Source organism: Engystomops pustulosus, chromosome 7, assembly GCF_040894005.1.
Source record: "Engystomops pustulosus chromosome 7, aEngPut4.maternal, whole genome shotgun sequence".
NCBI lineage: Eukaryota > Metazoa > Chordata > Amphibia > Anura > Leptodactylidae > Engystomops > Engystomops pustulosus.
Genome location: NC_092417.1, coordinates 97,074,725 through 97,182,678, shown reverse-complemented (window position 1 = coordinate 97,182,678; position 107,954 = coordinate 97,074,725). Strand labels below are relative to the sequence as shown.

Genomic DNA, 107,954 nt, shown 5'->3' with positions numbered 1-107,954 from the left:
CCACCACATCCCAAAGATGCTCTTTGGATTGAGATCTGGTGACTGTGGAGGCCATTTGAGTACAGTGAACTCATTGTCATGTTCAAGAAACCAGTCTGAGATGATTCCAGCTTTATGACATGGCGCATTATCCTGCTGAAAGTAGCCATCAGATGTTGGGTACATTGTGGTCATAAAGGGATGGACATGGTCAGCAACAATACTCAGGTAGGCTGTGGCATTGCAATGATGCTCAATTGGTACCAAGGGACCCAAAGAGTGCCAAGAAAATATTTCCCACACCATGACACCACCACCACCAGCCTGAACCATTGATACAAGGCAGGATGGATCCATGCATTCATGTTGTTGACGCCAAATTCTGACCCTACCATCCGAATGTCGCAGCAGAAATCGAGACTCATCAGACCAGGCAACGTTTTTCCAATATTCTATTGTCCAATTTTGATGAGCTTGTTCAAATTGTAGCCTCAGTTTCCTGTTCTTAGCTGAAAGGAGTGGCACCCGGTGTGGTCTTCTGCTGCTGTAGTCCATCTGTCTCAAAGTTCGACGTACTGTGCGTTCAGAGATGCTCTTCTGCCTACCTTGGTTGTAACGGGTGGTGATTTGAGTCACTGTTGCCTTTCTATCAGCTCGAACCAGTCTGCCCATTCTCCTCTGACCTCTGGCATCAACAAGGCATTTCCGCCCACAGAACTTCCGCTCACTGGATGTTTTTTCTTTTTCGGACCATTCTCTGTAAACCCTAGAGATGGTTGTGCGTGAAAATCCCAGTAGATCAGCAGTTTCTGAAATACTCAGACCAGCCCTTCTGGCACCAACAACCATGCCACGTTCAAAGGCACTCAAATCACCTTTCTGCAGGAGATTGTCTTGACCATGTCTACATGCCTAAATGCACTGAGCTGCCACCATGTGATTGGCTGATTAGAAATTAAGTGTTAACGAGCAGTTGGACAGGTGTACCTAATAAAGTGGCCGGTGAGTGTATACACATAGTTATAGATCAGCACTAAATTCCCTATATGCAATTCCAACAAATGGTTGGGGAGCCCATGGAGGTGACAGCCGTATCCAGGGATCAAACGGAGGCAACGTTGTGCAAAATAACTCACAGCTCTTTATTAGAACAACTGCAGGCAATGAGCCTATATGATCTCACAGCAGAACTGGTACTGGAGTGGTCATGGATGGTCCTCAGGAATGGTTCACCAGCCTGGTAGTAGATGCATGCTGGGATGGAGCTGTATCCAGTTGTGGAAGCTGCAGCTCTGAGTCATCAGCAGCTGACCGCCTGAGCAGCTCAGCGCTTCCATTTTTGGTCTGATGAAGGGGTTTCCCCGAAACACGTCACCATTGGATTTTAATTGTCACCAATAAATACTGTGAATTTCGCTACCTATGAGGATCTAATTTTGGTTACAAGCGCACCCATCTGGCTCTCTCCTTTTTCTCATTTCTGTATTATTTACTCCACGGTGCCTCTGGTTACCAGTATCTAGGAGTTGCTGCAGTAACCTACCTAAGATTGCACTTTTGTTTGAAAAAGGAACCTTCCCCCTATTGGATAATTAATACCACTTATCCACAAGTGGTTACCAGGTGAGCACCCCCTTTACTCACCACATTCGTTACCGACTTGTTCTCACGTTATCATGCGAGCCGCCGTCCTCTTCTGTTGTTGTTTTTCCTTTCTTCTCTTCAGACTCTGGTCATGGGATTAGCTAAGTGTCAACCCTGATGGTGGACTGACAGGTATCTCTCTTCACTCTGTGTGCTGGTATTCTAAGAACATGCACTCCCCTAGAGAGCTAGGACCTAAGAGCCCAGCCCCTCCCTGTCCAGGCTTTTTATTACCCTGGTCAGGTCGTGGCTAACTCTCCAATCACTCTCCAGTGTACATGGTGAAACACAATTGGCTGATAACTCTCATTTCACCTGCTGGGGAGAAACAGATAGAGGGCCCCATTCGCAACTACCCCCTTGCCTATACATTGGCAGGGGTGTTGCACAATGCTTGCCATTGTTATCTATCATGAACCAGTCTGAATATACATTTCTGCCTGATCATACACCATTGGTGTAGAATCTAAAGCTATAAGCCAGAAACACATTTTTCTGCTATATTTTATACATTTTCCATTTACACATAAAATATTTTGTTTGGACACCAGACTGTTTGATCCAGTGGATATACATATTTATAAAGACATAGGTGCAGTTTTGTAAGGGCCCTGTTTGTCTTTTGCTATGTTCATCTGGACTAGGATCTATTTAGAAACACATGGAGAACATACAAGCTCCATGTACACCTTGTCATTTAGGTGACCTCAGTAAACCACAGACAAGATGCTAAGCTCTAACCTACTATGCTTCTCAAAAACATTTTGCGATATTTTGACATGCTGGACTAGCAAGGGCATCTAGCACCTCATATTTAGGAAATCTGCTTACCTGTATGTTTTTAGATCTTGGGACAAAAGAGAGGAGAAGAAATGTGAGTGTGTTATTTCTCGCTCATTCTAATCTGATCTGAATCTTATCTTGGATGGAGAATTAATATATACAGTAGGAGATGCAAGTTCTACAATGTTCCTAGCCCGCAGGCTGCTTAAGCCTGGGGGCGGCAGGACTGGCAGTGTTCCGCCCCCTGGTTAGGGGGCCCGTCCCCTGCCCGGGGTTTTTTGCGCGGGGCAGCCAATCAGGTGGCCAGGAAGTGCTTCCTGGCCACTTGATGGCGCTAGCCCTGGGCTATTTAGCCCTGAGCACGGAGCTAGTCCTGCCTCTTTGGGACTTGCTCCGTGCTCAAGAGTTTCCCACCCGCCCGCCCTTTGGAATACTGTTTTCGGGTTTTGGTTAGGTATTGACTAGGGAATTTTTTGTTATATATATTTCTTTATCATTTGTTTGGAATTGTTTTTGTGTTTTAATGTTCTTAACAAAGTTTTTTGGTAGTCACAGCTTGGCCTGTGAGGAAACTGGACCCTCTCGGTTTACGTCGTAATAACCTGTCGGATCAACAAGGACATGCCCCCGCGTAGGCGGGGCCAGGCATGCGAGGTGAATAATTCCGGAAGGGTCTGGGTCTTCCCACAGGTCATTTATTTGTAAATATTTGTTAATTAATAAAGCTGTGGCCGACCTCCACTTTTACTCCCATCAGATCGGTTTCAATGTTTAGTTCTTGTGGCGTAGGGGACGGGTGGGTTTTACACCGGTGGGTTTGGTTATTGATACTGCCAGTCTGTGATGCAATGGGTTTCTCATATTTTCTACTGCCACCTAGTGGTCATGTTATAATAATAAACTAGCTAGTCTAGTGTTTCTCTGGAATCAAGAAATCAATGGAGAATACATTACAAGCATATGGTTTTTAGAAAAATGTACATGTGAGAAGACAATATTTAGTGCATCTCCACTTAACTAAGATCACAATTTTGCATACTTCTGCATTGCCATAGTGGGTTGCTTCCGCGATACCTGTCTTGGATCGCGGGTGCACCCATGTCCCGTGTGCGCGTGTGGCGACTGTAGTAAATTTAAAGGGCCAGCGCACCGCTGATTTGGACTTGACCATGCATCTCTGCCGCCTGCCCCTGCTAGAAAACTGGCCTAAAAGCCCTGAAATAGTCGCAGATGCTTGACAATCTGCTGGCACTTGCAATTATTTCCCCCTTTACACCATCTTCCCACCAAAGCGATGTGGGGGCATAAAGGGGGACAGGGCCGATGGTGGAGGGGGCAGGTGCGGGGTGTTTCTGCCACGCACCTGTGCATAAGCTGCAGCGTGCAAACTTTCAATTGTGAAAGGTTGAATGCTTCAGAATATGGCCGGCGGCACACATGGCATTTTGAACCTGTTTTTGGGCTGTTTTTAAGCAGTCCTTTAATAAAAACCCATACGTTTTTGACCGGTTTTACCAATTATCTTAATTAAAATGGGTCAAAAACGCATGCAATCTTTTTACAGGCTATTTCAAAACGGCCCAAAAACGGGTTCAAAACGCTATGTGTGCCGCCGGACTATTTCTATACTAGATCACCAGATAAAGAGGCTGGAGAGTCTTGATGTATCGGGCTGCAACATTATTAAACTCTGGCGCTCAAGCAATAACCCACTTAGAGTTGTGACACCTTTTATCTAAGTTTTTAGATCATTCAACCTTGCAAACGCATAATAGTGGGGATCTTCCAAGTGCTGGTGCATCCAGCATCAGTGCTTGACGTTCCCTCCACTCCTTTGGTCACAACGGATATACCAAGAAGCAAAGGCTTCATAGTGTATCTCGTGCCCCACCATGCAGCCAGAAAATTCTATGCCTGGCTCTACTAGTTACTAGTTTGGTTGTTGCCTTTACTTCACATCAAAAATTGCAATAGAATTTCTCATATCAAAACTATAAATAAACTATAACATAACAAATTCTTCTTCTAACACTTTCAATGTATTTAATATCAATCCCCAAACCCACCCCAACATGTGATATTTACATCATATATATAGAATTAACCGATCCTTCTGGCAAAAGGGTGAAATAATTTGTTAAAAATCTCTGAGCGACCAAATCCTCTTATTACTTCTGAGATTCTGACCCATTTATTACTGTTACCATGGTACTAACTTTAGCTAGCATCCACAAGTATAATATCAATGTATGAAAGACTTAGTTCACTTCTCGATGCTCTATCAGACCAAGGATTGTTATACGGATCGAGGGTCAACAATACTTTAAGGTGATTTCAAAATTTCCCCTTTGTAATGTTACCCATTGCAACATAACATTTGCCTCATTCTGACATCATAATCCCCCATTTTGGTATTACCCCATTTTATAAATGCATTGTCCCAATGTGTCAGTTATACATTCTGACATCACAATGCCCCACTTTGAGATATCGTAACATTGCTCTATTTTGGCAATGTCCTATTGTAACAATGCCCCAATGTGATAGCATAATGCCCTATTGTTACATTACCCAATTTTAAAATTACAAACTCCCAATATGGCAAATGCACATCTAGATCTTGAGATCACAATGCCCCATTGTCACATTATAGTGCCTCACTGTGAAAATTCCCCATTCTGACATCACTAAATCATCACTAAATCAGTTTAATATGAAAATTTTGCCCCTTTGTGACAAACATCCATTGTGACATCACAAAGGGAACAATGTGCAGTCACGATGCACTATTGTGGCAATTTTCTGTAAATTAGAATCATTAGAATATAGAATCACTAATGACAGCTATAAGAGCCTTTTATAGGCTCTCAGCTGTCACTGTGCTGATTGGTGCACAGCTGCAGGTATGTTGGGTCGAACCCAACAGCGGCAGTTCCTGGCAGGTGTCGACTGTTTAATACAACCACCACATATGGAGAGGGCTCTGTGAGGGGGTTAATAAAAAGTCTTTTGTTAAACATAAGCCTTCCCTTCTCACCACCAACTTCTCTCTAGGCTTTGGCAAGTCGGGTCGGTGAAGAGAAGGGGGTAGGATCAGCACAGCAGTATAATTCACAGGATGAAGACTATTGACTTCTGTGTGTGCTGTGTCTCTTCCGTTCTATGTACTCCCCCTCCCCTACACAATAATCTGTGTACTAGAACTTCTAGTACTATAAAGGCAAGTTCACCATTGCCTCCGTTCCTTTAGCTAGTGCCCCACCAAGAAAGTGACCGCCTACTTCAAGAGATGCTGAGGATGATTTTATAAGAAGGGCAGAGGCGTAACAACAGCTGTAGCGGTTGAAGCGGTTGCAGCGGGACCCACATTGCACATGGGCCTGTGATTGGCGGTGGAACCAAAATTTATAAATTTTGTTCTCCCGGGCCCATCCCTCTCTGCTGGCATGGGGATTTTGGGTGTAGCAGCAGAACAGCAGGTACAGGGGCCAGCTGCCCACAATGTAATGGGGCAACCGTGGTGTCCCTGCTGTGCTTCACAGCTGCCTTCACAGCAAATTGCACGATTGTCCGTCCGCAAGCCACCTGCCTGACTATATGCCCGCATAGCCAGCCAGCCACTCGCAAGAAAAACCAGCCAGTCGACCAACTGCCCACCCGCACAGCTATCCACCCGCTGCCTGCACAGCCAGCCTCTCTACCGCACACCAAAATTCATGTATGTATCCGTATGTATATGTATGAATATGCTTCATGTGTGTTCATGTATAAGTTGTGTATATGCTTTATGTACATGCGGTATGAGTTTATATACTGTGTATGTATTTGCTGTATGCGTGTATATATGTTGTATATGTTTGTATATGCTGTATATACTGTATGTATATGTGTATATATATGCTGTATGGGGGCAATTTATCTGTTTTGCAGTTTATTTTTGGCATAAAAAAGTCATATAGAGGTTTTTGCGACTTTTAATTGCTAAATGACTATTTTCGGCACTTCACTATACTGGCGTAAACATAAAATTACTGCTAGTGCAACAACGTTCACTAGCAGTTCACCAGATTCACTTGCAAAAAAGTTGCATAGATACTCCAGTCCACTGCTGGTGTATTTGCTGCGACTCTTTATGCATTTTGTGACTCTAATAAATGTTCTCATGCTCTAATTGTGTAATGGGCAAAAGCCACTTTAACCCCTTAAGGACGCAGCCATTTTGTAGCTTAAGGCTCAGCCCGATTTTTTGGATTCTGACCTGCGTCTCTTTATACGGTTATAACTTTTGAACACTGTTACTTATCAAAGCGATTCTGAGATTGTTTTTTCCCCACATGTTGTACTTCATTTTAGTGGTAAATTTTGGCTGATAAGTTTTGCGTTTATTTACAAAAAAAAGAAAATATGATAAATTTTTTGAAAAATTTGCCATTTTCAAAATTCTAAATCATTGCGTTTTCAGGCAGATAGATTTACCACCTAAATAAGTTGCTGAATAACATTTCCCATTTGTCTACTTTACATTTTCATAATTTTTGAAATGTTTGGATAATTTATTTTGATGTCACGTGGCTTACAAATAGAATAGCGATTTTCCGGATTTTCAGAATTGACTATTTTGGGGATAAATACAGTTTTGAATGAAATTTTACATATTTAGCATCAAAACCCCCTATATAATCTACCCATTTTCAAATCTGCACCCCTCAAACTATCAGAAACAGCTTTTACGAAGATTGTTAACCCCTTGAGATCTTCATAGTAATTGAATCAAAATGGAGGTGAAATTTAGAATGGTCATATTGTTCCCTTATACGTTCATTTAGCACTAAAATTTACACATTTCCAAAATATAAAAAGAGAAAACCCACCATACAATTTGTTCTGCAATTTCTCCTGAGTACAAAGACCCCCCACATGTGGCTGTGACTTGTGTTATGGGGGCACAGCGAGGTGCAGAAGGGAAGGAGGGCGCTGCAGCTGCCAGGATTTTAGTTTCCTCATTGGCCCCTTTTGAAGGCTATAAAATTTTCGCTTTTTCGTTATTGGGGCCATGTGATGCCATTTTTTTTGCGGGACGAGATGCTTTTTCCAATGTTACCATTTTGGGGTTGGTATCACCTATTGTTGAAAATTTAGGAACTTTTTTTGAGGGCAGGAGTAGAAAAGCATCAATTCTGTACTGGATTTTTTACTTTTTTTTTTTTGGTGTTCACCGTATAGACTAATAATCATGTTATCTTTATTCTATGGGTTGATACGATTACGGGGATACCAGACATGAATATATTTTCTTACGTTTTACTAAATTTGTCAAACAAAACCCTAATGTGGGGAAAAATCTATCATTTATGTATTGCCGTCTTCCAAGTGGCATAACATTGTTACTTTTTTGGCTACGGAGCTGGTTGATGGCTTGTTTTTTGCGGGACATGTTGTACTTTGCACCAGTATCATGTCTGAGTACATATGGTTTTTTGATCGCATTTTATAGCATTTTTTGTGGGATTGAAAAGGTAAAAATCATAATTTTTGGAAGGTTTATAGCAGTTTTTTTTTACGGCGTTTATCGTGGGGGTTCAATAATGATTTACTTTTATTCTACGGGTTGTTACGGACGCGGTGATACTATATATGTGGGGTTTGTGTTATGATTTAGACTTTTTTTTGAGTTATATGTCTCTTTATATGTTTTGGGGGTTTGGGGCATTTTTAGTGATTTATGACTTTATTTTTTTATTGAATAACTTTTTTTTTTTAACTTTTTCACTTTTATACCATGGGACATGAAGAAGCAATCATCTGATTGCTTCTTCATGATAATATTCTGCAATACTCATGTATTGCAGAGTATTATCAGTGTCAGCCTATACACTTGCATAGGCTGGCACTGTGCCAGTAAGATGACGTCACAGACGCCATCTTACTGGCAGTTCTTGCAGGTAACTCTGGGGTCCAGATCGGACCCCAGAGTTACTATAGCAACGATCGGCGCCCCCCGAAAACGGTTCGGGGGGGCCGATCGTGGGGGAAAGATCCCCCAGATGCCTGTTAGATGCCGCGGTCGCGCTGACCGCGGCATTTAACGGGTTAAGCACCCGCGATCGGAGACAACTCCGATCGCGGGTGTTACACTGGGGTGCCGGCTATTAGTTACAGCCGGCACCCCGTGTCTCCCGATGCCGGTTCGGCTCTGATCCAGAGCCGAGCCGGCATAAGCGCCGTGGCGGATATATCCGCCACTGAGCGCTAAGTCACTGCGCTCCGTGGCGGATATATCCGCCACGGAGCGTGAAGGGGTTAATGAATCTGAAGGGCAGCAGAGCTCCAAAAACAGACATAGGGGCTTGTTTACGAAGGGTCCTGCGGCCGCATTTCCGTTGTGTTTTCCAACGTTTTCGGGGATCGCGCCGCTGGGAAAGGGGTTTAGGAGGGGATTGTGTCTCACGTTATCGGATTTTGGCACATCGGCTTTCATGCGAAGGAAATTGGGGGGGGGGGGGCGCCATCAAACGATCCGACTGATTCGGACTGAGAGCGGGGTTTAACTTTAAAATTGTGTCGCAAGCCATGCACTTACATGCACTGGGAAGAAGAAGGTGAAGTCCGGCGGGCTGGAGTGGGGAAAGCGACACATGCAAGATATCGGGCACACAATGTAAGTGAATCGCGGCAGAGTGCAGGGTTGTTGGACGCTCCACATCGGGGAACGCACCGGACCGGGTAAGTAAATGTGCCCCATAGAACTGTCCCAAGGAGCCTGTCTAATGATAAATATCCCCCTATGAGTTAATATGGTGTGTAGGTTGCATGTTGGTGTGCATATATTCTTCATGTGTGTATATATGCAGTATATATTGTATGTATGTGTATATATATGCTGTTTGTGTTTGTATGTGTGGTATATATTCAGCGTCGGACTGGCCCACCGGAGTACCTGCTGTTCCTCGGCGCCCGATGCCTGACGCCGGATGGGCCTGACTGACACCGGCGCGGGCCAGGCCTGACTGACCGTATCTGCTGGTCTGGTGGGTCCTGACGTCCTGTGCTGCGGTGGAAAGAAATACCCCAATCGGTGATGTGTTGGTAAGTGTAAGACCCTGTGTGTGTCTGTTCATACTGGGGTGTGGGGGGCCCTGTCTCTATACTGGGGTGTGGGGGGGGGGGCTGTCTCTATACTGGGGTGTGTGGGGGCCCTGTGTCTATACTGGGGTGTGGGGGGCCCTGTCTCTATGCTGGGGTGTGGGGGTCCCTGTCTCTATACTGGGGTGTGGGAGGCCCTGTCTCTATACTGGGGTGTGGGAGGCCCTGTCTCTATACTGGGTGAGGGTGGGGGAAGGCCCTGTTCTCTATACTGGGGTGTAAGTGGGGCAAGGCCCTGTCTCTATACTGGGATGGGGGGGAGGCCCTGTCTCTATACTGGGGTGTGGGGGGCCCTGTCTCTATACTGGGGTTGGGGGGAGGCCCTGTCTCTATACATGGGTAAATGGGAGGCTCTTTGTCTATACTGGGGGATGAGGGGGAGGCTCTGTGTACAGCCACAGTACACAGTCATACATGGGGCTACAGCCACAGTACACAGTCATACATGGAGCTACAGCTGCAGTACACAGCCATACATGGGGGTACAGCCGCAGCACACAGCCATACATGGGGGTACAGCTGCAGTACATAGCCAAACATGGAAATACAGCCGCAATACACAGCCATACATGGAAATACAGCCGCAGTACACAGCCATACATGAAGCTACAGCCGCAGTACACAGCCATTCATGGAGCTACAGCCGCAGTACACAGCTATACATGGAGCTACAGCTGCAGTACACAGCCATACATAGTGCTACAGCCACACAGCCATACATGGAGCTACAGCCGCAGTACACAGTCATACATGGAGCTACAGCCGCAGTACACAGCCATACATAGAGCTACAGCTGCAGTACACAGCCATACATGGAGCTAGAGCCAAAGTACACAGCCATACATGGAGCAACAGGTGCAGTACTCACCCATACATGGAGCTACAGCTGCAGTACACAGGCATACATAGTGCTACAGCCACAGCACACAGCCATACATGGAGCTACATTCGCAGTACACAGCCATACATGGAGCTACAGCCGCAGTACATAGCCATACATGGAGCTATAGCGGCAGTACACAGCCATACATGGAGCTACAGCCGCAGTACACAGCCATACATAGAGCTACAGCCGCAGTACTCAGCCATACATGGAGCTACAGCCGTAGTACTCAGCCATACATGGAAATAAAGCCGCAGTACACAGCCATACATGGAGCTACAGCCGCAGTACACAGCCATACATGGAGCTACAGCCGCAGTACAAGCCATACATAGAGCTACAGCCACAGTACACAGCCATACATGGAGCTACAGCCAAAGTACACAGCCATACATGTAGCTACAGCCGCAGTACACAGCCGTACATGGAGCTACAGCCGCAGTACACAGCCATACATGGAGCTACAGCCGCAGTACACAGCCATACATGGAGTTACAGCCGCAGTACACAGCCATACATGGAGGTACAGGCACAGTACACAGCCATACATGAAGCTATAGCCACAATATACAGCCATACATGGAGGTACAGCCAAAGTACACAGCCATACATGGAGCTACAGCCACAGTAAAGCCTTACTTGGAGCTACCGCCGCAGTACACAGCCATACATGGAGCTACAGCCCCAGTAAAGCCATACATGGAGCTACCGCCGCAGTATGGGGCGCCGTTTGTTCACAATGTATTCTGTGCAACAAAATGTATTCAGTGACACAAAATTAATTTTGTGATCACAGAATTCATACTATGGACACAGAATTTAATGTTGTCATCACAAAATCTGTTTTGTGCTTACAAAAGTAATATTTATCGACCCAAATTGCCTTTTGTCATTACAAAAATCATTTTTGTGTACACAAAATCAATTAGACTTTCACAGAATGCACAAAAATAATTTTGTGATGCAATTTATTTTGTGTGAACAGAATGTATTTTGTGTCACAAAATATAATTGTTTGACTACAAAATGCCATTTTGTTGCACAAAATACGATTTTGTGTAACACAGAATTTATTCTGTCTCACAAAATGCATCTTGTCATACAAAATTCACAAAATGTATTCTGTCACAGGAATTTATTCTGTCTCACAAAATGCATCTTGTCATACAAAATTCACAAAATGTATTCTGTCACACAGAATTAATTTTGTCTCACAAAATGTATTTTGTAACACAGAATTAATGTTGTCTCACAAAATGCATTCTGTCATACAAAATGCATTTTGTCATACAATATTCACAAAATGTATTCTGTAACACAGAATTAATTTTGTCTCACAAAATGCATTCTGTCACACAGAATTAATTTTGTCAGACAAAATGCATTTTGTCATACAAAATTCACAAAATGTATTCTGTAACACAGAATTAATTTTGTCTTACAAAATGCATTTTGTCATACAAAATTCACAAAATTCATTCTGTCACACAGAATAAATTTTGTCAGACAAAATGCATTTTGTCATACAAAATTCACAAAATTTATTCTGTCACTGTGAAATTATTTGTTGCATCAAAAAGTTAGTAAATACAAAATTACTTAATAAATGAAGTAATTAACCCCTTGCTAATACGGCGCTGGCTCCCGGCGATTAGTGCTTAGCATTGTACTAGTACGGCGCAAGTGCACCAGGGCTATCCGGTGCCACCACGTCACGTGATGTGGTGACATCACAATGGGACACAGGTGACTGAGGCAGGAGAACCTCCCGCCAACGTTACCCAACCAATCGGATCAGTCCTGCCCTCTGATCGCTGCGATTGGCCAGTCAATCCTGACTGGCCAATTGCAGCGTTTTTGGGCTAGGAGTGAGAGGATCCACACTGACAACTAGGAGCAAGAGGATCCACGCTGACAACTAGGAGTGAGAGGATCCACGCTGACAACTAGGAGGGAGAGGATCCACACTGACAACTAGGAGTGAGGGGATCCACACTGACAACTAGGAGTGAGAGGATCCACACTGACAACTAGGAGTGAGAGTATCCACACTGACAACTAGGAGTGAGAGGATCCACACTGACAACTAGGAGTGAGAGGATCCACACTGACAACTAGGAGTGAGAGGATCCACACTGACAACTAGGACTGAGAGGATCCACACTGACAACTAGGACTGAGAGGATCCACACTGACAACTAGGACTGAGAGGATCCACACTCAGGGACAGCAATGATGGAGAGAGAGGGATAGGTCACCATGATGAGAGAGGCGCCACCTACAGTCGGGTGATGTGTGGGGTAACCTGTATATTATATCAGCATACTAGTGAATGTTCAGAAGGTAAATAAAAGTGTATATAAACCCTGTATCCTTATAATCTAAGCACATTGTGAGCTCCCAGGAACTCACATCACAGAGGGATCATGAAGTGTCTGCTCAGAGAGTCCCCCCTCACAACACAGAGGGATCATGAAGTGTCTGCTCAGAGAGTCCCCGCTCACAGCACAGAGGGATCATGAAGTGTCTGCTCAGAGAGTCCCCACTCACAGCATCTCACAGCACAGAGGAATCATGAAGTGTCTGCTCAGGGAGTCCCCACTCACAGCACTGAGGGATCATAAATTGTCTGCTCAGAGAGTCCCCACTCACAGCACCTCACAGCACAGAGGAATCATGAAGTGTCTGCTCAGAGAGTCCCCGCTCACAGCACAGAGGAATCATGAAGTGTCTGCTCAGAGAGTCCCCGCTCACAGCACAGAGGAATCATGAAGTGTCTGCTCAGAGAGTCCTCGCTCACAGCACAGAGGAATCATGAAGTGTCTGCTCAGAGAGTTCCCGCTCACAGCACAGAGGAATCATGAAGTGTCTGCTCAGAGAGTCCCCGCTCACAGCACAGAGGAATCATGAAGTGTCTGCTCAGAGAGTCCTCGCTCACAGCACAGAGGGATCATGAAGTGTCTGCTCAGAGAGTTCCCGCTCACAGCACAGAGGAATCATGAAGTGTCTGCTCAGAGAGTCCCCGCTCACAGCACAGAGGAATCATGGAGTGTCTGCTCAGAGAGTCCCCACTCACACTCTGGAATCTTACACCAACCATCACTGAGTGATAGGAGCTAAAACACCAATAACACTGAGTAACATTGTACAGTAAGGGGTTAAAACTGATCTTTATTGTGTAAACATTGAGATGTGAGAACTTTATTTCATGGGAAAACCCCTTTAAGGAGATCTCTTACTACCCAAAACCTTGTGGGCTCAGGGAACCAGTTTTGCCATCCAGCATTTAGTTTGCTTTATATAAAGGATGCTAAATCCTAATGGGCTAAAGGAGCTGGTCCCTCTATCCACCAGGACCTGCTATTCCTGATGGGGAAATCCTGATCCTCAATGTAGAGACTGATCTACACCCCCACATTACATCCATGTCACTCTGCACCCCACATTACATCCATGTCACCCTGCACCCCCACATTACATCCATGTCACCCTGCACCCCCATATTACATCCATGTCACCCTGCACCCCCATATCACATCCATGTCACCCTACACCCCCACATTACATCCATCTCACCCTGCACCCCCATATTACATCCATGTCACCCTGCACCCCCATTTTACATCCATGACATCCTGCACCCCCATATTACATCCATCTCACCCTGCACCCCCATATTACATCCATGTTACCCTGCACCCCCATATTACATCCATGTCACTCTGCACCCCCATATTACATCCATGTCACTCTGCACCCCACATTAGATCCATGTCACCCTGCACCCCACATTAGATCCATGTCACCCTGCACCCCACATGACATCCATGTCACCCTGCACCCCACATGACATCCATGTCACCTTGCACACCCACATCACATCCATGTCACCCTGCACCCCACATTACACCTAAGTCACCCTGCACCCCCACAATACATCCATGTCACCCTGCACCCCCACATAGCAGCCATGTCACCCTGCACCCCCACATCACATCCATGTCACCCTGCACCCCACATTACAGCCATGTCACTCTGCACCCCTCTCCCTGACTCCCCACCTCCTCCTCTCCCTGCTCCCCACCTCCTCCTCTCCCTGCTCCCCACCTCCTCCTCTCCCTGCACCCCACCTCCTCCTCTCCCTGCTCTCCACCTCCTCCTCTCCCATGCCTCCCACCTCCTCCTCTCCCTGCACCCCACCTTCTCCTCTCCATGCTCCCCACCTCCTCCTCTCCCTGCTCCCCACCTCCTCCTCTCCCTGCTCCCCACCTCCTCCTCCTCTCACTGCTCCCCACCTCCTCTCCCTGCTCCCCACCTCCTCCTCTCCCTGCTCCCCACCTCCTCCTCTCCCTGCTCCCCACCTCCTCCTCCTCTCCCTGCTCCCCACCTCCTCCTCCTCCTCTCCCTGCTCCCCACCTCCTCCTCCTCCTCTCCCTGCACCCCACCTTCTCCTCTCCATGCTCCCCACCACCTTGTCTCCCTGCACCCCACCTCCTCCTCTCCCTGCTCTCCACCTCCTCCTCCTCTCCCTGCTCCCCACCTCCTCCTCCTCCTCTCCCTGCTCCCCACCTCCTCCTCCTCCTCTCCCTGCTCCCCACCTCCTCCTCTCCCTGCTCCCCACCTCCTCCTCTCCCTGCTCCCCACCTCCTCCTCCTCTCCCTGCTCCCCACCTCCTCCTCCTCCTCTCCCTGCTCCCCACCTCCTCCCCCTGCTCCCCACCTCCTCCTCCTCTCCCTGCACCCCACCTTCTCCTCTCCATGCTCCCCACCACCTTCTCTCCCTGCAGCCCACCTCCTCCTCTCCCTGCTCTCCACCTCCTCCTCCTCTCCCTGCTCCCCACCTCCTCCTCCTCCTCTCCCTGCACCCCCACATAGCAGCCATGTCACCCTGCACCCCCACATCACATCCATGTCACCCTGCACCCCACATTACAGCCATGTCACTCTGCACCCCTCTCCCTGACTCCCCACCTCCTCCTCTCCCTGCTCCCCACCTCCTCCTCTCCCTGCTCCCCACCTCCTCCTCTCCCTGCACCCCATCTCCTCCTCTCCCTGCTCCCCACCTTCTCCTCTCCCATGCCTCCCACCTCCTCCTCTCCCTGCCCCCCACCTCCTCCTCTCCCTGCACCCCACCTTCTCCTCTCCATGCTCCCCACCTTCTCCTCTCCCTGCACCCCTTCTCCTCCTCTCCCTGCACCCCACCTTCTCCTCTCCATGCTCCCCACCTCCTCCTCTCCCTGCTCCCCATCTTCTCCTCTCCCTGCTCCCCACCTCCTCCTCTCCCTGCTCCCCACCTCCTCCTCCTCCTCTCCCTGCTCCCCACCTCCTCCTCTCCCTGCTCCCCACCTCCTCCTCCTCTCCCTGCTCCCCACCTCCTCCTCCTCTCCCTGCTCCCCACCTCCTCCTTCTCCTCTCCCTGCTCCCCACCTCCTCCTCCTCCTCTCCCTGCACCCCACCTTCTCCTCTCCATGCTCCCCACCACCTTCTCTCCCTGCAGCCCACCTCCTCCTCTCCCTGCTCTCCACCTCCTCCTCCTCTCCCTGCTCCCCACCTCCTCCTCCTCCTCTCCCTGCACCCCCACATAGCAGCCATGTCACCCTGCACCCCCACATCACATCCATGTCACCCTGCACCCCACATTACAGCCATGTCACTCTGCACCCCTCTCCCTGACTCCCCACCTCCTCCTCTCCCTGCCCCCCACCTCCTCCTCTCCCTGCATCCCACCTTCTCCTCTCCATGCTCCCCACCTTCTCCTCTCCCTGCACCCCTTCTCCTCCTCTCCCTGCACCCCACCTTCTCCTCTCCATGCTCCCCACCTCCTCCTCTCCCTGCTCCCCACCTCCTCCTCTCCCTGCTCCCCATCTTCTCCTCTCCCTGCTCCCCACCTCCTCCTCTCCCTGCTCCCCACCTCCTCCTCTCCCTGCTCCCCACCTCCTCCTCCTCCTCCTCTCCCTGCTCCCCACCTCCTCCTCTCCCTGCTCCCCACCTCCTCCTCCTCTCCCTGCACCCCACCTCCTCCTTTCCCTGCTCCCCACCTCCTCCTCTCCATGCTCTCCACCTCCTCCTCTCCCTGCTCCCCACCTCCTCCTCCTCTCCCTGCTCCCCACCTCCTCCTTCTCTCTCTGCTCCCCACCTCCTCCTCTCCCTCCATTACTCCTCTATCCCTGAGGGCTGCAGCTTCTACCAGGGATCTCCATGGTTCCTGTGTAACGCTAGAGTTGCTCCTCCCACACAAGTCACATGACGATGACATCATCAAAGGTCCTTTACACCATGAGGAAATATCATGTACTGTAACTTCTCAGAGCAGACACTTTCCTGTGTATATACAATGTGCAGGAGATCAGCACAATCCAGTCCCTGCCCTATCTATAGACCACAACCAGGGCAGACCAGGGAGACCTCACAACCTCCAGCCTGACAGCAGAGCTGGGGCTTCACTGCTGTCTGCAGGACCTGGGAATAAAGGAAGCATTTCATTGGTTGGTTGGTCTGTTTGACTGACAGATATTTCTCACAGAATAAGAATTCTGTCGCACAGAATGGTATTTTGTAGTACAGAAGTAGATTTCTGTCGCACATAATGCCATTTTGTAGTACAGAAGTAGAATTCTGTGGCAGAGAATGGCATTTTGTAGTACAGAAGTAGAATTCTGTGGCAGAGAATGGCATTTTGTAGTACAGAAGTAGAATTCTGTCGCACAGAATAGTGTTTTGTAGTACAGAAATAGAATTCTGTCACACATAATGACATTTTGTAGTACAGAGGTAGAATTCTGTGGCAGAGAATGGCATTTTGTAGTACAGAAGTAGAATTCTGTTGCACAGAATGGCATTTTGTTGTACAAAAGTAGAATTCTATCGCACAGAATAGTATATTGTAGTACAGAAGTAGAATTCTGTTGCACAGAATAGTATTTTGTAGTACAGAAGTGGAATTCTGTTGCACAGAATGGCATTTTGTAGTACAAAAGTAGAATTCTGTCGCACAGAATGGCATTCTGTAGTACAGAAGTAGAATTCTGTTGCACAGAATGGCATTTTGTAGTACAGAAGTAGAATTCTGTCGCACAGAATAGTATTTTATAGTACAGAAGTAGAATTCTCTTACACAAAATGGTACTTTGTATCACAGAAATAGTTTTTGTTGTACACAATAAGAGTTTTGTCTCACAGAATGGCATTTTGTAGTACAGAAATGTAATTTTGAAAAGACTCTTATACAAAAGTCATTTTGTTAAAAAAAATTATTCTGTGCCACAAAATAAAAAATCTGTGTCACAGGACAAGTTTTGTGTCTACAAAATTTAATTCTGTGTCACAAAAAATTATTCTGTAAACACAAAATCGTTTTTTTGTTCACATAATCTATTATGTAAGCACAAAATAAATTTGGTGTTCACTAAAAGTAGATGTGTAGTTTTGTGCAAGTGTAATGTATTTTGTCTTCAAGCTGAATATTTTGTGAATACAAAATTATTCTGTGCTTACAAAATGGATTCTGTGTCACAAAATGCACTGTGAACAAACGGCGCCCCATACCGCAGTACACGGCCATACATGGAGCTACAGCCACAGTACACAGACATACATGGAGCTACAGCCACAGTACACAGCTATACATGGAGCTACAGCCACAGTACACAGCCATACATGGAGCTACCGCCGCAGTACACAGCCATACATGGAGTTACAGCCGCAGTACACAGCCATACATGGAGCTACAGCCACAGTACACAGCCATACATGGAGCTACAGCCAAAGTACACAGCCATACATGGAGCTACAGCCACAGTAAAGCCATACATGGAACTACAGCCAAAGTACACAGCCATACATAGAGCTACAGCCAAAGTACACAGCCATACATGGAGCTACAGCCACAGTACACAGCCATACATGGAGCTACAACTACAGTACACAGCCATACATGGAGCTACAGCCACAGTACACAACCATACATTGGGCTACAGCCGCAGTACAGCCATACATGGCGGTACAGCCACATTACACAGCCATACATGGAGCTAAAGCCACATTACACAGCCATACATGGAGCTACAGCCGCAGTACACAGACATACAAAGAGCTACAGCCGCAGTACATAGCCATACATGGAGCTACAGCCAAAGTACACAGCCATACATGGAGCTACAGCCACAGTAAAGCAAAACATGGAGCTACAGCCGCAGTACACAGCAATACATGGAGCTATAGCCACAGTACACAGCCATACATGGAGCTACAGCCACAGTACACAGCCATACATGGAGCTACAGCCACAGTACACAGCCATAGATGGAGCTACAGCCGCAGTACACAACCATACATTGGGGTACAGCCGCAGTACAGCCATACATGGAGGTACAGCCACATTACACAGCCATACATGGAGCTAAAGCCACATTACACAGCCATACATGGAGCTACAGCCGCAGTACACAGCCATACATAGAGCTACAGCCACAGTACATAGCCATACATGGAGCTACAGCCAAAGTGCACAGCCATACATGGAGCTACAGCCGCAGTACAGCCATACATGGAGCTACAGCCACAGTACACAGCCATACATGGAGCTACAGCCACAGTACACAGCCATACATGGAGCTACAGCCGCAGTACACAACCATACATTGGGGTACAGCCGCAGTACAGCCATACATGGAGGTACAGCCACATTACACAGCCATACATGGAGCTAAAGCCACATTACACAGCCATACATGGAGCTACAGCCGCAGTACACAGCCATACATAGAGCTACAGCCACAGTACATAGCCATACATGGAGCTACAGCCAAAGTACATAGCCATACATGGAGCTACAGCCGCAGTACAGCCATACATGGAGCTACAGCCACAGTACACAGCCATACATGGAGCTACAGCCACAGCACACAGCTATACATGGGGCTACAGCCGCAGTACAGCCATACATGGAGGTACAGCCACATTACACAGCCATACATGGAGCTACAGCCGCAGTACAGCCATACATGGAGCCACAGTACACAGTAATATAATAAGATGTTTTCCCAGTGATGTTTGGACACAGTTAGGGTGCATTCACACTGCCATTGTGGGGACACGTGTATGGTTGCGAGCTTAGCCCTCGCATATTGCATGTATACTCAGAATAGGAAGTTAACATATTCAATTCAAGATACAGGATTACATTCCAAAGTCAATCCTCACAGCCATATTAGCCCAAACAATTTGTTTCTTTAGTCCTCCAATTCCAGAGGTCTTAACATACCAATTCAAGATACCTTACAATTTCCCTTATACGACAAACACGGGACTCCGGGGGCGTGCCTTCCTGGTGACGCGCGACTGACGCAAGCTGGAGGTGGAGGATTGTGTCAGTCGCGCGAGATCCGGGATCGCGCATGCGCAGAGTTACCGCGACATGGCCGCCCGCATACACACGCATGGCCAGTCTGACAGCGTCTCCCCACACAGGTGAGCCAACTCTCCAATCACCACTACAACATATATACATCACCCTAGGGCACTAAACTCTAGACCCCTGAGGAAGCCACAACGTAGGCGGAACGCGTGGGGCGCGTGATCTCCCCCATCATACAACTTGGTGATATCAACCTTTCTTTATTTATATTTAGACTTCATTGCATTGACTGGTTCTATTTATAGCGTCATTTTACATATTGATTGTGGGAAACTGTCTATATCCTGACCATATTGGCAACCAATGCATAGTCTATCATCGATTACATTATTTCTCACATCAACACCAAGCCTAGATACATTACAATCTCTAGAAGGGGGAGAACAGGACATGCTATTGTCATGCACTGTGGATAGCACTTTACTCTTGGAGTGCTCATTTTAAATGTTTTTAAATGTCAGTGTTTAGTGTTTTGTATAAATAAATTGATATTTCTTACCTCATACTGCTAAGTTGTCCTTTTACACATCCTACCTTTTTTTCTTTACTATATACTCGTTAGGGATGTGTGACATGTTGAGTCATCCATACTCTACATAATACATTTTTCTCAGGCACTCTGGAACTTTATTCCTATGTGAGCCTGTTTCCTACTCAACTTATTGAAAGAATTATAGTGTGAGGAGAGATTGGTCACTCAGTGAGACGCTGTCACAATGGCCATGGATATTAACGCAAGGGAAACTATTTGGAATAGTCAGGTGGCATCAGTGTTTTCCAGTGCCACAGATGACAATCCAGACCAGGATTTCAAACATATCACGGAGGAACTAATAGAACTACAAAAATCACACGTACGCATATGGTGGAACATAAAAAGTCTAGAAGAATACATAAAACAGGGAATTATGCCCAGAGGATTACGTGTACAAATTTTTCCCTCCTGGGAAGTTGAGGAGTCATTTAAATCCACATGGGAACAAGGACTGAAGCAATGCTCCACCATACTAATTCAAATGTTGCTTACACACGACAAAATGCTTCTAGAACAGGTAAAAAACAAAATTCTAGCATTGGAAGCTAAATTGATACAATTCAATGTACAAAATCAGGTCACGCCATTTCAAAACAAATTAAAAGAGATTCTAGAAAAATATGAAAGGGACATCAAAGAAGGAAAGAGAAGAAAGTTCAACAGAGACAGAGAGGACTACCAGGCTAAAAGGGAATACAAATGGGTCCACAAAGGCAATAGACGCAGGATCAGGCAATACTCTACATATAGACAGTCTCCTAAAATCAATAAACAAAATGATGCATCAATACCTATGGAATCAGCATCAAGCGATTTTTTATCTACGGATGCCAGCGATGTGGATACAGGCCCAGACAGAGTCAATACCCGCAAAAGAGGCCCAAAGCACAGAGAAACATCACCGGGCCACAAGCAAACAAAACGATACCATCGGCGGTAGAAACACAGGTATTGAATAAACAGACACAAGATACTTTACAGGTTATCAACCTTTCCTCACATCAACTTACGGAGACAGAAATTACGGTCCTGCAGAGGGGTTTGACCTTCTCCCCAATGCAAAAACTAGATAAATTTATCTTTGTAAAAGACCTATATATGTATTGCAGACAACTTACCAACAGCCAACCATGGCAGATAACTTCACCGAGATGGAGAGACAAGTATTCATTGATTTGCTGGACCTACTAAAAGAAAATGAAGAAACATCATCACAAAAAGAAGGTAATAACTTTCCCACCCATTTACCCTCCCAATCCACCCCCTCACTGGGATTATGCCCGGCTATAAACATATTTTTCCAAACAGTCTTACAAGACATCAAAGACCTACGAATTGATCAAAACAGGGGCAATAACATATCTAAACTGGAACAAGAAGCATTGAAAGGATTGAGCTGCAACAAGTCCTTTATAATACGAGAAGCGGACAAAGGAGGTAACGTTGTACTATGGGCAGTGGAGGATTATGTGACGGAAGCAAAAAACCAATTGAATAACAAAAATTTCTATTTCAGGCTCCCTTCAAACCCTACGGATATATTTAAGAACAAATTTGACCGTCTGATCACGGAGGCGTTGCACCAAAATATAATCGATCAAAAAGAAGTCAAATACCTCAGAGTGGAAGCACCAGTAACTCCCACCTTCTATGTGGTGCCAAAAATTCACAAATCTTTAACCAAACCGCCAGGTAGGCCAATAGTTGCAGGGATAGGAGGACTATGTGAACGAGCCTGTACCTATCTCGATTTCTTTCTGCAGCCACTTGTCTTACAACTAGATTCGTACATACGGGATTCAATGCATCTGATAGAACAACTACAACAAGTTGAAATACATTCAGAAATTCTACTAGTAACAATGGACGTGGAATCGCTGTATACGAATATTGCACATGATCTAGGAATTGCAGCAGTGGCCTACCATCTGGACAATAAAAGAGAGAACCCCGACCGTAAGCATGATTCATTCATTTTGGATTTACTGCATTTCATATTGAATCATAACTATTTTGTCTTTGACAAAACGTACTATAGACAGATATCTGGAACGGCAATGGGTGCACGTTGTGCCCCCTCCTACGCAAACCTCTTTTTGGGATGGTGGGAGGAGACACTCGTGCACCCATTGGCAAGTTATCAATCCAAGATACTCAAATGGTATCGCTTCATAGATGACATCATTTTTCTATGGCAGGGCTCCGAACAAGAATGTCTGGAATTCATAGATGAATTGAACACCAACACGATCAACGTGAAGCTAGTTCCATACATTTCCAGCACATCAGTGGAATTTCTGGATCTGAAAGTATCAAGGCAGCAGGAGAAAATAACCACCTCACTGTTCCGCAAAAAAACTGCGACCAACAATATACTGCATTTTGAAAGCTTCCACCCACAGCACCTTAAGAAGGGAATACCATATGGCCAGATGTTAAGATTAAAAAGAAACTGCAGTGACCCACAGGAATTCAAAATACATGCAAAAGAACTAACAGAGAGACTAAAAGCAAGAGGATATCCAAAGAAGATCATCTCTCAAGCATACATGCGAGTCAGTAAAATCAACAGAGAAACACTTCTAACACCAAAACCGAAAAAATCAAGAAATGACAAAGAAGTGAGACTAATTACAACATTTAACAACCAATGGCAAGATCTGTACCAGATTCTTGGCAAGAACTGGAATATACTAACAAGTGAACCCAGATTACGGGAGCACATCAGCATGAGACCAACTCTTACGGCCAGAAGAGCCAGAAATCTAAAGGATCACCTCACAAAAAGTCATTTCATACAACCTGTTTTCAGCACCACAGGAGGACATCAAATCAAAGGAACATATGCCTGTGGAGAATGTAACATCTGCCAATACATGGCAAACACAGACACATTCACGGAAGTACTACAGACTAAAAGACTACATCAATTGTAAGACAAGAAACGTTATTTACGCACTTGAATGCACGTGCCCTAGGATCTATGTTGGTCAAACAACACAACCATTAAAAAAGAGAATGCAACAACATTTTTCTTCCATCAATATGGCCAAAAAACACTTCAGGCAAGATAAAAATCTTACCTCAGTGGCAAGTCATTTCATGAACCATCACAACAGTCAATGCACAGGGGTGAAAATATATGGATTAGAGAAGATCATTACCAACATCAGAGGAGGTGATGTCACTCCAATGCTACTTCAAAAAGAATCCAGGTGGATATATAATTTAAATTCCATGACACCGAAAGGGATGAACGAAGAACTACAATTTACTGGATTCTACAAAAAGGTATAACCCTCTGACCGCTGAAAGCTATATTCTGTCATCTGACTTAATACAGGGGAGACAGGAGCATATATGCAAATTCATTGGGCTTTTACACCATCTTTTACAAAATAGTGCAGGCACATGGCCTTTGACGGATTAGGGGTCTATTCTAGAATGGGACCAGGATCATGGTTATTTATTGTTTGCTGAGGCTAAAAACACGTATGGAGTATAAGATATATGCACTCTAAAATAATTCTTCAAAAAAGTTCTCTTTCCTTTCACTGTTTTTTTCTTCTTTACACAGCACTGTCTGATGAAGATGTCATCACTACACAAGAAGTAGGAGGCACGGCTATATTCAGCCCAGAATAAAATCTTCTCACCAGAGATGTGATATCAACTCAAGGGGAGAAGTTCCGAAAGTCACTAGAAAAAGAAAAAAAGAAAAAAAGAATAATCACCTACCCACGCAATCTGGAGGAAATCATAGATGGACTCCTTCCTTGGAAAAGAAATAAGAAAAAGAAAAAGTAAAAATGCACATTATGGGGACACTTATAATAATTTTTGTCACAATATCACCACAGATTTTAGTTTTTTTTCACTTTAAAACGTCGCCACAGCCATAATATAACCATAGTGGTCTCTAACTAATATGTTTATTATTATATCCTAGATTAATATGTTCCATATATATACGTGGTCAATTTATAATCTCACAAACTGTTCCACAGATTATTTCTATCTATCACTAGCCCTCGCATATTGCATGTATACTCAGAATAGGAAGTTAACATATTCAATTCAAGATACAGGATTACATTCCAAAGTCAATCCTCACAGCCATATTAGCCCAAACAATTTGTTTCTTTAGTCCTCCAATTCCAGAGGTCTTAACATACCAATTCAAGATACCTTACAATTTCCCTTATACGACAAACACGGGACTCCGGGGGCGTGCCTTCCTGGTGACGCGCGACTGACGCAAGCTGGAGGTGGAGGATTGTGTCAGTCGCGCGAGATCCGGGATCGCGCATGCGCAGAGTTACCGCGACATGGCCGCCCGCATACACACGCATGGCCAGTCTGACAGCGTCTCCCCACACAGGTGAGCCAACTCTCCAATCACCACTACAACATATATACATCACCCTAGGGCACTAAACTCTAGACCCCTGAGGAGGCCACAACGTAGGCGGAACGCGTGGGGCGCGTGATCTCCCCCATCATACAACTTGGTGATATCAACCTTTCTTTATTTATATTTAGACTTCATTGCATTGACTGGTTCTATTTATAGCGTCATTTTACATATTGATTGTGGGAAACTGTCTATATCCTGACCATATTGGCAACCAATGCATAGTCTATCATCGATTACATTATTTCTCACATCAACACCAAGCCTAGATCTCTAGAAGGGGGAGAACAGGACATGCTATTGTCATGCACTGTGGATAGCACTTTACTCTTGGAGTGCTCATTTTAAATGTTTTTAAATGTCAGTGTTTAGTGTTTTGTATAAATAAATTGATATTTCTTACCTCATACTGCTAAGTTGTCCTTTTACACATCCTACCTTTTTTTCTTTACTATATACTCGTTAGGGATGTGTGACATGTTGAGTCATCCATACTCTACATAGAGCTTGGCTGAATGCTACAGTTATGTATTGACCTCGGTTCAATGTTTGATGCTTCTAATAAATCTGCCAGAATGTGTTTTCTTATTATGACAGGCCTTAATGCGGAGGTTTTTCTCAACTGCGTTTTTCTCAACTGCAACCCCTGAAATCCGGTAAGTACGGCTCGAACAAGCTATTTGTTGGAGCAGTTGTTTAACCCCTTAAGGATGTAGGTTTGTTTTTCGCTCATTTCTCGCTCTCCACCTTCAAAAATCCATACATTTTTCCTTTTTTTTGTGTTCAGATCTGTGTGAGGGCTTATTTTGTGGGTAACAAATTTTAATTTTCTGTGATGTTATTTATTATTCCATGCTGTGTACTGGGAAGCAGGAAAAAAAATCCAAATGTGGAAAAAATTTTTAAAAAACGCATGTGCGTCACGTTCTTGTGGTTTCAGTTTTTACGACTTTCACTCTGTGCTCCAAATAACACCCTACTTTATTCTTTGGTTTGGTAAGATCACGGTGATACCAAATTTATATAGGTTTTATTGTGTTTTAATACAAATGTGTACAAAAAAGAAAAAAAATATTTTGCCACCTTTGATGCTAATAACTTTTTCATACTTTGGTGTACAGAGCTGGGGGAGGTGTAATTTTTTTCTAAATGAGACTATGTTTTCATTGCTATCATTTTGAGGACTGTGCAAAATTGTGATTACTTTTTATTACATTTTCTATGTTATGTAAAATGGTGTAAAAGTCGTGTTTTGGACATTTGGGCGCCATTTCCCGTTATGGAGGTCACCGCTGGCAATAACTGTTTTTATATTTTGATACGCGTTGATACCTAAAGTGTTTGTGATATTTTCTGTTTATTATGTTTTATATCAGTTCTAGGGAAAGGGGAGTGATTTGAATTTTTAATATTTTATAATTTTTTTACATTTTTTAAACTTTTTTTAAATTTTTTTTCACAGTTTCTTAGACTCTCTAGGGTACTTTAACCCTAGATGGTCTGATCGTTCCTACCATATACTGCAATACTACTGTATTGCAGCATATGGCGTTTTTGCATAGGATTCATAACAATGAGCCACCTCACTTTCACACCTGGGACGGTTATATCCCAACAAAGTGACTACATGTGGTGAGTTAGGGGCACCCTTTGTATAGCTAGCACCTAGACGGGTAGTACTTTTGTTAGTGTCTAGTGCCAGAATGAGAAAGCCATTCTTTTGCACCTGCTGTTTGAATAAATGCAGACGAGACCTGTTTTGAACTGAACTTTGGTGTCACTGCGGGTCACTTACTAAGGGTCCGAATCGCGTTTTTCCGGTGGGTTACCCGGATTTTTTCCGTTTTGCACAGATTTTCCCTGAATTGCCCTAGGTTTTTGGTGCACGCGATCAGATTGTGGCGCATTGGCGCCAGCGTGCACGCAACGAAAATCGTGGGGCCTGGCCATACGAAAACCCGGCGGATTCGGAAAAACCGTCGCATTTTTAAAAAAAAAAAGGGTCGCTTGACACGCGCTTACCTGCACCCGGCCTGGCTTGGTGAAGTTCAGTGCACTCCGACGGAATTCAGCGCAGCAGCGACACCTAGTGGACATCGAGGGAACTACCTTAGTGAATCGCCGGAAGACCCGAATCTTCCACACAGAACGCACTGCTGGATCGCAAATGGACCAGGTAAGTAAATCTGCCCCACTGCCTTGAACTCTACCAAAAATCTCAGTCTCTACTGGGCTAATTCCCCACAATAGTTACATACTAGTTTATAGGGTTAAAAAAATACACATGTCCATAAAGTTCAACCAAGAAGGGAAGGAATTGGATGAGGAAGGGATTTAAGGGAAACGATTCTATATTGTAACGTAGCTGTCACTTTTATATGTATAAAGGCATCTAAATCTAAGCTCTCTACTGTCCCTACTGCGACCAGCGCTTGAGGCAGGCTATTCAACAGATTGAAAGTTCTCATAGTAAAAAAGCCCTTCTCTGGTGATTAAATCTTGTTTTTTTTCAGACGCAGACAGTGCCCCCTTGTCTTTTGATTTGATTTAACTTGGAACAACTTTCCACCATATTTTTTGTATGGACACACTTAGTCGTCTCTTTTCGAGACTAAATAAATTTAGTTGTTTTAATCCTGCCCAGAACTGAAACTGGTGCCCACAACTGGACAACATATTCCAGGTGAGGCTGAACCAATGCCTTGTACATAAGACTTTTGATATATAACAAGATCTTGCTGGCTTTAGAGGCAACTGATTGACATTTCATGCTGTTATTTAATCTATGATCTACTAGTACACCCAGGTCCTTCTCAACAGGGGGTACTCAAGATTTACTCCACCAAGGACAAATGTTGCATGTGGATTATTAGTCCCTAGATGCATAACCTTACTTTTATCCACATTAATTTATGTTTGAAATTAACAATCTTAAAATTATATTTTTACAGCTGGATCTGTAATGCAGTGAGGGAATGGCTTGATTAGACTGGAAGGACATACAAGGACAGTGCCCTGAGGCTAAATTCCTTTTTCAGTTGTCCCTACCTGTTTTCACAGCCTTCCCTAAGGCTGTTTTCACACAGTCATAGGCTTGCCCGGCTGTAGCATAAGCGAGTCTACAGCAGCCCGCTGGAGAGGAGGAAGGGTGAGCACTCACCCCTCCCCTTTCCATAGTGATGTACAGCCTATGGCTGTAAACATAGGAAAAGATAGAGCCTGCTATGTCATTTTCCCATGCAAGGTACAGTAAAGTGTCACATGTGTGTGGTCACCGTAATGCCACCAGGTGCCTTAGCCGTCTATGGGGACATATATTCGTCCCCATAATGGTTGGGTGACAGCAGCCCAAGTGGTAGTTGAACTGGTCAGCATTTCCTTCCTGCAAAGTGCAAAGACGGAGACACAGACTGGACAATATAAACATAGTACAGTAGTCTAGAGATACGGCTCAGAACCAAGAGAAAATGCAGTACAGAATCGATAGGCTAAATAGATGGTCAGGAAATAAAAATGGTCAAGTAATACAAAATACAGAAGTTAAAGGGGTTTTCCCACAAAAGAAAATTCTCAAATCTCAATCCCTTAGTGATGTTTACACAATAAAGATCATTTGAACCCCTTACTTTACAATCTTACTAAGTTTTATTGCTGTTTTAGCTCCTATCACTCCCTAGGCTGTTCAGTGTAAATTCCCAGGGTGTGGGGAGGGACTCTCTAAGCAGACACATTATGATTCTTCTAGTTCTGTGGGGTGACAGTGTGGTTAGATTATCAGGGTACAGGTGTATATACACTTTTATCTGGCTTCTGACATTGTACTAACACACTGACACAGAAAGAGAGATGAAACAGATCAGAGATGATGAAATGCCTAATACACAGAGGCATGACAGACAGAGGCTCACAGACTTTTACACTGTCAGCATTGCTACATATCTGTTCTCACAGATATGTGACTGCCTCCCCTTCCCTCATCTGCTTGTAGTTTGCAGCTCTTTCCTCAGGATGTGATTCTGGTAGGAAGTTAATCAGTGAGGGTCAGTGAGCTCTGTGCTGTACCGCAGGAGGGCTTGGCCACAGGCACAGAGCAGAAAGACAGAATCTCAGCAGCATTGAGTCACACAGGAATCCAAGATGGCGGCCATCCGACCCTAAGTGAGAAGTTACAGGGTCATGTCTAGGAGCAACTGAAATTGTGTACATCAGGACTGATAGAGACAGGTTGGACTTACATCTGTGAAATGCTATATTTTTGTTAATAATAGTGAGTTAGAGAATTTGTTATTTTGCTATCCTGAGTACATATAAGAAAATTGTCTTTGTGGGATACCCCTTTAAGTTAAACAAATAGCTAGCTCAAAATAAGACCTATAATAAGCACAGGTGAAATGGCAGGAAAACCTTTTATGAGCAGTTAGAGCCCTGGTCCACAAGTTGATTGAACCTGTTCCCTGACATCCAACAAAGCAGACCAGCAGGGGAGAACTGTGAGAGCAGGAAGATTCTGTGCATCTCAGCTAACTTAACTGTTAGCAACCCAGAACAAATTCAATGGGAGACAGATGACAGGAGACAGGGGAATTAGAATTCAATTAAGAGAGGTGTTCAGACTAGTAAGGACAGAATATAACCTAAGAAGAAAACAACATCCTTTATGGACAGATGGCACTGAAGCCCAAATAGGCACAGATGTTACAGAATCCTTCTCAATGACCCCCATAATGCTATCAAGCATAGATTTCCATTAACAGTTTCTTGAAATAGAGACACAAATGGAGTTTACAAAAACTTACTTTGTAGGTCAGTAAGAGATTTTAACCCCTTCCCGCCGCAGCCCTTTTTCGTTTTTGTGTTTTAATTTTTCACTCCCCACATTCAAAAATCTGTAACTTTTTTATTTTTCCATATACAGAGCTGTGTGACAGATTAATGTCTGCGTAACAAATTACACTTTAAAATGGTGGAATTTAAAGGAATTCCAGGGTGAGCTGGTGCCAGAGCATATTTTTGTTAGGGGAACAAAGCCCCTATCGCCGTTTTATAAGTTATATTAACTTATAACTCGGCGCACCGCACTTGGGCACGGCGCACCATGCGCGTGCCCGTGCGTGCGCCGGATTCTAAAGTGCTGGAGAGGCGGTGACGTCACCGAGCTCTCCGGCACACGCGCGCCTGCGCAACTTAGCACGGCCTGTTTCCCCGTGCTAAGTTGCGCAGGCGCGCATGTGCCGGGGAGATCGGTGACGTCACCGCCTCTCCAGCACGTTAGAATCCGGCGCACGCACGTGCACGCGCATGGTGCGCTGTGCCCAAGTGCGGTGCGCCGAGTTATAAGTTAATATAACTTATAAAACGGCGATAGGGGCTTTGTTCCCCTAACAAAAATATGATCTGGCACCAGCTCACCCTGAGCTGGTGCCATGTATATGTGTCTAAACCTACCACTTGTAAGTGGTAGGTTTCCTTTAATATTCCATGCCATGTACTGGGAAGCGGAGAAAAAAATTCCAAATTCAGTGAAATTGGTAAAAAAACGCATTTGTGCCGTATTCTTGTGGGCTTGGACTTTACGGATTTCACTGTACGCCACAAATGACATGTCTACTTTATTCTTTGGGTCAGTTACCCCGATTACGGGGATAACAAATTTATATAGGTTTTATAATGTTTTCATACATTTAAAAAAATTAAAACCTCCTGTACAAAATTTTTTTGGGGGACTTTGCCATCTTCTGGCGCTAATAACTTTTTTATACTTTGGTGTATGGAGCTGTGGGTGGAGCCGTTTTTTGTGGATCCTGATGATGTTTACAATGCTATCATTTTTAGGACTGTACGACCTTTTGATCACTTTTTATAGAATTTTAATTTTTTTTTTAAATGGCAAAAAAGTGACATTTTCGACTTTGGGCGCGATTTTACGTTACGAGGTTAAACGCAGTGAAAAAACGTTATCATATTTTGATAGATCGGGCATTTTTGGAATCGGCGATACCTAATGTGTTTATGATTTTTGCTGTTTATTTATATTTATGTCAGTTCTAGGGAAAAATTTTTCTTTTTACTATTTTTCAGACTCCCTAGGGTGTCTGTACGATCCTATCATATACTGCCATACTACAGTATGGCAGTATATGGGGATTTTACTCCTCATACATTACAATGTGCTGAAAGCACATTATACTGAATGGGTTAACCCGAAGTAGCTTCGGGTCTTCGTGAGACCCAACGCTACCATGGCGACGGATCGCCGCTCCCCGATGACGTCACTGGGACGCTCATGGGCCACCATCTTTTTGAAGCCTTGCTGGCGGCGATCAGTAAGCATTTGCTGCAATATGCAACAAAGACTTACTGGCTATGGAGAGGGCTCGGCCCGCAAGCCCTCTCCATGCACCGCATATGTCGGTAAGGGGTTAAGTACATATACAATAAAGATTTATAATTTTAAATTTGAATAAACATCTTTATGTTTCAGTTCTAGGGAAAGGGGGGGTTGGATTTTTAAACTTTTTATTACCTTTTTTCACTTCAAAATTTTTTCAGTTAAATTCAAATGTATTTTTGTTTGGTGTATATGTAATGCAGTATGTAATGCAGTAATGCAGTATATGGAACCAGTTGGAGACAGATAGGTGGTCTGTCCCAAGAGGACTGGAATCCAGTAAGGACATTGTTTGGTTAAGCTCACTGAGAACCAGAGCGCTAAGCAGGAACCCCAGCACTGTTCCTTGAACCTAGAAGGTAGCTAGGGTTCAAGAAGTGAGATGGTGCCCTATGTAGAGGCTGAGCTCCTTGTTATTTTTGTTCTTGTAATAGTTTTAAAGCTGAATAAAGCTGTTTCTTTTGGATTGCTACAAGCTCCTATATTATTGCTTTGGCACTCAGCACCACAAAAGTCGCCTGTAAGGTCCAGAAGCTTCTACCTTTGATGCTAAGTTACACCCAAACCCCACACTATATACTATGCGGCTGGCTATATACTTCAGGGGGCTGGCTGGCTATATACTACAGAGGGGGTAGACTGGCTATATACTACTGGGGGGCTGGCTATATACTGGGTGGGGCATTGGACTGGCTGGCTATATACTATGGGGCTGGCTGGATATATATTGGCTGGATATATAGTGAGGGCATGGGCTACCTTTATACTTGGGCTACCGGATTAATGAGGGGGAAATTATATGGTAGTTTACATTATAGTATATTGATGGGTAGTAGTGTATTATCTGTATATGCTGGGGGCACTTAGCTGTTATCCAGATGACATTATATTGACTGTAATTTTTTTTAGGGATGAAGTATAGAGATGTTCTCCAGAGGTCACAGTCACGCTGGTGGGAAGTTCTGCAGAGATAAGTCATGGCCTGGAGAAGTTTTCATCATGCTCTCTACCTGATGGAAAAGGATTGGGAAAAATGAGGGGACTACACACCAGGCCAACACACAGACATTAAAGCATTGGTTCTCAACCTGTGGGTCGTGACCCCAGCAGGGGTCGAACGACCAAAACACAGGGGTCGCCGAAAGCCTTTGGAGCTGCGATTTTATTGTGTTTTTACTTCAAATCGCATGGTTTGGGGTCACCGCAACATGAGTAACTGTATTGCGGGGTCACAGCATTACAAAGATTGAGAACTAGAGAGGAGCGAACACACTCGTCCGAGCTTGATGCTTGTTCGAGCATTAGCGTACTCAAAACTGCTCATTGTTCAGACGAGTATTTCACCAGCTCGAGAAAATGGCATCTCCCGCCGTTTTGATTTTTGGCGGCCAGAAACAAGGCCAATCACAAGCCAGGAGACTCTGCACTCCACCCAGCATGACGTGGTACACTTACACGTCGATAGCAGTGGTTGGCTGGCCTGATCAGGTGACCCTGGAATAGACTAGCCCCTGCCCGCGCTGCTCGCATTATTCTCTATCTGGATGCCGTAAGGGAGAGAGCTGCTGCTGGTCAGGGAAAGCGTTAGGGTGTTATATTAGCTTACTGTTAAGCAGGAGTGAGTCTACAAGAACCCAACAGCCCTTGTTAGGGCTACAATAGCGTTATATATATATATATTTTTGTTTGCTTGTGGCTGGGCTTGCTGGCACTAGTAGTGCAGCTAGTACCATATTGTAAAGAATTTGCAGGGAAACTTGGGAACGTTCTATTTAGCTCTTAGTGAGACACATATCCATCTCAAACACCTAAGTGGGACAATTTATTAGGGGTTTGATTGAATTAGGCAGAGTCTGACGATTTTTTATTTTTTTTTTAAAGTGACAGGCACACCACAAAATCCAGTTGTGTGCTGTCAGTATAGGTTAGAAACTAGCTATACAAGAATCCAACAGGCCTTCTTAGGGCTACAATAGCGTTATATATTGTATTTTTGGTTGATTTGCTTGTGGCTGGCCTTGCTGGCACTAGTAGTGCAGCTAGTACCATATTGTGAGGAATTTGCAGGGAGACTTGCGACCGTTGTGTTTAGCTCTTAGTGACACACATATCCACCTCAAACAACGAAGTGGGTCAATTTATTAGGGGTTTGATTTGAATTATGCACAGTCTGCTGATTTTTTTTTTTTTTACGTTTATTTACTTTTATAACTCAAAGTCATCTGGCATAGCAGTGTGCTTTCAGTGTAGGCTAGAAAATAGCCATAGGAGAACCCAAACGGCTTACTTTGGCCTACAATAGCATTATATATTTTATTTTTTGTTGATTTGCTTGTGGCTGGCCTTGCTGGCACTAGTAGTGCAGCTAGTACCATATTGTGAGGAATTTGCAGGGAGACTTGCGACCGTTGTGTTTAACTCTTAGTGACACACATATCCATCTCAAACACCGAAGTGGGACAATTTATTAGGGGTTTGATTTGAATTAGGCACAGTCTGCTCATTTATTTTTTTTACGTTTATTTTTTTTTATAACTCAAAGTCATCAGGCACAGCACAAAATCCAGTTGTGTGCTGTCAGTGTAGGTTAGAAACTAGCCATAGCAATAGGATAGCATCGTTTTGTTTTAAAAAAAAAAACACAAAAAAACAAAAAACAAAAAAAAATGTACAGTTTACACTTTAATTTTGAAAATGTTTAACCCGAGGGCTAGGGGTAGAGGACGAGGGCGTCCAACTACTGCGGGGGTCAGAGGCCGTGGTCCTGGGCGGGGTGAGACACCACCTGCTGATGAGGGAGCAGGGGAACGCCGCAGAGCTACACTCCCTAGGTTCGTGTCTCAAGTTACTGGGACTCGTGGTAGAGCACTGTTGAGGCCAGAACAGTGCGAACAGGTGATGTTGTGGATTGCGGACAATGCTTCTAGCCATTTGTCCACCAGTCAGTCTTCCACGCAGTCCACCCATGTGGCCGAAATCAGCACTCCTCCCGCTCCTCCACCTCAGCCTCCTTCCCCCCAGTCTGCCCCCTCCCAGGAAAATTTGGCATTTGAACCGGCATACGCTGAGGAACTGTTTTCTGGACCCTTCCCAGAGTCACAAACCACTTGTCCGGTTGCTGCTGAGCTCTTTTCCGATGCCCAGGTTTTCCACCGGTCGCAGTCTGTGGGTGATGATGACATCATTGACGTAGTGGAAGAAGTGTGTAAAGAGGTGTCGGACGATGAGGGGACACGGTTGTCAGACAGTGGTGAAGTTGTTTTCACGGCAGGAAGTCCAAGGGGGGAGCAGACTGAGGGATTGGAGGATGATGAGGTGACAGACCCAAGCTGGGTTGATAGGCCGGGTGAACACAGTGCTTCTGAGACGGAGGCGAGTCCTATACCAGAACAGGTTGGAAGAGGCAGTTTTGGGGCCAGACGGAGAGGCAGGGCCAGAGCTGGTGCATCAGCGCCAAATGTTTCACGTAGTCAAGCTCCCGTGGCGAGGGCTAGATTTTCAGAAGTCTGGAGGTTCTTTAAAGAAACACCGGATGACCGACGGACTGTGGTGTGCAACCTGTGCCAAACAAGGATCAGCAGGGGTTCCTCCACTACTAGCTTAACTGCCACCAGTATGCACAGGCATATGAATGCTAAACACCCCACTCAATGGCACCAAGCTGCCACACCACTGCTCCTTCCCCTGTGTCATCTGCTAGTCAGCCCCCTGCCCAGGACCCCGGCCCAAACACCTCCCGTGCGAAAACCCCATCTTCGCCTCCACGATCCTCCACAGCGTCCACCAGCGTTCAGCTCTCCATACCCCAGACGCTGGAGCGCAAAAGGAAGTATAGTGCAACCCACCCACACGCCCAAGCCCTCAACGTCCACATCTCCAGATTACTTAGCCTGGAGATGCTGCCCTATAGGCTGGTAGAGACCGAGGCCTTTTGCAACCTCATGGCGGCGGCCGCCCCTCGGTATTCGGTCCCCAGCCGCCACTACTTTTCCCGATGTGCCGTCCCATCCCTTCACCAGCACGTGTCAGACAACATCATCCGTGCCCTGACCAACGCCGTTTCTGACAAGGTCCACCTGACCACGGACACGCGGACGAGTGCTGCCGGGCAGGGCCACTATATATCGCTGACGGCACATTGGGTTAACTTGGTGGAGGCTGGGACCGAGTCTGACCCTGCGGCTGGTCATATACTGCCGACGGCGAGGATTGCGGGGCCTACCTCGGTCCTGGTCTCTCAGGCCTACTATGCCTCCTCCCACCCCTCCTCCACCTCCTCCTCGGAATTACCATCCGTGGGCATGGCGCCATCAGTCGGTAGCTCTAGGCACAGCAGCAGTGCCGTCACTAAGCGACAGCAGGCGGTGCTCAAACTGCTGAGCCTAGGTGATAAAAGGCACACCGCCCAAGATCTATTACAAGGTATCACGGCGCAGACTGATCTGTGGCAGGCACCGCTGAACCTGAAGCCAGGCATGGTTGTGTGTGACAACGGCCGTAACCTGGTGGCGGCTCTTCAACTCGGCAGACTGACACATGTGCCATGCCTGGCCCATGTGTTAAATCTCATAGTTCAGCGTTTCCTCAAGACATACCCCAATCTGTCTGATTTGCTCACGAAGGTGCGCCGCATCTGTGCGCATTTCAGGAAGTCCAGCACAGATGCTGCCACTCTCAGGGCAGTGCAGCGCCGCCTCCAACTGCCCGCTCACCGACTGTTGTGCGACGTGCCCACGAGGTGGAATTCAACATTAGCCATGTTATCCAGAGTTTACCAGCAGCGCAGAGCAATTGTAGACTGCCAGATGTCAACTTCCACCAGAACTGGTAGTCAGGTCAGTCAGCTTCCTCAAGTCTACAATGAGGAGTGGACGTGGATGTCTGATATCTGTCAGGTGCTGAGTAACTTTATGGAGTCAACACAGATGGTCAGTGGCGATGCCGCCATCATCAGCCTCACCATCCCGCTGCTTGGCCTGTTGAAAAACTCTCTGGTCAGCATGAAGTCGGAAGCTTTGCGCTCGTCACAAGAGACGGGGGAAGAAGATTCCCTTGTTGATAGCCAAAGCACCCTCAGGTCTGTTTCTCAGCGCATATCGGAGGAGGTGGAGGAGGATGAGAAGGAAGAGGAGGAGAATGTTGGCGAGACAGAAGAGGGAACCATTGTTCAGTCCTTCACTGTTCAGCGTGTATGGGCAGAAGAAGGGGAGTTGGAGGAGGAGGAAATGGAGAGTCAGGCCAGTGAGGGGAGTGAATTCTTGCACGTTGGTACTCTGGCGCATATGGCCGATATTATTTCAGAGCTTCCTGCGCATCTGTTTACATTCCCCTCACCCGCCATAACCCAAACTTATAAGAACACTACTACACTTGATCTTATACAAAAGGTTCTTAGAAGTGCTGTTTGGGGAGTAGCCGAGAGACAGGGGCTTGGATAGGCGAAAGCGCGCCTGGCAGCAGAGCGCCAGCTCCATCCCAAGATCCAACTAACATAGTTTTAACTGCAGCACCTTTAATCTACTACTAGTTCACTGCCTCCATACATCGTCCCCTTATCAAACGAGCTGTGTCAGGCAGAATTTTGGGTTGTTTTCATGGCTTCCACATCAAACTATTTAACTTTGTCGCCACCCTGCTGTGTTATCCACAAAATATACTGGCAAACTTTTATCATTTACCGATATTATTTCAGCGCTTCTTGCGCATCTGTTTACATTTCCCTCACCCGCCATAACCCAAACTTATAAGAACACTACTACACTTGATCTTATACAAAAGGTTCTTAGAAGTTCTGTTTGTGGAGTAGCTGAGAGACAGGGGCTTGGACAGGCGAAAGCTCGCCTGGCAGCGGACCGCCAGCTCCATCCCAAGATCCAACTAACATAGTTTTAACTGCAGCACCTTTAATCTACTACTACTTCACTGCCTCCATACATCGTCCCCTTATCAAACGAGCTGTGTCAGGCAGAATTTTCAGGCGTTTCACCAAATACATAGTGGAACTCGGCCCATCTGTCGCCGCCATGCTGGAGACCTGAAGTTGCAATCATAGCAGCGCAATATGGATGCCCCATACTGTCGCTCTTAATCATGGAACCATTTCCGAAAAAACAATTAAAAATAGAACCACTATGCTATTCCATTATTCCTAGGTGAAATATTCAAACGACCCCGCCTGCTTTGAAAATTATAATTTTTTCAAAGTAAACGCTTCTGGCCCCCAGGCCCATTTTGGGTGGGGAGGAGCCGAGAGACAGGGGCTTGGACAGGCGAAAGCTCCCTAGCAGCGGACTGCCAGCTCCATCCCAAGATTAGGCAGCCTCAGAGGCATCCATGCATGCTGCCCCTGCTGTTTCCTGTCCATTTTGCCTCCACGATCCTCCACAGCGTCCTCCAATGTCTCCATACGCAACTTTCAACTCTCTATACCCCAGACGCTGGAGCACGAGAGGATATGCAGCACATCATCCCCTTATCAAACGAGCTGTGTCAGGCAGAATTTTCAGGTGTTTCACCAGATACATAGTGGAACTCGGCCCATCTGTCGCCGCCATGCTGGAGACCTGAAGTTGCAATCATAGCAGCGCAATATGGATGCCCCATACTGTCGCTCTTAATCATGGAAGTCGTCTCCATGGCTGCCTCCACATGTTGTCCCCTTATCAAACGAGCTGTATCAGGCTCATTTTTCGGGTGTTTCACCAGATACGTTATGGAACTTGGTCACTATGTCGCCACCATGCTGTGTTACCGTCAACCTTTTGTTCACAGAGGAAATAATTTCAGCGCTTCTTGCTCACCTCCTTTGGTTCCTCTCCGCCGCCTTAACCAGGCAAAATACTGATACATACAGAGCTGCACGTTATACTCGCCAAAAGGAATTTTTTAAATTGGTTTGAAGCCTGAGTCCATTTGGGGTATGTCGCCATGCCACTCTCTAGCCTACAGCTGCTGCCGCTGCCTCTGCATGCCGTGCCCTATAGTGTCAGGGTCAATTATTGCATGTTTTAGATGCTATCTAGCCTCATTCGGTCACTCTGTCATGGCCATGCTGTTGCCCATCATTTTGGCATAAAGGTACGATTAAGCAGCCTCAGCTTGTTTCTTGTCCATTACCGTGGTGTTTCCATCCTTTTTTGAGGTTCCCAGGTGTTTGGCCAAGCTTCCCTGTGCAGAGCCTTGGTCCCCTTGAAAAATGCTCGAGTCTCCCATTGACTTCAATGGGGCTCGTTATTCGAGACGAGCACTCGAGCATCGGGAAAAGTTTGTCTCGAATAACGAGCACCCGAGCATTTTAGTGCTCACTCATCTCTATTGAGAACCACTGCATTAAAGGAAACAGCTGCAGCCTAACAGTAAGTGATGTCTGTGTCTGAGTGCAGCACAGATGTGCAGTATATTAAATGCTGGTATATATTGGTGTAGTAAATTAATTTTGGTCTAAGTGCAGGATATTATTATATGCTGTTTATTTATTGCTGGTAAATATTTATATGTGCAGCCCAGTCATTGTTATCTATGTGTTTGGTATATTCATTGTTGGAATATGGTATTGTCACTGGACAGACATATTTTTCAATATTTACAGTTGGGAGGCGTTATTGTAGATGTTTCCATTGCAGTTAGCCACATAGATTTATTTATTTATCTGCCCTAATTTGGCTACGTTTAGGGGGGCTACAATTTTGCTTATTTGCCGATGGCACCAGAATGCCCTGCTTATACTTGAGTATATACGGTAATGGTCATCTGTAATGGTCTGTCTCCAGCTACATCCATTATGCCACTTGGTTGAGTGATGAAACTTTCACATAAGTAACCCATAGGAAGATGCGATAGGAGAGAGTACACAGGTCATTACCAGTGGAAAGTATACAAAGTAAGGGCTATGCAAATAAGTTTATAATAATAAAAATCTTTATATAGCTCCATCAAATTCTGCAGCGCTTTTCAAATTTTATTGGACATTTACAAATATTGCATTGCAGAGTACAAACAGTCTTATGAAACATAGGAGTGTATTACTTTTATTTCATGAAAACAGGGTAGAATATTGAATTAGGTAATCTTTGTCCTCTGTTTATGGCACCTATTTACTTCTATAGCTACAGTTTCTAGGAGGTACAGACACTAAACATTTAAGGCATGCTATAAAAGATAAGAAATGTTATAATATCTTATTAGAGAAAAGGATATATTACTTATCACAAACCATCCTCCCCACCACCAAGTGTTCCATATACACTACTACAGCGGGTTATAAATCTTTATCTGATGCAGTATATTCTGGATGATTTTAAGTGAAAAAAAAACAAAAAAATTCCAATCAGTGACTGATGCAAGGGCCCTGCATTCTATTATCACAGTGGCGCTTATTTACTAAGGGTCGCTGATCGCACTTTTGTCGGACTATTCGTCGTTTTCGTGATTTAACAGGTATTTAACAGGGGTTTGCACTGGGATTGTGTCGATTGACATTTTTGGTTTCTGTGGCAGTGTGACCAATAAGATGACAAGGGCAATCCACAACTAACAATTTCCTAGAACACATTCTAAAATGATGATCAAGCAATTGTAAAACATTATATAAACTTCATACACAATGGGGCACATTTTCTTACCCGTCCCATTGACGCTACCGATCTGGAATGTCCGACGAGGATTCGGGTCTGCCGTGATTCACTAAGATCATGCGTCCAATTTCCTGCATGTGTCGCTTCCCCCACTGAGGTCCACCGGAGTTCACCTTCTTCTTCCCAGTGCATGCTGATCTTGCGACACAGTTTGGTTTTTAAATTTCATGGTTTGTCCGAATCAGTCGGGATGTCCGACGTCCATGTGTCATATGTAAGCCGGCGCCGATGCGCCACAATCCGATCGGGGGAATTCAGGGCAAAACGGGAAAAAGTCGGGAAAACCGACGAAAATGCGGTGTTTGGACCCTTAGTAAATGTGCCCCAATATATTAAAAATTGTGCAGAAATCCACAAACAGAGGTGGTCCAATCCAGGGTCGACTCTAGGTTTCAGTAGGCCCCTGGGCGACAGAGCTTCAGTAGGCCCCTTTGTAGTGAACTCACATGTTAATATTAAAAATTCAGAGACAGCCCCTTCATGGTTATTTTTAAAAAGACCCACTCACACCCCATGGATTTCTTATGTGAAGCCTTATGTGGTCCCCCCCACCAACTCTGGGCCCCGGCACTTTCCCAGGTATGCCCAGTGCTGGCGCCGGCCCTGGTCCTATCCGTTATTGAATTCTATATGAATAGTCATAGAGAGGAATGTGTCATTAATACAACTTTCTCCTTTTCTTATCAACAGAGAAAGAGCTAAATTATAAATTGATAAATCACAAATTTTTCATTTTTTACAAAGATTTGCACCTATTTTGAATGTTCAACCAAATAAGGTTTTGTCTCATAATAATTAATAAAAGTAATCAATGAAAAGTATGAATAAGGTCTCAAATGGCTTCAAACTACTCCACTCTATTATTTAAAATTCTTCTCTTGTAGGCTTCTCTTAATTTATAACTATGGAGGAAGAGGATTGCTTTCATCTAGTTAGTATCAGACACTGGTGTCCAAGCCCTGAAATAATAACAATTTCTTGTGAACCACCATGAATTGTGATAATTTCCCCTTTACGCCACCTCTACTCCAAGTAGGTGTGGAAGGGGCTGTGTCCGGTGATCACGTGGACTGGCATAGGGCGTTCCTGTCTTGCACCTGTGCTCCCACTATAGCCTGGGACAGTTCAGGCCTGAAGGTAACAGTGCAATTTTACGCCACCCCCCAGATAAATCAGAAGGCTGGAGAAGCAGGGTTTGCTTTACAATGAACCGGTGTATGATATGTTCATTGACAGGGCATTGTTCTTTCAGAAATGGAAAAATTCTATAGCTGTGGTCCAAGGGTGTACAAGACAGAATAGTTAAGCTATAAGGTATGTCCAGAAAATCCAAGTACCTCCTCTGACTCCAAGATTCAAATACAAATCGGGTGTGTTTGGGTAAATCCTTTGCAAGATAGAGCTTGTACACATAGGGTTCCCAGAGAATTTGAAGCCTAAGGAGGCCTTTTAGCACATTTTTGTGGCGGCAGTCTACTCACAGGCCTGATCCCTGGCCTAGATTTGAAATCTAGTGGCCGGACCAGATCCCGGACAAGCCCTGGAATATAAGGCCTTGCTTCAACTCACAACATCCCTTTAGCCCTGAGGACTGCACCTAAGTGCCTCTTTGGTGGTGCTCTTTGGTGGAGCCTGCCTGGTCCTGGATTTTAGGAGGCTGGTTATCTGAGTCCTCCCTGGGGCTGATGCTGGACTCTGAGACCTGGCCCTCACTGAAGAAACCCCTTTTGTGTGCTTCTGTCACCCCTGCTACCTACAGCCATATCTCAGAAGCTTTCCATCACCTGTGACAGATTGCCAAGTGGCTCCGGTGAGTGCCAACGGCACCCCTTTCTGCTGCACTCTCTCCAAGGACTATACTATAATACGTAAACGCTGCTACCCCCTAATACCGGTTGTGGAACTGCTGCTAGACCTGCAGCTCTCGGTACCCCCAGGTAATCTAGGCCCGGCCCTACTACCCTCCCTGCTCTGAAACATTTTTTTCTATAACTTTGATGCTGTGTTGCTAATTTGTGCAGACTGCTCCAGAGGGGACCCCCACACGTGTTGATACCTTGTTGGACTGCCATTCCACTCCCTGGTTCTTAACCATTACTCATGGTGCCCGACCGTAAAACTTCCGAGATCCAGTCACATGCCTGTTAAATCTGTTGAATCTACCTACAGGCATGATAGCTTCTCCTCCTTCTTTGTGGTAGAATGGGCACACCGCATTCTTCCTAAACCTCCTTCACCTGGCGCTCTGCCGCTCACGTTCTTTGCAAAACTTAATTTTGATATCATGTGCCTACAGGACACGCACCTGCAGGGGGACTGGATATACAGCCTCAAGAAAGCTTAATGGGTAAAAAGCCCTCGGTGGCTGGCCCTGGCCGGTTAGAGAGACCCTCCAGAGCTGCCCTCCATTCCCTTTCTGTATGCTGTCGCTGTAGAACCGTTGGCTGTGAAACTTCGGGGCTCGCATGGTGTTAGAGGGTTGACAATGGGTGGAGATGATTAGCCTATACACTAATGATACCTTTCTTTATTTGGAGGTAATTACTTTACTTGGCATAGTCCTGGAGGTAATTACGGAGTTTGGCACCCACTCAGGCCTTAGGATTAATTGGACTAAGTCTCATATACTCCCAATTGACCAATTAGTTCCCATGGTGAAGCTGTTGCTCAACCTCTTTTTGTGACATCGGAGATTACATACCTAGGAGTGTGGGTTACACGCTCTATTGTGGACTACTTGCAGAATGTATTCCCCCGACTGGCCTTGGTGCGTCAGCGCCATCCCTATCTCCTATCCCTTCCTGCCCGTGTTAATTTAGTCAAAATAGTTCTACCTAAAATCCTGTACGTCCGGTTTCAGTCCCCAGTGTACATACAGTGCCAATTCTTTCAGACGCGTCATTGTTGCAAAGCCCTATTTGTTTTGGGAGGGAAAAGGTCAAGGATAGACACCAGCTTGCTGTTTTGCTCCTGGGAGTAGGGCCGGGGTCTTCCTAATTTAAATTTTTAAACTATAAATGAAGAAAAACTTGGGGGTCAAGGTGGAGGGAGATGAGGAAAGGGCCAATCTGTTGAATGTTGCCTTCTCAACTGTCTTTACCCAGGAAAATCCCCTGGTGGTAGACATGATGAGGAATAATGTAAATTCTCTTTGGAACGTCAGCCATCTAACTCAGGAAGAGGTACAGCGCCACCTCACAACCACTAAAATAGACAAATCACCAGGCCCAGATACACCCCCAGGTACTGCATGAACTATGTACTGTGAAAGACAGGCCATAAGCATGGGTTTATGAGGGATCAGTCCTGTCTGACTAATCTGATTGCCTTCTATAATGAGGTAAGTTGATGTTGTCTATTTGGAATTTTTCAAAGGCATTTGATACAGTGCCACATAAAAGATTGGTACATAAAATGAGACTGCTGGTAATTTGTATATTTGGGTAAGCAATTGACTCTGTGATAGAAAACAGAGGGTCGTCATTAATGGCACATTCTCAGGTTGGGTTGATTTTACCAGTGGGGTGCCCCAGGAGTCAGTATTGGGGCCACTTCTTTTTAATATTTTTATTAATAACCTAGTTTCCATATTTGCAAATGATACTAAGCCAAGTAATGAGTGTAAAGTAATAAATAGTGAAACCGATAAAAAACATTTGTTTAATTCTTAAAGGTTGGACTTGATGGATTGGCGTCTTTTTCTGACCTCATATACTTTGATACTATGAAAAACCGTGCACCATGGCACTTCTTGTATCCCTCTTGCTTCGCCAACTTCTTTTGTTTAGGGGCGAGAGTTTGTTCCCACTACTATGCTACTCGGTTTGACAAGTACACTCCCCTGTGGAATAACCCAGCTCTTTCTGAACTTTCCCTACTGCCTAATGGGGATAGATGGGGGGGGGGGGGGGCAAGGGGGATGTTCTATATGGGGCATGTCAGTATTGCCAAATTCTTAAGCACACAGTTTCTGGGTGATCAGTTGGTAGAAAACTCCTTTCCTATTCCCCTCATCTTCCTGTAGACCCGGGAAGGGCCCTCATATCCCGGTTGTACAGAGAGTTACTATCCACTCAAACGAATACCCAAACTGACGAGGGTTCGGTGGGAAATGCACCTTGGTCCCTTGATGGACGAGGAGTGAGATCTTGCCCTCTCTTCACCTAACCTGGGGGACAAAATGTCCCAGGTATATATACTCAATCAAGCATACCGAACTACTAGTAGAGTTAGTAAGTTTCGCCCTAGGTTCCCGAACCTCTGTCATAAATGCTCTGGGACCTCAAGAACCTTCTTCCATCTATTATGGTCCTGCCCTGTGGTTAGAATGTTCTGGGAGCAGGTTCATAAATTTCTGTTTGATTAAAAGGAAGTGGCTGTCCCTGATGACCCTAAGCTCTGTCTCCTTCTGGTAGACCCTGAATTGTTTCAATCCACTGCAGAATGTCAGACAAATGGCTTGGCTCTCCATTTACTGCGGTTCCCTAATTTCCATTCTAGGCACATTCTCTATGATGTATATGGGTGTCTCTCCCTCTATCTGGGCACATCATTAAAGGCGGCCCTGAGGTGGGAATATGGTGCAGGTGCGTGGTTGGGTGCTTTGTTCTATTTGTGTTTCAAATTTGTCTATTGTTACAAGGGCATGTGCTACACTTTCATTGAACCCATTGTTGTATGACGCACTTTGCACATGTATGACTAGAAACATTCTGGATGTTTCTACATGTTATTTTGCTGTTTTACTGTGAAGACAATTCGTCTATGGCAGCAGACCAAGTATGCATATTGTAGAATTCTATGCTGTTTCTTGTTTTTTTTCTTTAATTAACAAAAAATTTGAACTTTGAACATAATATGTAAATATTAAACCAACATTTCCATTGGATTTATTTCTTTATTAGTTTTATCAGATAAGCTTGAACTTTAAACATAAAATGCAATTGGTGAATCTTGAGATCTACAAAAGCTTCCTTATTGCCTTTATTCCTTATCATTCTTATCTCATGAGTTATGTGTTCACATTAGTTGTGTAAAATACTGCAAGTATACTAGTACATTCTGTAATTTGCCACCAGTTGGAGATCATCTGGAAACGCAATCCTATGGTGGTACCTCTGGTAAGGCTTTACACTATTTCAAGTGTCTTTATCTTTTTTAATTAAGGGTTTAAATTCTACTTTTAACTGCTACAAATATATTATACTAATCTAATTGTGAGGGGTATAGGCCTTGGAAGCTATAAAATACAGATGTGTTGTACAAAAAGGCAAAGAAAAAAATCAAAATAATACAAATGCACTAACTAGCAAAAGGGTTGCAATATATTGAATTTGTTTTTCTTTTAGTCTCTATATCTTACCATCAACTATAATTTTAAATATAAGACTACCATCATTTTATAGACAATCATCTTGACTACCTTATACATAAATTTGTCCTGAAATGATTAAAAAGCATTGTTACTTTTTTGTCACTGGTGGTAGAACTTTTTCTTAATTTTTTTCTTCACTTATTGCACAGTGGGGCACATTTACTTACCCGGTCCAGTCGCGATCCAGCGGCGGGTTCTCCGATGCTGATTCGGGTTCTGCCGGGATACACTAAGGTCCGTGCGCCGATATTCACCAGGTGTCGCTGCTGCGCCGAGGTCCGCTGGAGTTCACCTGCTTTTTTCTGGTGTATGTGAGTGCTTGATCTTGCGACACAAATGGCTTTTTAAATTCTGCGGTTTTTCCGAATCCTTCGGGTTGTCCGGTGGCCACGCCCCCCGATTTCTGTCGCGCGAGAGTCGGCGCGATTGCGGCAAAAATCGATCGCGTGCGCCACAATCCCGTGAAATACAGCGCAAAGAGGAAATATTCGGGAAAAACCCGACCGATTCGCGGCTGAGGACCCTTAGTAAATGTGCCCCAGTGTGTCAGGTTGAATTAGGGTGAATCTCAGGTCTCTGATTTAAATCAAGGAGCACCCATAAATCATTCTAAATAAAAGTTATCAGCAGTATCCAAATTATTGATAGTGATCTCTAATCAATTAACCCTTTAAGGACCTGGCCCTTTTTTGATTTTTCATTTCCATTTTTCACTCCCCACAATCAAAAATCTATAACTTTTTTTTTTTTACACGTAAAGAGCTCTGTGACGGCTTGTTTTCATGCGTAACATATTGCACTTCATAGTGATGGTATTTATTCTTCCATGTCGTGTACTGGGAAGTGGGGAAAAAAATACAAATGCAGTGAAATTGGTGAAAAAACGCACTTGCACCATTTCACTTGTGGGCTTGGATTTTACAGCTTTCACTGTGCACCCCAAATGACATGTCTACTTTATTCTTTGGGTTGGTGCAATCACAGGGATACCAAATTTTTGTAGGTTTTATAATGTTTTCATACATTTACAAAAATTAAAACCTCCTGTCCAAAATTTTTTTAGATTTGAAATGGTTGATATTATCTGCTGTAGGCAGGGCCATAACCTACAGGGACATTGCGGAGTTAGCTCGTCATCCCTTGTCCAGTCTGACAGCTTGTGCCAAGTCTAGCTGCACTGTTTGCTGGACAGGTTCAAGGACAAAGAAACAGAGTTAAAGATTTGGCCCCCACAGTCCCTAGACCTTAACCCCATCAAACACTAGTGCAGCTGAAGAAAAAATATATTCAATGTGCACCAACATGAGTAACATGTAGCAGAGACATGGGATAAAATTTTGGTTGAGACATCGAGCATGTCCAGATTGATACAGACCATGTTGAAAGTTGAGTACGGTTACAGAGATTATGGAAAGTATTAAGACCTCTTTTAAATTTTCAATCTTTGTTTCACTGCAGCCAATTGGTATAATCAAAAAAGTTCTTTTTTGCTCTTTAAATGGGTTGTCCGAGACTTATTAAAAATACAAAAGGTGGCTGGGAGGGGGTTGCTTAAAAAAAATAAAGATGTACCTACCTCACGGCGCCCTCCGGGTGCCCTGTGCTGCTGTTGCTCAGGTCCACGTGCCATGTAAACAAACATGGCCACGGAAGCAGTGCTGGAATCAGCTTCCGGCAGGCCGTTGCCAGCCACGCCCACCCGTCCCTATTCACAGCATTGTATATGCAGGACGGATGATTGTTGTGTTCGGCCGGAAGCTGAATCCAGCACTGCTCCCACGACCAGAGCGACAACAGCGCGGGACACCTGGAGGGCACCAGAAGGTAAGTACATCTTTATTTTTTCAAGCAGCCACCGGCCACCTTTTGTTTTTTTTAATAAGTCTCAGACAAACCCTTTAATGTACACTCTTAACAGAAAAAAACTGAAATGTGGATGTTTTTGTTAAAGGAAACCTACCACTTATTTCATTATATAACATATTTTCATATAAAATATGCCAGTATAAAAGATTTAAATGTTAATATAACATATCTCGGCGCACTAGGGAATGGCGGTGATGTCACCGAGCTCTCCGGCACACTCGCGCCTGCGCAATTTAGCACGGCCTGTTTCCCCGTGCGAAGTTGCGTAGGCGCGAGTGTGCCGGAGAGCTTGGTGAGATATAAGTTATATTAACATTTACATCTTTTATACTGGCTTTATTCTGCTAATGAAAATATGTTCCGGCACCATCTCACCCTGAGCTGGTGCCATGTATCTGTGTGAAAATCTACCACTTTTAAGTGGTAGGTTTCCTTTAATTTAATTAAAAAAGAAAACCTGAAATATAACATGCTTAATTGGGTTTAGGTCAAGGCTCTGGCCGTGCCAATACAGAATGGTCACAGGAACTTCATCCTAGATATCTTAGTAATTGGCCACATTCATCTTTCCTTCAATTGCAACCAGTCGTCCTGTCCCTAGAGCTGAAAAACACCCCCATAGCATAATGCTGCCACCACCATGTGTCACTGTTGGGATTGTATTTGGCAGGTGATGAGCAGTGCCTGGTTTTCTCCACACATATCACTTAGAATTAACACAAAATGTTCAATCTTTGTCTCATCAGACCAGAGAATCTTAGCTCTCATAGTCTGGGAGTCCTTCATGTGTTTTTTGCAAACTGTATGCTGCTTTCATTTGACTTACACTGAGAAGAGGCTGCTTTCAGCACATTCTGCCACAAAGCCTTGACTGGTGGAGGGCTGCAGTGATAGTTGACTTTGTGGAACTTTTTCCTATCTTCTTGCTGCATCTCTGGAGCTCAGCCACAGTGATCTTGGGGTTCTTCTTTACCTCTCTAAACCAAGGCTCTTCTCCCATTATTGCTTTGTTTGGCTGGATGACCAGGTCAAGGAAGAGTTGTAGCTATCAAAAACTTCCATTTAGGGATTATTATCTTACATAGATATTTCTGTGCCTTTCCTCATTAAGTCCAATCAATTTAAATAAGCACAGGTGGACTCTCAAGGAGGACACCATTTGGGCATCATATGAGTTAAGTATGAGTGTCACAGCAAAGGGTCTGAATACCTATGACCATGTGATAGTTTAGTTACCTATGTAAAAAAAGTAATATGATCTAAAAGTTGGTTTCTTAATGTAATTGATAAAACGTTGCTTAGTTCCAGGAACACAAAAGGAGTCACGATGATAAAGGTGGTACATGGATTTAAAACAGACAAAATACTGTCAAGCATTCAAGCCTCCAGGAAAGAACTCAATGAACAGATCAAATTAAAAGGTGAGTGCTGTATATTTTATTCAATTATTTCCTGTTACCTACTCATTTTTCTCAAGTGTACCTACTCATAGGTTCATGTTACCTACTCATTTTTCTCAACATTTTTTCTCAAGTTTAACCATCATTTGAGATAATTTGTGGGGGAGTTTCTAAATCTTTCTAATATAGTTAATTGAGAAATTCTGCTCAGTTTGTAAACTATCAGGCTCCAGAGCTTCCTCCTATAGAGATCCGTATTCCAGCATGAACAGTGTGTGTTTATGGAGCTGACTATGAGCGTAAATGTATTCTCACTGTGTATATTTAAACAACTCTAAGAAGGGAGGATTAACCTCTTTATTTCAGCTTTATCTGAATGTATTATAATGTTCATAGCATTCTACAGCCAGGGAGAGAGCAAGAATGGTTAACACTCACACACAGGATAGGCGATTGTAACCTGTCTTCAGTCTGGTGGACAGATTTACCATGGCAATTGACAAGTAACATTGTAACTAAGGGGCACTTTACTGCCTGTTTCTTTACAAACTAAGGAGAATTTCTTGATGAAGTATATTAGAAACATTATCACAACACTCTCCTTCCCACAGTATCAAAAATCATCTGAAATGACAGTCACTCTTTAACCAGTAGGCTAACGCAATAACAATAGGCAATGGATAAATCTCATGGCACATTGGGTATAAATTTGTTTCCAATATGTCCTCACAGCTGGGCTTTTACACAATGGAAGAATAGAGGTTGCACAACACATGGAGAAAAGGGAAATGCAACGAGCAAAAAACAAAGTCCTAAGGTTAATCCAAGAAACCCATCGAAGCGACATAATGGACCTTTTGGAATTTTACTGTTCTACACTCTTTCAGCAGATTGGACTAATTAAATCAGCTAAGTATGATTTCCACACACTATATCTTTGTAATAAGAAAATTATGTTGCAATGATTCCTTCAGCCTTATCTTCTTTGATATAAATATTTTATTTTCTGAACTCACAATTATCTAAAATATATGTAAAGGCATTGGTATTTGAAAAGTCTTACCAGTATGTAATAAGCTTTACAAAAACATGGCTAATACCAGCTCTAAACCACTGGCATATTTGCTTACTTTTTTGATACATACAACATGTATTGTCGTATTTTTCACTGAACAGATTCCCATCAGACTGACATGAAATCAGAATAAACCTTTTTCTTTTTAGGTCAATTGGGATAGCCAAAAGTATTTATATTTGCCAAATTCCTGAATAATAAGAGAGAGAATTTATTAACGCGTTTTCATTACTTTCTGGAAAGTGTAAAGTGTGGGAATTTTGGGTGGTCTAAAAGCCGTCCTTACCCACAGATCTGGGTGCGGCTCTTTGGTAGCCGGTAGACTTCTGTCTATGGCAGAGCATGGAACATTACTTTCCCTGCTCTGCCATAGCCCGCGGAGTGAACAGGATGTTGGAGTCCTAACGCAGGTGGTGCAGTGACATTATATACAGCGCCTGCTGTGCCAGTACGCTGACATCGCTAGAGAGGAGGAGGAGGCTGGTGCGCATCGGGGAACAGGGGAAGGTCAGTACAAATCAGCTATATATAGATGTTGTTCTGGGCAGTGGGTAGGTGTACTTGGCTTGGGGGTAGATGCACTGGGCTGGGGGTAGGTGTACTGGTCAGGGGGTTGATTTACAGGGCAGGGGGTGGGTGTACTGGGCTGGGAGTATGTGTACTGGGCTGGGGGTAGGTTTACTGGTCTGGGGGTGGGTTTATTGTGCTGTGGGTGTACTTGGCTGCGGGTGGGTGTAACTTGGCAGGGGTGGGTGTGTATATATCTATATCTATTACTGCCGGAGGCAGCTGTATGTAGATGTATTACTGGGGGGTTGGCGGCTGTATGTAGATGTATTGCTGGTGGCTTTTCGACTGTATATTTATGTATTACAGGGGGCTTGGCGACTGTATATAGATGTATCACTGGGGGCTTAGTGGCTGTATATAAATGTGAGGGTGATGCGGCTGTATGTATATTACGGGGGTGGTGGTGGCTGTATATAAATATATTAATGGGGGGTGGGGCTGTATGTATATATATTACTAGAGGGTAGGTAGCTGTACATAGATTAACAAATTTGTAATACTTCCAAAGAGAGGAAGGAAAATAATATCAGTATATATTTAGTATCTAAAAAATTCCTCCTTCATATATGAGCCAAATTAAATTGGAAATAAACATATTACTCCTAAAAAAATGTGCCAGGCTTCAAGCAATTTGTTACAATAATATGAAAAGACTTTTATTAATTCATATACAAATTTTAAATGAGTAGACAGACATTTAAAAACAAATACACCGTACTGGATGAAAACACCCAAACCATCTGACGGACACTGACACTATTATAGCAAAAATGCATATAATAATAATAATAATAATTCTTTATTTATATAGCGCACACAGATTACGCAGCGCTGCGCAAAGCATGTCAAATCGGTCCATATGTTATAAATACAACAATTTCATGCATGGACAAATACATAATTTCCTATTTCCCAACCTTCACAAGTTGTTAATTCTTATATTTGTAACTGTGTTGTACAGTACCATAAAGCCCAATGATTAAATGTATACGGGCACTCACAGTCTGCAATGATCAAGAGGTCAGACTGTAGTTACACTAAGGTTGAGAACAGTTCTTATCAATGAATGTACATGAATCTATCTGTAATGAATCATACCTGCGTCTAGAGCTGCCAGCGTCTGCCCGGATGACTGACACCCCGACGTGCATTTCCGCACGCTGCCTTCGTCTGGGGGTGGTTTTATCAAGGCATTAGGCGAAATAAAAAGGAGAAGCAACCAATGATTGCAGTGCAATAAGCAAAAAACCCAGCTCTAATTAGTTAATGTGATGACAACTTACTATCAGGCGCATGTGAACAGATTAGCAGATGCAGATGCCAGGCCCTGCCTGACATAGAAGTAAACGCAGCCGGTGAATTTTCATATGCCCTATTACCATATAGCATTAAAAATTTGTGTTGTGGAAGTATAATGCTTGGAAAACTGATTGCATTGAAAAACAATAAACGCTAAGCAGCCAGCTGCCCCAATACATCAAGAGGCGGAAGCCTCTTGATGTATGCTGCTGTGATTATACAGCGGCGGAGCTATCAAGAAAAATATGCCCCTAAGTCTATAAGCTAACTTTTGTTAGTATTATATCGACCAACCACAATTGAGTTCAATTTCCTATTATGATTATTAGATTGTCTAACCATCATGACTATGATTCCAATGTTAAAAGTGCCAAATATCTATTGGCATGTTGACCTAATCACAAATGTATGATTACACAGATACATGATTACATGATAAACTGTATATAGATGTATTACTGGGGGGTTGGTGGCTGCATATAGATGTATTACTGTGGGGGGGAAGGCGGCTGTATGTATATTATTAGTGAGGGTGAGTTGGAGGGTATATGTAGATTACTTGGGCTATAATAGATAGTGAGGAGGACATTTATGTGTGCTATATTTAGTGGGTGTCTCCACCAGATTTTGCACCCAGGCGCCCCCACCAACATTAATCAAGCCCTGCTTTAAAAACACTCCTTCTCTGTATAACATTAAGCAACACTCAGCTAATATATCTGGAAGACAATTGTGGACTTGTAGAAGTCTGGTTCATCTTTGGATACATTTTTCAGAAACATGAAAGTATCTCATTCAAACAATTATTTGCAAGTACAAACAAGATGGGAATGTCCAGCTATGATATTGCACAGGAAGGTAACAGGTTCTGTGTCCTAGAGATGAACATGTTTTGGTTTGAAATGTGCATAACAACCCTAGAACAAAATAAAAGACCTTGTAAAGATGCTAACTGAAGCTGGTAAGAGTGTGTCATCCACAGTGAAACAAGTACTGAATCCACATTGGCTGAAAGGCCAGGAAGAAGCCAAGTTAATGTTTACAACAGCACACAGGACCTTAAAGGAAACCTACCACTTTAAAATGACCCTTCTGACCCACAAATACCTTAAGCTAGCTCAGGATGAGCTGATGCCGGACCATATTTTCAATTAAACCAGAAACCGCTGTATTTGTAGAAAAATGATTTTCTTGTGGTAGTAAAATCTCTCTTCGGCGCTTCTATAAGCGTCATACAGCGCGCACCCCGGACCCTGCTCCGCGATCACGCTCTCGTCAGCGCCGCTCCCGTCACTAATTTTGCTGTGCCCGAGAGCTGGTGACGTCACCGAGCTCTCGGGCACACTAGCGCATGCGCACCACCTCCTCCCAGTGCGTCGCGGGCGGATCCCATTGCGCATGCGCGAAGTCCCGAAGCCTCGTAGTATCGCGAGGCTACGGAAAGAAGACCGTGGGGGTGAGAGAACATTAAAAAAACACTATGCTCGCCGCTCCCACCAACAAAAGGGGGGGCTCCCTCCACTGCCACTACGAGGCTTCGGGACTTCGCGCATGCGCAATGGGATCCGGCCGCGACGCGCCAGGAGGAGGTGGTGCGCATGCGCTAGTGTGCCCGAGAGCTCGGTGACGTCACCGGCTCTCGGGCACAGCAAAATTAGTGACGGGAGCGGCGCTGACGAGAGCGTGATCGCGGAGCAGGGTCCGGGGTGCGCGCTGTATGACCCTTATAGAAGCGCCGAAGAAAGATTTTACTACCACAAGAAAATCATTTTTCTACAAATACAGCGGTTTCTGGTTTAATTGAAAATATGGTCCGGCATCAGCTCATCCTGAGCTAGCTTAAGGTATTTGTGGGTCAGAAGGGTCATTTTAAAGTGGTAGGTTTCCTTTAATAGGGTATTCCCATGAAGACAAGTTTCTTATATGTACTCAGTATAACAAAGTAACACATTCTCTAATTCACTGTTATTAATAAAAATGCAGCATTTCACAGATCTAAGTCCAACCTGTCTCTATCAGTCGTGGTGTACACAATTTCAGTTGCCCCCAGACACGACTCTGTAACTTCTGACTTAAGGTCAGAAATCTTGGATTTCTGTGTGATATTGTGGAGATGAAATTTCTGTCTCTCTCTGCAATGAGCCTGTAGCTCCACCCCCTTCACGGAGCTCAGAGACACTCACTTCCTGCCAGGAGATCGTGAGCAGAGAGAGGCTGCAAACTACAAGTTACAAGGAGATAAGTAATCCAGGGGAAGGGGGAAGCAGACACCTGTCTGTGAGATGTAGCAGTGCTCACAGACAGTGTAAAAGTCTGTCAGCCTCTCTCTGTCAGCATATGTGTAATCTCATGCATCTCTGATCAGTCTCATCTTTTTTTATGTGTCAGTGTATTAGTACAATGTCAGAAGCCAGATGAAACTGTATATACACCTGTACCCTGATAATCTAACCACATTGTCACCCCACAGAACTAGATGGATAATGTGTCTGCTTAGAGAGTCCCTCCCCACACCCTGGGAATTTACACTGAGCAGCCTAAAGAGTGATATGAGCTAAAACAGCAATAAAACTGAGAACTAAGTAACATTGTAAAGTAAGGAGTTAAAATGATCATTATTGTGTTAACATCACTATGGGGTTGGAATGTGAGAATTGTCTTTTGTGAGAAAACCACTTTAATCTTTGGAGACATGTCCTGTGGTCTGATGAAACAAAAAAATAACTATTTGGCCATAATGACCATCTTCATTACTTCTGAAGGAAAACGGCGACGCTTACAATCCTGAGAACACCATCCCAACATTACAAAATAAATGGTATCATGAGGAAAGAATATGTAGTAATAATGAAGCAACATTTCAAGATATCAGCCAGGAAGCTTGGATGTAAATGAGTCTTCTAAATGGACACTGACCAGAAGCATACTGTCACACTAGTTACAAAGTGGCTTAAAGGGGTATTCCCACGAAGACAAGTTTCTTATATGTACTCAGGATAACAAAATAACACATTCTCTAATTCACTGTTATTAACAAAAATACAGCATTTCACAGATATAATTCCAACCTGTCTCTACCAGTCCTGGTGTACACAATTTCAGTTGCCCCTAGACACGACCCTGTAACGGTTGGCTGCCATCTTGCCTAAGGCTCCATGGAGCTTGTCTCTTTGTCTCTGCTCTAGGACAGAGCTCACACTGATGGACACTGATACAAAGAATCCGAGTTGATGAGGCAGCAGCAGTAGCATCGGGACAACTACAAGCTTCAGACAGATAATTTCTTTATCTTGGGAGGAACAGCAGGAAGGCACAACAGATCTAGAGTGTTGATGAATAGCAGACATGTAGGAGAGCTGACTGTGTCATTATGTGCAATAGGCATTGTCATGACTGGGAGTCTGTGGACCCTCTGGACCACCGCGGGAGGTGGTACTAGCCGAACTGGGACCGGAGTCTAAGTGGAATCCGGTGTTCACCAGAGCCCGCCGCAAAGTAGGATGGACTTGCTGCGGCGGGAAACCACCAGGTTGTTCCACAGGTGCGACTAGCCCGCTGTGGCTGCCAAGGTAGTTACACAGGTACTCGTACCCGGAGTGACGGCAGGAGAATAGCACAGGAAGGCACACCAGGACTCACGTCAGGAATCGCAGGAGCTGGCACAGAGGTATGGAGGACCACAGGAACGGACTGGCACACAGGAAGCAGGACCACAGGGACAGACTGGCACGCAGGACCACAGGAACAGACTGGCACACAGGAACGTAGGACCACAGGGACGGACTGGCACACAGGAATCACAGGACCACAGGGACGGACTGGCACACAGAAATCACAGGACCACAGGGACGGACTGGCACACAGGAATCACAGGAACGCAGGAATCACAGGAACGCAAGAATCACAGGAACGCAAGAATCACAGGAATGCAGGAATAACAGGAGCTTTCTCTTCAGGGGAGTTTGAAGATCCGGCAAGAGCAATAGGAAGGGGCTGGAATTTAAATCAGGCCAGTGCCACTTTTTGGCGCGCTGGCCCTTTAAATCTTAGCAAGCCAGCGTGTGCCCTAGGTGGCTGCCAAGGTAGTAACACAGGAGACAGACTGTACCCGGAGTGACGGCAGGAGAATAGCACAAGAAGGCACACCAGGAATCGCAGGACCACAGGGATGGATTGGCACACAGGAACGCAGGACCACAGGAACGGACTGACACACAGGAACGCAGGACCACAGGGACGGACTGGCACACAGGAAGGCAGGACCACAGGGACGGACTGGCACACAGGAATCACAGGACCATAGGGACGGACTGGCACACAGGAATCACAGGACCACAGGGACGGACTGGCACACAGGAATCACAGGAATGCAGGAATCACAGGAACACAGGAATCACAGGAAAGCAGGAATAATCTGTTTAAAAATTGGATTTTGGCTGCACACTTAATCAAGTATTCGATGCAGGTGCACTGGAGAGGGTCCCAATCCCATATAGTGTAAGAAAATCTTGGACTCCAGTCACACTGTATAGGTTGCAGGGAGTTTTTTATTGATACAAACTATTATACGTGACGTTTCGGTCAACAATAGACCTTTATCAAACTCTGTGGAATATAGTACAAAAAAGAAGTGCATGAGGAATGTTATATAAACACCAAAAAAGCTATTTACATATATACAAATGAGTCACAAATATATTGCGATATTGACATCAAGAGTGCATCAAAATAAAGAGGGAGCAAACTCCAAAATAGGCATTACAATACAGCAATAGCAGTTGTCATGGAGTCACAAACAATGTTAAAGACAAGTGGTGGTTACAGATACAATGGTCTTCATAGGTTCATGAAAGGCATATCTGGTCCAATCTCAGAGAAAATACCTGTGGGAAATACAATGAAAGGTCAGCTTACCAGTCTGTAAAGTGGAATCAGTAAAGGGAGGTATGCTTGTAGCAATGTAGCGCTGCCCAGAAGGAATAGCGGTCTGTGCCGCTTAGTGGAGTGTGGCGCTGGTCTCCTCCTGCTGGCGGCGGCTATTTAAAGCCCCAGGGGAGTGTACTTCCGGTATCGTGACAGCAACTTCCGGTATGGGACCGGAAGTTGTCACAAAAAAAAAAAAAAAATTTAAAAAATTGAAAAATGATGAATATTGGACATCGATGGGTATAGAATGGATTTTGAACATGGAGGGGAAAAAAGGATAATAAAAAAGAAAGAAAAATAGAAAATAAGGTAGATAAAATCCAGAAAAGATAAATAGGAAAAAATTGAGAGATTTAGGGTGGGGGACACTTGGAAAACAGTTGGAGAGCATACAGAGAACAGGCTTATTTTACCCATCCTTAGTAGTGGTGTCAACGAATCAGCATCAGGAGATTCTATCGTCTCTGTAAAAAACACATTAATTAGACACTGGGAATGTAATAGGCTTAGCAAAAGCTTTGTATATTATAGTCTCTATTGAGTCCATCTGGTTGTAATGTTTGTAATGTGTGTATCCAGTAGGATTCACGCTTCTTTAATAGTCCAACTCGATCCCCTCCTCTCCTTGGCATTTCAACATGTTCGATAATCTGGAATTTAAGTTGATTTATGGAATGCCTGGCTTCTAGGAAATGGGCAGGTATGGGGAGTAATGTGTTGTTGAGACGAATAGTGGACTTGTGCTTACATATCCGATCACGGATACGCTGGGTAGTTTCCCCTATGTACGCTAGGCCACATGGGCATTTAATGAGATAAACACAGTAATCAGTGTCACACGTGTAGTAGCCTCTGATGGAGTAACGTTTGCCTGACAGTGGATGTGTGAATGAGTCCCCTCTCTGAATGTTAGTGCATTGAGCACAGTGCAAGCACGGGAATGTACCCCTTTTGGGTGTCCGCAGAAATGATTGTCTGGAAATTTTGGAAGTAGTCCCTATGTCGGCTTTAACCAATTTGTCTTTCAAGTTGGGGGGCCTCTTAAAACAAGGAAGGAATGGTTGCTGGAATTCTGTAACAGATGGGTGACCTTTGTGTAGAATGGGCCAATGTTTCCTGATGGATTGATGGATTTTGTAGGCAAACGGATGATATGAGTGTACAAATGGAATGCGTGGTTGCTTGTGTCGTTGTTGTCGTGGCTGTCTCGATTTGTACTGGTCTAGAGTGTTATGCGGATAACCCCTATTCACAAATTTAGTCTTCATTTCTTCTAACCTAGTATCGACAAGTTCAGGTTTACTGACAATGCGTTCAACCCTGTTGTATTGGGAAAAAGGTAGGGAACGTTTGGTGGATTCAGGATGGTAGCTGGAAAAGTGAAGTAAGTTATTACGGTCTGTGGGTTTTGTATATATATCAGACCATAAGGTGCCGTCCTCTTTTTTAATGACAAGTGTGTCAAGGAACTGAATTTTCGTAAGGTCGTGATGGATGGTGAATTGTAATTCCGGGCGATTAGAGTTGAGGTATGTCAGAAATTCTAAGAGTGAATTCTCCGGGCCCCTCCATATGCAGAACACATCATCAATATATCTTTTCCAAATTTGACATTGTTGGATAAACAAAGGATTATGGTAAATGAAGGTTTCTTCAAAATCGGCCATATATGTGTTCGCATATGGAGGGGCCACGTTGGAACCCATGGCAGTACCCTGCCTTTGGATGTAGTAATTGTCTTGAAACATAAAAAAGTTTTCAGTCAGTACTAATTTGAGTAGATCTATAATGAATTCTATTTCGAGTTGTGGATATTCGTGGGATTCAAGTAATTTCTGTACTGCTCTGATGCCTAGTTCATGTTTAATGGAAGTGTATAAGCTGTTTACATCAAATGTAGCAAAAATGGTGCCAGGAAAGCAGGAATAACAGGAGCTTTCTCTTCAGGGGAGTTTGAAGATCCGGCAAGAGCAATAGGAAGGGACTGGAATTTAAATCAGGCCAGCACCACTTATTGGCGCGCTGGCCCTTTAAATCTTAGCGAGCCAGCGCGCGCGCCCAAGGAGATGGGGGCGCGTGCGCCGTGGGAGCTGCGGAGGACACCGCTGGAGCTGGGGGAGGTGAGTGAAGCCGGCCACCGGACCCTGGAGAGGCACGGGTGCACCCGCGATTTGAGACAGGGATCGCGGGAGCACCTGTGACAGTACCCCCCCCCCCCCTTCGGCCTTCCCCTCTTCTTCTTGGTCCCAAGAAATCTCTGGAGGAAAGTCCGATCCAAAATGTTCTCTTAGGGCTCCCAAGATCTCTCCTGAGGACGGCACCCCTTCCAGTCTACAAGAAAGAACCGCTTACCCCTTATGATCTTCATGTCCAGAACCTCCTTAACTTCATAGACGTCTGGGGAATCCGCTTCAGGAGCAGGAGGAGGGGATTGTTGGGAGATGCGGTTCAAGATGACTCGCTTCAGGAGGGAGACATGGAAGGAGTTTGGGATGCGCATAGATGGAGGAAGGCAGAGCTTGTAGGCTACTTGATTGATGCGCTTGATTACCTCAAAGGGAGCAAGGAACCGAGGACCAAGTTTGTAGCTGGGTATCTTAAGCTGGACGTATTTGGAGGACAACCATACTTTATCACCAGGAGAGAAGACAGGAGGAAGTCGACGTTTCTTAAAAGCCTGGATCTTGGTACGGTCCGTAGCTCGTAGAAGAGACTGGCGGGTCTGGTCCCAAATAGACTTGAGGTCGTGCACCAATTCTTCTACAGCAGGGACATCGGAGTGAGTAGACAACGGGAGAGGCGGACAAGGAATACGTCCATAGACCACAAAGAATGGAGCCGAGCCAGTAGACCCCGAGTCCACTGAATTGTAGGAGAACTCAGCCCAAGGTAGAATGTCAGCCCAGTTGTCCTGACGGGCTGAAACGAAGTGACGGAGGTAGCAGCCCAACGTCTGGTTCACCCTCTCCACTTGACCATTAGACTGCGGATGGTAGGCAGAGGAAAAATCAAGGTTTACCTGCAGTTGATTACATAAGGAACACCAGAATTTTGATACAAACTGGACTCCTTGATCGGACACGATATGTAGCGGAAGACCATGCAGTCGGAAGATGTGTTTGAAGAATAGACTGGCAAGCTGTGGGGAAGACAGAAGACCTGGAAGGGGAATTAAGTGGGACATCTTTGAAAACCGGTCCGTCACCACCCAGATGACAGTACTACCCGAGGAGACAGGCAGATCGGTGACAAAGTCCATTGCCACATGGGACCACGGGCGACTGGGTATCGGCAACGACAGTAACAGTCCAGCCGGTTTAAGACAGGGGGCTTTGTTGCGGGCACAGGAGGAGCAGGATCCCACAAACTCCTGAACATCTTTGACCAGGTCTGGCCACCAGTAGTAGTGGGAGATGAGGGCCACGGTGCGTTGCACCCCAGGATGCCCAGCCACACAGGAAGAATGTCCCCAAGATAAAATCTTCTTCCGGAGAGCTGGTCTAACATACGTCTTGCCGGGAGGTAACTGCCGAAGATCCACTGGAGCTGCAACAACAAGCTGGTCCGGAGAAATTATGTGTCGAGGAGCTGGTTCTTCTCCAACAACATCCGAAGCCCAGGACAGGGTATCAGCCTTGACATTCTTGTCCGCCAGACGAGAATGGATCAGCAGGTCGAAACGGGAAAAGAACAAAGACCACCGGGCTTGCTTGGGATACAGGCGCTGGGCTGTCTGGAGGTATAACAAGTTTTTGTGGTACACACTCATGGGATGGAGTGCACCTTCCAGAAGATAGCGCCATTCTTCTAGCGCAAGCTTGACGGCTAACAGCTCCCTGTCTCCAATCGAATAATTTCTTTCAGCTGGGGAAAAGGTCTTGGAAAAGAAGCCGCATGTGGAAGTTTAGCCCTTAGGCCTTTTCTGGGAGAGCACTGCTCCATTTCCTACGGAGGATGCATCCACCTCAAGATAAAAAGGCTTCTTGGTATCAGGCCTAGAGAGGACTGGTGCCGAGGCAAATGCGGACTTCAACTTGGAGAAGGCCTCTTCAGCTGTAGGAGACCAGGCAAGTGGATTGGTACCCTTCTTAGTGAGTGCCACGATGGGAGCCACGACACTGCGTTCCTGTGATGGGGACGCGCGCCGAGCCACGGGAGCTGCAGAGGACGCCGCTGGAGCCTGGAGAGGTGACTGAAGCCGGCCACCGGACCCTGGAGAGGCGCGGGAGCATCTCTGCTCTGTCCCATCTTTCTTTCTATGTCTCAGATACTAGTACAATGTTCAGAAGCTAAATAAAATTGTATATAAACCACATTGTCAGCTCACAGAACTAGATGTATGGGGCTCATTTACTAAGGGTCTGCGGACCGCACTTACGAGGGATATTCCGACGGTTTCTGATTTACGCCGCTTTTAGCAGGGGATCGTGTCTCACACGATCAGATTTTCATACTGCCGACTTTCATACTGCAAAAGTTTAATTTTAACTTTAAAATTGTGTCGCAAGAAATGTACTTACATACACCGGGAAGAAGATGGTGAACTCCGGCGGACCTGAGCGGGGAAGCGACACATGCAGGAAATCGGGCACAAGACCTACCTGAATAGCAGCACAATGCATGTTTATCGGACATCGCAAAATGGACGAGTAAGTAAATGTGCCCCAATGGGGCAGATTTACTTGCCCGGTCCGTTCGCGATCCAGCGGCGCGTTCTCTGCGGTGGATTCGGGTCTGGCCGGGATTCATCAAGGTAGTTCTTCCGCCGTCCACCAGGTGGCGCTGCTGCGCTGAAAAGCATCTGAACGCACTCAAGTTCACCTAGCCGGACCGAGTGAAGGTAAGCGCGTCCCAAGCGACACTTTTATTGTTTTAAATGCGGTGTTTTGTCCGAATCCGTGGGTTTTTCGCTCGGACACTCCCCCGATTTCCGTCGCTTGCATGCCGGCGCCGATGCGCCACAATCCGATCGCGTGCGCCAAAATCCCAGGGCAATACAGGGAAAATCGGCGCGAATCGAAAATATTCGGGTAACACGTCGGGAAAACGCAAATCGGGCCCTTAGTAAATGACCCCCAATGTGTCTGCTTAGAGAGTCTGCACCCACACTGGAATTTTGCACTGACCAGCCTAGGGGGTGCTAGGGGCTTAAACAGCAATAAAACTGAGTAAATTGTGAAGTAAAGGGATAAAAATGATCTTTATTGGGTTAACTTCACTAGGGGATTGCAATTTGAGAATTTTCTTTCATGGGAACGCCCCTTTAAGGATAACAAAATCAACAAAGGAAATGTATTCTTGAAGTTTTTTTGTCCTGGTTTGCTTATAAAAAGTGTCTGGTGCTTTCACTTGTATTTATTATACAAGTGCAACACAATTTGCTTTTTGCCTGACATTTTTTAATACTGTGCACTTAACCCCTTAATGACCAGGCCCTTTTTGTTTTGTTTTTTTAATTTTTCACTTCCCACCTTTTTTCATGTAAGGAGCTGTATGGGCTTGTTTTCTGCTTAACAAATTGCATTCCAAATGTAGTGAATTTGGTGAAAAAATGAATTTGCACCATTTTCTTGTGGGCTTGGATTTTAAAGATTTCAATGTGCACCCCAAATGACATGTCTACTTAATTCTTTGGGTCGGTACAATCATGGGGATACCAAATCCATATAGGTTTTATAATGTTTTCATAAGTTTACAAAAATTAAAGCCTCCTGTACAAAAAAAAAAGTTCTTCTTTTCCCATGTTCTGGCACTAATAACTTCTTCATACTTCAGTGTATGGAGCTGTGTGTGGTGCCCTTTTTGCAACTTTTTATGACTTTTCAACCATCTTTAGGACTGTGTGGCCTTAATCATTTTTTTTAATGAATTTTTTATATTTTGCAAAATGGCAAAAAAGTGGCATTTTCCACTTTGGGAGCTATTTTTCCATCAAGCGTTGGGAATAACCGTTATTATATTTTGATGGATCAGACATTTTGGGTTGCAGTGATACCTAAGATGTTCAGGATTTTTACTGTTTATTTATATGAGTTCTAGGGAAAGGTGGCATTCTATAGTACTTTTACACATCGGGGCACATTTACTTACTCGTTACTTGGAGTTCACAGAAAGTGCATTATCCGTGTATAATTACTCTGCCACGCTTCACAAAGATCGTGCTCCTGATATCATGCATGTTTCGCTTCCCCGCTCAGGTCCGCCGGAGTTTACCGTCTTCTTCCTGGTGCATGTAAGTGCTTGATCTTGTGACACAATTTGAAAGTTAACTGGTTCGCGACCGCCCGCCGTGTATTCATGGCGGTGGTCGGGTCCCGCTGCATGGAGAGGGCTCATGGGCTCATATTGCAGCAAAGACTTACCGGTAACACCCGCATGGGCGCCGCCATCTTGCCTAGGATCGTCGCTCCCCATGACGTCATCGGGGAGCGGCGATCCGTCTCCATAGTAGCCCGAGGCTATTTCGTTTTAACCCCTTCATTACAATGTGCTGATAGCACATTGGAATGAATGAGGAGGAAAATCGAGGAGGATCGATCAGACAACCTAGGGTTAAAGTACCCTAGGGAGTCTGAAAAATAGTAAAAAGAAAAATAAAAAAAAGTTAAAAAAAAAAATTATAATAAAAAAACCTAAAAATTCAAATCACCCCCCTTTCCCTAGAACTGACATAAATATAAACAAACAGTAAAAATTATAAACACATTAGGTATTGACGCGTCCGAAAATGCCCAATCTATCAAAATATATTAAAGTTTTTCACTGCGTTAAACCCCGTAGCGGAAAATAGCGCCCAAAGTCAAAAATGGCACTTTTTTGCCATTTTGAAAAATATAAAAAAAATCTATAAAAAGTGATCAAAAGGTCGTACAGTCCTAAAAATGATATAATTGAAAATATTATCAAATGTCGCAAAAAATGACACCACCCAAAGCTCCGTACAACAAAGTATAAAAAAGTTATTAGTGCCAGAAGATGGCAAAATCAAAAAAAAATCTTTGTACAGGAGGTTTTAACTTTTGTAAATGCATGAAAACATTATAAAAGCTATACAAATTTGGTATCCCTGCAATCGTACCAACCAAAAGAATAAAGTAGACATGTCATTTGGGGCGCTCACTGAAAGCCGTAATATCCAAGCCCACAAGAAAATGCGTTTTTTCACCATTTTCACTGCATTTGTAATTTTTTTCCCGCTTCACAGTACACGGCATGGAATATTCAATACAATCACTATGAAGTGCAATCTGTTACGCAGAAAACAAGCCTTCACACAGCTCTTTACGTGTAAAAATAAAAAAGTTATAGATTTTTGAAGGTGGGGAGTGAAAAATGGAAATGAAAAAACAGGAAAGGGCCCGGTCAAACCGGTTAAATGCTGCGCTCAGTCCGAATCAGTCGGATCTCCTGATGGCCCGACCACTGATTCCTGTCGCATGGAAGTGCAGCAACCCCACAATCCGATCATGTGCGACACAATCCCCAGTTAAATACTTGTCACAGCGGTGCAAATCCCGAAAACGTCGGAAAATCCGAAGAAAGTGCGGCCACGGACCCTTAATAAATAAGCCCCATGACAGTTGCACATTTTTTTTTTGGTGCATTTGCACATTGAAATACATGAGTATTATAATGTGTGAGTGCACCAAAAAATTATGTGCAACTGTCATGATTAATTAAAGGAAACCTACCACTTGAAGTGGCAGGTTTCAGAAGAAAACACCGAGCACCAGCTCAGGCTGAGCTGGTGCCGGTGCTTATTTTTGTTAGTGTTTTAAACCTACGGTATCGCGGTTTAAAACACTTTTTAAACTGTATAGCCGGCGCAGGGAGGTACGCGCTCGGCGCTTACCATGCGCGCGACCGTGCGCGTGGCTACATAGGAAGTGAAGGAGAGCCGCGCGCATGGTAAGCGCCGAGCGCGTACCTCCCTGCCCCAGCTATACAGTTTAAAAAGTGTTTTAAACCGTGATACCGCGGTTTAAAACACTGACAAAAATAAGCACCGGCACCAGCTCAGCCTGAGCTGGTGCTCGGTGTTTTCTTCTGAAACCTGCCACTTCAAGTGGTAGGTTTCCTTTAAAGGAAACCTTTAAAGGAAACCTACCACTTCAAGTGGCAGGTTTCTGGTGGAAATACCGGGCACCAGCTCAGGGTGAGCTGGTGCCGGAGCTTATTTTCGTTAGTGTTTTAAACCGCGGTATCGCGGTTTGAAACACTTTTTAAACTTTATAGCGGGCGCAGGCAGGTACGCGCTCGGCGCTTACCATGCGCGCGGCTCTCCTTCACTTCCTATGTAGCCACGCGCACGGTAAGCACCGAGCATGTACCTGCCTGCGCCGGCTACAAAGTTTAAAAAGTGTTTTAAACCGCGATACCGCGGTTTAAAACACTAACGAAAATGAGCTGGTGCCCGGTATTTCCATCAGAAACCTGCCACTTCAAGTGGTAGGTTTCCTTTAAGAGCTTGCAACACTATTACATAACTATTTAATAACTTGCACTAAGCATGCAAAAAACCTACAGTGCACAGTTTTACTATATTTGAGCCATTGTTTTGGAAGAGCCATCACAAAACCCTGATGTCAAACCTATTAACCCCTTAACGCTCTGCACCGTAGCTCTACTGAGTCCTCTTCATACAAGGGTGGGGGTTGTTGCATATTGCAGCAAACCCCCACCGCTAATAACCTTTCTGGCTATTAACCTTTCCGTTGCCGCTGGCAAAGTCGCCAGCGGCATTTAAAAGATGGCGGGGTGTGGGCGCCGCCATCTTTATTCCGATCATCGCTCCCCCGATCGGTGGCCATGGTAGCCTCGGGTCTTCGTTTGACCCGAGGCTACATGGCTTCTGCAGATTCGTTACAATGAGCCAGTGGCTCATTGTAATGAATGACCTTCAAAAATGCCATATATTGCAATACAGAAGTATTGCAGTATATGGTAGGAACGATCTGACCATATAGGCTCATTTCGCAAAAAATGTATGAAACAGTTATTAGCATCAGAAGATCGCAAAAAAATGTTTTCCTTTTTTGTACACATTGGTTTAATTTTTGAAAATGTATTAAAACGCCCTAAAACCTGTATAAATTTGGTATCACCGTGATCGTACCAAACCAAAGAATAAAGCTTTGGTGTTATTTGGAGCGCACAGTCAAAGTCGTAAAAACTGAGCCCACAAGAACGTTCAATTTTTCCACATTTGGAATTTTTTTCCAGCTTCGCAGTACACGGCATGTTAAAATAAATAACATTATGGGAAATTAAAATTTTTTATGCACAAAATAAGCCCTCACACAGGTCTGTACACATAAAAATTAAAAAGTTATGGATTTTTGAAGGTGGAGAGCGAGAAATGAGCGAAAAAAAACCCTGCGTCCTTAAGGGGTTAAAAATTTATGGGCAAAGCTGAAAAGGCAGGTGAGAGCACTTATGGCTCAGTTACACAGGTTATGTCAAAAGGAAAGGGCCCAAATTCCTACCTATCACTCATAACTATTGTGAGCAGCTTGTGGGAGGATATTCATAAATGTATGTACACTTTTGACTTTGTAAAAATGATCTCTCTGGCATTTGGCAAATATAAATAATTTTGGCAATAACTGACATTAAAATGGTGAATACTATTCTGATTTCATGCACGTGTCTATTTATAATGTGTATGTAAACTTCTGGTTTCAACTGTATCTGATGCTCTTAGTTGCATATACACTGCTCAAAAATAAAGGGAACACTCCAATGACACATCCTAGTTCTGAATGAATGAAATATTCTCATTGAATACTTTGTTCCGTACAATGTTGAATGAAGGTCTGGATTTGGAGTCACTTACAAAATTAAAGGGGAAAAACACACTACAGGCTGATCCAACTTTGATATAATTTCCATAAAACAAGAAAAAATGAGGCTCAGTAAAGGGTGTGGCCTTCACATACCTGTATGACCTCTCTACAGCATCTATGCATTCTCCTGATGAGCCCACATGTGCTAATGTTGTGATAGGAAACGCAACACTAGCGGCACGTATGATCAGTTGCCCTTAACCGATAGAGAACTGATTTACAAACTTTCTACTTACACAGTGTTTACTCCAAGCAAAGCAGTGATCAGTGAGCAAACATACTCACGGCTGATTTAAAAATGCTAACAAAATTACCAGTAATTGATGACATCCCAAAACAGCGTCACAACTGGCCACACTGTCTCCCACAATCAATAAAGCCACAGTGTGGCCCCAAAAATTTATTTATAATATATACTAGCACAAGAGGAGGTGAGGGCGGCACAGTGAAGCAATCGGATTAAGATCCAGGTGGGTGCAAGCTCTATAGGCCCGACTCAAGGCACCAAACAGATCCAAAGAAGTCAGCAGGAGAGCAGCACTCCGTGGTGATTAATGTTTATTCATACACCAGTGGTAGTACAATGCAACGTTTCGGCTAGCTCCATGTAGCCATTTTCAAGCAATGTGAAAGGTGATACAAGGCGGGTTTATATACCCCTGCAGGATGTGACATCATCAGTAGTGAAAACAAACAGTCAACATAACGACACATTGTGGCAGTATAAAAAGCATACAATAATTATACATCTGTGTCATATCGTGATGTGTAACAACATATGTGACACCAAGATTAAAATAAGGGGAGGAAAATCTACCATAACATGCCATTAGAAAAAGCTGTAGTGTAAGCACATGTCACAGGCTTGCTTAGCAACCGCGCCAGACGCACCAATGCACTATCCACGGCAAAGATTCATCAGGTCCCCTTCATGATGAGACGGCTTTGTCTGTCCGCATTGGTGGCAGTTACCCGACCCTGCGCCAAAGGAACATAGTGACCCGATTGCTGGTAGACGTCCGACCGACGGGACTCTGAGACTCCGATAGCCGCGCTTAGCAGGTCATGTGCCACAGCGGATCTCGCGAGATTACCTCCCGTGACGGGACGGTCATCTTTGTTTAGGGAAACCTGATCTGAGCCGATAGATTTGAGGGGTACACTAAGGTAAGTTTGTACTGCCATTGCACATGACACCACCAATTCTGTGTATCCTAAAGGCATTTTCGTACTTGCGTGAGGCAAAAAGGAGTGTCTGGACATGGCTGGATAAAAGAGAAATTTTTTTTTTTGAAAAATCCAGATGCAGGAAAATAAAGGCGTTTTGATGGTGATGGTCTCTCCATGGACAGTGAGAATCGTGATCTAAAAACAGAGATAATATCAATTAGTTTTATAAAGGGTAAATTTTAGAACAGACCAACAGTGATGAATATGTAATGCATATATCAGGCAGAAAAATCCGGGCATACTCAATTCAAGATGTTCACGTTAAATTCGACATTTAAACCATGTGGTTGTAATGAATTTAATTTGTGGATCCATTCGATCTCACGTTGTTTTAATAACTTTTGTCGATCACCTCCTCTTCGAAGAGGAGGGACGTGGTCGATGATGCTGAACTTCAATTGATGTATTTTGTGACCCATTTCAGAGAAATGCCGTGGGACTGGAAGGTCCAGCTTGGAAGTATTGATGGATGAGCGGTGATTGTGTAATCTTAACGGACATTCAGTGGTAGTCTCAACCAAGTAGGTTTTTGGGCAATTGCAGGTCAGTACATATATAACGTGATCGGATCTACAGGTAAGGTGATGTCTAATGGGATATCATATGACACATTTGATACAGGGTTTGTGAATCTCTCACCCTTCAACATATGACTGCAATTTTCACAATTCCTGCATGGGTAACATCCTGGTTTTAGTGTCATAGCTAAGTTAGACTTATGCAATAATGGACCGATGTCGCTTTTTACCAACTTGTCTCTTAGATTCTTCGACCGATTATATGAGAACAGTGGAGGCGTTTTGAATTCCTCAATCGTGTGATGATAATGTGTAAGGATCGCTCAGTGTTTTCGTATGACAGAGGCAATTGCATTGCTATGTGCACCAAATATGGATACAAATGGTATCCTATTTGGTGTAGTCTGTCCCTTGTCTTTTGGGTTAAGTAATGTCTGTTTATCCAGACCTTTAACTTTCTCCCTATGATTCGAGACCAGGTGTTTAGGATACCCTCTGGAAATCAATTTTTCAGACATCTCATTGCGTCTCGTGTCTATATGTGAGGGATCATCAACAATTCTTCGAACCCTAATCATCTGACTAAGGGGTAGAGAATCTCGGGTTCTCTTTGGGTGTGCACTGTCATAATGGAGAAGGTTATTCCGATCAGTTGCTTTGATGTATAAGTCGGTTTTCAGTCTATTCTCATCAATGTATACATTGGTGTCTAGGAATTGGATATTCGTCTGTGAAAATGTTGTGGTGAACTTGATATCGGGGTCCATAAGGTTTAATGTGTCACAAAAAAGATTGAACGCCTCTACACTGTCGGTCCACACCAGGAAGATATCGTCAATATACCACGACCATCTGAGTACATGTACAAAGAATGGTGACGAATATATTGACGATTCTTTCATGTCTGCCATAAACATATTGGCATACGTGGGGGCCATGTTGGCCCCCATTGCCATCCCACGTAGTTGTAAGTAATACTCATCACCAAATAGAAAGTAATTGCATGTCAATATGATTTCAAGTAAACCCAAAATAAATTCTTGGCCATCGGTGGAGATCGAGGTAGACTCAAGGGCCCTTCTAATGCACGAGAGACCTCTCTCATGGTTAATGCTTGTATAGAGACTCGTAACATCAAGTGATGCTAGGATAGCATTAGGGGGAATCTCTATGTCATGTATTTTGTTAAGAAAATCAGATGTGTCTCTGTAGCGAATCCACACAAGATTTTATCTGCATACATGGCCGCAGGAGACAATATTGAGTTCCTACCAGACACAATCGGTCTGCCTGGGGGATGCATCAAGTTCTTATGTATTTTTGGCAAACAGTAGAGAACCGGGGTAACCGGTTTCTCAGGGATGAGGAATTTGTGTGTAGCTTTGTCAATAATGTTCAGGGCAAAAGCGTTGTCTACCAGAATCCTCAATCTCCTCAAAATCCAAGGCAGAGGATTCTCAGACAGTCTATGGTACACTGCTGTATCTGTAAGCTGACTGCGGATCTCATCAAGGTATTTTGTATGATCCATGACAACAATGGCACCGCCTTTATCGGCAGGTTTTACCACTAATCTGTTGTCATGGATCAATTCAGTAAGTGCCTGTCTACAGGGGCGGGAGAGATTATTACGGACCCTGGAATGACTCAAGTGTTCCCAGTTAGTGTGTAGTGATGTTACATCTTTTTTTATAGCAGCCATAAAGGTTTCCACTGCACAGGAGTTGACAAAAGACATGAAACCCAGACTTTTTAAACAAAATTCAGATACACTATCATGACTGGCAGATAAGGGGTCAACCGCATGGTTTAAATGTCGAATTTAACGTGAACGTCTTGAATTGAGTATGCCCGGATTTTTCTGCCTGATATATGTATTACATATTTATCACTGTTGGTCTGTTCTAAAATTTACCCTTTATAAAACTAATTGATATTATCTCTGTTTTTAGATCACGATTCTCACTGTCCATGGAGAGACCATCACCATCAAAACGCCTTTATTTTCCTGCATCTGGATTTTTCAAAAAAAATTTTTTCTCTTTTATCCAGCCATGTCCAGACACTCTTTTTTGCCTCACGCAAGTACGAAAATGCCTTTGGGATACACAAAATTGGTGGTGTCATTTGCAATGGCAGTACAAGCAGTCCGAGGAGGGTGACGAGACTCCATCTGGTTTCCATTACAATGCGCTCGGTTCCCGAGTGCTAAGTAGTGATGGCACCACGGCCACTGACTAGTGGTCTGGGAGACACAGTTCATCCCGATGTGACTGACATGTATATTCTGCCGAGACACGCTTTTTGATACTTGCCTTAGTGTACCCCTCAAATCTATCGGCTCAGATCAGGTTTCCCTAAACAAAGATGGCCGTCCCGTCACGGGAGGTAATCTCTGTGATCCGCTGTGGCACATGACCTGCTAAGCGCTGCTATCTGAGTCTCAGAGTCCCGTCGCTCGGACATCTACTAGCAATCGGGTCACTATGTTCCTTTGGCGCAGGGTCGGGTAAGTGCCACCTATGCGGATAGACAAAGCCGTCTCATCATGAAGGGGACCTGATGAATCTTGGCCGTGGATAGTGCATTGGTGCGTCTGGCGCGGTTGCTAAGCAACCCTGTGACATGTGCTTACACTACAGCTTTTTCTAATGGCGTGTTATGGTAGATTTTCCTCCCCATATTTTAATCTTGGTGTCACATATGTTGTTACACATCACGATATGACACAGATGTATAATTATTGTATGCTTTTTATACTGCCACAATGTATCATTATGTTGACTGTTTGTTTTCACTACTGATGATGTCACATCCTGCGGGGGATATAAACCCGCCTTGTATCACCTTTCACATTGCTTGAAAATGGCTACATGGAGCTAGCCGAAACGTTGCATTGTACTACCACTGGTGTTGAATAAACATTAATCACCACGGAGTGCTGCTCTCCTGCTGTCTTCTTTATAATTATATACTAGATAAATTATCTGATAGTACTTCCCCCAAATTGATTTTGAGTAATAATGCCCCACACTTTTTCATGTACACAACACATAATGCATTTGCAATGCAGTTCAAAACAGAAAAGCAAACACATCATGTGACTGCAGACTCAATAATAGAGTCATTTTAATAATATACCCTAAGCCGGCATTATTCATTTACATACAACACCCTTATATACAGTGCATCTGTTAGGATCAGTGGATCCTCTGGACCACCGCGGGAGATGTAACTAGCCAACACCTGGAACCGGAGCCTAGCGGCACCTGGTATTCACCAGAGCCCGCCGCAAAGCGGGTTGGACTTGCTGCGGCAGGATACCACTAGGTCGTTCCCAGGTGTGACTAGCCCACGGTGGCAGCCGAGGTCGAGGTACCTTAGCGGATGACAATCTCGTAGACAGGTCCAGGCACGGGGTCAGGGCAGGCGGCAGAGATGCAACGTCAGGTCCAAGTCCGGGGTCAGCAACAGGAGGTCCAGGCAGGTGGGAGAGGGAACACAGGCACACGGAACACAGCAACACGGAGGAACTCAGGTAACACAGGAGCGGGAACACACAGGAATACACGGGAACGCAGGAATACACGGGAACGCAGGAATACACAGGAACGCAGGAATAATCGCTAGTAAGCTTTCTCTAAGGCTATGAGGCACAAAGATCCGGCAAGGGTAACAGGAAGAGGCAAGCTTATGAAGAATTGGGCAATATGGCCAGCGCCAATTAATGGCGCGCTGGCCCTTTAAATTTGGAGAAGGTGCCGCGCGCGCGCCCTAGCAGTCGGGGACGCGCGCGCACAGCGGAGGGGAGTGAGCCAGGAGCCGGGACGGGTGAGATGCGCTGGCGGCGCGCTGGCGGGGGCAGGGCGGCACGGGTGAGCCCGCGACCCGCGATGTGGGTCGCGGGACCACCCGTGACAGTACCCCCCCCCTTCGGCCTCCCCCTCCTCCTAGGCTGGAGGAACCTCTGCAGAAGACTACGATCCAATATGTTGTCCTCTGGCTCCCACGACCTTTCTTCAGGCCCGAACCCCCTCCAGTCAACCAAGAAGAACCGCTTCCCCCTCACCGTCTTCATGTCCAAGATCTCTTTTACCTCATATGTGTTGGTAGAGTCCGCCACTGGAGTAGGAGGAGGATCTTGCTGGGAGAAGCGATTCAAGATGACAGGCTTGAGTAGGGAGACATGAAAGGAGTTCGGGATGCGCATGGTGGGAGGAAGGCGCAGCTTATAAGCCACAGGGTTAATACGCTTCAGCACCTCAAATGGACCCAGATAGCGAGGGCCAAGCTTGTAGCTGGGAATCTTCAACCGGACATATTTTGAAGACAGCCACACTTTATCCCCTGGAGAGAAGATGGGAGGAGACCTGCGTTTTTTATCGGCCTGAGTCTTGGTGCGGGCAGAGGCCTGAAGCAGGGACTGACGAGTCTGCTCCCAAATAGCTTTAAGGTCCGTTACCAACTCTTCCACAGCAGGAACATCAGCAGACACGGAGAGAGGTAGGGGTGGACGTGGATGTCTTCCATATAGAACAAAGAAGGGTGATGCACCAGCAGACTCCGAATCCAGGGAGTTATAAGAGAACTCTGCCCAAGGTAGCAAAGTGGACCAGTTATCCTGACGGGCAGAGACAAAGTGACGCAGGTAACAGCCCAAAGTCTGGTTAACTCTTTCAACCTGTCCATTAGATTGAGGATGGTATGCAGAAGAGAAGTCCAGTTTTATCTGCAGTTGATTACACAGGGCTCGCCAGAAGCGGGAGACAAACTGGACCCCTCGGTCCGAGACTATGTGCAACGGAAGTCCATGTAGGCGAAAGATGTGGGTGAAGAACTGGCTGGCAAGGTGTGGAGCAGACGGCAGGCCTGGCAGAGGAACAAAATGAGACATTTTGGAAAAGCGGTCGGTTACCACCCAGATAACGGTATTGCCAGATGATGGTGGCAGATCTGTAATAAAGTCCATAGCCACGTGAGACCACGGGCAGGTAGGCACGGGTAACGGCAACAGAAGACCAGCTGGTTTTTGTCGTGAGGGCTTATTACGAGCACAAGAGGTACAGGACCGCACAAAATCCCGAACGTCCTTGACCAAATCAGGCCACCAATAGAATCGGGAAATTAGGGCCACAGAGCGCTGCACTCCAGGGTGCCCAGCCACACGAGAGGAATGTCCCCAGGTCAGAATCCTCTTTCGAAGACCAGGTCGCACATAAGTCTTGCCGGGAGGTAATTGCCGGAGGTCCACCGGCGCTGCCAGCACAAGTCTCTCAGGAGGAACGATGTATCTCGGGGCACAGTCCTCCCCCATAACATCCGAAGCACGGGACAAGGCGTCAGCCTTGATGTTTTTCTCGGCAGGGCGAAAATGGATTTGGAAGTCAAAACGGGAAAAGAAGAGAGACCACCGGGCTTGACGCGGGTTCAACCGCTGAGCCGACTGTAGGTATTGGAGGTTCTTGTGGTCAGTGTAGATGCTGACTGGAAATCTGGCTCCCTCCAACAGATGACGCCACTCCTCCAAGGCCAGCTTGATGGCCAGAAGCTCACGATCTCCAATAGAATAATTCCTCTCTGCAGGGGAGAAAATTTTGGAGAAGAAGCCGCAAGATAGAGTACGGCCCCTAGGCCCCTTCTGAGTAAGGACCGCTCCAGCTCCTACGGAGGAGGCATCAACCTCCACAAAAAATGGCTTCTCGGTATCTGGTCTGGTAAGGACGGATGCAGAAGAAAAAGCAGACTTTAACCTCGTGAAGGCCTGGTCAGCCGCTGGGGGCCAGGCACGAGAATTGACACCTTTCTTCGTTAGCGCCACCATAGGAGCTACCAGAGTCGAGAAGTGAGGAATGAATTGTCTATAATAATTTGCGAAGCCCAGGAATCTTTGAATAGCCCGTAGTCCCACTGGGCGTGGCCACTGAAGAACCGCAGATAACTTATCAGGATCCATTTGCAAGCCTTTATCGGAAATAATGTAGCCGAGGAATGGAAGGCTTTTTTGATGAAACAGGCACTTCTCCAGTTTGGCGTAGAGATGGTTGGCCCTGAGGCGGCTGAGCACTTGCCGTACATGGGAATGGTGGGACTCGAGGTCAGCAGAATACACAAGGATGTCATCCAGGTAAACCACAACACAGCGGTACAATAAGTCCCTGAAGATATCGTTGACAAACTCTTGGAAAACGGCTGGCGCATTACAGAGTCCGAAAGGCATAACTAAATATTCAAAATGCCCATCACGGGTGTTAAAGGCGGTCTTCCACTCGTCGCCCCTCCTGATGCGGATAAGATTGTAGGCCCCACGAAGATCCAGCTTGGTAAAGACTCTCGCACCCCGTAGGCGATCAAACAGCTCCGTGATCAGCGGCAGAGGATAGCGATTCTTAACGGTGACTTTGTTAAGACCGCGATAGTCAATACAGGGGCGGAGAGAGCCATCTTTCTTGGTGACAAAAAAGAAGCCGGCGCCTGCCGGAGAGGAGGATTTACGGATGAAGCCTCTTTGTAGATTCTCCTGGACATACTCGGACATGGCGGCTGTTTCAGGTACCGAGAGCGGGTACACCCGACCCCGAGGAGGAGAAGATCCAGGCAGCAGGTCGATGGGGCAATCGTAGGGACGATGTGGAGGAAGGGTCTCAGCTTGTTTCTTGGAGAACACATCCGCGAAGTCCTGGTATGGAGCGGGAAGCCCCCCCAAAGGCTTAGGAGACAAGGTAGAAGTCCCGACAGGGAGCGGATGTAGAACCTTCATACAGTGTGATGAACAATCCGGACCCCAGCGGAGAATCTCCCCAGAAGACCAGTCCAGAACAGGGGCATGATGTTGCAACCAGGGGAGGCCCAGCAGGAGAGTGGAAGTGCACTGGGGCAGCACAAAAAAGGACAGTCTTTCTCTATGTAATGCTCCAACTTGCAGGAGCAGGGGTTCTGTGCGAAACCGGATGGGCACGGAGAGAATTTGGCCACTGACCGAGGCAATGGACAATGGCCTCCTGAGACGAACCACCGGGAAGTGATGCTGGGAGACCAGGGCAGCATCCATAAAGTTCGCTGTAGAGCCCGAATCCAGGAAGGCGGAAACTTGGATCTGGGTGCCAGAGCCAACGCTGAGGAGTACGGGGAGAGTCAAGCGTGGAGAAGCTTTATTCTCACCTAGGGACGCTTCTCCTGAGAAGCCTAGGTGCTGGCGTTTCCCGAACGTTGGGGGCGGACAGGACAAGCCCCGACGAAGTGCTCTGGGCTGGCACAATACATGCACAGGTTCTCCTGACGTCGCCTGGAACGCTCTTGTAGAGAAAGCCGGACTCGGTCCACCTGCATAGGTTCATCAGCAGAAGATTCAGCCGGGGGCTGAAGCGGCTTTTGGAATACAGGTGCCAGGCGAGGAAGACGTCTAAGACGGCCTTGGGGGTACTCGGAGCGTAGTTCCACAGCGCGCTCCTTAAACCGCACATCAATTCGAGTGGCCAGGGTGATCAGACCACTCAGAGTTGACGGCAGGTCCCGTGCTGCCAGCGCGTCCTTGACCTGCGCAGAAAGTCCTTTCTTGAAGGTAGCAATGAGGGCCGCATCGTTCCAGGCAAGTTCAGAAGCCAGGGTGCGGAACTGAACTGCGTACTCTCCCACAGATGAGTTACCCTGGCGCAGGTTCAATAATGCAGACTCCGCAGAGGAGGCTCGGGCCGGTTCCTCGAAGACTGACCGGAACTCTGCCAGAAATTCCGAGAGGGTAGCGACAACCGGGTCATCCCTGTCCCAAAGAGGAGTAGCCCAGGCCAGGGCCTTCCCGGAAAGGAGGCTGAGGAAAAATGCCACCTTGGACCGCTCTGTGGAAAATTGCGACGGCATAAGTTCTATGTGCAGGGAGCACTGGGTGATGAAGCCCCTGCACATCTTGGGATCCCCGTCATACTTGCCGGGCAAAGAGAGACGTAGCCTGGGTTCAGCAGCAGGGAGATAAGCCGGGGTAGCAGGAGTCGCAGCGGCCACCTCAGGAGACTGTTGCTGATGCTGGGTAGCTAGCAGCTGTTGCAGCATGGCGGTGACTTGCTCCAGTTGATTCCGTTGTGCAGCAATCTGCCGGGACTGGTGGATCACGATGGTGGCGAGATCAGGCTGACTGGGAGAAGAAGCCTCGGCGGGATCCATGGCCGGATCTTACTGTTAGGATCAGTGGATCCTCTGGACCACCGCGGGAGATGTAACTAGCCAACACCCGGAACCGGAGCCTAGCGGCACCTGGTATTCACCAGAGCCCGCCGCAAAGCGGGTTGGACTTGCTGCGGCAGGATACCACTAGGTCGTTCCCAGGTGTGACTAGCCCACGGTGGCAGCCGAGGTCGAGGTACCTTAGCGGATGACAATCTCGTAGACAGGTCCAGGCACGGGGTCAGGGCAGGCGGCAGAGATGCAACGTCAGGTCCAAGTCCGGGGTCAGCAACAGGAGGTCCAGGCAGGTGGGAGAGGGAACACAGGCACACGGAACACAGCAACACGGAGGAACTCAGGTAACACAGGAGCGGGAACACACAGGAATACACGGGAACGCAGGAATACACGGGAACGCAGGAATACACGGGAACGCAGGAATAATCGCTAGTAAGCTTTCTCTAAGGCTATGAGGCACAAAGATCCGGCAAGGGTAACAGGAAGAGGCAAGCTTATGAAGAATTGGGCAATATGGCCAGCGCCAATTAATGGCGCGCTGGCCCTTTAAATTTGGAGAAGGTGCCGCGCGCGCGCCCTAGCAGTCGGGGACGCGCGCGCACAGCGGAGGGGAGTGAGCCAGGAGCCGGGACGGGTGAGATGCGCTGGCGGCGCGCTGGCGGGGGCAGGGCGGCACGGGTGAGCCCGCGACCCGCGATGTGGGTCGCGGGACCACCCGTGACAGCATCCTTGACTAATTTATATATTATGTATGTCATCTACAGCCCCTCTCAAAGTCATTTACATACAGACCCCTCTAATCTATTAATGTATATACTGTCTGCATGTAAATGCCTCAATATAAAGAGCCACACCCATTTAAATTATTAAAGGGATTTTCCCACCAATCTAGATGCTGATCAGTGGGGTCTCAGTGATGAGCACTCACAGAGATGAATGGAGAAGACGGTCGCTCTATGGCTTACCGCCCGCCAGCCCCCAGTAGTATATACAGCCAGCAAGCCCCTAGTAGTGTATACAGCCAGCCAGCCCCCAGTAGTGTGTACAGCCAGCAAGCCCCTAGTAGTGTATACAGCGAGCCAGCCCCCAGTAGTTTATACAGCTGGTCAGCCCCCCAGTAGTATATATAGCCAGTCAGCCCCCAGTAGTATATATAGCCAACCACCCCCAGTAGTATATAGTCACCAGCCCCCAGTAGTATATAGCCACCAGCCCCCTGTAGTATATAGCCACCAGCACCCTGTAGTATATCCAGCCCCCTGTAGTATATAGCCACCAGCTCCCAGTAGTATATAGCCACCATCCCCTATAGTATATAGCCTGCCAGCCCCTAGTAGTATGTAGCCACCAGCTCCCTGTAGTATATAGCCACCAGTCCTCTGCAGTATACATCCAGCCCCCTGTAGTATATAGCCACCAGTCCTCTGCAGTATACATCCAGCCCCCTGTAGTATATAGCCATCAGCCCCCAGTAGTTTATAGCCACCAGTCCCATGTAGTATACAGCCATCCCCCTGTAGTATGCAGCCAGTCTCCTGTAGTATATAGACAACAGGCGCCAGTAGTATATAGCCACTAGCCCCCAGTAGTATATAGACACCAGCTCCCAGTAGTATAAAGCCAACAGCTCACAGTAGTATATATCCACCAACCGCCTGTAGTATATAGCTACAAAAAAAATTAAACTATATACTCACCTCATCTTCCCTTCCAGTGATCCCACAACACTGCAGCCATCTTCTTTCTCTTTTGTTGGGCAGCCGCCGGCCTCTTTGAAGACACAGCTGCCATCTGTGGGAGAGATTGCCAATGCACTGGTTCGGTGGCAGCATGTAGTGATGGGACGCTGGTGGTGTGATGTCATCACACCCAGGGGCAGATTTACTTGCCCGGTCCTGTCGCGATCCAGCGGTGCGTTCTCTGATGAGGATTCAGGTCTTCCGGCGATTCACTAAGGTTGTGCGCCCGATGTCCACCAGGTGTCGCTGCTGCGCCGAGGTCCGCCGAGATCCACCGTAGTTCAACTGGTTCTTCTCGGTGCATGTGAGTGCTTGATTTTGCGACACACTTCGTTTTTTAAAATCCGTCGGGTTTTCCGTCGGCCACGGACCCTGATTTCTGTCGTGTGTAAGCCGGTGCAATTGCGCCGAAATCCAATCAAGTGCACCAAAATCCCGGCGGAATTCGGTGCAAAACGGAAAAAATCGGGAAACCCGACGAAAGTGCGGCCGCAGGGCCCTTAGTAAATGAGTCTATCACTACATGCTGCTGCTGAAACAGTGCATCAGCGATCTCCCCCATCGATGGCAGCTGTGTCTCACTGACACAGATGCCATCGGTGATCCTTGTGTGTGATACGGGCAGCTGCTGCACATCGCACACAGAGACAGTCAGTGAGTCAGCTGAGCTGAGTCGCTGACTGTCCAACTGGTGCGGCCCCTTTAAAAGTAAAGTGGTGGGTGCCCCGGAATCTGTCCCTGGCTGTGGCTTCTACTATTCTACCATATAAGAGTTTATTTCCTTGGAGGGTAAAGGTTGCTAATTTCTTCTCGCTGGATGGGCATGAGGTTTGTTTTCTGATATAAACAAACCCCTCCGCCTTTTTTATTTTCACGATCATTTCTAAAAAGACTATAACCATCTATAGCAGCGATGGCGAACCTATGGCACGCGTGCCACAGACGGCACGCAAAGCCATTTCTGTTGGCACGCGTACCGTCGCCGGTAAGCCTGTGCCCGCTGCCCATAAAAATTTGTCTATGCGACCGGCGGAACTTTGCGCTGCTCCATAGACAGAACCGCAGAGTTTTTGCGCATGCGCGGTAACTTGGGAAGCGCTGAAAGTTTCAGTTGCTCCCATAGAAACCGTGCATGCGCAGTAATTATCCCGGCCCGCTCCGCTCTGCTCCCTCCTGGTTCACTCCGCTCTGCTCTGGCCCCGTAGCCCCCCTCTCCTCCGCTCCGTAGCCCCCCTCTCCTCCGCTCCGTAGCCCCCCTCTCCACCGCTCCATACCCCCCCTCTCCTCCGCTCCGTAGCCCCCCTCTCCTCCGCTCCATAGCCCCCCTCTCCTCCGCTCCGTGGCCCCACTCTCCTCCGCTCCGTGGCCCCCCTCTCTTCCGCTCCGTGGCCCCCCTCTCCTCCGCTCCGTAGCCCCCCTCTCCTCCGCTCCGTAGCCCCCCTCTCCTCTGCTCCAGGTGGGAGTGGAGAATACATACAGCGTAACCTGCATGCATTCCTGGAGAACCTTCCTGTAGAAGAAAATAAAATAAAGTAAGTTTATCTGTGTATATGTATGTAATGAGTATATGTATGTGTATATGTATGTGTATATGTATGTAATGTGTATATGTATGTGATGTGTATATGTGATGTGTATATGTATGTGATGTGTATATGTGGGTGTATATGTATGTGATGTGCATATGTAGGTGTTTATGCATGTGATGTGTATATGTAGGTGTTTATATGTGTATACATATATATATATATATATAATATATATATATATATTCTGTATGTATTTTATACTACATGGCGATAAGCTGTATGCATTTTATACTACATGGCGGCATTCTGTATGCATTTTATACTACATGGTGACAAGCTGTATGCATTTTATACTATATTACGTATATGACTCGTTTTCTCAATTAAAACCTTGTTATTCTAGTTAAATTTTTGTGTTGGCACTTCACTTCAAGTCAGAAGGGTTTGGGTTGCATTTTAGGCACTCGGCCTCTAAAAGGTTCTCCATCACTGATCTATAGTAACAGCCCAGTCATAGCTATTGTTGAACCGCGTTTCACAGATGCCCACTATATAATTTTGCCCTCCAACATTAAGACTTCCAATTCCTCCAGCTTGTTTGTGAAGCTTCTGGCATTCGTGTACATGCCCTTTATATTGTTCCCCCATCCTTATTCCTTTGGCTATTATGAAATGAAATGACTCCACTTCCTGTGAGATTTTTGACATTTGTCAACAAACATTTATCTTTTATACCTATATATTTCTTTGGTCTAGCTGCATTCATGATTCCCTCCTTACTTTGCTTTTAAACCCTATGCCTCTAAAAATAATCCCACCTCACTGTTTTATCCCTGTCTTGTCTACTCTCTCTTCTTTACTCCCCCCCCCTCCCCCCCACATGCTAGTTTAAAAGCTCATCCAGACAAGTAACCATCTTCTCCCCCAGCACAGCCGCACTCTCCACATTTAGGTGCGGCCTGACCTTAGCAAAGAGCCTGTTGGACGACAGAGGATTTGGTCCAGTTCTCCATGAACCAAACCCTCCTTCCTGCACCATTTTCTGCTTGTGGCACTGGTAGTATTTCTGAATACACTACCATGGAGGTTTATGTTTGAGCTTAATACCTAGTTCCCGAAAATAATTTTTAAGGACCTTCCATCTCCCACTGACTTTGTCATTGGTACCAATTTGGACCATGACAGCTGTATCTTCTCTAATCCTAGAACAATCTGTCTATCCGATCTGCAACATGCTGAAACTGAGCACCTGGAAGACAACATACTGTTTGGCATTCATGGTCCTGGTGATAGATAACCCTATCTGTCCACTTAATTTATAGAAACCTCTACCACCAACATCTATGTAACCCTTTCTGCACTCCTATTCCCAACCTTCCTACAACAGTCATCGCCCTGGTTGCTAGGGGCAGCCTTCTGTAGTGATGCTGCTTCTGGCCTTGCATCCCTAATATCAGCCAAACATGCATATTTATGGCACTTTTCCCTTTACCCCTTTTTCTAACTGTTATCCATCTGCACTTATATAGTGCATTTCAAATATATCTGACATCAGCTGAATCCTTTTCATACGTCTCATATAATGGTGTGCATTTAATTAGGGGTTAAATGGAAAATTGCTCTGCTGTATTTTGTTATGATAACAACAATAGAGCTTCATTCCAGACAACTTTCATTACCTCCCAGTATAGCTCTCTGAAAGTCATTAAAGTAATTCACTCTAGCCGCAGGCTGCAATGATCTGTAGGTCCCAATATCATTGTGGGGGTGTGACTGGTAACCAAATCTATACCGTAATTCTTCATGAAGTATTTTGTTAATTCACAGAGAATTGGATCCAACATTAGTTGAGCCGGTATCTACTGTGATCTGGGCTGCTCCTCGTTTAGAAACAGAAGTCCCTAGTCTGATGAAGGTGAGTTGAAATAATAAATTAAGCAGTTTACACTGTTTACCTGGTATGGAAACAGGGTAGGCATAAGTAGGGGGGAATGGGCAATTGCCCTGGGCCCACATCACTAAAAGGGCCTCCTGCCACTGATTTCTCTCTGCAAGAGGAAGAGCAGGAATCCCCTGCAGATGGGAGCATCTCCTCTCTCCAGCACCTAAATAAGCAGAGAGGAGGTGTGCAGCAAAAATGTGTCTCTAGGTGCCGTGCCTCCAGATTTGTGCTCTTAATCTTTTCAGACCCTAGAAACACCCCTGGAAGTTTTTTTTTATTGTGGTTATGAGTAAATCTATGTCTAAAATGATTGCATGTCTGGAATATTTAAGGGCCCCGCTAATAATTTTGCCCAGGGTCCCAGTTAGTCTAAAACCAGTTCTGTATAGAAATTGTAATTTGTAACAATTATACTGAACAAAACCATATACAGTAAAAAATTTACCAAATGAAGGGAATTGACACTTTCTGTAGAAAAATGGCTTATATAATGGCTTATAACAGCACAGCAGACATATGCAATTTTGGGGTCAAAGAATTTATCTACATACTCATTCATATTTGCCAGGCGTGTACCATGTGTTTAGTTCTAAGATGAGTTGGGACATACATATATTTATGTTTGGAATTGAAATTTCCGAATTTAAGACAGAAATTTCTGAATTAGTAGGGATTGCTGAGGTTCTCTAGTTATGGGAAAAGGCTGTAGTTGTGGGGGATAGATATAGGTGGCCAAAATTGTATATGGATGGGCATAGCTGTGAAGCTGTATATGGACACTCTCCAATTTACATACAAGAAGGTGCTTGAAGTAGAAGATGTCTGTAAGATTCATATGTTGCACATAACATGGAGAAGGCCAACTCTATGGTACGCAGTGCCTTTAACAGCTTCCAACCAAGCATCCTGGGTGAAAAGTTGTCAAAAATGAATGATGCAAACAGTTTGATAACCTACATCTATGATCATGTAGTAGTTCGGCTACAGAGAGTAAAACTATAGAACTGTCCAACAAATTATTGTGCTTTTTTTGTTCTGTATCTACATGGCAGACATTAGACACTGTAGTGATTTGTTTTCTCCAAATATTCTCTAACAACATTGTTGTCATGGGCTGCATTCAGAATGACTACTTCTCCACCCATCATAAACCTGTTATGAGCTAAAGTAAGCAGCTCCTAGTGCTTAAACAAACAGTGCACTGTTAGAGTGATAGCGTTACTGGAAACCTCCGGTAATGCTATCTAACACAGCGGCAGAATACAATGTAAATGCTCGCGAAGCGGTCCGATGTATTCATGAGGAAGCGGGATTAGGGGCGGTGATTGCGTCATGACACGCGGCAGTCACCGCCAGCCTATGGAGCGAGCAGGGCGGTCCGGGGAAGAGGCAGCGCTTTAGTAAGCAGCTCCTAGTGCCCAATTTATGGGTGACAGGTCCTATTTAAAGAAAATCTACCAATTGTTTTTATGTTTTGTGAACCAAACATACCTTGAAAATGCTGTAGCTATACTGATGCAGAAACATATCTTGTTAATCTCTGAGCAGAGTGGTTCTGCTCATAAAACACTTATAAAATTCAGGACCTTGGGAAAGCTGGGTGTCTACACAAACACATTACACACGGGGCTTATCCAGACAAGACTAATCAACTTCAGCTGGATGACTCATAGACAGCAGCTGGGAGATGGTGCAGCGATTGATTACTTCTGCCTGTCAGGCAAAACACAGTGATGACATATTCTCGGCTTATGCTGGGCAGGACAAGGCTGGAGCAGAGCATTATTAAGGTGAGGAGAAGCGCTGAGCCAGCCAAAGGAGCGATGGAGCAATATGTTTGGTTCATAATGCATAGAATCAAATCGAAGATTTCCTTAAAAGGCAATTTACCAGCAGTATCACAGATTGTAAACCAACAACACTGACATTCTGGTGTGTGCCCCCTATGGCAGAATACACTTTTATTTAAGCTTCCTATGCCCTTGTTATTAATAATGAAAGGCTTTAAAATCTATGGAGCTCTAAACACCTCAGGCATATTTGCATTATTTTAACCCCTTACCGACGTGTGCCGTAAAAGTACGGTGCGCGTCGGTAAGGGTACATGGAGAGGGCTCACGGGCTGTGCCCTCTCCATAGCAGGAAAGTAAAAATTTAAAAAAGTTTTTAAAAAATTTATAATAAAAAAAAATGAAATCACTCCCCTTTCCCTAGAACTGATATGAATATAAATAAACACTTAAAATCATAAACACATTAGATATCGCCGCCTCCGAAAATGCCCAATCTATCAAAATGCAATAAAGTTTTTTTTACTGCATTTAACCCCGTAAGGGAAAATAGCACCCAAAGTCGAAAATGCCACTTTTTTGCCATTTTAAAAAATATAAAAAATTCAATAAATAGTGATCAAAAGGTTGTACAGTCCTAAAAAATGGTAGCATTGAAAACATAATCAAAAGTCGCACAAAAGTATGAAAAAGTAATTAGCGCCAGAAAATATATATTTTTTTTACAAGAGGTTCTAATCTTTGTAAATGTATGAAAACATTATAAAACATATACAAATTTGGTTTCCCCGTGATCATACCCACACAAAGAATAAAGTAGACATGTCATTTGGGGTGCACATTGAATGCCGTAAAATCCAAGCCCACAAGAAAATGGAGCAAATGGGTTTTTCACCATTTTCACTGCATTTGGAATCTTTTTCCCAGTTCCCAGTACGTGACATGGAATTATAAATACCATCACTATGAAGTGCAATTTGTTACGCAGATAACAAGCCCAAACAGAGCTCTTTACATGGAAAAATAAAAAAGTTGCAGGTTTTTGAAGGTGGGGAGTGAAAAATGAAAATGCAAAAACCAACAAGGGCCACGTCTCTAAGGGGTCCCTAAGGGGTTAATCTCTAAGGGGTTAATCCTGCCACATACTGCTGGTGCCAGATCATGTACTTTAGAATGTCAGTATATGGTAGAATTGATCATATGTCCTAGAATTAAAGTACCCTAGCGGGTCTGCAAAATAGTAATAAATAAATAAAATACAAATGATTTCTGCCTTTCCCTAGTACTGAGTCTGACAGAATCTTATAGGCTCTAACTGTGGACAGCTCTAGGGTGTTGAGTTGACCCTATTGTTGCCAAAGAAGTGATTGTAGACCCCCTTGAAATACGCCATTGGGGAGGGGTGGGCCATTTCAAATACTGTGGTCGCACTGACTGTAGGTGTTACACTGCAATGTCTGCTGTTGCAGTAGTCCAAGTGGGGAATAATGATTATATTTGAAATTGCAAGTTTCATTTTAATAAAGCGACAGTTTTTTTTTCTGCTTCAGGTATCTGATCAGCTTATCTATAAGTACAGCAAGGAATATGGTGAAATGTGTCGGTCAAACAATGCAGGAACAGTAAATGCAGAGGTAAGATTTATTTCTCTAAATTGTCCATAGGCAGAGGTAGTTCAAGACTTCTAAATTTGTCACAAATCTAAACAAGTCCATTTTGGTTAAAGAGCCATTTAGTGTGTTGAGATTTTGTTGGAAGTTCAACATGAATTAGCTTGAGACAGTGTAAGGGTCTTTGTGGACAGAGAAAGAACCTACATTGCCTACATTGCCCCTAATTGTAGAGACAGCCTGCTTGTGATAACAATTGACTGTGCTATAATACCTGGAGGGTCTAAGGCCATCCTGACAAGAAGACACTGAGGACAGCTGCATGTCATTGCCCTCTGGGGATTCTCCCAGATCGGTGGGCAGGGTGAGGGGGGGGGGGACTCAAATGACTTGTCCTGCAAATTTGTGTGATAAGAAGATATGGAAGCACCTATTGACTCTACATCATCATCGGATTGGCCAAGACAGTGGTAGGTGGTATGGGGATGGGCAATGTGTGTGAGCTATGAGTGTATGTATATAAGATTGTATAGAGATCTTTAGTTAGAGTACTTCCTCCCCTACTCTCTCTCTGCCCCATAGTTAGTTTATCCTCTATGTATATTTCCCAGTATTGTACCCTTAATAAATCCCCTATAAAGATCCATTGAATACTGTTGTTAATTTAATATTAACTGACACCCCAAAACCAAGCAGATTCTACAGCACATATTAAAATAACAATAGACAAATAACTTTCACAACTAGTCCTGGAACCAACAACCGGAAACCTCCGGTAACGCTATCTAACACAGAGGTGGAGTACTGCCTCTTCCTCGGACCGCCCCTCTCGCCCCATAGGCCGGAGGTGACTGTCGTGTGTCATGCCCCTAACCACGCCCCAACCCCGCCCCATCGGACCACTTGGCGGTAACGCTATCCTTCTAACACTGCGGCGTTTGTTTAAGCATTAGGGGCTGCTTACTTCAGTAAGCAGCTCCTAGTGCCCGATTTATGGGTGACAGGTCCTCTTTAACCTTCACTAAGATGGTTAGTAAAGGGGCAACAAACACTCTAAACTTCAGGAGGGCAAATTTTCAGCAGCTAAGGGAAGCCCTTAATGGCATAAACTGGAAGAATGGCCCACATTTAATAAATGTATGGCAATGCTATAATTCATTTTCAATGTTGAGACTTGCATTCTGATGAGTCAATTCTAACAATGATCATCTTTTACAGGTAATGACAAAACTGAGTGCAAGTTTTCCACACAAGTCACAGATCTTTAAATATCTGGAGGGCATTTCTAAAGAGTTTGATTTGAATATTCAACAAGTAAGTGTACAAATTCTTAAGAAATAATCAAGATTGGTTCATGGAAAACTACTATTCTTGTCAAACATCTGACCATGCAAAATTACAGCCATTGTTAGAAAGTTTCCCTGGAGAGATGTGAAAATGGATTTATATTACAGGGTTGTAACTTTTCCAAGGGCATGAGGGTAAAGTTATAACTCTGCTGTGCTCGGCATTCAACTGCTCAGCACAGCTTCTCCCTCTGCACAAAGTAAAAAACTTTTAGCAAAATACTACAGTAAATGTTTGCAAATTTTTTTGCATGACACATAGGGATAGTTAAAAATGAAAGCATGTTAAAGGAGTCATTTTTATTTTTTGGAATCTTTGTCATTTTTATTTTTCATTTCATTTTTAAAAGCTTGGGACAAAATCTGGAGAAAAATATAAATTCTTTGTAATGTATTTTTTCAGTTTTCAAATGACCTCAAAATGACCCTCATAAATTAATTCTCTAGTTTGTGATGTCATTTTGATATATAATGGGGCACATTTACTTACAGGTTCTCCGGAGTTCCAACGATAATGCACTCTTAATTCACTAAGGTCATGCGCCCGATATTCTGCATGTGTCGCTTCCCCGCTCAGGTCCGACAGAGTTCACCATCTTTTTAGTGATGCATTTAAGTGCTAGGGCATGGGACACAATTTGAAAGTCAAATACCATGCTCTGTCTGAATCAGTCGGACTGTCTGTCGGCCCCCTAATTGTGTTGCATGGAATCCAATTAGGGTCGCGTCCACCACAATCCCAGCGCGCACTTATTGAATATCTGAGCAAGCTGTTTTAGCCCAGAAAACGGTGCACAGTCCGACAAAAGTGCGCGCGCACTAATGAGCCCCAATATGTATAGTCATGTGCAAATGGGACAACTATGCAGGTGTTTATTATAGCGTAAAAAGGGATTATTTTTAATTTTATTGGGAAATATTGATGTTTTTCTTTAAATATTTATTAATATTTTGTGTGTGTGTGGTTTTTTTTACATTATATGTCACCCATGAGGCCTTAAAAGACCCATAGGGGACATTTTCACAGTTTAACACTGTAACTCTATAAGGGCCCCAGTTATGGAGAAGAGCTTTACTGGGTGTGGTCAGTGTGTGGGAAGGGGGGTGGGTCACTGCTTCAAAAGGTAAAGTCAAGTGGACACCTCAAACCATTTCCTGCGCTTTGAATGACAGAAAGGTTCTAGTCCCTGACAGGGAATCAGGGAGGGGGAAGTTACCTCTTGTTATATAACAGGGTTCAAAGTAGCCTTTTCAATATATTCTTTTCTGTTTTTAGGAAGATATTTATGCAGATGCGGAATATATATATGCTCCTAGTAGAAACCCTCCTCTTGACATGGTAAGCATTATAGTCCCTGATATCTTATTTTTTCCCCTCAGAGTTTATAATGTTTATGGAGATACCAAACTTATATACAATGGGGGATATTTATCAGGGCCCTCTGTGACACGTCAGTGGCTTGGAAACCCTGAAATAATCGCAAAAGCTAGCTTTTTGCTAGCACTTGCGATTATTTCCCCCAATCTGCCACCTTCACACCAGTGGTGTGAAAATTGTCTCCCACCAGTTTGTGAAGCAAGGGAACCTGCTTGCTAAAGAGGTTGTACTGCATAATGTATGGGCTAGTCTGTGGTTTAACCCCTTTGGGAATATTTTATAGCCCAATTTTTTAAATCTGCTAAGCGTCACTATATTCGGTTATAACTTTTAGAGCACTTTAACTTACCAAGGTGATTTTAAGACTGTTTTTTTTCATGCCATGTTGTACCTAATATTAGTGGTAGGTTTTGGACGATTTCTTTTGGGAATTTGGTGAAACATTTTTAAAAATTATCAATTTTATGATTTCTAAATGTGATACCAATTGTACAATTAGTCAAACCACTAAAAGTGGTTACTAATTAACAATTACCATATGTTTTATGTTGGCATTTTCAGATGTTATTATATATTATTAAAATGCTAGATGCAAATCGAACAGCAATTTTTAAAATTTTCAAGGAAATGTAAGATTCCATTATTTTAGAGGCCATTTCATATTTATAAGGCTCTGTTTTTAGTAACAATCGACAACTTTCTTCCAAGTATGGCAATACCCCATATGTAGGGCTGCTTTTGGAAAAGAAATCCAAAGGCTCCACTCGTGATCACATATTTTGGTAACATTGGGGGAGGGGCACATTTACTAAGAATGCAACGCATTTGTGGTGCAGACACTTCTTAATCCATCAGAAAACTGGCGCAAAACCCTTAGTTAATGCCCCTCATTGTGTTTCCAGTATGTTAACTAAACAAAAGGAAATGCAATCTTACCTCAACATGCGATCGCAGGTGGAACCTTTGGATTGCGTTTCAAAAAGCAACCAAAATGCCACTTGTGAAAGCGGCCACAGGGGCTCTGCAAACACGTCATGGCACCTCAGAACTATTTTATTAAAATTTTCCCCACAAAAGATCAATAACTCCTTCCCTTCCACACACCGCCAGGTGCCCAGACAGCGGGTTACATCCACATGTGGGGTGTTCTCTTGCTCGGGAGAAACTGCACAATATATTCATAGAAGCATTTTCTACTTCTATTCAGTTAATGTCGGTAAATTCTGCAGCTAAATGAATGTATTAATGATAAATATTGGTGAATTCCAAATCAACTCTTTATTTTGTTTGAAGTTCCAAATGCCGAGAGAAATGAAATTGTCCTTAACCCCTTAGCGCTCCGTGGCAGATATATCCGCCACGGAGCTGATGCTGGCTAGGCTCTGGATCTGAGCCAACCCGCATCAGGAAACAAGGGGTGCCGTCTGTAACTAATAGCCGGCACCCCAGTGTAACACCCGCGATCGGAGTGGGCTCCGATCGAGGGTGTGTAACCCGTTAAATGCTCGAACGCGGCATCTAACATGCCTCTGGGGGCCTCTCCCCCACGATGCCCCCCCCCCCGTACCGTTTTCGCCGATCGCTGCTATGGAAGTGCTGGCGCGTATGTGACGTCATCTTACTGGCACAGTGCCAGCCTATGCTAGTGCATAGGCTGACACTGCTAATACCCTGCAATACATGAGTATTGCAGAATATTTCCATGAACAAGCAATCAGATGATTGCTTGTTCATGTCACATGGTGGAAAAGTGAAAAAGTAGTAGTAGTAAATCAATAAAAATGCCCATAAGCCCCATAACATATTAAGAGACATATAACCCCCCAAAAAGTCTAACTCATAACAGAAACCCCCTCATATATAGTATCACCGTGTCCATAACAACCCGTAGAATAAAAGTAAATCATTATTGAACCCGAGGATGAACGCCGTTAAAAAACAACTGTTGAAAACCCACCAAAAATTATTATTTTTACCTATTTAATCTTACAAAAAATGCTGTAAAAAGTGTACTCCAGAATGATACTGGTGCACAGTTCAACATGCCCCACAAAAAACAAGCCATCAACCAGCTCTGTAGCCAAAAAAGGAAAAATGTTATGCCACCTGGAAGACGGCAATGCAAAAATTATAGATTTTTTTCCCCACATTACGGTTTTATTTGACAAATTTAGTAAAATGTAAGAAAATATATTCAAGTCTGGCATCCCCATAATCGTATCGACCCATAGAATAAAGATAGCATGATTGTTAGGCTAAACGTTGAACACGAAAAAAAAAGAAGTAATAAATCCAGCACAGAATTGATGCTTTTCTACTCCTGCCCTCAAAAACGAGTTCCTAAATTTTCAACAATAGATGATACCAACCCCAAAATGGCAACACTGGAAAAATCATCTCATCCCACAAGAAAATGGCGTCACATGGCCCCAATAACAAAAAAGCAAATATTTTATAGCCTACAAAAGGAGGCAATGAGAAAACTAAAATCCTGGCAGCTGCAGGGCGCTCCTACCCTTCTGCGCCTCATTGTGCCCCCATACGGCCACATGTGGGGGGTCTCTGTACCGGGGAGAAATTGCATATCAAAATTGTATTGTGGGTTTTCTATTTTTATCTTTTGGAAATGTGTAAATTTTAGGGCTAAATGAACGTATAACTGGCACAATTTGACCATTCTAAATCAACCTCCATTTTGATTCAATTACTATGAAGATCTCAAGGGGTTAACAATCTTCCTAAAAGCTGTTTCTGATAGTTTGAGGGGTGCACATTTGAAAATGGGTTGATTATATAGGGGGTTTTGATGCTAAATATGTAAAATTTCATTCAAAACAGCATTTATCTGCAAGAGTAAATTCTGTAAATACGGAAAATCGCTATTCGATTTGTAAGCCACGCAACATCAAAATATATTATCCAGACATTTCAAAAATTATGAAAATGTAAAGTAGACAAATGGGAAATGTTATTCAGCAACTTATTTAGGTGGTAAATCTATCTGCTTGAAAATGTAATGATTTTGAATTTCAAAAATTTGGAAAATAAACGCAAAACTTATCAGCCAACATTTACCACTAAAATGAAGTACAACATGTGGGGAAAAAACTGTCTCAGAATCGCTTTGATATCTAACAGTGTTCAAAACCATATAAAGCAACGCAAGTCAGAATCCAAAAAATGGGGCTGAGCGTTAAGCTGTAAAATGGCTGTGTCCTTAAGGGGTTAAAATAATTGATTCTAAAATTAATTTGAAAATTTGAGAGAATGCTGTTAAATTTTTGATCTTTCTCATGTTGAAATAAAACAAAAGACCTGGGTAAGTTAAAGTGTTCTGAAATTATTACCAGATAAAGTGACACATACTGGTTTAGAAAAATAGCCCTTGGTCATTAAAGGGGTTATCCGGGTTTAAAAATGTTTTTATGGCCGGCCTGGGGAGGGCTAGTTAAACATAATAAACATGTACTTACCTCTTCCAGCGCCGCCGATGTCCCGCGCCGCGGCCCCTTCGATCCGTGCCCCTGTTTGTTAACAGGGGCACGAAAGCCGCACACAGGGAGCTTCCGGTCCGCGATGTGGACGGCTCCTCCCATCCGTCCCATCCGTCCCTATCTCTCAGCGTTGTAAGCGGACGGCCGGAAGCTTCCTGTGCGCCCTTGTACTGAAACCGGCGCACGGAGAAGACGGGCCGCGGCGCGGGACATCGGCAGCACCGGAGGGGGTAAGTACATGTTTATTGTGTTTAAATAGCCCTTCCCAGCCCGGCCATTAAACCCGGATAACCCCTTTAAGGTGCAAATGAGATTGGTCCCTATGGGGTTAACTAAGCTATAGTTTTGACATACTCAGGCCTGTTACATCGGTACTAGGGCAGGGATCACCTGTTTCCACAGCAAAAGCCTGATAAAATGCAAATGTCAACAGTACTACAAAGCAGTTGAGTTTGTAATGTTTAGTGGACTGCAAACCACCATTATAGAGTACTCATTTACTTTGAGATAGTAAGATTTTCTTTTACTTTATTAGAGTGACTTTTTTCCCAGTGATGATACATATTTACCTAGACGAAACTCTCCTTATGAAAAGGTAAGCATATTCAATTGGAGTAATGCCATAGAGGTGACACTTTTGTAATCTGTGAAGTCATTTGTAATAACTATGTATCTTTCCTGCATTACCAGCACTATAATAATATTAGTTAGTTACCATGATTTAAAGAGGACCTGTCAGGGTTTAGTGTCCCAAATTGCACTTTAGAAAATCCTGCTATTAAAATAAAAACATTAATACTTACCGGGTTCCGGTGCTCCCAACGCTTGCCCAGTCTAGCAGTGAAGCCGGCGTACTGTGAAGGTACAGGGAGCACAACAGATGGATCCGATGTGCCTCATTAGACCCATCTCTAGGTAAGTATAAATGGTTTTTTATAGCGCCAATGGAAGGACTTGCTAAAGGCGATTTGGGATGCTAAACCACTGGTCCATAAGGACCGATGGATCATTTAGTGTCCAAAATCTCCCTGTCAGGTCCCTTTTAGAGATAAAGCAGAGAAAAGCATTGAAGACAGGGGTTGTGAATTTTTTTACTGTGAGTTGTTTTACTTTTTATTGAATACCCTAAGGTTACTCAGCGATGTGCTGGGTGTATAGAGATTATTACTGCTGTGCTGACCTGCCCTGAATACCCATGGAGCTGCAGCCTGGCCACGTTGATGAAACATTAGACAGCCAACTATTGGGGTTGTCTGGTTGCAGTACCCTGCAGATTCCACCATTGTAATCAGAAGGTTTTGTGAATGGAGGATTATTGTAGTTTATGTTGCACTCTGTTACACACAGTGAAGTAAATAAATAAGAATATTTGTACTACAGTAAAGTAAACAGTGTACTACAGAAAAAGTGCTGAAAAACTAGTGCAAATTTATTGTCTATTAATAATACTGTATTCATTCCGAACAGGAAATTTCTTTGTCACGTACATCTCCAAATAAAACACTGATTAATACTCTAACATAAACAAAAAAAAACATTCAATATGTGAACCCCTTCCAGACGCAGCCTTTTTTGTAAATTTTTCGCTCCCCGCATTCAAAAATCTATAACTTTTTCATGTAACTCTGTGTACAGAGCTGTGTGAGGGCTTATTTTCTGCGTAACATATTGTACTTTTCAGTGACGTTATTGATTAATTATTACTAGTGTTTGCCAAATGAAAAGTCTACTTTATTCATTGGTTCGGTGCGATCATGGAGATAAAAAATCTATATAGGTTTTATTGTGTTTTAATACATTTTCAAAAATGGAAACAATGGGGCACATTTAATTACCTGTTCCTGCGTGCTCCCCGAGGTGCGCTTCCTGACGAGAATGCACAGCTGCCGCGATTCACTTACAGCATGCGCCGAATATCCTGCATGTATACACAAGACAAAACCTTAAAGAACTCATGAGTGATATCCGGTCCACATAAACTAGATTACACCATTTAAAATTAAAAACTTCTTTTAATAATCCATGACATTTAAAAACATCAATGTGACAGTATGACTACAATATATTGTCCTCGGGATTCCACTATTGCATCCACGCAACACAAATCAGCAATTTAAGCATTATAAGCCCAGGCATCTTGGTGTATATACATTGATAGAAAAATCTTATAAAGTGCCTGTGCAAAGGAAGTTATTAGTGATCCAACCTAACATAGAGTTGTAAAGTTATGGTAAAGTGCTAAGTGCTTATTCTAACAGAATGATAGCAGGATCAGCTTACCCATGCTGTGGCGTCCCCGCTACACACAGCATGGGTAAGCTGATCCTGCTATCATTCTGTTAGAATAAGCACTTAGCACTTTACCATAACTTTACAACTCTATGTTAGGTTGGATCACTAATAACTTCCTTTGCACAGGCACTTTATAAGATTTTTCTATCAATGTATATACACCAAGATGCCTGGGCTTATAATGCTTAAATTGCTGATTTGTGTTGCGTGGATGCAATAGTGGAATCCCGAGGACAATATATTGTAGTCATACTGTCACATTGATGTTTTTAAATGTCATGGATTATTAAAAGAAGTTTTTAATTTTAAATGGTGTAATCTAGTTTATGTGGACCGGATATCACTCATGAGTTCTTTAAGGTTTTGTTTAGTTAGAGATGGAGTGGGTTCGTATAAAAGAACATATGAACAAATGTCTTTTCATTTTTTGGTGCTAATCTTTTGGTTTAATGTATACACAAGAGGTGGACCAGCACTGCCCAACAATAACCACTGATAAAAACATGCAAAAATATGTAATCAAAAGCCACAAAAAGAACAGAGGCATGAAAAATAGATCAAGCAAATAATATCTTTATTAATAGAAAAATACACCACAAAACATGCTTAAAAACATTTAAAAATTCTGAATGAAGTCACAAATGAATGACATCCTCGGGAAAGTGCTGGACACATGGTAATGTGCACTGTTCCCGGAACTCCAGCTCCTCCTACTGGCCACAATATAGTATACAACAATGTAGAGAAATAAATATTATAAATGGTGAGCTAATCAAATCTTTTGACAAGTCCATACAAATGCAAGATAACAGCAAAAAGAGGGGTGAAACACAATAACGGATGGACACACAATTCAAGGATCAGCACAAAACCATGTACAAATAAGAAAGTTGTATACCTAAATTCTCAGGCCATGAGAGCGGGGTGCTGGGGATAGATGCCCCACGCATATCGCTACCTCGTGGTAGCTTCCTCAGGGGTAATCTGTTGGTGTGATACAAGCTTCTTTTATGCTCCCACTTGTAGTATCAACTTCCGGTATTGACCGGAAGTATTATGTACGCCCATTAAATCAGTCCGTGTGAAACAGTGATGCCTGCACAGTACACATTTGACCGGAAGTACTATGTGTGCCCATTAAATCAGTCCTTGTGACAGAGCCCTGTACTGAGCATACCCTTTGACATGTACTGGCAGAGGGAGGCTTAGTTGTTGCCTCCGCCTGCCCAGTATACAACGTATCCTGTGAAAAATATGGTATGTAAAGACTTGGCAAACTATGTCTTTTCATTCCACTCCCTGCTGAGCTTATTCGTCACTCAACAGGAGGGAGGACTTTGGTGATGTCACTGTCCAATAAAGAAAGGGGCATCACTGGTGAAGCACCCTTAACATTGGCAGAAGCCAATCACCGGCTGCTGCCATTGTTCATTCCTCCCTCTCCATTCAGCACGAAAGGGGGGTCACTGGGCAAGAATACAGTATTAGCATACAGTGGGATACATCTGTGCCATGTGTTTTGTAAGGACACATCAGAATTTATAAGCCTGTAGCTCAAAATGGATTTGGAATTGATTCAGTAGTCCAAAACAGGCTTTGGAATCTAAATCAGATCATGGAAGTAAGGGCAGTTGACCTTGGTTGGTCTGGGGTTGCCAGATGAGTCTGTGACCTGAGTGTATTATAACAAACAGTTGACAGTGTTATAGGGATTGACAATGCCACCAGGCTGGTTTGATTTATGGGTAATCCCAAGAACATTATTAAGGGGACCCTGTCATAATTCACCCTTTAACTCCCTGTACAAAGATATGGACTGCTTTGACAGCTTTGGCAGCTGGATTCCCCTGGTACCTGGTAGTTGTGTCACTGCTTGCAGCAGGTTGGCTTCCACCAGGTGAACTGGCCTCTTCCATGCCAGGCAGAGCCAGCAACAGAATGCAAGAAGAGCGGGAGGGTACAATATGATGGTACGTGTGCTGAAGGGATCCTTCAACAGATGGTGAAGGGGTGGCCTGTGATGATAGGGATCACACGTAGAGACACACGTTATGAACATAGAACTCATTCTCTTATCCCACAGACTCCCACACAGAAATGGGTAACAAGCTGAAGTCCTTCCTGTTTGGTCCACAAGGTAACTGGTGGTTGGAGGTAGCCTGGGTATATCACAGTCGTGGTCCTGTAGCTTTGGGCTGGAGAGTTGTTGAGCTGGTGGGGGAATGGTAGAGGTCTGGTAGAGGGAATAGGGGACACATCAGTTGAAGTTTACTAGTCTCTGTAGGCCTTGTGATGTGACTGAATGGAGAAACGGACTGGACTGACTGAACCCAGAGTCTTGCAAGGAAACTACTTAAAAAAAAAACTTTAGCAGGAGCTCATTCCAAGGTTTCCTGAGCTAACCAACCACCCTGGCTGACCTTGCTGCCGAGAAGGATAAACAAGTTAGATACATTTATCATCAACAAGGAACCCTAACTATTCCTTCATTAAGATCTTTATCCCCAGGAACCTCCCACTGGTGGAAGTCATCCACAGTAATTACACAGGAACTCATTTAGTTTAAGCACAATGGCCCTTTAAAGCTAAGCTCTTGTAGCCGGCACTCAGCTTAGTGCCCGCTGAAAAACATGCATTAGACTATATCAGACTAGGGAACACAACCGTTGGCATAGACCACTGATGTTACACTAATCACCTCTCTCCGATACCCTTTTACTCCAGTTTAGACACTGCACTCTGCTACCTTTACTACCTTCAAGGAATCTCTGAGCATTTCCTGTGTGTTATACAACACCAGGAAATGGAATGCAGTGGTGACCATGTAAGTGTCTGAGGGAGGAGCAGTGGTGAAGGGTCAGGGAGTGGTAAGCAAACCTTTGTTCTATTAAATCTATTTTAATGGACTTTTAAAAGCCATTTAAACTTTTACTTAATTCATTATAAAACCATAAGATTTCTACTTCTTTCATTAGGGTGCACTTTATGAAGCTGATGAGCATAAACATGGCCCTAGAAGAAATTCTCCTTATGACGATGTAAGCATTTTTGGTAATTGTAATAATGGTGCTTTTTTTAAATCCATCCACCAATTCAAAAGATAGGGCCCTTAGAAGGGGCAGAAAACTTTCATTTTTATGCAGAACACAGATAAACAGCACCGGAGAATATAAAAGGTAACCAACCCCTCGGTTAGTATAAACTAATTTATATTTAAAGTTCCAGGAACCATATCTTTGGACAGGAGTACACAACAACAAAAACAATAATAACAAATAAAATTGTCAGGAATACAGCAGCCTTCTTATGAGGCATATCATTAAGCCTTTTGTGCCAGGATATAGGTTATTAACATATTGGGGCAGATTTATCAAGCAGTCTGAAAGTCAGAATATTTCCAGTTGCCCATGGCAACCAATCACAGCTAACCTTTAAAATATTCATGAGCACTGGTGAAATGAAAGCTGAGCTGTGATTGGTTGCCATGGGCAACTGGAAATATTCTGACTTTCAGACTGCTTGATAAATCTGCTCCATTAAGTCTTTCTGTCCTGCAGATAGGCCTCAATGTTAATAATAATAAAATTTGTCATGTACAGGTGTTCCCAGACTTAAGAACCCCTGATTTAAGACGACCCCTAGTTACAAACGAACCTCTGGATATTGTTTATTTAGCTGTATCAGCTCTAACAGTTATCAAAGGAGTCTACAATTAAGCTTTATTGTTAATCCTAGTTCTTATGACAACAAAACATTTTTAAAATCCAATAGCCTCAGAAACCAAAAAAAATTTGACTGGGGCTTTAATTATAAAATATACAGTTATGATTTACATACATCAACATACATCAACTTAAGTACAGTCCTACAGAACCTATCTTGTAAGTAACCCAGGGACTGCCTGTACTTGGAAAAAGTGACAGACTTTAGCTCCAATTGTTTGGAGCATTCTCATATATACGTGTTTGGCGTCCATTCAGTCCAGTTTTAGTTTTGCTTGACCTGCTTATTTTCTGTGAGATCTGTTTGCTCATATTGCTATACTTCTGACTTGTTTGGTTTTCTGATCTAGGTTTTTGTATTCTGACCTCTTTTTGTATTGGCGATTCTGTACTTTATCTGTCTTCTTGTGACCTAGAATGCTTGTTATTCTTCATTGTTATTTGTTTGTGAATCTTGCTTTGTATCCTCACTTTGACAAAGGTAAGGTTTGTCGACAAGTTACTGGCCAGTGCTTAGGGTGGCGCCCAGTTAGTAGGCAGGTGACAGTTTGGGGGACTGAGAAGGTCATTTCATGTCTGTCTGAATTTCCATAGAGTTCTTAAACAATTATTAAGTAAAAGATAACCTGTGAGCCCACCCCAAAAAACACAAAAAAACAAATAAATGAGTCAAAAAAGTTGAATATAGAGGGGTCCTCCAACCTATCTTTATTAGAAATAATTAATAACAAAAAGGAGACACATACAAGGTAAAATTAATTAACAATGTGCTACAATCTAGCACAACATCACCCAATGGGACAAGGGACCAAGTCCCATGCCCAGGGACACCCCACAACCCTTACTCACCCTCCCTACAAAAAACCCCATTCAAATATACAAATGTGTTGGTAGGTATAAGCAAACCCATGTATACAATTAGGGGTGATGAAGGTGATGTGATGTAATGCATGGGGTTCCTCACATCCGACTCCCCTTCCCTGACCTGCCTTATAACCATTGATTTCTTATAGGTTTATTTGCATTGCATACGTTTTTCTACCGTGGTATTGTATACATGGGTTTTGAGTGATGTTGTGCTGGACTGTAGCACATTTTTAATTAATTTTACCTTGTATGTGTCTCCTTTTGTTATTAATTATTTCTAATAAAGATATTTTGTATTGGCCACATATTTGCATTGCTTTCTCTTTTGTGTATTTATAGTATTTTTTGGTGCATTTGGCCTAGGTATGTACCAATTTATTGCTGTGCCGTTCCCTTGCTTGTGGTTCCTTTTACGCTAATCATATTGTTTGGCATTGTGGCCAAAAAGTTTGATTTTCCTTTAATCTCCTTTATTTTATATACTGTATAGCGCACACAGATTAGGCAGCACTACACAGAGCTTTCCAAATCGGTCCCTATTCCCAATGGGACTAACAAGCTAATCAACCTACCAGTATGGTTTGGAGTGTGGGAGGAAACCGGAGGACTCAGAGGAAACCCACGCAAACACGGAGAGAACTTACAAACTCTTTGCAGATGTTGATTTTGGTTTCATCTGACCAAAGCACCTTCTTCAACATGTTTGGTGTCACCCAGGTGGTTATCTTTGGGAAATGGCTTTCTTTCTGCCACTCATCCACAAAGGCCACATTTGTACAGTATACAACTGATTGTTTTCCAATGGACAGAATCTCCCACCTTGGTAGATTTCCAGTGGTCTGATACTCCTTCCATTTCAATATGATCGCTTGACATTAAAAAGTCAAAATTATAACCCAAACTCCAAATATATAGCATCACCACATCCATAATGACCTGGAAAAAACATAATTATTGAACACCATAAAAAAAACTTTAAAAACCCACCAAATATTATGATTTTTACCTATTTCATCCGACAAAAAATGCAATAAAAAGTAATCCAAAAAAAACTATGAACTCCAGAATTATACTATTGCAAAGTACAACATGTCCCACAAAAATCAAGCCATCAACCAGCTCTATACCCAAAAAAAATTTAAAATGTTATGCCACTTGGAAGACGGAGATGCAAAAATGATTTTTTCTGAACATTAGGTTTTATTTGGCAAATTTAGTAAAAGAAAAGTAAGAAAAGTATGATATCCCCGTAATTGTATTGACCTATAGAATAAAGATAACATGATTATTAGGCTATACAGTGAACACCAAAAAAAAGGAAAAAATCTAGTACAGAATTGATGCTTTTCTACTCCTGCCCTCAAAAAAAAAGTTAATACATTTTCAACAATAGGGGATACCATCCCCAAAATTGTAAAATTTTATAGGCTACAAAAGGGCACCAATGACGAAACTAAAATCCTAGTAGCTGCACTTTGCTCCTTCCCTTCTGGGCCTCGCTGTGTGCCCATAAAACAAGTAACAGCCACTCAGGAGATATTGCATAACAAATTGTAAGATGGGGTTTCTCTTTTTATCTTTTGGAAATGTGTAAATTTTAGGGCTAAATTAAGTATTACTGACAAAATTTTACTATTCTAAATTTCACTTCCATTTTAATTTAATTACTATGAAGATCTTTCTGATAGTTTGGTGGGGTGCAGATTTAAAAATGGGTTGATATAGGGTTCTTTTTAATGACATATTTAAAATTTTATTAAAAACAGTAATTATCCCCAAAATAGTCAATTCTGAAAATACAGAAAACCCATATTCGATTTGTAAACCGCGTGACATAAAAATTCGAAAAATATAAATCAGACATATGGGAAATGTTATACAGCAACTAATTTTAGGTGGTAAAACAATCTGCCTGAAAATGCGATGATTTAGAATTTTGGAAAGGGCAAATTTTTCAAAAAATTAATCACTTTTTATTTATTTTTTATAAATAAATGCAAAACTTATCAGCCAAAATTTACCACTAAAATGAAGTATAACATGTGTGGTAAAAACAGTCTCATAATCGCCTTGATAAGTAATAGTGTTCAAAAGTTATAACCATATAAGTGTGGCACGGACCTGCCTGGTGTCTTCCTTGGTCTTCATGATGCAGAATCCTGAGACTATCACAGAGCAGGTGTATTTATACAGAGACTTGCACACAGGTGGATTATTGTTATCATCATCAGTCATTTGGATCATTCAGAGATCCTCACTGAATGTCTGGAGTGAGTTTACTGCACTGAAAGTAAAGGAGCAGAATAATATTGCACGCCCCAGTTATCAGTTTATTGTTTAACAAAAATTTTAAATATCCAATAAATTTCATTCCACTTCACCAATGTCTCCCACTTGTTGTTGAGTTTTCACCAAAAAAAAATTACAATTTTATATCTTATGTTTGAAGCCTGAAATGTGGCAAGTGTAGAAAAGTTTAAGGGTGCCCAATACTTTCGCAAGGCACTGTAGAAACAGAGCAGTCAATCTTTGGATCTCTCTGCCAGGAAGGTGTAAGAATATGGCAGGACAATATAGCAATGCCAGAAAGTATCTGGTGTCAGTGGAAAAATTGTGTGTAGTTTCGTAGGAACTTGATACCATCTGGACAAACGTTTGTAACTAGCTACCTGGTAGGTTAAGCTGATTGAAAGTGAATCAAAAGTTGCTGTGGGCAATTTGAGGGGAGTGAGGCACAGGCTGTCACTGTGTCATGCTGACAAAAATAAGCTGTAGCACTTACTGTGGGATGAAGATAAGTGGAGCTGAGTTGCCTAAGGGTAAACTTGGAACTACCTGCAAGGGAACTGGGGTTAAATGACTAGTCCAGAACAAGGACTTTGTATTTGAGTCGAAACACCAGCCTAGTACTCTAGCTAAGTGTGCTGGAAGATGATGAGATATATGTTAGTGATACAACAGTGATCAGGTACATTGAGAGAAATGAAAAGGGAAGATGGAAGTTTGATAGGAAGGGCCTGGAATAGGTTTAATGGATGTGATTAAAAATTAAGCTTCAGTATAGCATAATTCCCAAATGATGAAAATATAACCCTGGTCCAACTAGAACAGTACTCCTGTAACATCTTGAGAAGGAGGTATTCAAGGTTTAGGCAATGTCGCTGTGAAAATCTTTTTATATTTGTTTTCCATTGCCTCCTTTCTTCTAAAATCAACTTTTAAAATTATGCTAATGAGTCCGAAGGGCTCCTTGTGGTGTTAACAGAAACCCTCCGTGCTGCAATTTTCACACACTGTGTGCTAAAACTTCCTATGTTGCAGTGACATTACATCTGGCAGAATGAGGGGTGAGTGCTGTGGGTGTAGAGGGGGAGACAGTCTACCAGCCTGTGAAGCTGCAGGAAGGAGCTCTGGTAACATCCCCAGGAACCCTTCACAGGAACCCTTCACAGCACTTACTGTGGGATGAAGATGAGTGGAGCTGAGTTGCCTAAGGGTAAACTCAGAAATAAATGTTGAGGGAACAGTGTAGGGAATTGGTTTGGCACTGTGAGATGCCATAGACATGGTTCAAAAAGGAAATTAACTAATTTTGGAGATTTCCTTTAATTCCTTTCTTGGTCCACATGAAGGGCTGATATGCAGTGGAAAGTCTTTTTCTTTTGAAAGAGACTTACTGGACTTCTGATTCCAGCCCCACCATGTGAGGTAGCAGGAGAGAGGTTCTCCAGCACCCACCATCCAGTCACAGCATGCGTCATGCAAAAACCAGTTCCTAACTTGCCCGGTGTTCATCTGGAAGCCAGCGGAGCACCGATTCAGCATCTGATACCAAGTGGCATATAAAAATAATCATGGCACCCCTGCAGGTGGGGGAATATCAGAAGAGGATATGGGAGAATGTAATGCCAGCTCCCAACAGGCTATGAAACCCCCAATAAATTATAAAAAACTAGCAAGAAATAGCTAAGAAGCAGGAGCATAACTAGGAGAGGCTTGGCCCCATAGCAGATTTCTGCATGGGGCCAAGCCTCCTTCCCCTTAAAAAATTGTACATATAGTACAGACATGTTTATACAATTATACACATTTACACACATTTATATTATACAAACAGTATATACAGCATAAATACATGCATGCAGAAAATATACACTCATACAGAAATATACACAATATACTCTCATACACAATATACACTCATACATACAGCATATGTATATATATTATATATATACCCACACTGTGTATATACTTTATCTGCATATAAAGTATGTGTATTGTGTGTGTGTATGTATATATATATATATATATATATATATACATAAATAACCATAGAAGTTCAGCAGCACCAAAAAGCATGCAAAAAAAAATGTGATTGCAGATCCCAAAAATACTGGTCTTGACACATCAGACTATAAAAATCCAAAAACAAAAGAGACTGCACTCCAAATTGAATGTGAACAAACGGATGGGTGTTTTATTAGCCCAAGTGTAACGTTTCAGACCCTATTCAGGATCCTTTTTCAAGCGGTCCTTGAAAAAGCATCCTGAATAGGGTGGTCTGAAATGTTGGGTGTGGCCAGTGAGGAGTGGTTCCCCCCAACTTCCATCATTCATCGATTTCAAATTTAAAATAACTCCCATGTCCCCCATATCTCCTCCCCCATTGATTCCGCCCTCAGGATGTCATATATGTCTGCCCCACTCCTCACTGGCCACTCCCAGGGGACTAGGGGCACTAATCTGAATACAGAAAGGTAAATTTTCATTTTGGACTTTTTAATAGCATTTTGTGGACTTTCTCTTTTAATGTGCTTCCTGGGAGGTTCTTTTGGAGCTGTCTTTTTATTCCTCTCAAAAATGTTCAGTTGCTTATTACTTAGTTAATCATAAATCTTGAGTTAAGCATTGTGCAGAGACACAGGATTTATCAAAAGTGAGGGTAGACCAGATAACACTTGTTCGTGAATGGATTATATATTTGTCACTAGTCCATTGTAGGAGCAGAACAAGAGAAACTAGGACTGCTTTGTATCATTCTCCATAGACTTCCATGTATGAATTGGCATAACCGGAAAAACAACGTGCAATGGCTCATCTTTTAATAACTAACAATAGTGTAAAATCATATTTAGGAAAGGTGTAGTATAAAAAATATAGTTTTGATGAAATCATTTTTATGTTAGATTTAAGTTAAAGGGGGCTCTTTTTTAAAGGTCACAGGTTCCAATAGGGAAACAAAATTCCTTATCACACATGTTTTTACATAATCTCTAAATTACTTAAATTATAAAATTTACCTGGATCTCTGCCAGCTTGCACATCAAAGTTCTGGAGTTTTGCCTGGAGTTCTGCAGTTTTTCATGTTTCAATGGAAGCGGTACTAACAGGCGGGGGTCAGCTGTATTATACAGCTGACACCGGCTGTGTATGGAGAGAGCTCAACCTGTGAGCTCTCTCCATACACCCCCTACAGTGGTTAAAGTGGCTTTGGCCCATGATAAATGTGCTGGCAGGTTTTATGCCATGTGGGTTGTTTGCGACAGTCGCATAAGAATTATCTTATCTACCTATTAAGAGATGCTGTGGCACCAATATGTAGCAAGACTCAGTATATAACCTTTTATATAGAGGTTTAATGTTTTTCAATATTCCTGTAATTGTCTTCTTTTTTTTGCAGGTTGAGCCATGGCACATGCAAAGTATGTTTACACTTAAAATTATATAATCATGTTTTTTAATCATTTATTTGAGCAAATTAAGAAAAAAAAACTACATTTTCCTTTTCCTGAGAGGCAGTGTTTTGGCTCGTCAAACAGGCTGCAAATAAATTATAGCAAATTAGTCTATTGTAACAGTTCACTTATTTAACATAGCTTGTTCATTCAGATTCACAATCATATGCTAATATATACTATGGGCCAGATGTATAACAGTTGTGGTCCACTAATTTTGTTTTTGCGCCTAAACGAGGCGCACCTTAACCTTGTTGCATCTGTGATCAGATGAGTTCAATGTTCTTACTAATCACGTGTGAGCCCCAGCATGATTTTGCGACTGCCCTATATTTTAATAAAGCAGGGGAGGGGGTGGGTCGCACTCAAGTGGGTGAGGACCCAAAGAAATCACTTATAGAGAGTGAAAAACAAATTACAATCAGTGATTTTAAAATGTGCTTGCTTTTATTAGTTGATTTGAACAGAAAAAAAATAAGCACAGAGAGTCTTAATGGTATGAACTTGGCCTCTGCACTGGTAGTCAGTCTGTGAAAATAGAATTGATCGTATGAGAGTCAAATAATGGTGACCTCGTGATGGTATAGTGACGTAAATATAATATCAAGGGCTCACCTTGTTTGTTATTCTTATATCTCAGGGATCAGAGGTAGAGTAACTCTATAAAGCTCCTAGAGGAAATACCCAAGAAAATTCACCTTGGCCTCTGTGACTGTCAGAAATAGTCAATTAGGGTTTTAGGTGAGAAAGGTAAAGATCCAAGCAGAGTACTTTAGAGTTTAAGAAAGAGAAGGGTGACTGATAGATATTAGTCCATCTGGGCTTGGGTCTTACTGACCAAACAGTCATGTAAAAAATCCCTATACAAGCCCTATTTAGGACATAGACTAGTGCACCCTGATAACCTAGCCTCGGAACTATGGTCCTATGTGACCAGAGTCCCGACTGGAACCTGTCCCTGCAGTAACTGGCCCTATTACAGACCTATTCAGCAGGTATAGTCAGGTTTTAAAGCATTTTGGCATTGTATACTGTCACAAGTAAGGGTCAAAAATGTGTCATAGAATGGAAAAAGAAACCCAAATCCCGACAAGGCTTGTTTCACCCCAATTGGGCTCATCAGGGGAACACTGGGTTCTTCAGTAAACGCCCTTAATGCCGTATCAACCCATTGGTTGATACGGCTGCTACTAGGAGCTGCACACTGCCTCCTACGGCTACAAACATTGCCTGACTTTTTCCACTCCCTTGTTACCCCCTACAGCATTAAGGGCGTTTATTGAAGAACCCAGCGTTCCCCTGATGAGCTCCCCCTCTGAGCTTCATTTTTTCTGTTCAAATCAACTAATAAAAGCAAGCACATTTTTAAATCACTGATTGTAATTTGTTTGCCCTATATTTTAGGTGCAATTCCTGGTCCTGGCAATTAGATGTATGCCTTCTATAGGTTTTACACTTTACTCTTGAGAAGTTCTTGAAATGGTATAAACTTGGGTTGTATTTATAGAATTCATTTGTTTTTTATTACATTTCATAGTTTCTGCAGTTACTCACTGTATATAATTTTATAAATTACCTAATTAGGCCTCAAATAATCGAAATAATATATTGGCTATCACAGTCCAATAATAAGAGCTGACTTGTTACAGTGCTGTGTACAAAATGCTGGGCGCTAAAATTGCGTATTTGTATCCACAGCATATCCCCTGGCCAGTTGAGTGTGCATACAGCCCACATTTATCAAAAAAAGTGCAAATTGTGGTGTACGTTCTTTATTAATCTGGTGCTCCTTGCACTACTCTGGAAGTGTGTACCATTTTCTTTTTGGTGCACTTTGTTCACACTACAGAATTGTGAGGCACATGGTCGGATTAAGCACTGACGCATATTTATTATGTCTTGACGGAAGCTGCGACACAAAACTGGCGCGGACACTTTATAAATACTTGTGCTGCAGTTTGCACGATCTTATGAGTGCAAAGTCAAACCGAAAACTGGGGCAAACACTTAAATAAATGTGGGCTACTGTGTAAGAGAGCTCTGTGGCACTCCCATTCACTGTCTATGAAAGTGCTAGAGATGGGGATGCTGTGTTCAGTAGTATCCATAAAAAGCAAACATTCTAGTTATTTTACATTTACATTGCTATAAAACATCTTCTCTTGTAATGGATAAAAAAACTATTAATTTTAAAACAGCATAATTGACTTAATTTAAAATAAACTTACTAATTTGATAATATCTCTTTTTTAGGGCCACCAGCTTTGAAACAAAGCCAAACTGTGAATGATAGACGACTGAATTTTGGGAAGGCCACGCCACCTGCTTCTGCCTCCAACAGTGATGATTTGTATGAAGAAGTAAATTAATGAAATGTGCATGAAAATAAAGGGTAGACTTAAATATTCAGCTGTTCATAAGCTTTTGTGTATTTTCATGAGTTTTTTAAGAGGTTTAACCAGCTGGGGGGCTGTTTCTCTTATTAACAACTGTGTCTCTCTTTTCACTCTCTGTCCTAATTGACAAACACAGAGGGAAGGGGGAACCAGGATGAGTCATATCTCTGTTGCTTCAGTCCCTTCTATTCATCAGTGTTCACACATACATACTCGAATTTCAAACTTGTTGCAATCCAGCAAACAGGACGATTTTTCAAAGATAAAACTTCATGCTTTTATTTCAGGACCATAGTCCCAAATTTCCAGTTCCCACATATAACAGGCATAGGCTGACACTGTGCCTTTAAGATGACCTCATCAATGCCATCTTTCAGGCACTGCTAGCACGCAGCTCTGGGGTCCTGATCGGACCCAGGGCTGCCACAGCAATGATCGGTGCCCCCTGAAAATGGTGCAAGGGAGCCGATTGTGGGGAAAAGACCCCCCAAAGGCTGGTTAACGGGTTAGACTGGGGTGTCCGCTATTAGTTCCAGCCTGCACCCTGTGTATCCAGACGCCGGTTCGGCTCAGATCTTGAGCTGAACCTGCATAAACTCTGCGTCTGCTGAACGCTAAGTCACTGCACTCAGCGTCCGATATATCGGACGCAGAACGCTAAGGGGTTAATAGGCTGTGATCAGCATCCTGGTGTGTCAAACTGGTGTGACCAACATTTCATTATGGTGTTTGATATTGTTGAATTTGTTAATACATGCTGAGAAATGTGCCGGACGTATCTTCTTCTCAGGAGACCCATGGAAGAAGATATGACATAATTAGGAAAGATGTCCCCAACTTTCCACCTTACTTCAGATGTAGCCACACCCCTCTCACACAATAAAGGGGGTAGGTTAGGGGTTAGGTGATTATTCAAAAGCAGAATGCCTTCATACAATCATTGTAAGTTTCAAGGAGATACAACTAGTTTTTCATTCTCTATGCCAATCTAATTAGTAAGAGGTCAGTTTTTCCTTTATTTTATCCCTTTTAATTTTACTGTTTGCTGTTGTGTGTTTGTTTATTTCAACATATAAGCATTGTGCCTTCTTTGCACATTAAATTGCTATTTAATACATTTTCCTTGTCCTCTATACGTTCTTGTAATTCTAGAAAGGTGAATTATATAGTGTCGAGGATTCTGATGCATTTGTTTTTTTTAATAGAATTGGGTTGACAGGGTGTGCTGAGTGCTTGGGAGTAGAAATTAGCGTAAGGGCGCCATTTTGTCTAAGTGGTATTAACCATTTCAATACCAGGCATTTCTGAAAATTTTGTAGCGTTATTGGCCAGAGCAATTTTCACAATTTTGAAGTTTACAAATAAAAAACGAAATTACTGCAAAATGAATTATACTAAACCCCAACAAACCATATATATTCTGAAAAGCAGACACTTGCCCCATTTTAAAAGGGTTTATAGAAATAGGCGACTTCATGCCATTTTGATTCAAAGTGTAAAATTTTCTAAAAACTACATAAAATTTTACTTTGATGGCAAAAAATCAGCTCCAAATAGAAAATATTTACTTTCATGTCTCCTAAATGTAATAGATTACCATGTGTAGAGTCCACAGATACCTCATAGTAATATGTTCACTTGAATAAATCATCATAATATCACTAAAACTGAAATAACTTAATATCTGCTTTTCAGCTAGAAATTTTAAGACAGTCACAATCTGCAAAATATAGCAATAAAATAGAATAAAAAGTACAGGCAACCCTAAACCCTATATATTTTTGAAAGCAGACAACTAGGTGCTTGCATTTGGCTTAATTAACAGTTGACAGTCTGTACCACCCTCATATAACTTTGTGACAAACACAAACACAAAAAATGCATTGAAAATGCCTTGAAAACAAAAATTTGTACATAAAACTCAAACATGCAATATCTGCGATCTCTACGATGAGCTTCCAGGAGAAAAATATGGGCACATCTGTCACACTGGTATTCACCCTAGTATTCCTGCTCCAGC

General features: G+C 43.9%; 1 protein-coding gene across 3 annotated transcripts; it reads left to right on the top strand.

Moving 5' to 3' along the window:
- The first annotated feature begins 44,828 nt into the window (after positions 1 to 44,828).
- On the top strand, positions 44,829 to 106,918 carry LOC140068900 (IST1 homolog). 3 transcript variants are annotated; one of them, XM_072114258.1, is made up of 11 exons: positions 44,829 to 44,936; positions 48,359 to 48,477; positions 49,189 to 49,369; positions 81,187 to 81,274; positions 84,642 to 84,725; positions 85,920 to 86,015; positions 87,324 to 87,386; positions 91,455 to 91,514; positions 96,187 to 96,249; positions 103,484 to 103,505; positions 105,792 to 106,907. In XM_072114258.1, the coding sequence occupies exons 2-11, from the start codon at positions 48,384 to 48,386 to the stop codon at positions 105,905 to 105,907; spliced, it is 867 nt and encodes a 288-aa protein (XP_071970359.1). In that variant the 5' UTR covers positions 44,829 to 44,936; positions 48,359 to 48,383; the 3' UTR covers positions 105,908 to 106,907. The 3 variants fall into 3 exon arrangements, with proteins under 3 accessions (XP_071970359.1, XP_071970360.1, XP_071970362.1); XM_072114259.1 differs by lacking the exon at positions 96,187 to 96,249 and having other exon boundaries at positions 105,792 to 106,904; XM_072114261.1 differs by lacking the exons at positions 44,829 to 44,936; positions 48,359 to 48,477; positions 49,189 to 49,369 and adding an exon at positions 70,072 to 70,428 and having other exon boundaries at positions 105,792 to 106,918.
- The last annotated feature ends 1,036 nt before the right edge of the window (positions 106,919 to 107,954 follow it).

What these genes read in the sequence shown, in the direction of transcription:
- LOC140068900 (XM_072114258.1), top strand. Translation starts at nt 48,384, where the DNA reads ATGATAAAGGTGGTACATGGATTTAAAACAGACAAAATACTGTCAAGC. An exon ending in AAGTCCCTAGTCTGATGAAG is followed by an intron (nt 81,275 to 84,641) that starts GTGAGTTGAAAT and finishes TTTCTGCTTCAG; the next exon opens with GTATCTGATCAGCTTATCTA. An exon ending in CAGGAACAGTAAATGCAGAG is followed by an intron (nt 84,726 to 85,919) that starts GTAAGATTTATT and finishes CATCTTTTACAG; the next exon opens with GTAATGACAAAACTGAGTGC.